Raw genomic sequence first — 144,179 nt, forward strand, 5'->3', positions numbered from 1 at the left:
ACTATTTTACGAAAAGATAGATAAATATGCTCCTCATTTTCTAATCCACCTTCTATAACTACATTTTCATCAACTTCATCTTCATCCCCTTCGCTTTCCTCTTTCACCCCCTGTCTCAAAAACAAGTTCTTACCTTGGAAACCTCTGCCTGCCCGACATCCTGCCCCCTGACCCCATCCCATATCACATTCTCCAGGCTATCGCTCCTGGCCCTCTTCCTTCTCACCCATCTTATCAACACTTCCCTGTCAACTGGCTGTTACCCTAACTCTCTGAAGGAGGCAAGAGTAAACCCTCTCCTGAAGAAACCCACCCTCAACCTGTCCGAAGTAAACAACAACAGACCTTTCTCTCTTCTTCCCTTTCTTTCCCAAACTCTCGAGCGAGCTATCTTTAATCAACTCTCCTCCTATCTCCACCATAACAACGTTCTTGACCCTCACCAGTCTAATTTCAAGGCAGGCCACTCAACTGAGACTGCCCTCCTTGCTGTCGCTGAGCAACGTAACACTGCTAGAGCAGCCTCTCTCTCTCTTCTGTCCTTATCCTTCTAGACCTTTCTGCTGCATTTGACACAGTGAACCACCAGATCCTTATTTCCTCCCTTCAGGACCTGGGTGTCTCAGGTTCTGCTCTCTCCCTGCTCTCTTCCTACCTCAATGACCGTACTTATCAAGGAAGCTGGAGAGGATCTGTGTCTGAACCTTATCCTCTCAATACTGGGTTCTCTCAAGGTTCCATCCTCGGTCCTCTCCTCTTCTCTCTGTACACCAACTCTCTCGGCTTTGTCATTCACTCACATGGCTTTTCCTACCATAGCAATGCTGACGACACCCAACTAATCATCTCTTTTCCCCAATCTGAAACACAGGTAGCATCACAACTCCTTGTTAGCCCACATCCAGACTGTTAGGAACCTGGGTGTGTCACTCTACAGTCAACTCTCCCTAATTTCCAACATTACTGTAACACATTCCTGTAGATACCTGTTGCACAACATCAGGAGAATATGTCCCTTTCTCACTCAGAAGGCGGCGCAGGTACTGGTCCAGGTTCTGGTCCTGTCATGCCTAGACTATTACAACTCCCTTCTGACAGGTCTACCTGCTCGTGCCATCCGACCTCTGCAGCTCATCCAGAATGCAGCAGCTCGACTGGTCTATGACTCCCTGGACTCTCTTCAGTTTGCCTACAGGCCAAATAGGTTGACTACAGATGCCATCTCCCTCACCCTCCACACTGCCCTCTCCCACCTGGACCAGAGGGACACATATGTGAGAATGCTGCTCTTTGACTACAGTTCAGCATTCAACACCATCGTGCCCCTGAAGCTCGTCACCAAGCTCAGAGACCTTGGGGTCTACATCAAATCGATTCTGAACTTCCTGACGGGCAGACCACAGGCAGTTCCACCATGACTCTCAACACCGGTGCCCCCCAGGGCTGTGTGCTCAGTCCTCTTCTGTACTCCCTGTTCATGCATTAGTGTGTGGCCACCCACAGCTCCAACACCATCGTTAAGTTTGCTGATGACAAGAATGTCATAAGCCTGATCACCGGCGACATTGAGAAGGCCTACAGACAGGAGGTCAGAGCGCTGACATCTTGGTGCCAGGACAACAACCTCCATCTCAACGTCGGCAAAACAAAGGAGCTGATTGTGGACTACAGCAAGAAACAAGGAGTAGAACATGCCCCCTTCTCCATCAACGGGACTACGATGGAGCGAGTCAGCAGCTTCAGGTTCCTTGGAGTCCACATCAGTGATGACATGACCTGGACCCACCACACAGACTCCATCAGAAAGATGGCCAGACAGCAGCTCTTCTTGCTCTGCAGGCTGCGGAGGCTCAACATGGATGCCAGGATTCTCTGCAATCTCTATAGGTGCACCATAGAGAGCATCCTAACTGGCTGCATCACCGTCTCGTATGGCAGCTGTACTGCCCTGAACCGTAAGGCTTACAGAGGGTGGTGAAGTCTGCCCAACACATCACCAGGATGGAGCTACCATCCATGGAAGACCTCATCACCCTGCGAAGTAGGAAGAAGACCAACCGGATCATCAAAGACACATTTTTGCCTGCTGCCGTCTGGCCGACGGTACCGCAGCATCCGGACCCGCACCACCAGGCTCAGAGACAGTTTCATCCCCCGGGCCAAAAGACTTTTAAACTCCTCCGATCTGCAATAACTCTACTAAACCAGCACCTTAGCATATTTGCACTATTATTTTTTATCTTCAGATGTATATATATATATATATGTATATATATATTTGATTTTCTATTTAAAAATGTTGATATCCTACTTTTTATTATTTTCTTCAATTTTTTTGTATTGCTTGTAATATTCTGAGCATTTCTATAAGTGAGACTGTGACCCAAGCATTCCATTGCCAGCGACTGCTTAATGTTATGGTTGTGCATTTTACAATAAACTCTTGAACCTTTAATCTTGGGTCTTTAACCTACCTAAACTCACTCACACTACTCCGCTCCTCCGCTCCCTTCACTGATTACCAGTGCCTCCATACGTTTCAAAACATTACTACTTACATACCGTACTACGAAAGGATAGGGTCCAGTCTTCATCAAGGGCCATGGTCAAACATTACAACCAAGCCCTTTCACTCCGCTCTGCATCTGCCAATTGGCTTGTTACTCCCTGACTGCGAGCTACACACTCAACAAAATCACTACTGTTTCAGCAGCTTAAACTACAAATTTAGTAGCACTTAAATGGATCTTACTTATAACTTTGTAGCTTGGCTTTCTTGAAGTAAATTGTACTTTCTTGATTCTTGTTGTTCTGGGTTTGTACCCTCATGGTTGATGCATTTATTGTGGATAGTAGCGTCAGCTCAATTAAATGTCATGTAAAGTTATTTTTCCCCACGCCACTTTGCTAGTTGGACCTTTCAGCTGAAGAATGATATTCATTAAACTGTATATTAAAGACCGGTGTGTTGTTATTTTTATACCTTAAGTGTGCACAATTAAATGGTGTGCCTTTGGGCATTCAATACATCTGGAAATCAGAAAAAATATTTAATATTAATATTAAAAATATGAATATTCAATTTTAACAGATTATTGTTACCTCGGGGCACAACCCTTCAATGGAAGGGAAAATATGGCCAATATATTGATTACCATCTATAAATTTGGAACTCTGATTAATAATTAAATTGATAAATATAACCAGAATTACCATAAAAGTAGTTTGCATAGTTAAAGTAACTGAGTTCTTGACAGTGTAGAGTAGGGCAAAATTCACACTTATGCAACATTAATGAAGACAACATTTGTTAACGAAAAACATTTGTTATGAAGATAGTAAAAGTATAAAACCACAAACTACTTAAGATGTACTTACTATATATAGAGTTGCATGTGAGTATGACTGTGTATGTGTGTCTGTGTGAGTCAGTGTGATTTAAAAATGGCAGCTGGCCACTATGAAGACAAAATCACCCCTGGAGTGTTAGGATCATGTTGCTGAGATCAGATGTATGTGTTAAATTTTGGGAGATGTTTGTGTGTTGGTGCCAGGCTAGAGAAAGTAGTTAGTTGCATCCAAAAAAGACTCTTATCCTGTGAAGAGCAAATAACTTGTTACCAAATATCACAACAACACAAATCAAAAGTATACAAATCAGATGAACAGAATCGAACAGTCGTTGCTTAGCCTAGTGTAACTAGTAAGCCCAGTTGTGTAACCTGTCCATGAAAAGGGGAACAGGTCCTTTTTTATGTGCTGTTTGAAGTCCAGTGAAGTGGTCTTGCTGGATTGTGACTCAATCAGTCAGATTTTATTTGTATAGCCCGCTTTCACAAATCACAATTTGTCTCATACGGCTTTAACAGGTTGTGACATCCTCTGCCCTTAACACTCAAGAAGAGTAAAAAAACAACAACACAAAAACAACTTATAACAGGGTAAAAAGAACGTATAAACCTCAGAGAGAGCCACATGTGAGGGATCCCTCTCCCAGGGCGGACAGAAGTGCAATAGATGCCACGTGTTAAGGAGAACATCAGAAAGATAAGGGTATGTGCAGCATTGATTAGAATAAACACTTTGTAGCATCATGGAAGGTAAATTAATTGATGGATTATTTTCAGTAATGGTCGAGTATCTGAAGAGAAATATTGTAGCAGTCTAGTTGTAATCATAGGCCATGGTCAGCAGCCACCACGATCAGGATACAGTACACCATCACGATTTGATGCCACCATAGTCCGCAATCATTGTCCACTGCCGCCATCAGGATCCACCATCAGGGGCCACCTCGATCATGGTCCACCACCATTATCAGCTGCCAACACGATCCTGGATCCACCATTATTATCATGTACACACTGAAAAAAGTGTAACAAAGCTGTTGTTCGTTTAATGTGTTTTTTTTTTTCATTCCAATGAATAAAAAAAAATACTTTGCTCAATTAAATTAAACTTTCTCATTTATGTGTATGGTTTAATCCAATTTTTTACTTTACTTTAATGTAAACTGACCGGGAGGCACCGAACTGATTTTTTTTATTTTAATCAAATCATTTTATTAGATTGAGTGATTCGCGCATGCGCATTCTTTAAAATTTCTGGCGGCAACCTACTTCCGACCTGGTGAATAATATCAGTCCCTACGGCGTTGTGGTAAGGTTAAGGTAAGTCATTCCGATTTTTAAATCTGGGGGAGTTCATTTTTGCCCCCAGACAAAGAGTCTGTCTAAAGTTTGTGTGAGTTTGTGTTTTTGTGGGCAATGAGTAGTTCAGCTAGGATTTGCGCTGGGGGGAGCGGAGGGAGGGAGGTTTCACCAGAGCTCTGGCGCGTTTGTGTGGGAGCAGCGAAGCTTGAGCTCGGTCTCATGAGCTCAGCAGAACTGCGGTGTATATTTTGCGGTGAATATTAATTAAATGTCCGCTTGATAAACGTAGTGCACGGCGTTCTCTCACAGTATGACTTTGCTTTTACTTAGAGCTGGAGTCAGACGTAACGCGTAGACAGACCAGCGCACTGATGTAGCAGACGTATTCTCACACTGTTCGAAAAAAAAAAAAATATATATCGTTGTGTTGTGTGACGGCAGATACAGAAGCGGGTATTTACTCAAAGTTATAGAGGGAGATGGAGCGAGGTGAGCCGGGGCAGGAGGGAGGGAGGTGAGCCGAGGGAGTGAGGGAGGGAGGTGAGTGAGGTGGGAGCAGACAGGCAGGAGAAAGTGAGTTAAGGGGAGAGAGGATGGTGATTATGAAAGGCAGATAAGCTATTTATTATTTTTGAGCAAATGTTCTTGTGTTTGACTGATGGATAGTGGAATACATATTACTGGTACTGTGGTGCTTACTGTGCTCTTGTGCTGTGTTTGTGTGTTATTACTTACTGTGCTGTATTTCCCTTTTTGGTAAATATAAACTGAACTGTGTAATAATGAATCAACATAAGTTATGTTTTATAAGGTATTTTATTTCATAGGCATAGTAAATCCGATTTAAAAAGAACAGAAGGCATTATATTGTTTTGTCAATTTTGAACTGTATTAGATGTAGTTCATGTAACATTGATAATATCATACATTAAAACGTTTTTTTCTCTTTTAATTTAAGGACAGCAGCCACAAGATCCACTCTGTTCCTGCTGTGCAACCACCAGTTTGGAAGTCCCTCTTCTTATTGTAGTAAGTTCTGAGTGCAATATCATGAGGGTATTTGTGATAATTAGATCACTCTCCTAAAACTGTACTCTCCTCTGCCTTTTTATTTTTCCTCAGTTATCCATGTATGTGGAAATGTAAAGACTGTGAGAATTCATATTCAAGAAGATCTGAACTTCTGAAACATTATAAACTTGATCATCATCATTATGGGCGGGGCCGTGCTTACCCCTGTACATATGAGAATTGCCCATGCACTTGCAAAACATGGAAATCTCTGCTGACTCATCTAAGCAAATGCCATCCTACTCAAAAATCCCCACAGGAAGATAGCTTGACAGCATTCAAGTGCCACATCTGCAACAACAATCAACTTTCTACAGAGACTAATTATTTTGAACACACTGGGACACATTTAAGAAATCGTGAATCTGTTGAATGCGTTTTTAATGATTGTTCATATAAAACAAATATTTACGGTGCTTTCAATACTCACAAGTGGCGAAGACATAACCCCCACACAATTCATGATTTTAAGCGAGGAATAGTTGATGGACCTGTTGGTAGTTCTGCTGTTGGAGAATCTTTTGAAAGCGGTGCTACCGAGCAATCTGATGATGATATAACATCTGGAGAACTTACTAATGAAGAACCAAGAAATTTGGCACAATCTATTGAAGTGAAGTTAGCCTCGGTCCTGCTTAAGTTAGAACATTCTTTTCTGGTGCCAAGTGCAGCTGTAACCGAACTGCTTGATGAGTTACAATATTTAATTGGGCCCTGTCGCCCAGAAGACTCTACTGGACTCCTTAAAAAGTAACAATTGCATAGTTGATGAATCTCTTGTAAAAGAGATAGCGACTGTACTTTGCACTACAAATCCCATTAAAGCTGCAGTAGGGAAGGGCGGTCCTCTCTCGACTGCATGGAAAAGGAAGGCATATTATAAAAAAAACTTTAATGTTGTGGAACCCATTGAATATTTTTTAGATCGTAAGAATAAAAAGACTTTTCAGTATGTGCCTTTACTGAAATCCTTGCAGCAACTTTTAAACTGTGAAACAACACTAAATAAGGCTATACATTTGAGGGAAAAACATCGAGTGCAGAGTGATAAACAAGTATACAGATCATTTTGGGATGGACACCTCTGTAAAAGTAATGCTATTCTCTCAAAACAATGTGCAATTTCTGTGATTTTGTATGTTGACCTCATTGAAATTTGCAATGTCCTTGGGACATCTCGTAAAAAAGCACAAAATCTGTGCCTTGTATTGGACTTTAGGAAATCTGCCACCTGGTTGTCACTCCTCATTGTCCTCTATCCATTTGGCTGCATTGATCAAAAGCAATGATGTTAAGGTCTATGGTTATGAAAAAGTGTTGGAGCCTTTGATTGCTGATCTCATAACATTGGAACAACATGGGGTTTTTGTGGAAAAGCTGGGAAAAACTTTGAAGGGTACATTGCAGTGTGTTATAGCCGATAACCTTGGTGCACACAGCATTGCTGGTTTTGTAGAGAGTTTTTCTGGCAGCTATATTTGCAGGTTTTGTACAGCAGATAGGTCAGAAATTCAGGACAAGGAAGTTGGAGCTGGAGCTTTCTATCTGAGAACTGAGGAGATTCACACAAATCATCTGAAAACCCTTGAAGAAAATTCCTTGAACAACTGTTATGGTGTTAAGAGGAAATGTGTTCTGTCAGAAAAGCTTACAACTTTCAATGTTACTAGTGGTTTCCCTCCTGACATTGTCCATGATTTATTCGAAGGAATAGTTCCGGTTGAAATATCTCTGTCTGACTGTATTCATTTCCAAAAAGTTTTTCACTTTGGACGCTTTAAACAAGGCAATAGAAGATTTCCCCTATAAATGGACTGATAAAACCAATAGGCCCCACTCTGTTCCACTGACCTATGCATCCAGGAAAACAATCGGTGGAAACGCACATGAAAACTGGTGCCTTATAAGATTTTGTCCACTACTACTTGGAAAGAAAGTGCCCACTGATGAACCAGCCTGGAAACTCCTTGTGGATTTGAAGGACATTGTAGAAATTGTTGTATCTCCAGTTCAGACTCAGGAATCGATTGCATATTTGAACTTGAAGATCTCTGAGCACAGAGTTAGATTCAAAGAGGTTTTCCCTGAATCAAACTTTCGACCTAAACACAATTTTTTAGAACATTATCCTCACTTAATCTGTGAGTTTGGACCGTTGGTTTCATTATGGACCATGCGCTTCGAATCGAAGCACAGCTTCTTCAAAAGAGTTGTGCGGCATACAACCTGCTTAAAAAATGTGCTTATGTCCTTAGCACAAAGACACCAGTTTCTCATGGCACATCACCTTCACATGTGTAGTTTTCCTAAATCTCCCCTGGAAGTAGCAAATGTTTCAAGTCTTCCCATTGATGTTTTAAAAGAGGACATATCATTTGCTCTGAAGCAGAGGCACCAGAGTTGGATGGTGTATGCCTGGCTAAAAGTGCGACGTACAATGGCCTGAACTACAGGAATGGAATGATCCTAGCTCATGGCTCACTGGCAGGGCTGCCTGAATTTGTGGAAATAACCCAGATGATTGTTGTCGAGGATAACCTGCTTTTCATCGTCAGAAAGCTGAGTGCGTGGTACTGGGAACATTTCAGAGCATACGAACTGAAACCGTGTCCTACGAGGAAGTTGGAACTGGTTGACCAGAATGAACTGTCAGATCCATACCCATTGGCTGACTACACAATTGGAGGAATGCGGCTGATAACACTCAAAAGATACATACATCTGTAAGGTCAGTCTTAAAGTGGAACCAACAAAAAAGTAATTAAAAAATTTGCTTTAGGGTTTTATTCTCTAACTCCACTAGAGTATATTTCCATAATTTATAGTTGGGGCTCTTCACTTTCTCAGAAGATGAGGAAACTTCTTGGACTTCTTGGAGCAAACAAAACAGTTTAATTCAGGTCTGTTTCGGTGGCGAAAAATCTACTGCACACGTTTACTGATAGATGGAGCAGGAAATATATTCTAGTGCATTGTATATATTATCACCTTAAGTTTAATGATGAAAATATTAACTATTACAAATATTACTGAGTCATATTTATCTCTCTCTGTTTCTCTCTCTCACAGGGCACCATGATGGAAAACACATCCGTTCGATTGCTGGTTATCCTGAGTGAAGACAGCAGCGTGAGAATGGAGCTACGCAACGGGATTCCCGATTCACTGGAAGAGTTTATCGATGAGGTCAAGAATGCATGTGGATTAGGGGGATTCATAAGGTTCCAGTACAAGGACACAGATTTTGGGAACACATTTGTTAATCTGACCTCTACAACTGTAATTAAGGATCTTACAGTTCTCAAAGTACTCCAGTTAGACCCTGATTCAACTGTTGTCTTGTACGCACTTGATCCCCCAGTGAGTAGCATCCCTTTGGATCGACTGGACAGTGATGACTCCTCAGTGTCTGCACATACACACGACACTTCCTCAGACTCACTAAGGACCCAACAGTGGCCACGACATTTCCCAATCCCACGCTTCTCCTATGACACAGAATGTCAACTGCAGAGGGGGAATGCAGAGTACATGAGAAGCAAAACTAGACTCACACCTAGCTAAAAAATGCTGTCAGACATACTGGAGAAAGTAGCTGAAAGTATCTACGCATACACACCATACCCTGAAGATTCTGACGTCAGTGATGTTGCTGAAGCACTGACAAAGAAGCACCCCTGCCTGAAAGAACCAGGGTCTTTCAATGAGAGCTATGGTTGTAAGTGCAGGATGAAGATGAAAATGGCCAACTGCAGGACTCAACTTAGGGCACACGGTACATCTCCCGAGGTCACAGTGAATTCTTTGAAATCCAAGTCTCAAGGGGACTCCTACCCAGCTAAGAATGTCAAGAGACCTAGACGAGCTGAGGCCAATCATTTTCCACCTTTGCCAAGTGGTGAGACTACTGAAAGCCTGGAACAAGAGAGGGTTTCCCTTTTGACTGAACTACAGAAAAAAAAAAAAGTCAAATAATAAAAGAAAAGATGGCAAAGACGTTTGGATATACCGTAGACAAGAAATAGTGCATAAGCAGCCGAGCACTGAAGACATGTTGGCAAGATGGCCAGCACTTTTTCAGATGGAAGAGGTATGTTTTTATATGTAAGGCACCTTAGACCCTTTTTTTGAGAGGAGAGGGACTTAATATATTTAGTAATGCCATCAATTAGACATTCATGAACGATGATTTTTGAACCTTCAAAACTTAGGTATTTACAGAAGAGGATTTATTTAACTCCACTTTCAAAGCTCTTTCTGCATGCTCTGTTTTTGTTTCTCCAGATTAATGCTGAGTTCATGCGGGTGACAACAGTTCCCTTGGAGACAAAGTTCTTAGCGCAGTTGGACAAGCACACGTCGAAACTGCTGGAGGTCATCAGGAGCAAGGGAGGACGTGTGAAAGAGCAGACCAAGGCAACTTTGCAGGTTTTAGATGAGGTATCTATGTATGAGTTGGTTCTCAGTGGGATCCATAGTTGAATAGTTGGGGTGTATGTGCTTTTAATAATACATATTCTTCCTCAGACTGTGGACATCACAATTAGAAGAGAGTGCATCTTCAAATCTTTGATGATCTACCTGGGTGAACCTGTTCATCACCTCATTAAAGAAGTCCAGGTAAGGGCATCTCTCTTACTAACACAGACAATACCTATGTACCAACTTTTGTTTTGAGATGCAACATAGCACTGTATATATATTTCGGGTAATAAACATTCCTCTAATTTGTGACTATTTAAAATTATGGCCAATTTTGTCCTAAATTACCCATTTAATTTATCAAAATATAGAGACAGTCTCAGCATATATGATTGACGAATCTAAATCCACTGTTTTACACTGGAAACAATTATTCAAACTACTCAACTATTACACTTAAACATGCATTTTTTTTTTTTAAAGATTATTTTTTGGCATTTTTATGCTTTTATTGATAGTTTTAGAGACAGAGTTGAAATGGGGCAGAGAGGGGAGTGACATGCAGAGAACGACCGCGGGCTGGAATCGAACCCGGGTCCGCTGCTGGCCGAGGCCCATGGGGGGGACGCCCTACCAACCGAGCTAAGGGCGCCCCCTAAACATGCATTTTTAACAATTCAACTGCCTTGAGTACTTAAATTCATCACCATTCATCTCTTAGCTTACAAGTTATACTTTTCAGCTGTTGCGTCAGCCTTATCAGCATTGCTTCAGCAGTTTCTTCAGTGGTGGTCAGCATTGACATGCATTGTCTTCAGGAAATTCTCTTTCTAATTGTCCTCATTTGTTGTTTGTTTGTGTGTGCAGGATATGCAGGAAAATGAAGACACCATGGCAATCGTCAGTGGAACTGAGGACATTCAAATCTTCATTGATGGAACAGTGGTCCTCAGAGAGGTGCCCACAATAGTAACGGCTGTTGCTATGTTCTTCGGGCTCACCTACGCACTCAACATAAAGTATCCCAAAAAACTGCAGTACACCCTTGAATTTGTTCAAAGGGTCAAAGGGAGCTTGGTGGGAGAAAGATGTCCCCAAAAATGCATCGGTTGGTTACCCAGCTTTGCAGCCAAGAGTAGGCCCAAATGCTGTTTGCTGCTTGTTCATTTGAAAATTCATGTCTTGAATGCATGTCTACTGTTTGTATTTGAGATCAGTTTATCTGAAAATGTTTCCTGGTTGCTGTTTGTTAAACCAAAAATGTTTAGAAGGACCTTTAAGCTTGGTCTATGTTGATTTTTTTTTTCATTCAACAATAAATGTGTTGAAAAGGAATGGCTTCTGAGTGGACATCAAAAGGTTTTAAACATTTTTTATTAATTCCGGTCTATAAACATTAAATTATGATGACTTTAAATTTTTATTTGAGACAACTTAAAAAAAATTGTTTCCTCCCATATTTAAAAGTTGTTTAAATTAATTTAAAATATTCAGATTTAACAAAGTACATTAAGTAATAAAACCAACCATTTATTTTAATTTAGGAAAATCTGAAATAATTGCTTTGGTTCAACCTTCAGAAATGGGTTAAGTTAAATATTTCAGGTCCAGTCAAATGAAATAATTTATATTGTATCACACAACAATATTAGTTGTGATCGATTACCTCAATTTTTTAAATTTTAGCCAATGTTAAAAAAATTCCCTGCAGCCAGCACGATACAGAATCCACCATACAGGATCCGCCACTACGATCACGATCTCTGATACGTGATCCACCATCATAATCCACGATGTGGCCGCAGCACCATAATATATAATTACATCAAAGAAATGAATATCTCATACAAGTTACTGACTTGACTTCCTGGATCTGCAGATGATAAGGCAAAGGGACTCCGGGGAAGAGGTCAAGTCAGTAATTTGTATTGATGAGATATTAATTTCTTTGATGTAATTTCATGTGTCCCCTTACTTTCTAGACCTATAGCAGCATATATAAGAGCAGGTCCAAGACAAGGCTGGACCGTCTCTAACTATTATCTTTATCGTAAAGGAAGGTTTTAAGCCAATTTACAGATGGTGTCTGCCTCCCGAACTGAAAGTTGGAGAGGATTCCACAGGAGAGGAGCTGGATAGCTTAAAGCTCTGGCTCCTACTCAACCCACTAGCGCAGTGCTCTAGTGTATTGATATGGTCCTGTCAGCTCTTTGAGGTATAATGTTGCCATATTATTAAGGACCTTGAAGGTGATCTATTCTTGATTTAACCTGAAGCCAGTGTAGTAAAGCTAATGCAGGAGAAATGTGCTCTCTTTTCTTGGTTCTCGTCAGGACACGCATTTTGGACAAACTGCAGAGTCTTTAATGACTTACTGCTAGAGCCTGATAATAATCTGGATGTAACAGAGGCGTGGACAAATTTTTCTGCATCTTTTTGAGACAGGACATGTCTGATTTTTTGGATGTTATGTAAGTGAAAGAAGGTGGTCCTACAAATTTGTTTTAAGTGAGAATTAAAGGACAAATAAGGATAGAAGATCACTTCTATCCTTATTGGTTCCTGACTGTTCCTGACTGTTTCACTGGGAACAAGGGAAATGTCTTCTAGGGCAGCTTATTATTAGATAATGTATCTCTAAGGTGCTTAGGGCCATCTATTATAACCTCTGTTTTATCTGAGTCTAATAAGAGCAAATTGCGGGTCATCCAGGTTTTTATGTCCTTGAGACATGCTTGGAGTTTAGTTAATTGATTACATTGTTCAGGTTTTATTGACAAGTATAACTGGGTGTCATCCGCATAGCAGAGGAAATTTTGTGTCTTGATCATGTTTCCTAGTGGAAGCATATATAATGATCAAAAAAATTGATAGAACACAGAACCCTGAGGAACACCGTGGCTAACTTTGGTGTGCACAGATGACTCATCATTAATTTGCACAAATTGGAATCGATCTGAAAAATAGGATTCAAACCAGCTTAGGGTGGTTCCTATAATGCTGATTAACTGTTCTAGTCTCTGTAATAAAATTTGATGGTCAATAGTTTTGAATACTGCACTAAAAAGTAACAGAATGAGGACAGACACAAATCCCTGATCTGAAGTATTAGAAGGTCCATGTGACTTTTGCCAAGGCTGTCTCCGTGCTGTGATTAGCTCTAAACCCAGGCTGAAAGTCTTCATATACCGTACATTACTTTCCTGGAGAAACTCACAAAGCTGATTGGCTACAACCCTCTCGAGGATTTTAGACAGGAGGGGGAGGTTAGATATTGGTCTGTAGTTGGCTAAAACCTCTGGGTCTAGGGTGTTTTTTTTGGGAGGGGGTTTGATTACAGCTAGTTTAAAGGACTTTGGTACATATCCTGATGATAATGACAGATTGATTGTGTTCAGTAACGTACTATCATTTAGGGGCAGAACTAATTTTGTAGGAACGGGATCTTAAATACAAGTTAATCAATCAATCACATTTTTAGAAAGGGTTTTGAATAGGGGTGTCCAAACTACGGCCCACGGGACAACTGCGGCCCGCCATCCATTTTTAATTTGCCCGCGTCAATGTCTTAAAATACAATTTATATTTTTTAAATAAAAAAAATAAAATAAAAAATTGATTTTGGGGGGAAACTAACAATTTAGTAGCACTTAAATGTCACTTACTTATAGCACTTTGTTTTGCTTTAGTTTTGAAGAAATTTTACTTTCTTGATTCTTGTTTTTCTGGGTTTGTACCCTTGGGGTTGATGCACTTAAGGCCGGCGCATGCTTCTGCATTTTCAGAGACATGCAAGAAGGGGTACGCAAGCACGAAAGAGCCCCTTGCGTGCCCCTTGCGTGCGTTGCCAAATTTTTCTAACTATACGACAAAGCTACGCAAGCCTCACGCAGCCTGCAAGGCTGTTATTGGTCTGCTAACTACATCCTTTCCGGAGTCACATTTCCGGTTTCCTACCTCATAATACCGGCAGAAACCATGGAAGATTTAGAAGAATGAATATGGACCAAATAGAAGACCGTTTGGCAGAAGAGGTCCGAAAGTATGACCACTTGTATAACCCGTCATTGACGGAATACAAGGACACGCAGATGGCCTGCAATTCCTGGAAGGACATCTCGGCTAACGTCGGTTTGCAGGTCGACGAGTGTACAAAGCTGTGGAGAAAGATCAGGGACAAATTTCTCCTCCAGATAAAGTATCTGCTCCAGGGCAGGGGGGCGTGGCGGCGTGAGTGGCCCAGTCCTTCGTAATTTTTTCTGTATGTGGCCCTCGGGACAAAAAGTTTGGACACCCCTGGTTTAGAAGATGAGATTATTTTGGTCAGCTGATCTAGGGTGATCAGAGAGAAGCTGTCTAAATAATGGCTATGATTCTCAGCTTTTTCTGAGATATCTGTACTTGATGTATTAGCGATATATTTATATAAATATTAGCGTCATATTTATATAAATATTATATAAAAGAGAGCCCCTCCCTCCAAAGTGGAATGAACGCTGTCTCTCCTCACAAGACCAGGTTTCCTCCTAAAAGTTTGTCAATTGTCTACAAAGCCAACACCATTTACAGGACACCACCTCGACAGCCATCAGTTAAATGACAACATGCGGCTAAACATGTCAACACCTGTTGTGTTAGGGAGAGCTTTGATCAGCGGTGGCAATAAAGATCTGTGGTGACTATTTTGGATCGTTTCCTGCAGGTGACACATTGGCTCCATGCGAGCATCACATTGGCTACCCCTGCTATACAATATACATTCAGTGTCCTGTAGAGTACCTTACAGAAAGACGTTTACACATCATGTTTATTTTCTATATTTTAGATGACAACTATAGGTGGAATAAGACACAATATAGTAAAAGTACTTGGTACCAACTTTTATTAGTCATAACAATATTACAATATAAGAGAGGAGCATATACTGTCACTTCCTTCTCCTTTTCACTGCAATAAGTCATCACATTTGCCTCCAGTCACTTGACCCTTCATAGACTAGATTGGAACCTCAGAAGTCAGGTTGACTGGTGTTATGTTGGACAAGAAGAGTTCCTGGGATTATAAAGCCAGGTGAAGTCATGGGAGTCAGTGACAGGTCTAAGAGGATACAGCCTTTCAGCAAAGATCCAAAGAAAGAGCGAATCCCGTTTGCTGTTCAGAATTTTTTACAAACATTTATTCGAGGTACTGCAGTATAAATGTAAGAGTTGTTTGTCAACTTTTTAGAGGAAAGATTACTTACAACCTTAATGACCCTTGCCAACTGGTTGATTATTCCAAATGTATGTATTAGAAGATAACATAATTTCCATTGAAGCTGCAGTACAGCACAGGCATTTAACTAATTTGCACACCAACCAAAGTTCTCTGCTTTAAAGCAAGTCTATATATAATTTTTTTAACCTTAAAACAGAAGCTTAACCTTAATTCTGATGGTACACTGACTTGGAATAGGGACAATGGAGCTACTGTAATTCACATTCCTCACCCAAAATGACTGTTCTTACGATGCCTGTTCGTATGATTAACAGGTCAACAATCTCCTGTGAGCAGTGTGTAACTCACAGATAGTCACAGCTTAAAATAACCAGAGCCTGGCCCAGAAAGTTCAAGAGTAAGGCCAAACAGTGTTCAAAAAAGATTTTAAGTCATTAAAACCCAGTCAGGAAAGTTTTAAAATATTACAAATTCTAAATATTGTAGTGTATTAGTTACAGTGGCAGCACTTCTGGTTCACAAGGCCAGGGCTCATGACGAATGTCCACACATTCAGCTGGGTTTCAGTTCAGTGAGTGGAAGTACACAGTTAGAGTTCCGATTAAGAGATTGACAGGCTGTTATTTTTCCGAAACATGAAAACCCATTTAATAGACGGACACAAATGATGCATGGCTACGAAGGCAAAGTAGCTCAGTAAACGTTAAAGTGTTGCTGTAACAGCATTATTTTTGAATTCCAACAAGTAAACAGTGGTGTTGTTAGAAAACATGCATAAGGGTATTTTATAGTACTGCTAACTATTTGCATTTCAAATTAAGAACAAAAAACAAAACCTTATCAAATATAATGAATTTAAAAGCGTCTCTTCGAATTGTACCTTTAAAACTATCTCTTTTATAGAAACCAAAATATAATCCTATTTTCAAGTAAGGGCTGTTATTCGTTAGAGAGAGTGTCTGATTGACCAATGAGATTTGAAAAGGTACAGAAAGGAGCAATAAGGTGCATTTGGGATATTCGGGCATATCATGTAAACAAGCAGTGTCCAAAGACTGTTGAACCTATTCTATGACTTAGTCTATAAATGAATCCTATAATTTGAAGTACCTAAAGGAAGAGACACATTTTGGGAATGTTTTGGAATTAGTGTGAGGGAGGGTGAGGTTGGGATGGGCATATCCAGCCCTCCATTGCCGTGACACATGGCTATGCTAGAGAGCTGTGGATGATACTGCGAATGGACTCCAACCCCTCTCCTTCCAGGAAGGTGCGGTGGTCTCCCTCAATGATGTGCACTGATACTTTGCCATCACATACCTGAACCAAGACAGATACAGAAATTATGCAGCATCAAAAGAAAGAATTTAATATGTATTTATCACCTATATGAGTTCATGTATTTAGTGGTATTAATGAACTTAATTTGTATACCGCCTTTCTAGCCTTAGCAGCTCTAAATAGATCTATGAACAAACACATTATTTTAACAGTGTGAATGCAAATGTGTCTTGGATGACCACTGACTCAGTGAGTGACATCATCACTTACCCACTACAGTATCATAATGAACAAAAAATATTTTGACACTTCTTAGTGTTTCACATGCACTGATTTACATGTGGTCTCCGACAAAATGTTAATATTGAGCAACACATTGATTTGTTTTTCAACGGATAAAAAGCATATTGTTTCCTGTCACCGTTATGCTGATGACACAGTTTTACTTACTGGTTACCCCTGGAAGCACCTTCTTGAAAAAAGAAAAAAAAAAATGTATAACTGCTTAGATGAAATAAAATGCTGGATGTCAAAGAATTCCCTTCAACTTAATGAAAACAAAGTAGAAGTTATTAAATTTGGTCCTCCTACCTCTGTTTCTCGCCGGTCTTCTCCAACTATTGCTTAATTTAAATATCATGTTTAAATCCTGTAGGTAAGGGAGCGAATATCCAATAGCAAGCTTTTACCAGTCATTAAGTCCAGTATCCACACACAGGTTCCCATTAAGTACTGTATCCAGGCTGACAGAGAATCATTGATCTACTGAACCATCTAATCCTTTCATTCTTTAGCAGTAATGGTTTTACGTCCTTCTACACCTGTACATTTATCATCTGAGAAAATATTCACCATCTCCTCCTCCCCACCAATAACACAGATACACTATCTAGTAAATTTCCCAGCTATGTACCTCAGGCCTTTGGGGTAACTATAATTAAACCTCTGCTTAAAAAGCGTACCTAGACTCTCTCTGTGGTGGTGGAAAGTGTTTGGAGCATGTCTTTGTAATTTTACTCTTTTTTGTGTCCGTTTTCTGTCTTTTGTCTCTCCATGTGTTTGCATCTTATAAATCATGATATATTGTTGAGTATTGTTGAAGAATTTTTGACCATTCTCAAACATTGCATTTGCACAATACCATTATGAGAGAAGAGCCTGTCTCATTCCACATATACTCCTTTCTCTCCTAGCAATAACCAAGGTCAGGCTATAGATAAAGGCCCAAGTAGCAGTACATTGTAGTGTCTACACTCATGGACTTTCATATCTAATTCAAATGACTGGGCCAGAGAGGCACCAAACCCTGACTCGTTTGCATATTTCACCAGGGGCAAGTCGTAAGGACACAGCATGATTTAGACAATGGTCAATAGTAATTGTAGCACCAAGGCGGTGGGGGTCCCCAAAATCGAATTCTGCTTAGGGCCCCATAAAAGCTAGGCAGAGCAATAGTGGAGCTACAGAATTTAGCAGACTCCAGTAGAGATTGAGAACATATTAAAGTTCTCAAAAGTAAAAAACTGATCTGTCTGGGATGCTAGGGTTTTCTGCTCAAGGTGCTCTGGTTCGCTCTCATTTTCAAAATGTGGCAAAAACAGATTCTCAATCGCTAAATGTCCAAAGCTGTTTGCTGCTCTGCAAAGTCTGTAGAGTGGTAATGCCCCAGGCATTGACGGTTTTCTGGCCTATGATTAGCTGGGATTTGTTGATGGTGCTTGGAGACAGTCTCAACAGAGGACAGCTGCCCTCCAGTTACTAAGATGGGCTGTATGTGAGAACACAAATTTCTTAGTTAAAGTTCCAGACATTCACTGGAATTTCTCCTGCCTGCTGCCAAAGGATTCGTTCTGAGTGAGTATATATGCTGATGATGTTTGTTACATGCGACAGACAGAAAACTGATGCCAAGAGAGCTTTTTGTCACGGATTCACCATCTTATTAATATTGTTATTTCTATTATCATAGTTTTGCATATACTAATCCATTTTTCATTTCAGATCTCAGCCACTCCCCTCTGCTCTGCACTTCCTCATGTCACAGATCCGTCTACCAGCTCCAACCACAGACGCACCTGCCTTCTATCAACTCATTAGTCTCCCCAGTATATCTACCTGCCTGTTTCCTTTGTCCTCTGCCAGATCGTTTAGTGTGTTTGTACCTAGCCTTCCAGCGTTTTCCCTCCTGCCTTATCTTCTGCCTGATCTCCACCGTGACCTGCCTGCTATTTCCCTGGACTTCCCTTTTGCCTGCTCCTTGTCGGATTTGTTTGTAACTGGACTTACTGCCTGGCTCCTGACCCCTGCTACGTTTAATCCTGGACTTCCCTATTGCCTGCTCCTTGTTGGATTTGTTTGTAACCAGATTGACTGCCTGGCCCCTGCTATGTTTAATAAACCAAGAACTTTGCTCATTCCCAATCTGCTTCAGTGTCGTTGCTTTTGGGTTCACGCCTGCCATTCTTCCGGCCCTGACACATTTGGTGACAAGGGCCAACGCAGATGTTGATGTGCTATGAACGAAAAGATGTGATCTCTGCAGCATAATTCATCTGACCACTAAATCTCCTTCTGCGTTGATCATATATGAAAGATATTGTGCTGACATTCTCCGACGTTAATCTCTTAAAAAAAAAAGGGCTCATATGATTTAGGCTGTCACGGTCTGTGTGATTCTTCTAAAATGACAGAATAACCCAGAGCTTCTTTCTTCCAAACCTTACTGTATGTGTGAATCAGGAGGGTATTGCTTATCAAGCCTATGTAGAATGAGTCTAAACAATGATGACAATCCAGTCTTTTCCTTTTAGAAAAAAACAAAGAATAATAAGAAACCTCATTTTCAAAAGTAGTATTTGTATCCCTTTGCTCCCTGGATATGTTATGATCTCACACAGATTAATTCAGGTGAACATAAAAAAGATTTAATCTGAATTTTTTTATATAGTTGTGAAAATGTTTGCTAGAGCATGTTACCTCACTAAGGTTGTAGTCAGCTCCCAGGTTTTGTTCGTATTCACTGCTGGTTTTGGCACGGAGTAGTGTCACATTGCCATGGTATTTTGTTTCAGGCACATAACCATCAGCAGCCTTTAGTTTGTAGTAAAAGGTAGAAGCGGCAAAGAGCAGTGAGTCTCGGCTGATGTTCTTGTGGCTAGAGAGGATAAGGTCCACTGCCTCGTTGACACGGGCCTCCAGGTCTGACAACGGGAGAAGAGTCTCCAGAAGCTGTAGAATAAGAGGGAGAATTCATAAACAATTGGATGACGAACACTACAGAAATTAACTTGTTGAAGCTATATATAGAAATAGATCCAACTCGTGATTTAAAGGACAGACTAAAATAGGTTACAGATGATGTTGCATATATGAAAATGTCTAAAATTTCTCCCCAAAATGTAAGACATTTCATCTACGTTATATTCTGTTTTGTGTTTAATTTTAGACAATTTATTGCTAAATGTCCTTATATAGACACATAACAATATATCAACCAAAAAAAATGACAAGCAAACAATAGCACATACATCCCCCAACCAATAAACATATAAAAGAATACAACTACAATAAAGAAAAAAGTTGAGGATCACACATAAATATGCCAATATTGGTAAAAACATCCTGTATGCACATCATTCATGTTGATACTGCAGAAGGGCGCGCTTCACTTCCAGAGCATCTCCTTGTGCTTCCATTATATGGGTTAAGTCTTCTCTAGATAACATCTGAAAAGAGCCCAGATGTTTTGTGTTTGCTTGCCCCTGATAGCACATCTCATTGTAATGTTGTTATTGGTTTGGTATAACCCGAATAAGAAGAGCTTTGGTTGTAATTTATTATAGGATATTTATTGAAGTTATCTGGGTATAAATATGTTCACATTGACCAATTTTTCTGCAGCATTTTATGGCGTGTGGTCTCCCTACATAAAGTGGCATTCTCCACTATACAATCATCAGTGTACACTTCAAACAGCTAAATATGTTAAACAATCAAAAACCCTTAATTGAGAAGCTTCTCTAGTTCTCTATCAGATTTCTTCTTTCTTTTGGGTTCAATAGAATAATTGACCTGTTGTCCTATGTCTAACATTCTCATCTGATCTTACTGCAAAAGCAATAATAGCAATAATGTCTCAATTGGCATAATAAATAACAATGGGGTCAGAATATCCCCTTGCCTACATCCAAGATTTATCATGACAGAGTGTGAGATAGTACTATTATTCCATTTGTATTCTTCAAAAGGTTTGGTATAGAGTAGTCTTATCCACTTATATCATCTTATATTCTGGGCCAAAACCTGCCAGTTTCAAATTGATACAGCCATTGGACTCTGTCAAAAGCTTTTTATCTAGGTTTTTAGGGAGCTAGGCATTATGGTCTTCTGGACCTATGATTCAGGACATTTTCTCTATCTGGACCTCAACATTTTTGCTACCCCCACTCTGCAATATTCACAGTATTCAGAAGTTCTCAAGTTTTTCATGTTTCACACGCCACCAATAGGAAAGCACAGAGGAATAATGAAAATCTTTGGTGAGAGACTATCTGTGTGCACATCATCACAGACAGCATACCTTGTTGTACTCAATGCCAGTGAACTGCTGGATAAAGGCACACAAAGCTTCAGTTTCAGCTTCAGACTCGTTCCCAGGTGTCAGCTTGGCTCTGTAGCTCTGGAAACAAAATACTTAGTTATTTCAATCAACAGTTTTTCACCAATCTACATCATTAATATTCATCTTTTAATTTCTACTGAGTCTATTCTTTGGCTTATTTATGATCCAATTTAGGTTAGTATCTAACAACCCTCTAATACATCATAATTTGTTAAATAGTTTACGCTGTTGGAATGTACCTCATGGTTATGGTTCCATGTCATTAAACTAGGTCATATTTTGGACTCTTTGACTGTTGTGGATATGTGAATGTGATAGCTTATTTCTCTAACCTGTGTGTACGCTGCCACATAGGAGTGTGATCCATCAAGCAGAAAGAGGTACTCTACAGAATGATTCTGGGCCTGCAGCTGAGAACAAATTTCAAATGCCACACAGGCACCAAAGGAGTAGCCAGCAATTCGATAAGGTCCTAGTTGCTGAACCTGTCTGATACAGGTCACATAGTAGGCTGCCAGGGATTCGATGCTGTCCAGAGGAGCGGCTGGGAGAGAACGGAAAAACTAAGATCAGCTTGGTTGTACACTGTAGAATGTAAACTCACACATACATATTTGTATATCTCTGTATACTGTACCTTTTGTGCACTGTAAGCCATAGCAAGGCATGCTGAGCTTGGAGGCAAGTGTCTTAAAGGTGGCAATGGTGCCCTCAATCGGATGGACCAGGAACAGTGGTCTCTCTTGGTTCTGAATGGTATTGAGTGGTGTCACTGTGGGACTATTGGGGTTTACTAATAGCTGGGTGAAATCAGACTCCAACGTAAAGTGAATGCCATCTCTCTTAGCACGATGAGATTCTGGATAGTTGGAGGAAGCAAAGACAAACAGCTTGTATTCTTACGGTGAAGTGCAAACACAGGATTTTAAAAGCAACATGCTATTTCAGAAAAAATGGTGGGAACACGTTCATTCTTCTTCTGTATGTGTCAGACAAGAGTGAATGCAGTTCAAAATACACCATAAGCAGAGCATTCAAAATAGACACTCTCCAATTCAGTGTGTTGAATGTAGTGACATCTAGTGGAGAAGTTACATGCTGCAGCTGAATACCCCTCACCTCACCCTCCCCTTTCGAACATGAAGTAGAACCTGTGGTAGCCTTCAGATGTCATAAAAACTGAAAAGGTGTTTAGTTTGTCCAGCCTGGGCTACTGTAAAAAATATGGTCGCCTCTGTAGAGAGGATCCGCTCCTGCTGTAAAAAATAAAGTATTAAACTATAAAGGGGGCATTTTAAGCTGAAGAAAACAACAATTTGTCAAATTTAGATGAAAACATTAGGATTATTTATATTAAATTACTGCCAATAGATTCCCTTTCAACTAAATCTTACACACTGAACCTTGAAATTATATTAAGATATATGATATCAGTGTATTAATATATGCCTATTGCTTATAACTCTACAAAATGTTTAATTCTCTGCCTAAGGTCACCAGATCAAATTCAGACACCTGTTTGTGATAACATTTACAATACTGAGTTATCAGTTTTATTTGTTTTCTTTTGAAACGTATTCGGTAGGCCTTGAATATCTCTGTTAAAATGCTTGATGAGAACAGCACTTAATAATACCATTTGAAACTCCTGGCTTGGCCAGTTCTCGCAGCTTGTTGATAGTGAGTTGGCGGATCTCTCTCATGGTCATAACAATGTCGTAGTCCCGCTCCAGGGTCTGACGGACCTCCACACCCATCAAGGAGTCCAGTCCCAGGTCAGCCAATGACGCATCAGTGTTCAAGCTGTTCACATCCCGCACACCTGTGGATAAAGAGGGCATTGAAAGATCAGGGAGATGGACATGATCCCACTTATTCGGGCGGCTGTGGCTAATGGGTAGAGTGGTCGTCCTCCAACCTGAAGGTCGGCAGTTCAATCCCCAGTCTGACCCATCTGCATGCCGAAGTGTCCTTGGGCAAGATGCTGAACCCTGAATGGCCCCCCCATAGAATAACTAAGTGCTGCGAATAGATACGCTGTATGAATGTGTGTGTGAATGGGTGAATGTAAAACTGTACGTTAAAGCGCTTTGAGTGGTCATCAATACTAGAAAAGCGCTATATAAAAACAAAGCCATTTACCATTTAATTAGCTAAAGAAATACAAAAAGAAATAGATGATAACAACATATCCATCCTAAGTAAGACAAAGAGTAATTTTAAATAAATTTAGGGCAGTATTTATGCCATTTTAGGTCTGGATAAAAACTAAATGAAATAAATAAACCAGATACATTTCTCTTTCTCCCCTCTAAAGATCTACAGATAAAACATCTACTTTGCTTCACTATTTGCAGTGGTGGGTAGAGTAAATAGAAACAGTACTCAAGTAGAAGTAAAAGTACTCATACAAATCAGAACTTGAGTAACAGTAAAAGTACCCATAGAAATTAGATCTTGAGGAACAGTAAAAATGTATCTCGTAAAAAAACTACTCAAGTAGCGAGTTACTTCATTTAAATGTATTGCGATCAAACAGGACATTGAGAGATAATAACAATGTAAAGTGCATATTGATTTTAATTAATAAAGGGACATATTCAAAACTCGGCAAATGCCAAAATACATGCTGTTAAGCACTGTTTGCTTACAAACATCAAGAAAAAAATGTCACTGATTCCTCATAGAAAGGCATGGATGCAGCCTGCATTGTGCGTGCACATGCATTCAATTTCCAAAACAAACGGAAATTTAAACTAGGAAGCTGCGGAATTAAAAAGTCATAGACATGGCAAAGTTGTGAGAAGTGTGTGACTCAATGTAACTGAGCAGGGGTAAAACATATTCTGGGAAACCACTACTCTCAGAAGTGCAATTTATCGAAAAAACTACTTAAGTACATGTAACGGAGTAAATGTAATGCATTACTACCGACCTCTTACTATTTGTTTTTTTTTTTCTACTTTTGAACTTGGACATACTTTTCTGTTCTGTTTGTCTTATGCTCTCCTCTCCTTCACCTCTCTCCAGTAACTCTCCTTGGTGTCTCATCTGTCTATCACACTCCTCATCTCTGCAGTCTCATCCTGTTTCCTCTCTTCTTATATGTCCTACTCATAAAAAGAATGAGATGAAGGATATCGAACCAAATTCTAACAAATCTCCAACATATTGAATTTTAATTTGGATTTTTTGTTGTTTTATTATAACCTCATAATAAAGATTTGATTGATTGAAATATATCTTATTAGTAAATGTATTTTAAACATATGCTTAAGTGGTGATAAGAAAAAACTAACCAGTATAAGATAATACTTAGTAAACTTAGCAGTTCTCTTCTGCTATCTATCACTTATTGCAGTGTAATTGGTGGATTCCTTGTTTTTATTATATCTTTCCTCCATAACTCACATAAAATAAACAAAGTAAACTTTTGTTACTGTTGCCCCATTTGATCATACTGTAGTTACTGGCGCCATGTCGTAGCTGCAGACAGGGACATTTGAATTGATTCCAAACATTTTTTAAGTGCCATTCATTTACACGAAAAAACAATTCATCTTTTTTTCACAAACAAAGGCGGTATGGAAGTGAACTGAGGAGTGAGAGTAACTGAAGGAAGATGATCACAAAAAGATAAACTAGTTTCTGAACAGTTGTTCCAATAACCAGCTGGGTTTATTTCACAATCGTCCTGGACCAAGAGGCAAAGGTGCTGATCCCTGGAGCCTGAAGGAGAAGATTTGAAAAACTGACTAACTTGCTCAGATTGGACAGTGATCCCCTCTGTCCTGGTTGAACCAGCCCCTGGTCTCCCTGGAGATCAAAGGACCTCCTTAAACACATACATTTCCCTCACTTTTCACTTTCATTGGACCCTAACCCCCCTCTCTAACAACCACCCACACCCACTCACACAGACACAGGTAGGGAAATGAATGTTTATGTTCTCTGAACATGTTATTGAGTTGTTTTGTTACAAGATTATAATTATTTTGATTGTTGAATGTGTGTTTGTGCAGCTAGTTAACACTTTTATGTAGCTCCGCACTTTCAGTGGCAGGCAGGGAGCAGCACAAGGGTAGCATGAGTGCAACAGATGTGTGTATGGTAACCATGTTTAGCTTAGCCAGACACACAAACAGAAAGTATGATGTTGCTGATGTGTTTGTGTGGGGTTAATGTTCACTATGTTTATGGGTGTAAATAATAAGGATTAAGATATTTTTGTTTATTGCCAATAATTTAAGTTAATGTTAAAGGATTAATAGGCCTTTTCCATATATTGTTACCTGTCCATTTAAGTGAATGGAAAGAAAATGTATGACATTGTTTAGTATTTTATATTAAAAAAACTGTTGTAACTGTGTAAATTGCTTCTGTAAATTATAAACCATTCTTGATGAAGCTGACGCAGAAGAAACACTGTGTCTGAGTCATCTTATTAACAGCTCCCCTTTTCAGGGCACACACACAGACACACACAGACACACACACACACACACACACACACACACACACACACACACAAACACACACAAATCTCTCTCTACTGACCCATTTATGAACTGAATGGAATATAATATACAAACTGTTGTTCATGAACAAATATTTTCTTATTTGGAAATTAATTTATTTTCTATTAATTACTTGATTTGTTTTGGTGAAAAAGAGTTCTAGATATTATTTTATTTGATTGTTATTTTGATTTGAATAACTAATTGAATTAATTTAATTTAATTTAATTGATTGTTTGTAATTTATTTTCCTTTGATGACTTTTGTAGCAAGGTACCAGCTATCCAGACTAGACCTCTTACCATTAAGTAGAGAAAACCTATGCTACACAAATGGACTTTCAGATATATAAAACTTACTTCAATTAAGTGATCTTTGGTAGTGAACTACAGCCCTGCTTTACCCGAAAGGTACTGTACATTTATGTTGTTTGATATCACTTGATAACAGAATTTAAATCCTATCATCCAATCACAATGCAAAGGCACAAAATGGGCCAATATAGTGCCAGCATTTAAAACAGATGACAAGCTTGATATCTATTGTACTTCTGTCCGTCCTGGGAGAGGGATCCCTCACATGTGGCTCTCTCTGAGGATTCTACGTATTTTTACTCTGTTATAAGTTGTTTTTTGTGTTTTTTTTTCTTACTCTTGCTGAGGGTTAAGGACAGAGGATGTCACACCATGGTAAAGCCCTATGAGACAAATTGTGATTTGTGAATATGGGCTATAAAAATAAAATTTGAATGATTGATTGATTGATTACACCTTGTTTGAAAAACATGTGTTTCAAAGTGTGTTTTGGTGGGAATGATTTTGTATAGCTTGGCTCTTACCCAGAATGTGAGCTACAGCATCCACCAAGTCCCTCTGGCTTCCCGCATCAGTCTTTACCGCTATCCTCTCTGCAAGAACAAAACTAGACACCACTGGCTGCTGCTGGCACAGGAAGTGGTCGAGCACCTCCATGCAGGATGTGATGCGCTGTGGTAGGGTGCCACCAATAACTGTATCGTTGCCACCCATCATCTCCAGCACCACGCCTACGTCACCTATAGCACCCCACTGGACTGCCAGTGCAGGTAGGCCATCGTAATGACGCTTTTCGCACACGCGTTCCATGGCTGAGTTGGCATAACCGTAGTTACTTTGCCCAGCATTGCCACGCCCGCAGCTGACTGAGGAGAAGGCCACAAAGTACTTGAGGTCTGGACACACCTTTCTTGTCACTCTGGAGAGGAAATTAAGTGAATGCATCAAGATCAAGAGAGAAGTAAATAGAAGTGACAATAATATCCCTAATTTGAATAGAAGGAAATGAAGACTGTGCCTTACTTGTCCAAGTTTATGGTGCCATCATATTTTGGTTTGTTGACCTCAAGGAAGATCTCAGGAGTCAGATTCTCCAGCATGCCATCTTTCAATACCTGATAATGACATATCAATCATGTTAATGGTTGTTTAGGTTGAAATGAAATCACTGAAAAAGTGTCAACTGTGAGTAAATGGTTTGTATTTATACAAATGACCACTCAAAGCGCTTAACAGTAAAGTTTGCCTTTCACCCATTCACATACACATTAATACAGTGCATCTATTAGCATCACTTTTTTGTTATATGAGGGGCAATTTGGGGTTCAACATCTTGCTCAAGGACACTTTGGCATGCAGATGGGGAAGACTGGGGATTGAACTGCCGACCTTCTGGTTTGAGGACGACCACTCTACCCATCAGCCACAGCCGCCCGAATAAGTGGGATCATGTCCATCTCCCTGATCTTTCAATGCCCTCTTTATCCACAGGTGTACTACTCTACCTTACCCCTCAGTATGGATTTTAACAATGCTTCTATAAAATAATCACAGTTAATAACTATGATGTTAGGTAATCTAAAAGTATAAATAAAAAAGCTTACCATCAGATAAGAAATAACTGTGTAAGGGTTTATTCATATCATGTCAACAACTAACTATAGACACACACACACACACCTTCTGTCTGGGGGGAGCACACCCGGACAGGAGACTCGGAATCAGCGCTAATAATATTGCAGCAGAGGGCTGTAATGGAAAATCTTTGTTCACACTTTTTGTTGAAATTCTTCTAAAACGATTTCGACATACCCCTTGTTCACATTAACGTTCGCTCTTATCTTTGCTTCTGTTTGTCTTTTTGTGAGTGAGTAGGCGGGGCTTGCCCCCTGCCTGTGTGTGTGAGTGCATAGACACACGAGAGGCGACATGACTAGATCAAATCCTGATAGACATACCAGCTGACTACTAATGTGTGAGACAATTCCAAATCATGTTTTACAAATAAAACATGATGTTTTATAACTACTTGCAGTGACAGGATGGTAAAAATTTTAGAATTGCTTTATTTGGGCAAGTGTAATAGGTCCTTGCGCTGCAGATGATCAGTGTGTTTGTGTGAGAGAGAAAGAAGATAAAGGGAGAGATAAAAAGAGGGTGACTGACAGGTTCAAAGCACTACATTAGGGAAATGGCACAAAACATTAAGTGAGACATTTATGTTGTGTAAATAATTGGTATTATTATGAAACTCTATATAATAGTCTATATGCAACGTGGGTTTAGGGTATGCATCACTCCTTCAATACCTTTCATTATTTTTGGTATATTAAGTTTTTTATCTGCAACGTTGTAGTAGAAAAGTTAACTAAGAATGGTTCACAAACTATTTTGTATTTAGATAGTAAGCATTTGAAGTCTGTCAAGAGACTTTTATGACTTGTATTTACATACACCAAAAGTTTAAGACTTGAGCTGTTTTATGGTCAGAACTGTTTATGACGTGAATACAGTGAGACCATTTGTGACTTAATTACCCATCAAAGGAAGTAGTGTATGTCTTCTTATCACCTAAGGAAACACATGTGAATAAGCTGCTAATGTTTAGATTCCTCTCCTTCCCCCACCATGGAACCAGTCTGGATTGGTTCAGAGGGACAGCCCTCAGTCCTCCAATATAAGATCTGTGTTTTTGACTATTCTGCATCTTCACTGAGATCCTTGTGGTTTCCCTGTGTTGATCCTTTCTGCAGAAAGCCCCTTATTAAATACACGTAGATAACTTTGTTGTTTCCAGCCTCTTGTATCTCCAGATTTCCATCACAACGTCAAAACAAATTAAACTTTTTTTGCATCAAAATGTCAACAAAAATGTTGAAAAACCCTATCTCAAAAACGTTTAAGAAGGGAAACAAATTATGGAATTACCCCCTAATCTAGATCCACATAAAAAATAAATAGGTTCTTCATTGGATCATGCCTCGCTCCTCATAAAATGTTATGTAAACTGGTTAAGTAGAATTTGCATAATGCTGCAAACAAACAAACAAACACAAACAATAACATAGCCTCCTTAGCAAAGGTAAACATAAATTATGCCTCCCAACTGTAGGGGGACCCTGGTTGGATTCAAGGGCAATTGTTTTAATGGGACTGCTGGTGAGTGTTTTGTGTGTTACCATTGCTAGGTGAAAGATACCGCCCACTGGACCCAGTGAACCGGCCTCAGCGATGAGTTTCTCTGTTCCCTCCAGTGTAGTGACATCACTTGTTGACACCAGCACCTCCACATCTTGAGTCTGCCATTCATGCACTCGCTTTGCCTGGTATCCTATAAACAGTTATATAGTAAACTGTTAGTAAAAACTTGTTCAGCAGCACATGGTACACCAATCTGTATCATTAATGATTCTAGAGCAAAGTTCAGGTTTTCTTTATGTACAATGCAATTACAGGGCTATATACTGCAACATATCGCACATGTTTAAAATATATATTTTTTAAAGTGTGAATGTGTTAAAAAAAAGTTTGAATGTGATGAGCCTACATTTGTGTGAGTAAATGAGGTGCTCTGGTGGTTCTCTTTTATGCAGTTACTTTACCTACTACAATGTGTATCTTGCCTTTTGCTGTTGTTGATTTTAAACGTTGAGCGCGTCTGAACTACTTCATATACTTTTGACTAGTTTAGTTTACAACAAAGTGTCATATTCTATATTAGAACCTCTTGTGAGAACCATATTTCTTTGAAAAGTCATAAAAAGTACCCGTTTTCAGCTTTCCAACTCGTCAGAGAGGCATTTTAAACAATTTATTTATCTACACAAATTTATCCCAAACATTAATTGTAATCTCTAAATTACAAATTTCTAAAGCTGTCAGTTAACTGTAGTTGGATAATAAAGTAAAGTACAACTATCTCAAATTTGTACTTCAGTATAGTCCGTACCTGTCCACGACTGATTATATAAAACATTTTTTAGTTGATCACAGTGTGTGTGTGTGTTGTGTCTGTGTACGTGCTAAAAGGCAGGGGAGGAGGATGGACACGGAAAGGAAAGAGATACAAATTTGATTATTGGATTTTTAAGGCATTAAGAGTAGATTAGTAGAAACAACTAATTCACTGCACTAGTTGCCTTTAATTCTCTAAAACCTCTTTAAAATTACAAAAAATGTATTTGTATGATATTGATAAACGTCAAACATTTGACTTGTGCATATTATCCAGAGCTTTTAGCAATAAGAGGAGAGAATGGGTTGAATGTCTATAAAACACCATGGTGAAAGATGCAGGAAAATGCTACTTCTCAAATCTTGTATCAGTCCATCAGCACCATAGACATTTATTAAACCTCATAGGAAAGAAGTCAGAAGTATTTTGTGGACGCAAACCCTTCACCCACCCCTCCATCGGCATAGTGGTAAGTGACTCCGCTGCTTTAGTTTAAAAAGGCATTAAGGTAATGATGTCAGATCTACTCAGCAGGCCACATGGCTTTCATAGTTCTGCCATACAAGCCAGTAGCCAGTCAGATTTACCTTTAGCCTGAGCTTACCCTGAGGGTTCGGCTTTTTTATTTTAAATTTACCAGCCAGTCTGACAGAGCTTTAATATGATGTTACATAACTGTTCCTGGTACCCCCCAACCCCATTTTTCTCCACTCACCTTTACTTTTTTTTAATGTATTCATTTTAATGCCATCAAGTTTGTGAAGCACTTTTTAACCTTGTTCAGATAAGTCCTAAACATAACAGTTATTAATATTAATATTATAATTATTGTGCATTACCATTCCTGATGCCTGATCTGGAAGTCAGAACCAGTTTGTGGGCTCCTCTCTCTATCAACCACTGTGCAAGCTCCAGACCGAAGCCACCCAGTCCACCAGTGATGATGTAGGAGTGGGAGGGGACACAATAAGTGCGTCTGATCGCCAGAAGAGACAAGGGGGAAGCAGTTTGGACTTCTGCACCCCTTTCCTCATTACGAACCTGTGTGAAGAGAAAATAAGTAAGAGGATATACAGTATGCTGATGAGTTGTACTATCAAGTAATAGACGCACAACAATCATGTGAGTTTAACACAAACTGAGGTAGAAGGCATTACCTGAAACGTCTTGGGATCTTTAGGATTAGGATTGTTCAATATTCTCTCTCTAAATGACCATGACCATAATAGATCATGTTCCATTATGGACAATCTGCTGTATCCTCACACTAAAATCAAAGTTTGAAGGTCAGAGGTGAAACTAACCTGCAGCAGGACCTTGCCAATGTGCTTGCCCTGAGCCATATATCTGAATGCTTCCTCCACTTGGTTCCTCTCAAACACTGTGGTCTTCAGAGGCTGAACTACACCTCCCACAATGCCTGCCTTCAGTAACTGGGATACTTCCTCCCACTCCTGGTTACCCTCTTCGAAGAGAGCATCCAGCAGGATGCCATGGAACGCTACATTCTTTAGGAAAAGACCCATACCTGAAAATATCACAACATCATGATTATACTACTCAGTGCTGACTCGGACTTTGTCCGAAAAGTCAGACATTCAAGTCATGACTAATTGCATTTACTTAGTCACATCACTTCAAATGTGTTTACAAAGCAATGCAGGAGTAACAGCATGACAGGGTGTAAACCTTACAAACCTTCAAATGACCTAGCCACTAAACTATCTGTGATGGAAGTACAAGAATTATAGCTGCAGTATAGGGGAATATTAGCCTGACGTTGTCAGACTCACAATTCTAGTCAGAATGTGAGTCTGAGACCGCTCCATTGGGCTGTGATTATGGGGCGTGTTTCAACTGACCAGGAAGTAAAATTCTTCTTCGCTCAATTGGATAGACCTACAACCAATCAGAGCAACGTAGTGTGTGACGTATGCTAAGCAACGCATTGTGAGTTATTTACTAACGCCGGGTTCACACCGGACGCTTCTGCGCAGCGCCAAGACTTAAATAACAGCTGGCTCCCATCCACTCCCATGTTAAAACTTTGTGCCGGTCACACCGGAGGCTGAAGCACCGCGAGGCAGCCTTGGCGCAGCGCGGTGCTTCAGCCTCCGGTGTGACTGGCACAAAGCCGTGCAGCGATCTACTGGATCAACGGGTGATATTATTAGCGCTGCCCGGCGGTTCAGCGTCGCTTCAGTGTCCGTTGTGAACAGCCAAGCGCCGGGCAGTAGGGATTAGCGCGGTGCTTTGGCGTCGCCTCCACGTTCTGTGTTCCTCTTTCAAAATGAATGCGCTGTCGATGTCTTCTAAAACAGACTCAATGGCAGCATCTACACATCTCAGCTCGCCAGCGGCAGGCATGTTTGTTGAAAACGAATTCAACCCAAGGGCACTTTGATGACGTGGTTGATTAAGTTACCGTTGATCATCTGTCAATCATCGTATAAAGCCCGCCCTGACAATCTGATTGGCCCGGTCGGGCCATAATTTTTCCTCAACGGAGCGACTCCAGACCGAACTGCCCGACCTAAAATGTTGTGGGCGGGGCTAAGTTCGTCTGGCATCCAGGCTAGGGGAATATAGTATATACATGTAATATTAAACAATTCTAATGTCTTCTGATATTTCAAGAAATATTTAAATAACTTTAATATATTTATGTAAAAATGTTTCTGAAATTCAAGCAGCAACAGACAGCATCAAGTGTAATCTTGAGGCTTCCTACTGACCCAGTGGAGAGTTGTTTGCAAGGTCAAATTTTCCGATCTCCAGGAATCGTCCATGGCGAGCTAGGCAACGAACGCTAGCCAGCAGTTTCTCCTCAGCCAGAGAATTCAGAACTACATTTACACCTGAAGCACACACAGAAATCACTATGTATGACAAAAAAAGACACTTGTTCGTTGTTGAGCAGTTATACATATGAAAATGCAATTGAATCGTTTCATAAACACAAAAACAATGCAAAGCTTTAATTTATGTATGTAATCATTCAATCATTATTTTGTTGAAGCTCTATTTAACAATGTGTTAATTTTGGGAACCTCTTTCTTAAATAAAGACTTGGAGTAGTCTGGTGTTACGTTTATTTAAAATCAAAATTTCTAAGTCCTTATTTCAGAAATAAGAAAAAAAAATCAAAATTGTTTACAGTCAACCACAACAAAACGTGTTACTTCAATATGAGATGTTGACCTTTGCCCTGTGTATGGAGCAAGATGTGCTGTTCAAAAGAGATGTCTCTGGAGTTAGCGAAGGACTCTTCCGAGAGTTGAGAGAACCTCTCCTGCAAGTAGGCCTGCTTCTTTGTTGAGCCTTGTGATAACACATACAAAAAGGAGATTTTATAATTACTGAAAGACTGAGACTGTATGATAACTATAACAAGGCATACTTACGATAAAGAAAGCACTGAATAACAAAAAGTGGCAGAAATAAGCTTTCATATAAAATAAATAAGAGTGAGTAGTTAAATACTAACCAACTGTTGTGAAGACTTTGCAATTCATGCTGAGTGCTATACCAATGGCAGCCTGGCCGACGCCCCCTGAGCCTGAGTGGATGAGAACAGTCTCTCCATGGCGGAGCCTGCCACGCACCACCAGAGAGTAGTAGGCTGTGGCGTAGACCACTGGCACCGAGGCTGCCTGCTCAAGGGTCCTGCGCGCACACAAACACACACACGTTTTATGTGTATATATATATATATATATATATATATTAGGGCTCTAAAACGATTAAAATATTTAATCACCATTTTTAAATGCCTGAAAAGTCCCCATTTTTTTCTATGTATATTGTTAACATACAATGACAGAAGGCGGATATATATATATTTGTTTAATTTAGCTATATCAAACTCAAAAATGACCTTTATGCTAAATAATTGGGGCATCTAATCCTTTGGTCTTTTACTTTTTAGTAAATATAGGATGGTTAAAAAAACTTTTTTCTTTTCTTATAAATAAAACATTACAGAAAGTTATGGAAGTCACTGTTGGAAAAGATCGGCAGATTTAGAGTTCAAAGGCCTAAGGCAGACCATATTAGTCAAGAGTGATAAACAGGATTTTCATTAGTTCTTTCAAATTTGCACATTTGTTAAAATTGAATAGAGATGGATTTCAGGAGAGGATCTTTCAAGTTTAAGGAGAGCAATTTTATCCAGCACCAAGGAGCAGTGAAAGTAGATAATTGAAATAAAGTGTTCATGTATCCCATCCTTTAAAACAATGTTGTTTCATTTATGAGTTAGGGTTATCTCATATACCAAGAAGGATGTGACTCCAATGTAATACAATTGTCTAGTAAATTACATTTGTGGAGACTTGCAAATAGATTTTTAGAGACCTCAAGTTGTCTACAACTAGTTGTTGTTGACTCTGTCGATACTATGTGTAAAGTTCCAGAATGTGACTTCATGTGTGCACAACCAAATATGTCTTGCTTGAAAATGAAAGAAATTTGAGGCAGTATTACACAGTGACATCAATGTGAAGATGAAAGCATTAAGACCTTGTCCATCTTTATAGGAGATTATAAAGAATAGACACCAAGAGAAGACATATAAAAACTTGAAAGAGCATATCATCTATTTTTCCTGCACGTGGCATCTATTGCACTTCTGTCCGTCCTGGGAGAGGGATCCCTCACATGTGGCTCTCTCTGAGGTTTCTACATATTTTTACCCTGTTAAAAGGGTTTTTAGTAGTTTTTCCTTACTCTTGCTGAGGGTTAAGGACAGAGGATGTCACACCCTGTTAAAGCCCTATGAGATGAATTGTAATTTGTGAATATGGGCTATACAAATAAAATTTGATTGATTGATTGATTGATCTATGCTATAAGTTTAATGCTATAAAATCGACACACAAGGGTAGTCTATATTGCTCAAATCATAAGAAAATGTAACATAATAGGCTATCCTAACTATCATTTTATATTTTGGATATTCTATTCTATACATAAACGTATATATATATATTCTCTATATTTTTTTTATATATAGAGAACATCAGACAGCAAATATTTGGAAAGTACGGGGCACTTATATAACATAATTCTGAAGAGTTTGGGGGAGTACGATCTTGAACTTGTTTTTTGATAAGTGATACGCCAAGACAGTACTGCACCTCCCTGCCCAACCCCACATGCGGCCACAGCTGCAGGTGCAGCCTGTTATTAAATCTAATAAAGTGTGATTATTCCTTGTTCCTTCACTTAGTTCCTCTCAAACACTGTGAGAGGGACTGTGATTTTCTAGCTGTGAGATAAGTGATCGCATGCCAGGCTGGATAAATATGTTGTTTTCCAGTAAAATAATAAATGGTCTGTATTTATATAGCACTTTCTAGTGTTGGTGATTACTTGAAGAGCTTTACGATATGTTTTTTTGTAATTCTTCCATTCATACACTACATCTATGGGAAGCACTGTTTCTATGAGGGGCAATCCGGGGTTCAGTATCTTGCCTAAGGACATGATGTGGAATGATTAAAAAAACACACAACACACACAAACACAGCATATTTACAAACTAGAAAACTGACCAACAGGAGGGAATATCCCAGAGGAACCGTCTGTCAGCGTTTACACGTGTTGCTAGGCCTTTAGCAGGTAACAGGCCCATCACACGGCGACCGCTGGGGTCACGACCAGAAAACTCCATACCTAACATGCACTGCTGCAGAGCTACATCACCTACAGAAAGTACAATGAAAAGGAGAATTTAATAAATTAGGAGAGCTTGATGTGCAAATTGACAGATGTTGACAATGCGCACCTGGAATAGCATCTGGTGGAAGTTTGCCAGTTGCAAGCATTATATCTCTGAAGTTGAGCGAGCTATAGTATACGCAACATTGTTGCATTTCAGAGCTGTTGGCCACAAAATGACAGAGTGGGGAGGCAATCCATCGCAGAGTAGATAGGTCACCTCGAGTCAACACGTTGATGTAGGCCTGCTCTGTCAACTCTTCATTTTGATCTGGCAATCACAAAACACAAACAAATGTTTTAATGAAAGTGTAATCCAACACTCTTTTCAACAGAGAGGCGGGCATGTCACAAAGGAAAACAACTTATTGTCATCAAGCTGAGCTGGACATGTTTTCTGTTAATAATGAAACTGTGGCAGGCCAAACAAAGAAATGGTGAACCCGTCACGGACTAAAAAATGTATGTGAAAAATGGCGAGATAGAGCATTTTCGAGATACCTGTACATGTTCTCAGAGCGCCATTCAAGTTTACCCATTTTTTTTCAATCAAGCACTTTTTGTTGAGATGGACAATTTTTTTCCAATATTTCTGTTATTTTCTTAAATTTTTATTAACTGGACATGATTTACAATCCTCCAGTTCAATGTGGAAACTGACCAATAAATATTATTTTATTATATCATAATATTAAACATTATTAAAAGGGTATCAGGATGTTATCAAGGTATGTTCTTTTTTTCAGGGATTATGCAACATCTTTGGCCCAAAATTGCCCCAACCAGGAGATTTGTATAAGCAGTATATTCAAAGTTGTCGGGCCAACGGTAGGACCAGCTGGAACATGAAGGAGACTTTAGATTTTGCTCTAAACCAGGGGTGTCTAAACTAAGGTCCGCAGGCCAACTGCGGCCCACCATCCATTTTTAATTGGCCCGCATCATCAAAAAAATTACTTTTTTTTTTCTTTTTTTTTTTAATTAACAATTTAGTAGCACTTAAATAGCTCGAGCTTATAGAACTTTGTAGTTTTGCTTTATTTTTGAAGAAATTGTACTTTCTGGATTCTTGTTGTTCTGAGTATGTACCCTTGGGGTTGAATGCCACTGTGGCTCCTCATAGCCTCTTCCTGCGGACAAATATGCCAGTAAATGACGGGTTATACAAGTGGTCATACTTTCGGATCTCTTCTGCCAAACGCTCTTCTATCTGGTCCATATTCGTTTTCTTCTAAATCTTCCGTGGTTTCTGCCTGTATTATGGGGTATGAAACTGGAAATGTGACTCCGGAAAGGATGTAGTTAGCAGGCCAATCACAGCCTTGCGGGCTGCGCGAGGCTTGCGTAGCTTTGTCGTATAGTCAGAAAAATTGGGCGACGCACACAAGCACGCAAGAAGGGGTACGCAAGCACACAATAGGCACGCAAGGGGCTCTTGTGTGCTTGCTTGTTCCTGAAAACGCAGAAGCATGCACCGCCCTTTATTCGCTTTGGATAAAAGCATCAGCTAAATGAAATGTAATGTAATGTACTGCACTTCTCAGTTTAGACACTAGGTGGTGCCCAACTCACCCCTGACCTGCCAGCTGTGCCTCAGAACTGAAAGAAGTTTTCATGTCTGCCACCATAAAAAACAATCCTTGCTGACACACGTAAGCAAACTGAATTTTTTTTCCTCAAAGTTAATGTACATAATTTCTTATAAGGTCCACATCACAACCATATCGGTTAAACCAAATAAAAAGTGATTGTATATACTGTTACCAGAAGTGATGAGCTGGTGTCTGAAGACGCCCCAGTGTCCATCTCTGAACACATTTACAACCAGATCTCTTTCCAGCACTGACTTCATGGACTCAGGAGCCAGTTGGAGCCTTGGTTCAACTGAAGACTCATTTAGATTGGACACAAACGCACAGCTGGTAACAAATAAGAAGGAAATCGAGAAAAGGACATTAAAAAACAGACCAAAGATTTAAAAAAGCAAATCCTAGAAAGTGAGTGCAGTGCTACCTAATCACTAGAGTCTTTAGGATAAATATAGAAAATATGTCACCAATATATAGAAAACTATTATATATGGCCAAATTATATAGCTGTGTCAGCACTACTGTAGGATATAGTATGGTAGAGGATATGTCCTACCGTATTCGGCTGCCACCTGGCTCCTGTCGTAAACAGTTGACCATTCCAACAATGCCACAGTTGGCCTGAGAGGCAGTCAACCACACTGGACAGTCTGTTGTCTCCACCATCATTGCCTGCCAGACAGATCCACACAGTTACTCAGAGTCATGACTAATGTGCCATTTGTAAATGATGACTGAAGTCAGAATAAAACAGTATTCTGATATACAGCACTTTCAATATGAATTTTATAATACAAATTTACTACTCTCTTTGGCCTGACATTCTGAATTGAAAGAAAGATTCACAGAAGGATTTAGAACCCACCTTGAGTGTTTCCACCCATTTGTAGTCGGTAGTGTCCACAGAAAGGAAAATAGGCTGTTTGGCTGGAGACCGGCAGCGACAAAGAAAGAGGGCTGAGCCATAAAAAGACTTCCTGACAGTCACCAGATTAAGGGAAACCTCAGAGAAGACCTTCTCCCACTCAGCCTTGTGACAAGAAGGAGATACTATCAGTACACATCATCCCCACTCCCATAAAGTGATTGAATGCTAGCATTTCCAAGATAATGTCACTGAAAATTTAAATATATGTATTTGAACTATCAGCTTCAGAGGTGTTGACTCAGATAGATTGACAACATTATGCTTCTAGCAAACTGTGAACTGTTCTTAGAGGTATCATTGCAAACAGTATAAAGTACACAAAAATTAACGAGAGTATTTATAGTTTCTTTAAATGATTAGAAACCTGTTTACCTGTGTGAGTAGTCCTTGCTGGTTGCTGCTCTGGGCTGTGTTAGAAAGGAAGGCCACTGTTTCAGCCAGTGTCTCTCCTTTCAGCAGGGTGTGGAGGAGAACAAACCCTCCTTGTTTGGCTCCAGAAGACAGATTTGCCACCAGCAGTTTAGGGTCCATCCTTAGAGGGCCCCAGGCGTGATTACACAACACTAGGTCTGCCCCGCCTATTAGGCTTCCAGGAGCCGGGCCCATCAGAGGATCCCACTGAGCTGAAGTGACCGCCAGCCCCTCTAAGGTGGCTTGGTAGGGGGTCAAAAGTTCCAAGTTGGATGCTGTGGCAGTGTAGTCCACACGCAGCATGGGCTGGACATTTAGGAGGGGTACCACATGAGAGAAGAGCTGGCCATCATTAGTGAGAGCCTGGTAGGAGGGTCAAAATTAGGAGGGTTTAAGCATAATGCATAATTCTGAATCTGAATGAAATTTGCCTATTTTTTACATAAGACCTATTGTGTGTTTTCAGTTTTACCTCAAGGACTTTGATCTTGCCGGGCATGCTGTTTTCCAAAGTGATGTCCAGGCAGTGTCTGAGAGCATGGTTGTTTAGCAGTCCCTGTAACAGGCTGTCTTGCAGCAGACATGCCCTCTCCTTCTCCACCAGCTGTTCCAGTTCAGACTGAAGATTTCCATTCAGCTCCAAGGCACAGAGCAAGGCCAGCAGCCGCGGCAGGCCAGGCTGAGAGGTTTCAGGGCATGGAAATGGGCTGTCTGACTCCACTTGTAGCCCAGGGATGGAGAGCTTGACACCATGAGTGGCCAACTTTCTCTGCAGTCTGTGAATTAAACCTAAAGAGAGTGGGATTAAGTGTAAAATGCTAAACAACTCAGATGTGTTCTATATAACGAACATCCTTGCAAAAGATTGCAAAAGAGATACATAAAGTGCCAGTTATAAAAAAAAAAAAAAAAAAAGCTGATATCACCTTTATAGTAAGTATATGGTATACATGTATATTGAAAATAGGTAAAATTGTTGTTGAGTAACACCTAAAGTAGAAGCCTTCCAACTATGAATACTGCTGTAGAATATTGCAGTGCAAGAAGAAAAGAAGAAGATGCTACACCTGAGTTGGTAAATAAAAGACACCTCTTCAGCCCCTTGGCATCTAATAAATTCCATTGCAACAATAGGCTTATGTATTTATGTATCATACGACTGAATTGCTGTAATTTTAAATAAACATTAAATTCAATCAATGAAAAGTTTTACAATTTAAAAATACTATCTGAAAGTGATGGAAAGTTATACATCACAACTATGAAAGAGGGTTCAGTTCTGTTTACCTTTGCAGATTCTCAGCTGGTCTGTAAGTTTCCCATCGGCTGTTAGGCACCCTGTCTCCACATAGGGAACAAACACAAATTCCTCAAGGGTGGGTGGACTCTGTTGATGCTGCCGACGTGGGGCAACAGTGGCATGCAGACCGCAGATTTGGACTCCACCAGCAACTACTTTGTCAAGGCAATTGTCGACATGGACATCCACAGCTAGAGAAAAAGAGAGCAAAGTTTGACGTTGGAGTTTGCATGAACAGCACATAAACGTGTTTCTAATCGGATCTGTAAAATCTGTCGACAAGCACGCACACACACACGTATTGATTTGCCTCAGTCCTAAGAGTCCTGTGTAGAAGAAACTCAGGAAAAAGTTTCTTTGTGTAGAAGAAACCAAAGAAATATGAAATGGTTGTCCTTCTGGAAGTTTCCCCTATCTCCACAGGATCTCTGGAGCTCTGCTGGAGTGACCCTAGATTTCTTCTAGTCACCTTGCATACGAGCACACACATACGTGGGCATACATGCACTCACATGCACGTGCACACACACACACACACCACACTTAATACAAACACACACATAGTCACAGTATATACAAAATCGACATGCCTGTTTTGATTGGGCTGTTTGCTTGGCTGGTGTTAATGCCAGTTGCAGCTTCCTTTCTAAAAGTGGGACCTGTAGTACTTGAGTCACTGCAAGTAAAACCAGCTGCGGCAAGCCAGATTTTGCTTACTTTCAAAATTCAGTGAAGCTTGAGTCATTATGCAGAACCTCAAACTGGAGAATCACTTGTTGTTGGCATGAATGCACCTGTTGTAATATTTAACAATGCGTTACGTTTTGGAATCCCGGTCGCCACGGATAGAGCCTGCTGGTCGCCTATTTATTCAAAGTAAAAAAATATTGAATGTATCTTGTGTCCAAATTGCACCAAATTCAACACTATACCTTCTTAGCCTTAACAATCCACATGCTAAGCATGATATATGCTACTAATCAAGTGCAGATACATATTATCTATTAAAATTTGAATAACATGATAACACACCCTGCTTTCCATCAGTGTACTCGCGGATCTTTTCCAGATGGACAGCTGGATCAATACACACTGAGCGTATTCTGGTTGGCAAACGCAGACTTCGACCCGCCAGCCCAACCACAATCATCTGCAGCATGGTATCCAGAAATGTCACCCAGTTTCCTGTCCACAGCAGCTTCCCACTATCTCCTGGAAACAGCCCATCAAATGACAATTGAAGCAAAAGCATTGTATAGCAACCTATTGCTACTTTTGCCTGGGAGATACTTTCATTTTACATTTATATTTCTATTAAAAACAAAACAACAGATGTAATAATAATAATAGTAATCTTAACAATTCAAGAAGATTTAACAAAGAATACACACTTCTTACTTATTACTTAAACCTATCCCTTTTACCTGTATTGTTGGACTCCAAGATGCCTTGGAAGGACTTTCCATAGTCATAGCCACGCAGTCGCAGCTCTTTGTAGATATCATGTGCTGTCAGCTTCACTTTCGGGTCACCATTAACATTGGCAGCTTGCTGAATTATGTGACTATGGAATGAATTGAGGGCGGCATCCTCCAGAATGGTCACCTTGCCTGAAAAAAAGATAAACGGTAAATGGTATTTTCTCTAAGAGATGGTGCGTCCGACTTGTTCGGACGCAGATTGGGTCCAAACTACCCTTATGTTGGTGACGAAAAAACTCATAGCTCTGAATTGGAAGGCAACCTCGGCACCCACAGCATGGTACAAGGTTGAACATTCAGTTGGGTAAATTGACTGTTTTGGAATATATATCATTCAGGTTACTCAATAAGGTAGAGCTCCATGTCCAGAAGTGGGCACGATATGCTTTTTTTTAAATCTGAATCTGAATCTGAAAAGTAACTAACGTAAGTTATCTAATGAATTAAAAAAGTACACAATTTCCTCTGAGATATATTGCAGTAAAAGTATAAAGTAGCATGAAATGGAAGATAAAAAATAAGTAACTCCAAATTTTACTGAAGTACAGTACTTGTAGCTGTCAACAAATACTGTAAAACCTGTAAACTAAGAAACAATCCTTGTCTTATGTTGCGATCTAGTGGATACGTTGTGATCTGCACTGCTAACTGTAATAAGAAGGGACTATGCCATCATACATTTTTTTGTTTAATAACAACAACGCTAGCTTACATAATAAATGTTCTTGATTTGCTGCCCCTTAAATAAAATGAACTAAATCTGATTTTTGTGAGACTCACTTATTTTATTAATGGCAAAAAAGGTCTCTCTTCATTTATGTAGGCTTAGGAACAATCCTTGTCTTGTGGTTACTGGTGGTATTGCTATGTAAGGTGACCTAAAAAAAAATTATGCAAATGTCGTAATGCATCGAGACAATGTCTAGTTGATCCATTAAACAGATAACAGCTGTTATCGCAACAATTTTCCCAGGTGAGAATTTTGGCAGGAGCCGCCCCTGGTATACAAACATATTTGGATGGACTGCTGTATGTGGTTACAAATATAATCATATTATATTATAATTTCATAAAATGTGAATCATAGAAAATAAGTTCTGGCCCGAAGTTTTTCAGTTCAAAAACTACATATAACAAATACAAACAATACCCACCACTGACAGCCAGATTTCCATTCTCTGAAACCTCAAATCTGTTGGTGGCAGGCATGAGATGCACCTCCAGCTGGATAGAACCTGAGATGTGCAGAAAGATGAAAAGAAATGACACGTTTAGTGACAGAAACCGATAGACTGATGAGAACTGCTTGTGCTCATCATCACTTTCATCGATCTCCATCCACCCCCATCCCTGCTGCTCTGCTCTCACCTGTCTTTGGTAGGATGGTAGCTCTGTGGATGGTGATGTCCTCAAAGTTTACTGGGGTGCTTTCCATGACAGCACCCAGACTTCTCACAAAAGTGCGCCAGGCTAAAACCAGGTAGCCCGTTGCTGGGTAGAGCACACGCCCATCAATGCAGTGTCCAATCAGGTAGTTGTTTGTTGACTCTGGGTTTACATCTGTTGTTGGTGTTGGACACCGGCCCACAATGTGACCAAGTATAATGAAAAATAATAGTTTAATATTTTTCCTTTATATGACAAAAGAAGATGGATGCCAAGTTTTATTCCACATGTGCAGTCCTTACCAATATTATAGATGGAGGCAGAATTGGATCCTCCGGAGCCAGAAGGAAAATCCTCGACCTTGGGGACATCCCAAGTCTGGGCATGGTCCCATTGGACCAAAGGAGAGATCAAAGGGGTACCAACTGGCACAGGGTACATCACAGCTGGCCAGAGCTTGTTTACATCCACATTGATGCTACAGAGGTGCATCAAAAATAATTATAGTATTTATGATTTCAAACTGCATCTAAGAGTGCTCAAATAGGAGGAGTCAGCAAAGCCCATCTGGAATAACATATCCCCCAACCTAAACTGATACACGAAAAATAATAGTAATAGTCCGGCAAAGTAACTTATTTTGAGTCAAAAATCGAATTAATTGTAAAATAATTTAATAAATAATATTTCCTCAACTAGGATTACTTAGGACTTTTAGCATATAGTTCTGGACACCTCATATAAATGATATATGCTGAAAAAAAATATTTTACAATTAGTCGGTCGTAAAACGCTACTTTGGCTGGACTATACGGCATTTACTGACCCATTCATGTAGATTTTGCCAAGGTTTGAGAGGAAGAACTCAAGGTTGTTGGGGATTCCTATCTTCATCAAAGGAAGGACAGAACAAGTAGGCTTCAGGCTGCGCTTCAGAATGGTCTATGCCAAAAAAAAAAAAGTGTAAACATTTTTAAACTCAGAAGGTAGAGCAGGTCATCCACAAAGCCACTCCCCCAAGCAACATACTGAAACGCAAATTGGTCCTGACGGATTTGCCAGCAGTTTATGTCTGATGTATCATAGAGTCATGATTTTCTCACCACAGATTTATATGATTCATTCTACCCAAATAACTAACACTTATCATAATGGAATACACACATAATAGTTGAGATTTCATATATTCATGTACATATTATTAACAACTATAAAGATATGTAAGTCTTACTGATGACGTCCAGAGTCAAGTCCCAAGTTAGTCCCAAGTCAAGGATTACTGAGTCCAAGACAAGTCCAAGTGCTTAACCTTATTTTTGAAGTCCTAAACTAATTATTTGCTCTTGCATTATGGCCTACAGCCATTCATAATTTAGTAGCACTTAAATAGCACGAGCTTATAGAACTTTGTAGTTTTGCTTTATTTTGGAAGAAATTGTACTTTCTTGCTTCTTGTTGTTCTAGGTTTGCACCCTCGGGTTGAATGCACTATTGTAAGTCGCTTTGGATAAAAGCGTCAGCTAAATTAAATTTGACAGGGAGTGTGGGGTATAGGGCTTAAAAGGGCACATGATCTCCCTTCACTTTTTCGCTTTGCCCTGTGAGCCTTTCTGTAAAATGAGCGGATCAAGGAAACGAAAAGTGGACAATGAGTGTCGAGTGTGCCGCGCAAACAGTCAACGCAGGAACGGGCGGCTTACAGCTCAGAGGTTGGGTGGCTAATTTACAGACTCAGCAAAAAAAAATTCCACGACAAACTGCGATTCAAGAGTCAACTACCAAGGCAAGTTTTTTGGTGGTATTCGAAATAGCAAAGGCTAGCAAGCCTTTCTCCTAAGGCGAGTTTTTGTTAAATTGCCTTGCAAATAAATGCTTTGCTACCCGTTAAAGGCCAAATCCTATCATGTAATGATTTTTCCATGTTATTTATATTAGTTCACAAAAACACTCCAACCATCTGGTCCTGGCCCCGCCCCTCTGTCAAACTTTAGAACCCATAAAGTGGCCCGAAAGTCAAAAGTTTCCCCACCCCTGGCCTACAGAGTATAACTTAGTAAACTAAATTAACACAAATAGTGAATTACTTTAAAATGTCAATCATTTTCAATTAAACTCCAGAAATAAAGGTAGCTGTGCGCGTAACGTTACATCTCGTGTTGTGTGTAGCAGGCAATCTGAGTCCATAAAAATTTGCTTTTAAATGTGTTAAAATATGCTCATAAACTCTAGACCACATTAAACAAACACAAAGTAAAGTACAGCACAGGCTGCCACTGCGAAATCTCAATGGTGGATACCCTAACATAAATAAATGTAATACTAGTCAGTCAAGTTAGAATATAAGACTCGAGTCCAGACCTCTGGTGGTTACAATATGAAATATAAATTCAACACAATCAACTATATTTCATTTGCATTTCTCTATGGACACTTCCATGCCATCTTATCTGTGGAGTGTAAAAGGGAAGGTTTTGTGAAGAATAATATGAAGACAGGGTTGATGATTGACTCTCTAAGCAGCCAGTAAGGCCTCACCCAATGTTTTCTTCAAACATAGGTATGTGCTAAAATAGACCACCCACATCACATGATATGATGCCTGTAGAAACATTAACCAGTGTGTTAATATGAGGAGTGTAAATGTTTAAACTGCTGCTTTTTGGACTGTACCTGTAGCACAGCATTAGGCGCTATCTCCACCACCACAGCATTTTCGGGAACCAGACTCAGGCCCTCCTTAAACAGCACAGGGCTGACCAGGTTGTTGACATAGTACTCAGCTGAGCTGTACAGAGCCAGAGGAGAATCCCACGCAGACTGATGGATACTGGTGCTTACCCAGCGGGATGAACGCTGGCATGGCTCCTTGATCACCTAAACACACAAAATTACTATTTTTTATTATTTGGTAGTTCAAATATATTTTTATAATTGATCAATAGTCATATAATCAAAAAAGCATGAAAAGATGTGCTAATAATAATAATAGTGATGCCAATTATCTGACATATCTAGCCTGGTGTTTTAGATATAAATGCAAAAAAAAACTGTCATCATGATGCAGGATAAAAAACAGGTTTAAAACTTATCATTATTAATTAATTAACTATAAATATGACAATACAATGTATGGCATAAAAACACCAGACAAATTATACATTTTACAAATTATTATAGTTGTAGGAATGTATTACAAAGTCTACCACGTAGCTGTTAGATTGTTCAAACGTCATGACTCTACTGGTGCGGACAATTCAAATACAGCAGAGCTATGTACCTTCTTTAGAGCAGCCAGCAGGTTGGGAGCAATGGAAGCCATGAAGTAGGAATGGAAAGCGACACCCGCAGTGTGCACTTCTCTTGCAAACACTCCCTGATCTTTCAGCTCAGACACAAATTTCCGGATTGCTTCCTAATGAAACACACATATCACATCTGTCAATGAAATACTAAACCTAAAATACTTTAAAGCCTCCTTTAAAAAAAAAGGGGGTCACTGCTATGATTTTCAACAACTACATTGTTAAATTGTGCAAAGTTTATGTTGTCTATGTTGGACAACAAAAGACAAAGTCTGATTAAATGTTTGACCTGAGGACCAGAGATGGTGATGGTTTTCTCAGCGTTGTGGCAGGCTGGGACAACTCCCTGAGGACACTTAGCCAAGCACTCCTCCCAGGTCAGCCCTGAAGGATAGACAGTGAGCAAAAGTGTAAGACTATTCATTTCAACTTTATTAGAGACACTAAAGGTCCATATCCAGGATTATTATATAATTATTAAAACACATACAGGCATTTGTTTCAGTGTTTCCAGAAAGAAGAGGAATACCTTGTGTCCCTCTCACAAGGCTCAGTTAAGACCATTATGATAACATTTCACGAATAAGTTAAGTTAGTTAAATTCCTCAGGACAGCATGGAAAGTAGGAACATTACAGGCAACAAACATCTGACCTGTACTGGCCCAGCTTGGGAAACCTTAGAAAGATTTTAAATGCATCATTAATGCCACCTGAAGTGCGCCGGATAGAACGGAATACAGTAGGCTCTAAAGAAAGCTATTTTAAAATCCTCTGTACAGATGCAAATTTGCGTTCAATTATATTATATATATTTATTATACTTCAGGTGAACATTGTCATCACAACAAAAAATCATCCCAGATGATAGCTTTTTATCCTTGTTGGTTTTAGCAATCATAACCACGGTCTTCTTATGGTTAAACTTAATATCAAACTGCAAACCATAATCTGAACAGACTCTAAGAAGCTGCTGCAAACCAGCACTATAGAGGGAGACAGTATGACTAAATCATCAGCATATAAAAGCTGTTTGACAAATCTGTCCCCGGCCACACATCCAGTCTTACACTCTAACATTTTTTGGAAAGATCATCCATATACAAAATGATAAATACACTTTTATGCTGCAACTAATTAAATGACAGCCCACTGCTGCAGCAGTCAGAAAAATAGTGATCTTGATGAGAAGTGTGATAAGTAAAGATTTAAGCTCAAGGTATACTGATACATCACAGCCATCAACACAGTCTTGAGATGACTAATCTCAACAAGAAGGCTTGTATCAGTGTCAACACTACTCGGCTAACTGCAAAACGGACAGGTTGTTTAAGACATATTTCTATCAATCCTAGTGAATTCTCTGTGAAATAGCATCATAAACTGTATATAATATGTGTGATAAGGTTACCTCATCCCTGATATACATGTAGTCAGATCTGAAAGTATTGCATGACCAGGTCCCATGGTCCATTAAATATTTGCATGTCAGTGTCTGGGATTGAGAATGGATTTGTATATATATAATTTATTTTATTTTAATAACACTCCTTCTTTCTTCTAAATGTGCCTGTCTCCTGTAACCAGCTCCTGAAATATGGAAAAGAATGACTGCACTCCTCTTACCAACTGCAGCCATGCCTCCTGGAGGAAGTTTGGCCTCCTTGACGCAACGGCCTCTCCAGTAGGCAGCCAAGATTGCCTCACTGTGGCCAAGGCAACCGTCAGCATAGCCACAGGCCAGCTCTCCTGCCGAGTGTCCTATGATACCATCGGGCTGCAGACCAACCTTAGTGAGCAGGTCAATCAGAGCGATCTGTAACAAGGGAATCCAGAGAACATGGGTTTAGTTGCAGTTGCTTGTGTTTTTTAAAAGACAGCATGGATCTGCTTTTGTGGCATTAAGTAACCTTGCCAAGAACTGAACTTTGAACTATACTTTTTGATTGCATCTCCCACTGCATGGAGCCTTCCTTCTGCAACTGGATTTCTAAAAGCAAACCAAGCTCTGCTGCCTGTGCCGACAATTTATGAATGATGTGTAATTTAGAAAGTGCTGCACAAAAAAGCATCTATGAATGGGTTTATGGCAAAACTGTACTGTAAAGCACTTTAAGTGGTCATCAAGACTAGAGAAGTACAATATAAATAACATAATTTGACCATTTACAACAGAAGTAGAATCTATCTGTTCAAAAAACAGGCTTTCTCTAAAAGTAAATTCTAAGATTAAATTTAAAGGTTCAGTGTGTAAGATTTAGGTGAAAGGATCTATTGGAAAAATTTAATATAAAATAATCGTAGTAATGTTTTCACTCATCTAAATTGAACAAAAGTTTTCTTTACGCTAGAATTTATATTTAAATACTTTATATTTAAATCACGAGTAGGTCCTATCTACGGAGGCAGGCATGTTTTTTAAGTAGCCCAAACTGGACAATCTTTTGGTTTTTAAGACAACTGAAGTCTTCCATAGGTTCTCTTTAATGTTTGAAAGGGATGGGTAGGGTGGGGGGTATTCAGTTGCAACCTCACCAATAGATGCCACTAAATCTTTCATACTGAACCTTTAACAGTAGCAACAGAGACAGCAGATCTAAGTCTGTGGAAAGCTGTTCTAGAGCTGAGTACTGCAAAGGCTCTATCATATTATCTTTGACCAGCATCGCGGAACAGTGAAAAGACATAGAGCGGCAGACCTGCAGCCGGTTAAGTCTGTGAGGAGCTATGTTGTATTCTCCGGCACTAGATTTTTTTTTGGTGATTAGAAAAAAGAAAAAAAAAATTAAAAAATTAAATAAAGGTTTCATTAAACACTGACCCCCCGAATTTAACATGGTGATTTTAGCTTACAATATAATAAACTCTGGTAGTTAATACCACCGAAATTTGTATTAAGGGAACTTGGTCTTGTAACAGTAGGGATCTTTTGAGGACATTTTGAATCTCTGTTTTCTGTGACTGATGTAATGTATACGTCTTACACTAGTGGGCGTAGCAAGTTAGTGAAATAGTGATAGTGTGATTGACAGTGGAGAAGAGTTGCATTCAGTGCCCAGTTAGGAAGGAATTATTATTCAAGTGCATGTGGTGACGAAACATCATGAGGAATGTTGGCTGCTATTGTTAAAATTACTGATAAAAACAAAATTAGGAGGGCTAACCTCCTTCCTGTTTGGGTTTCTATAACATCAGAAGAATTTGCCTAACCCTACGCAAATTACACACAGGCACAGACATTCTATCCATATAATGTTCCTAAAATACAAGTCAATATATTTACAGGAGCACTTTAAGTATCGTACTCTATAGTCCATATGAAAATGACACAGATTTGCCCTTGATTAGCCATATCAAGGTTCCTACCCCCAAGTCCATATTTTCACTCTACCTGTATAGAAGTGAGGCCAACAAAGGCATGAATAGTGTCCTCAAAAGTGTTTTCGTCAGCCTCCATGAGCAAACGAGACACGACCAGGCCTGTGTCTTTCAGGGCTGCGTCTGACCGCAGAATGGACTCTCTAAAGTCTTGCAGCTGCATGAGACTGCGGCCCATACCTGCCCACTGTGTTCCCATACCTGTTAATACAAAAAATAGTCACAGAACTTAAATTAGCAATACAGATACTAAGGTCGTCATCTCTTTAAGGACATCTGAAATAACACTTCCATTGCAGTGCTCATGGGGAAATGTTGTTTGAACAATATCTGTAGTGATATTCAACAATTGCTGATCTGTATTATTGTATATGGATGCCACCAATGACAAATAGTTTGTATAATTGTTATACCATTAGGAGTGAACGTGTAAAAAAAAAATTCTCAGTTCTACAAAAATGTTTAATGGGTCAATTAATTAAATTTTGGTTTTATTTGACCAGGTTTTAAATATCCGTTACTGAGAATTCTCTTCACGGAATACAATACTGAATTATTGAAAATGTATCCTTATTAAGGGCAAAATCTCTTTCTAGAAACCAGATACTACCGATTACTGATAAATATAATTTAATAAATTTACTTAATTCTAATTCAACATAAGTATAGTTTAAATCTACATAAGTAAACAGAGATAACGTCTCTGGAGATTCTCAGTCATCCAGGTCATGGTATATCCAAGTGCAAAGAAAACAGGTCAACTGAAGCCTTTTTAGCTTTAGTTTTTAGCACTTTGATACAAATCATATTTTGATTATCAAATAAGTCTTCAAGTTAATAAAGTGAATAATAAATTAATCTTAAATAAATGTTAAGTTAAAATGATCAAATTTGTGTATAACTGTTTTAGTATTATTTAATGTTGTTTTTTATTTGATGCAAGAAAAAGGAGAACAAAATATTTGATTGCTGACCTGCTCTAAAAAAAAGAAGCATTTTCCAATTAAAAACCGGTCGACCAGACAATCAAAAGGCTGAATTGTGAGATGGTTGTGATGGGAATTTGCGGGAAAAAACATATATGAAACTAATATCTGAAATTCCATCTACTTGTTTGATAATTTGATTGATGACTCACCTGCACAGATATACCATAAAGGCCTGGCTGAGGCTTGCACCTGCTGAACTTCCATTACATCACTCTGAGAGCCTATCACAGTGTATCCTCTGAAGGGCATGCTAGTAAAAGGGCCACCTGAGACGTCATTCAGCAAAGACAGGAAGCTGTCATCTGCAGCGTGTTCCTTCCCCTTCTTGAGAATGGTAATCACTGCATCCTCTGTACGGCCAGAGGCATTAAGCACCTTGGGAACAATCCTTGGTGGTACAGGTCCATCAGCATGTTTCTCAGTTGGACGAAGAATTACATGAACGTTTGAACCACCAAATCCAAATGAGTTAATGCCTATTATGCCTCCTCGAATGGGTGTGGGCCGGTCAACCACTTTAATCTGACCATCGATGAGGGCAGGAATGTCAGGGTTGGGACTGTTGAAGTGCAGGTTGGGAGCCCAGACTCCTCGTTCCAAAGAAAGCACCACCTGTTTGGGGGATGTAAAACAACAAATTAACTGAAATGTTTTTTTTTACACAATTTCCTAGATGTCTGACATTGTGCTCTGCTCCATTGTTTAATTTTGAAGCTCTGTGCTGTACTCTATGCCCTGCTGTCACTCTATCTTTCTCTCACACACACAAATATATTGACCAGTCAGTCAAAGTCAGACTAGCCATTGGCAGTAATGAGCAATCCTGTCCCCACACAAAATATTGTTGGCATTATATTTCCAACACACGCTCTGAGCCGTTGACCAATCACAACAGAGAGGGCCAGCTGACCAGTCAGAGCAAACTGGGCTTTTTGGGAGTGCTACAGACATGTTATTTCTTTCTAAAAGTTCTGACAGTAATGATCCCTTACCACAGTGATTAGACAGGTGAGTGTAGCTGTAAAAGCAGGCAGTGTTTGCATCTCAAGCTTTAATTTTGCATTTATCCCTGCCCTCAAAGTTCACAACTAAACCACTGCCCTACATCATGTCTGCAAGTTGTTTTGCAAAGCTACAAGACATGGTCATTCACCATGTTACCCTCTTCTAAAGTAGGCAAAGTCTATGAGTTATGGGTTGGGAGGCAAATTGTTTTGTCATCTCTAGAGGTCAGCAAAGAAAGAGTCTATGAGGCTCAGGGCACTATATTGCTTGACTGTAGCAACGGTACAAAGCAGAACAAGAAGTGCAAAACAGTGGCTGCTAACAAAAGTGGATCTGGACATGTTCTAAACGCACTCGCACAATGTGCTTTAGCTCATAAGATAAGATAAAAAATAGATGGACCAAGGTGAGGCTAGCTGTAATCTTTTCAAACTGAATCCAAACCACAAAAATAAGCGTGAGGTTACCACAATGTCCACAAACCAGAGGGTCGGAGGGTTGATCCCAATTTCCTTCATTCAACATGCTTAAGAGTCCTTGGGCAAGATACTGAACACCAAATTGCCCCTGATAACTGTTCCTGAAGTGTGTGCGTGATGAATGATAAAGAAAGTGCTACTGATTTCAAATTTCTTGATTATTTATTGGTTATTAATAATTGACTGATCAATAAAATGTTGCTTCTTTCATGATTATAATTTGCCTTTGTTGATGATTCAGTTCAATGATATTGTTGAAAAACATTTGATTTACATGTATTAGCCGATTTTGATATGCAATATAATAATTGATATATTAATTTCAATATATTTTTGCTTTGTTCATTTTTTTTTATACGAACAGCCAAGTGCAACATCTTGAATGACTTTCAGGAAAGACTGTATGACAGTTGTACAATTCTTTGTGCTCAAGGTTCAGTGTGTAAGATTTAGTGATATCTAGTGGTGAAGTTGCATGTTGCAGCTATATACCACCTACCTCACCATCAAACATTAAAGAGAACCTGTGGCCTTCAGTTATCATAAAACCTGAAAAAGTGTTGAGTTAGTCCAGCCTGGGCTACTGTCAAAAACATGGTGGCCCCCGTAGAGAGGACCCGCTCCTGACATAAATATAAAGTATTTAAATATAAAGGGCTCATTTTAGGGTAAAAAAAACAACAAGGTGAGATGAAATACTATCAATAGGATTAGAAAGATCCCTTTCACATAAATCTTACACACTCAACCTTTAAGACTACAAAGACACAATAAAGACAATTCCATATTTACAGAGATGTTGAGGACTGTTGGTGCTACAAGAAAGAGGCCATAACAGCAGATTTCTTGCCCCTTGTTCCAGTTAAGACATTCAGAACGGTGTAAAACACACAGAAGCAGGTTGAAAATATCTATAACATCAGCTAAAATTAAACCAAAAAAATAAACCTCACCTTTGCAAGGGCAGCAAGACCAGACGCCGGTTCTGGATGACCCATGTTGGATTTGGTGGAGCCAATTAGCAGAGGTTCTCGTTTTGATTGACAGAACACATTAGCAATGCCATTCACTTCCTGTGGGTCCCCAACCTTCATGTAGAGAGCAGAGATGCCAAAGAGGTAAGACAATTGTGGAGAGTGAACTGTGATGTACAGTATGTGTGTAGATGACTATCAATGTCAGTGTGTTCTGACGAATGAGTGTTTTATTATAGTCTTATTATCTTTATCTATTGTCTTGTGAAACCAATATTTGCACTGAAAACCAGCTGTAAGTTTAATTATGAAACTTGATTATTATATCCACTGACCTTTGTTCCCGTGCCATGGGCCTCCACATACTCCACCTGCTCAGGATTTATATTTGCCTCCCGGTAGAGAGAATGAACCAGTCTCCTTTGCATTTCACCTGAAGGATACGTTACACCTGAAGGACAAAGAGGAGTGCGTAAGGACACAAAACACATACCAAAATTGTTGGGTAACTGTATCTCTACTTAAAAATAAATATCATAGACCTTCAGAAGATATTTCGGTAAGTCTACATTTTTGTAATTGTCATTTCTTAGCTGTATCCAAACAACATTGCAGCAATGTTAAATTAATCTGGGAGCATCAAGATCTTTTGAGTTTCTTTCAGTTTCTCTGTGAAGTATCTCTAGCCAATTTAATTGTGATAAGATCACAGAAAAGGAGCAACCAACAAAACTGAAAGTGAGAGTGCCCATAGTGTATACTTTTCAAAGATGTCAATGTATGCCAAGACCTCAATGGTTACGCAGTTATTACTACTGATATAAATTCTTGTGTGAGCTACAGAATTAATCCCACTTTTAACCCCACTCCCACTATGCAATAGAGCATAATTTTATCTTTAACAAACTACTTAGATTTTGGAAATAGTTATATGTGAGCTATACTTGTAAGTACATTAACAGTCAATTTATATTTAATTTGAAACCGCACATCGACGACAGTAAGTGTGCTTTGATTTTTCCCAACACTCCATTATTGCATTTAGTCAAAGCAACAATGTCAAAAAGAACAGTTTATTTATTCATTTCTGTTTAATTTACTGTTAGGCTGTTAACTAAATAACTAAATAATTTCTAAAACTGTTATTTTACATTCTACCTGTTGAGGTATTTAACAAGTAAAATAAGAATGATCCTTCTTAAAAAGTTAAAATTCTTTGTTTGATTGACAGTAGATAGCAGGCTGAGATCAGGCAGGGCAGGGCAATGAGACTGTGGGACAGGAAAAGAGTGGGTCGTCCACTAACCAGATCCAAGTCTCTCCCATTCTGTGTAATGAACTGTTCTTAGGCAAGATACGTTACCGCAAATTGCCCCTGACGGCTGTGCCAGTATGAGTGATGTAGGAACTCATTAGTCATCTACTAGTTGTAGATGTGGTCAATACCACCTACCTACCTACTTTCCGTGTAATTTAGTTACTGGATGTAAATGGTAAATGGTTTTGTATTTATATAGCGCTTTTCTAGTCTTTGATGACCACTCAAAGCTCTTTACAGTACAGTTTTACATTCACCCATTCACACACACATTCATGCAATGCATCTATTCGCGGCACTTTGTTATTCTATGGGGGGCCATTCGGGGGTTCAGCATCTTGCCCAAGGACACTTCGGCATGGAGATGGGTCAGACTGGGGATCGAACTGCCGACCTTCAGGTTGGAGGACGACCACTCTACCCCTCAGCCACAGCCGCCCCAAGCATGTAGTGCTCATGCGTCCAAGCATGAGAGTACAGAGATTACAGGCAGTTAATGTGACTCCTCACCTTGCTCTTTGTATCCATCTGTGTTGTTGCCAGTGTTGACCACTGTAGCATAGACCCTTTTAGCCATTGATCTCTTGGTCAGTAGCACTGCCACTGCTGCCTCAGAACGGCAGTATCCATTACCTGACAGAATGATATAAAGGTCAACTTTATACAAGAGTGCATCTAGTGCAATTAATATAGAGTTAAAAACACTTGACTCACCCAGGCATAACTATGTGTGTGTGATCAGAGAGAGAGAGAGAGAGAGAGAGAGAGAGAGAGAGAGAGAGAGACCCCGAAATGTTTACCTGATGAGTCAAAAGACTTGCAGGTCCCCTCAGGACTGAGCATGCCCAGTTTCATGAACTGCACTGAGGTGTTTGGCTTGAGTATCAAGTTGACTCCACCCACAAGAGCAGCATCACACTGGCCCTGGCGGATGGCATGGAATGCATTGTCTAAAGCCAGCAAGCTGGAGGAGCAGGCTGTATCAATGGCCGTGCTGGGGCCTAGGGTAGGAGAAGACAGTTGATTAAATCTAAAAACAATATCTGCAAAAAAAAAAAAAAAGCCCGGGATAATCAGGCCTCTGTTTAGGCATCCTCTAAATTACAAGTAATTTCAATAACCTACAATGCATCTATATCCAGGTATACATGAAAATATGCAGTGACAGACAATTCTGCTGTTATCAGATCCAGTTCAGTTTTGGTAGATTTGATAAGCTCTTTTTTTCAGTTTTATTTATTTTTCCTGTCTCTCTGACACTAACAAGGACACTATAGATATTGAAAAAAAAAGAGAGACAATGTGAGAAGCACGTGACTACACAGCGACGTTCCAGTATTTGGAGCATATACTGCTTTACTTTAAAGCAGCCAGGACAGGGTTTTTGAATGTCACAGATTAAATACAAAATATGTGTTGACAGCCCAACAAAACTTCAGCACAGTAGTACATGTCATTTTCAGTATAAAGTTAGAAGCCAGGAAGTTGCTCTCGATGTTTGATATAGCAAAGAGGAAAATGCGGCCTGAAATGAGCCCTAAATTGAAAGGTTAGACTCAGTCTACATCCAGTATACAAATACATACAAATCCTTGTATAGTTCGTTATAATTCATAGGGTTAGGATTACTCTCTACTATTTAGTAGAGATTATTTTGCCAGAGGTAATGAGTAGAGATAGTAATTGATTATTAACTGACAATACAACTAGTATTTTCATGAATCTATAATGTCTATGTCTAATCTATAACTAAAAGCCAAACAATGAAAGCTTATGTTGGACCTAGATGTGTGTGCATACCACTGAAGTCAAAAAAGTAGGATAATCTGTTGGCCAACATGGCACGCTGACAGCCAGTCATGCTGTAGCCCAGTAGCTCCTCTGGATCTTTGCTGAATGCCTCGCCAGCTTCCGAGCCACTCACCCCAATGTAAACACCGGTTTTACTGCCACGCAGTGTGGTTGGGTTCAGTCCTGCATCACAAGATTATACAGTTTTTACAACATTCTCTTAACATTTCATCAGGTAGCCTCACTCAGAGCATACACTTGCCTTTAAACTAAACTAAAGAGTTTTTGAAATGGTGAAATTCATTCATATTCCAGAAATCATTTACTTTATTTCCTCTTCCACTTTTTCTATCCACTTTCACTCATATTACTTTGAATCATTACAAAGTTTCCTCACCTCCATCTACAATAGCTTCATAGGAAATCTCCAGCATGAGACGGAGCTGGGGGTCCATGGTGTTGGCCTGTTTGGGGTGCACTCCAAAGAAGACTGCATCAAAGTGGCTGATGTCTTTCAGTTTACCATTCCTCTTTGGAAGACCATACAGACCTAGAAAAGAGCAAAATTGGTGAATGGTAACTACCAAAAGAATTCCTCACAAAGAAATTGATTCTGAGCACAATGGAAGTAGACTTTGTATCATATATGACTAAACATCATACCATCATCACACATAATTCCCCCAAAATTTGAGAGAAAGTAAGGAAATTCAATATACACGATAAAGATTTTGTTTTCAATAACTGTTATGTTAATTTGAAACTTTAATTTTTGATTAACAGTTCATTTTAACCATAACCTAAAACTTTAATACATGATCATGGTGAGCAAAACCTCTTATATGCTGATAATGTTTTAAAGTAATAAGAAATATTGCTTAAGTATTAATGGAACAATTACTGGCCAACATATCCTGTGAGACTACATTCTTGATATTGGTCTTTTCCAGTAAAATATCTACCTAAGAGACCACCAGAGAGTGTTGCTCCTTTTATAACCAACAAATAAAACGGCTCTAGTTCAGACAGACTAACACACTCCCTTTTTGTGGACAGTGGATCAGTTCACTCAATACTTTACTGCACATCTAGCTATAGTGTAGTTTGTCAGACATGATGAATAACAACACTAAAGGAACCTGCTCACACTCCCTGCACTTGTTCAGTTCCCTGTTCTACAAGTGTTCACACAAAAACAATAGCAGCACCGGGCGGCTGTGGCTGAGGGGTAGAGGAGTCATCCTCCAACCAATAGCTTGGCTGCTCAATCCCAGTCTTGCCCATCTGCATGCAGAATTTCTGTTTGTGAGCAAATAAAAAAAACATCTAGGTTCCTGAGTAATTTTTTGTTCTCCTTTTTGTAATGTCCCTTGGTCCTCTGGATGCTTATGTTTCCTCTTCTATTCACCCTGCTCTCCCTTGATGCCTGGTGTGTGGTCTCACAAGTGTTAGCTAACCCAGTCCAACCCTTTCAGCCAATGAATGCAAGCTCAAGATGGTTGCCAGACACTGAGGGATGGGTATTTTACTTATTAGATGGAGGATGGGAAAGAGAGGGGCAACATAGTCTATGAATACAAAATAACCAGTTATAAAAACATAAAAATCTGTAAAATAGAGCTTTGTGGTTTGAGGACTGAAATCCTTAATAGGGATATTTTTATTTATTTATTTGACGGGATCAGGATGATGACGGACTCACACACACCAAAAAATATGCTAAAGAAATGGGTAAGGCCTCGATCAAACCCAGTTCATGTCTCGCCCTTAATTTCTGCAAATATAATTAGAAATTGTCATATTACAGCATTACATCTGCAAGAGTACTTGATGTGAAAGCACTGGAGTGCCTGTAAAGATGGAAGAAAGACAGTACTGCATCATAAATCCTACTTTTTGAACATGAGGTATGTGTTTCGGTTAGTTGTAGTCACTACAAAATGTTTCTAAACCATTTTCTAAATGTTTTTTCATCACCAATCATTTTTGAGTCACTGCTGATTCTAAAAAGCACTGCCCATGAACAGTATATTTGTTGGGATACTTTAGTGTGTGCTCTTCTGTAAACCTTGCAAATTAAAAATGTATAATCACAGCATAATATACAAGGATTATAAATGAAGCAACAGAATTTTTCTGCCCTGCTGTTGTTACATAACATCACACCATGTGTGAACTAATATTGTTATTCAGCCGTTTCATATTTTCTCTTCAGTTCAGAAAATTGCTTAAACTTTTGTTTCTGTCTGTATATGCACATTCAAGATTAAAACAAGGATAGATTTCACATCAAGTACTGAAATAAACTAGAAATACTGCAATGCGGTTGTATGCCTCCGCCAACCAGTGCATGGCCATCTACAATTTTTTTGTCCAGACTCATTTGACATTACCGTGACCTTTGCCTATCCATTCTATCCATCCATTATCTACACTGCTAATTCTTCGAGGATCGCAGAGGAAACTGGAGCCAACACCAGCTGACATCTGGCGAGAGGTCAAATGTCCTCTGATATCTTCCTATAAGGTGCATTCACGATCCCACAGACACATCATTTTGTTGCTAAGTGTGCTAGCATCGCTACTTCCGGTGGACTTTTAGGCTTAAAACGCAATGTAAATGACTGTTTCAAATCGAATATTAATCTTGAGGTTTACGGACACTGGGATGACACGAAACAAGCAGTATGGAGGCTTGTTATGTTTTTTCTGTTGTTTTATTACGTCTGAAGAATAAAACAACTGTTGACTTCAATTGTATTGGATTCTGCTGCAATGCTGTTTACCCCTGAAACTCCACAATTTACCCACCCCTCCATCAGAATAGTGGTGAGTAGATAATGAGGGAATTTGTATTTGTCGGAGAACTATCCCTTAAAGAGGCAACCGGTGAAGGGATGCAAGGATTGGCGTGATATGAGACTTATGTTTTTTTTTCCAGCTAAAATACAGGAAGCATTTTGAAAGTTATTGAGGTTTGACTAAGGTAGGGGTGTCCAATCTATGGCCCGCGGGCCAACTGCGGCCCGCCATCCAATTTTAAATGGCCCGCATCAATGTCTTAAAATAAAATATATATCTTTTATTTTATTTTTTTATTAAAAAAATTAAATTGAGGGGAAACTAGCAATTTAGTAGCACTTAAATGTCACCTACTTATAGCACTTTGTTTAGCTTTATTTTTGAAGAAATTTTGCTTTCTTGATTCTTGTTGTTCTGGGTTTGTACCCTCGGGGTTCATGCACTTAAGGCCGGCGCATGCTTCTGCGTTTTCAGAGACATGCAAGAAGGGGTACGCAAGCACGAAAGAGCCCCTTGCGTGCCCCTTGCGTGCGTTGCCAAATTTTTCTAACTATACGACAAAGCTACGCAAGCCTCACGCAGCCCGCAAGGCTGTGATTAGAAAGTATGACCACTTGTATAACCCGTCATTGACGGAATACAAGGACACGCAGATGGCCTGCAATTCCTGGAAGGACATCTCGACTAACGTCGGTTTGCAGGTCGACGAGTGTACGAAGCTGAGGAGAAAGATCAGGGACAAATTTGTCCTCCAGAAAAAGTAATAAAGTGTGACTGCCACACACAAAGAAGGCGTCTCAACTGCCCCCCCCCACACACCCTGAGCGACGCGGTTGAGTTGTCCACTCCAGGGCAGGGGGGCGTGGCGGCGTGAGTGGCCCAGTCCTTCGTATTTTTTTCTGTATGTGGTCGTCAGGACAAAAAGTTTGGACACCCCTGGACTAAGGCATATATTGATTGCATTGCAATAATCCAGGTGGGAAAAGACTAGGTAGGGCTGCTCGATTAAGCGAAATTTAATCGTGATTACGATTATGGGGTCAAACGATCTCCAAACTACTATAGAACGATTATTTGGCATTTTTTTCGAAAGAGACGCGCATGCGCAATTCAGTCCTTCCCCCTAAAGCATTCAGCGACCCAGCTGAGTGGCACTCACTCTCAAGCAGCAGTAAAGTGAAGGAGGCGAGTTGTGTGTGTGGTGATCGGCGGTGAAAAAAACAGCGCGAGTCGAAAAGCAGGGAGGGCAGCAGCAGACCATGTAGTGGCCGTGCCGCGCACCACTATTCTCAAGCGCGCTCCCGCCTTGCTGTTCAGACCGGTCAGACCGGACCCGCATTTCTCCGCGCCGGTCAGTCGGTAATAGAATGTTAGGGTTGCCACAATTAAGGGTTTGAATAACCGGGCACCGATATCCTGATTTCACGGAGGAATAAGACACGCAGCCGTCATCGGCGTTTACCGGAACCGGAAGTGATTAAAAAAAGTAAAGCATAGACTTCAGAATAAGGACACATATTAATATTCATTTAAATAATCGTGATTTTGAACATTTTATTACATATTCTTACATTTTAGATATATTTCGTAGGTGCAAGTAGCAGCATTTAATGATAATGCATGTTTTAAAATTCAGTAGGGAATTAATTGGACAGCTGCATTTTTAGCTGTTGATTTAATATTGGTTGCCAAAGGCCCGAGAAATGGTAGGATTTTTCCTGCATGCTGGTCAGGGCTGAAGAACATTATGTCTGTTTTGTTTTAATTTAACTGAATGACCTTAAATGACATTATTCCAATAAAAAACTGAAATTCCTCAATCTGAGGGATAAGATTCGAACAATCTAAGGTCAATACCGGATATGCAGACACACTGTGTTAGTCTATTGCTAAAAAATCTCCCACTGAGTTGTTCTTGTGCAAAAGGAAAACTGCAGAGAGACTCCGTACCCAATTCTGCTGATACTCCACAGGACATTTCTGAAAATGGCTGTACAGACTAAAACAAAGACATGAAAGGATGCTGGCTTCGTTGCTTTAGTGATTGTCAGACTGGATTTTTGCTGCTCTGTGAAACATATAAACAATTTTTTCTAATAGCTAAAAAATTTTGCCCACCTCTATCAATTTTTGCTGAGTTCAATCTGATTTTGACTACAAAAGAATTAGGTTGAGAGAGTGTGGGACTGACCTTCCACTGAAGAACAATCAACAAAATCCAGCTTTATGTGGAGTCTCACCTGGTGTCCATCGCCGGTTGTCCTCTGTCACCATGTCCACACCATTGATAAGGTTTTCCCAGAATTCCTCCAGATTGTTGGACTCAGGCAAACGTCCCGAAATGCCTGCTATGACTATCTCATCCATCCTGAGTTACTGTGAACAGAGTGTAAGAGAGATATGCCATTAACATGAGAGGGTGTACATTTTATATGCACTGTGATGAATGATTGATACCAGACTGACTAGCAACAAGTCCTAGTAAGTCTGTTAAAAGCATCCAGTTGGTCTAAAATGCTGCAGCAAAAGTGCTGACAGGAACTAGAAGAACAGAGCATGTAACTTGTCTTGGATTCTCTGCATTGATTCCCTGTAAAATTCAGAATAGAATTTCAAATATTGCTTCTAACATATAAGGGTTAGGGGACATATTATGCCCATTTCACCACAGTTGATATGGTTCCTTGAGGTCTTAATGAAATGTCTGTAAAAATGTTTGGTCAAAATACCACAAGGATCATTTAAAACAGCACCCCTTTTACCCTAAAACAGCCCTTCTCAGATTGACCTGTTTTGAGTGAAAATTGCTCCCCGGAAAAGCAAGCCGAGCTCCGGGGCGGCGGGGCTCTAGAGCCCCCCGGTCACCTACATGCACATCTGCGAGACGGATGTTTTCACTATGGGGGTGTTCCTGCTGAGGCCCGGTGCCTCCATACCGCTGCACGACCACCCGGACATGAACGGGAATCTACGGAGCTGCTGATCCGCAAGCTGCCCTTCCAGCACATCCAGCCGGCCCGCCGCATCTGCGGAGAGAGAGCTTAAACTGCTACTGCTCCACTTACTATAACAACGCCGCATTCCTACACTTATAAAATGCAATTCAATGTGGAAGTAATCCAAGTATTCACAAAGCTACTCAGATTAGTTAATGTAACGGTATACTTCACAGATTACATTTTTGGGCATGTATTCTGTATTCTGTAACGGAATACGTTCTGAAAGTATCCTTCCCAACACTGGAAATGTTACTGACTTGGGAGCAGTAAGACACCTATAATTTAAAAAATGTTTTTTCTTAAGATGGTAAATTTTGCACACAGTGTTTAAAAAGGGCATGCATTGTGTTTATAGTTACAATGACTCTGATTAAATTACTTAAATGCACACCGATTTGTTGTTCTTGTTTCTGTAATGAGCAGTTAAATAAAAATGTGGGAAAGAATATTGTACACTAAATGTATCTAATATTGTGTTGTGGTCATATTTAAATCATTCCTTACGTTTTTTTTGGGGGGGAAAGAGGATAAAATAAAAAATCGCATATTAAATATCAATCGCAATATTTGGGGAAAGAATCGCAATTAGATTATTTTCCCAAATCGTTCAGCCCTAGAGGGAACAGCCGGCAGATTGGCAGATGCACAGCGGAGTGAAGGGGCTGGTGTGTAAGGTTAGACCATGTCCTGGATGTAGGATGGGCCCGATCCGTTCATAGCATGGTATGCAAGTAGTGTTTTGGAACCGGTAACCAGTGAAGGGAGCGGAGTAGGGCGAGGGAATTTAGGTAGGGTGAAAAACCAGTTGAGCTGCTGCATTCTGGATGAGCTGCAGAGGTCGGATGTCACGAGCAGGTAGACCAGCCGGGAGGGAGGTGCCTTCCCTCCTGGCTGTTCTAGGCCGTCTTCTGGGTGAGAAGGGGACGTATTCTCCTGATATTGCTGATGTGATGCATGACCAGCCTCTCAAAGCACTTCATGATGGTGGGAGTCAGTGCAACATGGCAGTAGTCATTGTAGCTGGATGGAGATGACTTCTTTGGCACAGGTATAATGGTGGTGGCACTCTGCTCTGCTCCGTCACCGGCTCTAAAAGGCAGTGCTCCTGGTCTTCAGCAGTCTGTGAACCTATCCTGTCAGCCATGGCTTCTATTTTAGCACAAGTGATGGCTTTAGTGACAGTCACATCATTGATGCATTTGGAGATGTAAGCTATCACAGTCTTTATGTACTCCTGTAGGTCGATGAGTTAGGTTGTGTGTGGCTGACAACAAATTGTTGTTTTTTTTCCAGAGGTTTTGGGACGGTAGACATGCCAGATACCCAAATTAACGTGTAGAAGCACTACAAAAGTGGAATTTTCATAATTTGTCCCCTTTAAATGTATAAATACTGCCGGGACACTCGTAATGCTGCGCGATGGATGAGCACGAATGGAAGGATGAGGAGTAAACGAGGGTTCAACAATCACAACGTTTTTTCCCATGATCATGACTCATTTGTTAATATAGATCCAATAGATCGTTGATCTTGCATCTTTGTACTGAACTGAGTCCAGTATTACACAGATTGAACCTAACCATCCCAGTACAAACACTAGCTTATAGTAATAATTCTGTTATCTCCTATACATTTGGGACATTACAGCTGTCTCTTCATTTAATAATCCTGCAGTTTTGGATGATTAAAATACCAACAGGCGATACAACAAGTTCACTCACATTCTGACAGTGTGTTTTTTTTTGCCTCCACCTTTGAATTCGATTTTTTTTATTCCAGGCACAGTTCTCTCTATAGCCCTCCCTCTCGCTCACTGTGTGAACAGCAGCAGCAGCATTGTTCCATTACCATATCATATAATCATAATTATGTTAGTGACATCACTGCTGTCCAACAAAATCGCTCCTCACCTCCCCCTTATTAACAAACACCTTGATCTCAGTTTCGGAAAGTTTTGCTTCCTCTTTACATCGCTTGAAGCTGTGACTCTGTCATGATTCACGGTGCTAACCCATTGGTCAGCAGCCTAATTTAATATTCATGAGATGCTTTGAATTGACCATTTATGGATGAAAGTGGGAGTGTAAAGTGCGGGATATGAGGAAGATCCAATACGAAAGTTTCCAGGTGGACTGTGATTTATAAAGTGAACATTGCGTTAAGTTCTGTGTGCGCACGGTTTTATAAATCTGAATTTTCTTTTGCGTACGCCATTTCCAGCTTTTGTGTGCACACACACTTTGAGTACGAATCTCATGCTTATATAATTATCCTTATATGACATAATTTGATATCTAAATGATCCAAAAATGTTACATGTATTGTAACAACTGTACTGCAATCAATAAAAAATGCATTTTAAACTTTTATTAAAGAAAAAGAAAATCCATTTATTGGACCATGCAACAACTCATAGATTAAATCAATCAAACGAAAAAAGTGCAGTTTGCGTAACGAAGTTTAGGGGTCAACAAAAATTGCGTCCCTACTCACCCTTTTTCCTTCCTACACAGGTGAACAGGTGCTTGATCCAACTATGAAACCCCACCCCTATCATTATGACCTATGAGCCAAATTAATAGGATTTCACAAGTGAACAATAAATTACAAATAATCCAAATAACCCTCCCAAAATACAAACCCATTACATCATAACCAACAAATAACAATATACTTCTTTAACATATTTATGGATCCTTCATGTATTGATGTATATGTCGCACAATAGAACAATATCGAAAAAATTCAGGATTTCAAATTTATTTTAACAAATCCAACTCTTGCCTCCTACATATGACACCAACAGAAAATGCTACAATGTAATTAAATATTTGGGAATAATTATTACACCACATTTAGATAATTTGCTGAAGGATAACTGCAACCCTCATGTAGATAAGATCAAAATGGATATCTGCAAATGGTGCACTCTAGTGTTTTACCGGATAGGAAGAAACCAGGGATAAGGTATTTTTATTTTTCAAATTTTTCCATTTTATTTATCTACAATTTATCCAACTCCCTTAACAAATATATCTCTAAATTTACGTGGAGAAATAATAACAGGATTAGTCGATTGTTGCTCATGAAGCCAGAATCCATGGGGGGTCTTGATCTCCCCAATTTCCAGCATTACTACTGGTCTGCACAATATGGAAATTTTGTAACTGGGTCACTGGGGAGACAGAACTCACTGTCGGTCCAGATGGAAGCCAACATTATTGACCCCTTGCCTTTGGTCTTATCTTTATAAACAGATCACTTTAACAGATCTCAATTGTGCAGTATTCTGTCTGTGTAATATAAACGGTTCATGTGCAATCAATTCACTGTACTAATTCTCTAACATAATATATTTCTTTACATTGTACAATTACAATTATTAGTTTAATTTCATTTTTATTTTTCTATATTTATTTTATTTTTCTACTCATTACTGCTTATGTCTTTATGCTGCTGTAATATTGCAAATTTCCCCATTGTGGGACTAATAAAGGACTTATTATTATTATTATTATTATTAAAAAATAAATTAAAAACATGGATCAATATTTGACTGTTATCAACAGACTGCTAGCCTGGAAGGATTGTACAAAAAAAACTTGAATTATAAATTTTTAATCAAATTCTAATACTTATTTAAATACACAGGCCTGTTTCTGTATCTGGGAAACAAAGAAAACCGGGCTACCCGAGGAGCACATCACTATTCAAACCAATAAGCAACGTGGGTATTTGTGCTTGTAAACAGGACAGGGGGAATACAGCGATTTCTCTGGGAACAGTCATTAACATCCTCTTTGGCTATAGGTACTCTAATCCATCATTCTTCTGCCTTCTACTATCAAGAGATTGGAGGAAAACATTCAAATGTAAGCTCAGATAACGTATTACAAAGTGACACAACTACTGTTAGCCACTGGAAATGTTAACACTACTATCTCACAGAATGTTATTCCCACTATAACTTTCATAGCTAACCCAATGAAGATAAGAAAGTAATTAAGGGGGAAGACCTGTGTGAACATCAGTGTTGCGTTTCAACTGTGAAGACACCACAGATGAAGGGGACGAAAAGGGATGAGGAGGCTCCAGTTTTTCTGCTTATCAGGTGGGTAACGTTAATAAACTTTTGCGTTTTAAGAGATTCAATAAGTCAGTATAATGTTGTCACATTTCCTTATGTCTGAGGTGGCTTATTTCATCTTTTTGAGACCAGTGGCTGCCATGGCAATGCGTTTGCATGAATGTGGGGGATAGAGCTTCTGAAGGATGAGTAAAGGGTGGGGTTAATTTGTTTTGGTCGTGCCTCAGAATTATTTATGCCAACTTTAATTCTTTAACTACAACGCATTCAAAACAAAATAGAAATCTTCGGAGCCTTCAGGTCAGAGGTTTTGCAGCAGAGAGAGGCAGTTTTGTAATTTGGTTTTGTATTAATTGTTGCGTCTGTTCCGAGGAATGCTGGCTCATTTAGACATTTGGTCGACCTGGGGGCTCACACTTAGACATTCGTGACAGCCCTCTGCGAGAATTTACGGAGATTCCCTGGAGTTCAATGCATGTCTAAAAGCAGCTCACATATGGGTAATGATTTTAAAATACTTAAGGATCTGAAAAATTCTTCCACCACTGACTGTTACGTAGCTTGAATGCTATTATTGCACTAGTTTAACCACATCTTTTTTTCTATTACATAATATGAAACCCAATGGTCACATATCACTCTCTTCAGATGTACCAAACTCAGAAATATTTGAATACCAGCCGTACTGTCACTCAGGTATTAAATGACTTTCGACACTTTTTGGCTTGAAATCAACTATACAAAAAGTAATAATGGACTATGTTGAGGAGCTCTGTCCACACTTTTTTAGCTATCTCTTGGTGATCTTTGCAAAAAAACTATTTTTGGGGATTATTTTGCTGCAATACGTATCCAGTTCTTGCAGATGCAGATGCATGCAGAGGTATGTCACAGCTTATATTAAACATTCCCTTAACTACTGTTACAGTGTGCATGTTGAATGTTCAGCTACTAATTGGACATGAAAGTATGTTGAGTATTTATATGTTGTACAAGATTATATGGCTGTTGAGAAAGTAACGAAAGTAACGTATTTCTTAAGTAACACATTTATTTCTTACAATTTGTTACAAGATCTTGTCTCTCCCCCCCCCCCAATTATCCAGTATAAGTACCAGTCTAAGCTACTCTGAGTACAGTAAATCAATAAGATCTACCCCGATGACTTTGGGGTTGCGGCATTTATCAATCTTTGTTAACATTTTTGGTAATTTAAAAAGGTTGATGGTCATAATAAAAACTTTATATAATATAGTATAACATGTATATATATATATATATGAAGAATGAGCTACTACTGAGAAATAATTCCTAATTTTGGCTTGAATGTGAGCCATCAACAAAGTTAAACTCCATCAAGAGGAAACGAACGAGTTACATTTGCATATGGTGATCTCAAGGTGAACAAAACTATTGACCAAAGAAACTATGTCCAGTCATCCCTTTCATAGATAAAATTGCCTTACCATGCCAAATTAATGGAGTTTTAGTTTAATATAACACTGCCATTAACTGTAAACAAATTACATAAACAGGTTTTCACCGTAAGAGACACATTCATGCATGCTAGTGACGACATAACTATCTGAACTCCAAAGCTAGTAACCATTAGTGAACTTACCTGTGTTTCACCGACGGTGTGATGTCTCTGCAAAATCACTACTTCGGGCCACTTGGTGAGATGTATTGTCTCGTTATTTGAGTTAGCTACACCTCGATAGTCCACGGTAGTGTTCCTCGAACCTAAACTGTAGGGAGGAAAGGCTGCCTCTGTCGTTTCCCCTGTGTGAAGGGTAACCTTCGGTGCATCAGTGAATTTTTTTTCTCTGATGAATTTAAATGTCTCACATTCTGTCTGGCCACGCCACATGGGCTGACAGCTCGTACAGTCCAATGAGAAAAGAGGCAGGCCTCTTAGATACAGCCAGTGATGGAGTAATTCGTTGAACGCCCCCGTATAGTCGAACAGAAGAAAAAAACTGTGGAGATGGGGTTACTGGAGTTCAGATACTCCCCCTCCTCCTACAATACCCAGACTGCTCGTGATAGCTGCATCAGACGATCGGTTTGCATTAAAAGTTTTCTACCCAAAGATGCAATAAGAACGTTTAACTTAACGCATTTCCTGTCTGTTGATATCTTTATGGGATAAAGTAGTTGCAAGTTAATCCATAGATCATTCAAAATAAATGTATAAACGGTAATAGTGGTATTGAGAAATTGTACAGAGTACGTTAATAACCTCTTCATGACAATGCCAAATCATGTTGATATTTTAGGGTTTAATATTATATAGTGACCCCGTTGAGTGGTGTCTTGTCCTGTTGTTTATGAATAATTATAAATTGTGGAACTGGCAATGTGAAACATTCGTAGTGCGCGTTATTGACACCTCTCATTAACTAACTTGTACCATTTACAGCCTAGGACCCACATATCATATGCTTTAGTTCTTCAGGCATTCGTCCCTTTTTTAAAAAGCAGCCTATCAGGCTTTACATGTTCCTGTTGGATTTTACGCTGCTAGGCTTCCTAACGTTAAAGTGCAGAACCGGTTTGGGAAACATGGGTACACACGCCGAAGTGTTCTGGGAAGCATATAAATTAGCCAATCACAGGGTAGAGGTGTGAGGTTTAATCCAATGACAATAGGCGGGAGGGTGCTGCTGGGAGATAGGGTGATTACAGGGCGGGGCCCTGATGATGACGTAGACAGGAACGCTCGTCTGACTCCTCTGGGTTACTGGAGTTCATGACTTCACATAGCATGATGTTCTAACGAAACATCATGCCTGCTTTTCTTTTTACCATTGACCTACTGTGGTAAACCAGTAATAACAGGCTTAATAAACACACTGTGACCCTTGTTCAGAAGCAGACGAATGGATTCATTGGATGAAATCATAGATTACCTTTTTAATTATAGACTGGCTTGATAGATAGATAGATAGATAGATAGATAGATAGATAGATAGATAGATAGATAGATAGATAGATATACAAACAGACAGATGGAGGGATTTTATTGATCCCAAATTAATTAATTATTGTGTTACAGCAGCATGTAAAGGTCATTGCACATAGAGCGAAAAACAAAACACGACAAAAGAGACAAGCATGCAAATTTGCAGCAGTTACTTGCAAAGTTAAAGTTAGGAACATGACTAAAAAATAAATATCAATAAATATGAACATAAAATGTGCAGTAAAATATACATATAAGATGTGCACAAAATGTATTCAGTTATTGCAGGAGTTTTGGTGTGGACTTAACTATAGGGCCAATGGTTTTGAGGGTTCACCTTTTGACAGAGGTGAGAAATTGTACAGTCTATTGTTTTGGGCAGGAAAGATTCTTGTATCTGTCCTTGCGGAACCCGAACCTGAACCAGTCTGTTGGAGAAAGTTCTCCGCTGTCTGTCCAATAAGTGGTGGAGAGGGTGCTTGGCATTGTCCATGATGGATAACAGTTTGTTCAGTGCCTCCCTCTACAACACCACTTGAAAAAATATGGTTTTCAGCCAATGACGAAGCCAGCCTTCTTTATCAGTTTGTTATGTCAAAAAATTATAAATAATGATAAACACAATGATCACCAAGTATAAGATTTGAGTTTAACATATATAGCTCTTCTTTCTGAAATTTATTTCTTGTCTCATATTCTTTAGCAGAAGTACATTTCACAGATCATGTGTTTGAGAGAAAATAATTTTGCAGCCAATGTTTCATTGAAAGTAATTCCATTACCCATCTAATAAAGCTTGTTTGAGCTAAATTAGGCAGCCCAGCAAAGGGTCGCTGATACTCGTACATATAATTCCCTCTACTGCAATAACACCCTTTTAATTTATTGTATTCAAGCTGCCAGTAATGGGCTGATATGCTACCACATGCCGCCCTTGCAACTGTAAACATTGCAAAGGGCCTATCTATGTCCTCATCCACATGTAGGCTCCAAGTCTAGCATCCCTGTTTACACAGGAAAAGCTGGACTTCTAACATTCATAATAATATAATTATTACGATGATTATAATTATTATTCATGCACAGTATACCTGTGTATCAGATATTAGTATTCATAGCACATTTTACTGCAGCGTTACTCTTAGATTTGTATGTGTATATGTCAATCAAGTAAACAATACAATCTGAAGAACGAATCTTGCAATAATGTTTTGAATATTAGTTTATCACAAGACAGTAAAACAAAAATATTTGCCCCAAAAATACTTACATTTGAAAATAGGAGCCTATAGGTTTATTTTCAAATTGAAGTCAATTGCTCAGACATGGGAGCTTTGATGATGATAGGAGCTGTAAGAATATAAATATATTATGAGTTTTGAGTTTTATCTCAAAATGTAATTATGCTACTCAAGATCCTTGGAGTATGCTTTACTGCTGTCACAGGCTGAGAAGGACATGACCATGGTTCATCCTGTGCTGGACCTCAGTTAGTGAATGGCTATGAAAGGGAGCACCGACACCATGCACCCTCATCTGGACTTCAGCACCACCGCACCAGACTGTCTCCCTCCTGCTCAGCTTACCGTTACCTTAAGGTAAAGACAAGAGAGGTACACTTTCAATGGATGTCACATATAACACAGTGTCAAAATGTGTCTGTGGTCTGAGGTGTCTGGCCATCAATTACATTTTTTGCATCCTTTTTTCTCCATATAAAGTATATACATATATATGTGTGTGTGTATACTGTATATGGAGGAAAAATATGGAGATTTTTATACATACACATATCACAAACTGAATAATATACAGGGTTGCAAAGGGGTGGACAATTTCCGGTAAATTTCTGGAAACTTTCCATGGGAAGTTAAGCTCGGGAATTTGGGGAATTTTGAAGGAAAAAAAACTATGCAAATTAATTGCTGAGCAATAAAAACATCATTAAAAAATCTAGTTTAAAGATGTATGGAATGCAGCACACGCTGCATGTTGAATGTCAACCCTCCACTATGCATTTCTCCATCACATGCACAGATAATTCCCAACATCCTGCACACTACAGCAGGGCTATTGAGGCCTGTTGTAGTGTGCAGGACTAGTCAGGTAAGTTTCGATAATATTACTGGGAAAATATATTAGCATGCTGATTGAGGATTGTTCATCAGTTCATCTAGCCTATTTCTATTCATTTATCCATCAATGTAAAATATTTTTACAGACGATTCCAACTGTTTGGCTAACCATTTATATCTCTGGCATTGCATTAGTTTTTTTTTACAAACTTCTTTCTCATCTTATTCTACAGAGCAATGCCACGTGCACTATCTCATGTGTGAAGACATTTCACCCCAGCCAATGTAGAAGGAAAGGCTGTGTACATTTGCAAATACTGTGCAAAGACCCATGTTAAGAATGACACAAAGATGCAGAAGCATATAGTCAAGTGCCCAAAGTTTCCTCAGGGCTCAAATCATCCTATGACAAAACAAAATGTTTATATTTATGTCTTCATATGACAAGGCAAATACAGTTAGTATAAATTACCCACAACATTTCCAGTTTATTCCCGTTAATTATCGTTAATTCCCGTTAATTCCCGTATATTCCCATGGAAAGTTTCCAACTTTGATTATTCCCGGAATTTTGCAACCCTAATAATATATATATTTTATATTTTATCAGCTTACACATGTGTGTGGACTTTTGAGACTACTTCTGCACTCCGCTCCAGACATACAAATGCTTGCTGGTTTTAAGTGCTACTTGAAAATTGGGACATCTGGGCATTCTGTGAATTTGTCTGTAATGTCAAAGTGGAAAAGAAGGTTTGTCACCCCTCGAATAGAACAAATAAAACAACAAATAAAATACATGTAAATATAAATACATCGTAACTAAATTATATTCTATGAGAGAATATACATGGTTTAAATAAGCTACTTTTTAATAAGGTTAAAGCTACTTCTTAGCCAAAAATAGCCAGTCCAGGCAAAAGACGGATGCCGGCGTTGTATGCCTGCAAGAGAATGGCAAGGCAGGACATTCTACTGGTTCGTCCTGAAATGTGTATATGCAAAATTTGTACACTTCTCATCATAAGCTAAATAACAGGTTAGACTTTTCTTACATAGCTGTTTGTCTCTGTAATGCAGCGCATGTGGTGCAGAGTATATGCAGGTATACGGCATATCAGCATAGTGTCCCCCCACTTATCACCTGTTGTGCGTATCATTCATTCGTGTCCTGCAAGTATGTTTTTTCCTAGGATAGCAAAAGCACCACCTGCACTAGTCTGCCTCTAAGCCAATCACAGGCAGATAAGAGCGGGTCAAATCTGTGTTTGTCTTCCTGGTAAAAAACATCACCTGCTCTTTTCCTGACCTCCTGATTAACAAACTCATTAAAAAAAATTAGGCCAGTAAGGGAATTATAAAATGAAGCGAGCTACCCAATCAAAAATTTCAGCAGACGTTTCATGATGTTCTGCTGCCTCTGTGCTGCTCGCCAACATCTCATTTTTCTTTTTTTTCTTTAATTTTTTTTTTTTTTATTGAAATGTATTGTTAAAAATACATACCTCAATGCATTTCATGTATCAAAGTTGACATCAGTGTTGCTACAGTAGTGAGATAAAATAAACACTAACATCAGAAGCCCAAAGGTAAAAACAATTATAAAATAAATAACTGAGGGGTTTCATTTAATGAGTATAAAATAGTCCAGTAACGAGAAAAGTTTCAGGGCATTTTTGTTCATCATGCTTGACCTCTGCTTTAGGAAGGATCTAATAAGATCAGTTTCCTTATTTTCCTCACTTTATCCTCACTATAATCTCAAATAACATATTTTTGTTTCAGCCGCTCAGGGAAATGTTGTGATGCTAGATATTTCTAATAAGCTTATTAGTGAATTGCTTGCTGCCTAAGTTAATACCTTCGACCGAGAGTGGCCTCATTTCTAAAACAGTATTATACAATAAATACTGTTGTATCATTATCTTAATGGTAATTTGAATAGCTTTGAACACTTTATCATATACTTTGACTGGGCACATCGGCCAGAGCCGCCTTTAATGTGAGTGGCATGAGTTATTGCCACTGAGAAGGCTTTCAACTTTCTAGTAAATGCAATCTAAAGATCCCTTTGGACTAGTTTTGTGTAGTTTTGTGTACCGAGTCATGTCCCATTGGTTAAAACTGATATTACACTGGTTTATTGTAAGCATGTGATCTGTATGTTTTGTCTGGACACCTTGTCCCCACTCTTTGTTCTTCCCTGTTTGTGTGTGCTGCTAGTGGGGGACCTCAGAACCCAAGAAAACTGTTACTCATCATGCAATCATTTACTCAAAAGTATTGAAGGACCGGTCTGATCACCACCTCATGCCAGATGTCATTGTACCTTGAGGTATTCATGTTGTCATAGCAATTATTATTGTCTATGTTTTTGGGAAAGAGGCTTACGACAGAGAAAGTGGTTGTCCTCTGTTTGTTTTGGAAACCCTGCTGATTATAAGTAATAAATCACCTTTGATTTGGAAACTGGACATTTCCTAATTTTTGCCCGCAGTGGCTTCTTTCGATAGGAAACAGGGTCACTACAAGTACAAAACTGCTTTATTGACGACAGTTCAGGATTTCTACTGTCATTTGACTGTGTTACAGGACTAGCAGCAAACATAACTTTCCACGTAAAATCCAATGCATTGATGGTGACTATATACGTAAACTAACTTTCATATTTGAAAAGTTGAGTCTTATATTTCCAACAAAGGCTCAGGTCGAAAAAGCAATGTCTGGTGAGAATAGTGGTGAGTAAATGAGTTAATTTAAATTTTTCAGTGAACTATCCCTTTAACATTTTAATTATTGAATAGTTTTACTAGATATATATTGCAGATATCTGTAATTCAATTCTTCCTATGGTAAAAACATTTGAGATATGCACATCGTTATTCTTCCGAGGAAAATTGCATAATTTTTGCCATTCATATGTATGAGGCTTTCTACAATTAATATTCACTATTCCATTGAACTATCTCTTGAACAAATACGCAGAACCAGGGTCATGCCTAGGTCCCTTTAGATGGTTGTGGATGGCTATCTTTCGTGCTTCATATTTCTCCACAACTTTATCCCTGACCTGTTTGGTGAGCTCCTTGGTCTTCATGATGCTGTTTGTTCAGTAATGATCTCCAACAAACTCTGAGTCCGTCACAGAACAGGTGTATATATACTGAGATTAAATTGCAGACAGGTGGACCCTATTTACTAATTATGTGACTTGCAAATGTGACTTGTGAATGCAATTGGTCGCACCAGATCTTTGTTAGGGGTTTCACAGTAAAGGGGGTGAATATATATGCACTCAACACTTTTCAGATTTTTATTTGTAAATAATTGTGAAATCCATGTAATATTTGCCCCCACTTCCAAATGATGCACTATTTTGTGTTGGTCCATAACATAAACTCACGATGAAATACATTTTAATCTGTGGTTATACCATGACAAAATGTAGAAAAGTCCAAAGGGGGTGAATACTTATGCAAGGCACTGTATAACACACTTTCTCTGGTTAATGCCGATATGAAGATATTTTTCTTTCGTTTCGTCTTTTGAACTAGTGTTTGTCTCACCTCTGAATTATCGCATCTTTCTCTTCCATGGCCTTTTGATGGTCTTTCTTAGACCAGCGTACCTGTGCAGTCAAAACTTCACTATTCTCCTGTAGTTTGTCAATGCGTTTCTCAGCCTTCTGCATTAGCTCTGTGAAGGTGTGACACCGAGCCTCTAGTTTTGCATCACACTACTTCATAGCCTAGAGCACTTTCTTATATCTTGATAGAAACAGTCATTCAATTAGACATTTGGAGAAATATTTACTTATTTAGACAGCTTGTTTTGGCTTTTGTGCACAAGTTGACTAGAAATTTTCACTTCCATTCTTCAGAAGTATTACTGTATGTACTGTATGCATATTTGTCATTACAGCAACGTGGAGATGGATCAGGAGAGCACCTCCAGTTGGCTAATCACTCCCATGCTTAAATGTGGCAGAGAAAGCCGCCAGAGACAGAAAGAGATAGACAGAGCGGTACCAGAGAAAAGAGCCTAGCATGACAGAACCTGGGCGATACACAGGACAATTTATGTGTGAGTTACTGAATTTAAGTTTGACATCTTGATTTTAGTTGATAAAAGGATGGCACCACTAAGCACCTGATGTCACAGTCAACTCATCATTTTTATTTCTGCTAAAAGCAATTTCGCAAATTCTTACTTAATAAATGCTTGAGGACTTTGTGCTATTGACCACTCACTTGATAATGTTTTCCTACTCTGTATTTTTTTCAGTTTTTTGCCATTTGTTTCACCTCATTATTAAGCTCCTTTATCCTGAGACAGAATATAGTCAGCACACCGGAAATACATGTCCACCAATCACACTCACAGACACACATACACTACAGGTACACCATACCTGTGGTCCTTGACAGCAATGAGGACTTTGAACTCCTGGTCTTGGTGTTGCAGCTGGGTTTGTATGTGATGACAGAACTCTTTCAATGTTTGGAAAGCCTCTGTAGCCTGCATTTGAGCCTGGCAGTGAACTTCAGTCTCTTTAGATAGCATCTTTACCTGGACAAGGAACAACACACATGAAGCAACAAGGGGGACGATAACATCATTTCTAAATGTACAGTGAGATCCCATCATCTCTTCATCTTGATACCTCGAGACAGCAACACTGCTGTAATCTCCTGTTTTTCAAAGGAGAGCAACCAGATACATGACTATGTGTAGATTATAACACTGTTACATGTATTGTGATATGGTAATTTGTCTTTATTTATATAGCACTTTGAGAATTGGTCTGTATTTCTATAGCACTATGATAATTGGTCTGTATTTATAAAGTACTTTTCTAGTCACTCGAAATGCTTTTCCGTACAATAACAAAGCAGATGTTTGGTACCACTTATGTAGTCACTATAACAAAACTCATCATTCAAAGCATTGCAATTACCACTAGTCAGTGTAGTAGGGGAGAGCGGGGTAATGTGGGACAGTTTTTACATTTGCTCCCCTCTAGGCGAGCTAAAATGATATATCAGTAAAATGTACACATTTCCCATTAATTCAGGATGTTTTCTAGCAATGGAAATGATCAGAATGTCTTCAGGACAAAGGGCAGTGAAAATATTATCGTTTTGAAAAAAGTGGTCTTGTGTCCCACTTTACCCCAGCTACGGGGTAAAGTGTTCCACTTACTTTTTCCACTTTAAAACTACCATAACAACACATATTATAATAAAATCCTGACAACCACACATTCCAAAACATTCCTCCTCAATCTCATCTGTGAATATTCTCTTTGCCTCAGCTACTGCACCCCAGGCTACTGATTTTACTTTCCCTTTCTCTCTTTTCTTTATGACTCTTTTGAGGGTTGTCTTATCAATATTTCTATCCCTTCCAGCTTTTCTTAAGGACTTCTTTCCTTGCATGACCTCAGCGGCTGCACTCTCCATCTCTGCAAGAGGTGTTTGGCCCCAGGTTGTCTTCCTGGTGAATAATTTCTTGGCATGATGGCTTTTCTACAATGTTTATGACATTAAAAATAAAACATATATAATGTAATATAACACTAAAATATATTTAAGACTAAACTTAACTTGTGCTTCATGGTGGGGTAAAGTGAGACACTGTCCCACTTTACCCCACAGCATTTGTCCCACTTTACCCCGAAGCCACAATTTTAGAAAAACAACATCTTTTAGCAATTCAGGCTAATCTTCAGCTAGCATCAATCACATGGTTTTATATGTTGGAAGTTCACCAACATGTATGATATAAGTTTTTCTACCTGATTCAATTTGTTTTGACACAACAGTTGATTAAGTTCAAAGCAAGAAAATTTACTTTTACATGCAAAAAACAAATTTTTGTGAAAAAACATCCTTTCCACAGCACCAGCACCAACTTCTCCTTCATGGCAAGGGGGGAATGGGAGGGGCTTGAAAACATAATGGTCACATGACCACAAATGTGTTCCGTTGCCTAAATACAGGGGGTGTTTCACATCACCCGATGTCCCACATTACCCCGCTCTCCCCTACCAATCATCTGCTTGGTTACTATACACTACACAAATATGGGACTTCACTGCTCTCTATCTTACATACTGTCCAACATTTTCCAAAGACAGCAATGATAGATAGTGGATGAAGTGAAACTACATTTGTCTTAAATGTGTAGGCCATGATTACAATGATTCCGATCAGACTGGAAGATGTGAACAATGTTTACTTTGTGCAAATCAATTTATTATAACATGCACAAATAGGTTATTTTAAGTTAAAAAAAAAGTAAAGTAGATGATAGCTATATACGAGTTGTCCCAATAGACCTGTAAACTGTGGTGAGTCTGCATGCACTTATTATTGTAGACTGACTTTTAGCCATGTTATAATTTACAGGACTGCTTAATGCCAACTAAAGGCCAATGTATGCTTCTACGAGTCCGTTACGGACAGACGGACGGACGGATCGGACGGACACTTTTTGATTTATAGTTCTCCGTTGCTGAAAACAATTGGGCGCCAGAACAGTAGGTGGCGCAACAGAAGACGAGCTTAGAGAAGCCTACCTCATGAGTTCTCAGAAGAAGTTCACGTTCATTATTTACCTGCTCCCGGCTTTCCACACACACAGTCTACGATGGCAACTCAATAAAATAAAGTGACACCCAGCCGGTCATAATGCTGATGTTATCGTTTCTTAGCGCAGCGGTTCCCTGGTCTTGTTTCCGAACTGCGTTGCTAATTCAACAGCTTGAAGCTACACGGGGCAGCTAGCTTCCCCCCAGCTTCCACACACACAGTTAGCAGGGACTTAGAGCATACTAACTACTAGGGATGGGCATAATTAATCGACGATCGATTAATTGATCATTAAGAATTTCCTCGATGAAATAATTTTTTCATCGAGGAATTCGCTAATTACACATTTGACCACGGGGGGCAGTGTTTGAAAAAAACGCCACAGTCCTACTCAGTTACCTGCGACTGGCTGCGAGTTACCGTGTAGTTCCATTTCCAAAGTAAACATGAAGAGGTCACTGCGAAGTGTTGCGTGGGACCATTTTGAGTTAAAAAGGACTTGGTTCACTGCCAACACTGTGAAAATATTCCAGAGGCTGGGGGAAACGAGGAGCCTGCGTTGTCTGACACGGACGAGGGGAGCAAAAACACCGGAGCCGCGGCCAGGCTAGCCAAGTTAGCACGGAGCTACCTGTGTATCACGGCGACGTCAGTCCCCTCAGAGCGGGTTTTTCGGCGGCTGGACTGACGGTCACCAGGCTGCGTTCGCCTCTGACCCCAGAGCAGTTTAACATGCTCATCTTTCTCAACACAAATCCGTAGGCTGGTGCTGAAGTTGTATGTGAGTTACTGGTTATTTTTATGAAGCTTTCTTGACTCTGTGCCTTGTTTGATAGTTTTGAGTTACATTTGGCAAAACCTGTCGGACCTAAGTATTATATATTTGTAGTTGTTGTTTAACATTATGTTTTTTTATATTATTATTATTTTATTTTGGAGAAAAAAAAAACGAGGGTCAGTTATGTTTAGTAGCACCGACTTCTAGCTGTCTGCTCCGCTGCTTAAGATTACGGCAGCGCATATTTTGTTCATCTTGTAATAAAGATCTCAATGAGGAAACACGCTTTTTTTTCCCACTGCATTTTAATGTAGCTTATAAATAGTGAATTTTTTAACTTGAAAATATTAATGATTAATCGAAAATTCATCATTAACTCTCCCGACGATCGACGAAGACAATTTAATCGAACGCCCATCCCTACTAACTACTACCAAGTGTTTGCTTCTAACCTGTCGGTGTTTGAGAAACAGTCTCATGATAGCTGTGGAATTAAAGTCGTGACAGCATGTTTTTTCACAGTTACCACCGCAGTTAGCATGGTGGCTGGGACGCTATCGCCGTTATGAAAGTTCGTTATAACCGTATGTGATCATACAGACATGCCGTCAGGGCTCTAACCAGCCACCGTCAGCCGGACTACTCCGCTGGCTTAACAAACTTGTCACATTAATCGTAGAATCGTAGTTGTGTTTGGGTTTATTGTTATATAGGAAATGAAACAGGAAGAGGTCCGGAAATGATGTCGTTCCGAAGTACTGTCGTTAGCCGACCAATCACAGCCAATGGCTATCCGTAGGCTCTCCGCCAGGCCGACGTGTAGTTAGAAAAATCAGAGCTGCACGAAAAGCTCTCCGTGGAGCCCGGAGAGGGCGTTCCACGGCAAAGAAGGCGGTCCTATCTGTCCGTGTCCGTCAAAACGGAGAAGCATAAATTGGCCTTTAGGGTTTCCAGGTGGAGGCAATGATGGTATTTGAAGCGGCGTGCAAAGGGGTAAAAACACTTCATTGGGGTCATCAGGTGGGCACCCTCCTTCATAGGAGTTTTAATGATGGGCCCACAAGACCCCCAGAGGGCTCATCTCCAACACCTGGCATGTCAGGTGTGCCACCATTTGCTTTAACTCACTCTACTCCCCCTAATCGTGCAGTTGTTATTTTAGGGCCAAGATGGTATCTCTCCGCTTGATCTAAAACAACTGACGAGCCCGGTCAGCGTCAGTGGATGGAACTTTAATGGCTTGCTGTTGGACTTGACCCCAAACTCCCAAGTCCTTAAGCAGCCTGGTGGCTTGACTTCCCCACAAAACTTCTGCAGATGACCTCAACATGGCAGAGAATACATTCTAATAGGGCTAAGGGCTACTTGTTTAGTGCGCACATGCACTGACAAACTCTTCTGTAGTTGTGGGATGGATTGATAGAGAAGGAATAGATGTCTGCCTGGTATCCAGAGTAGCACATCAGCACCAAAGTGTGTCGGCAGGTGTAATGGCCTTGTGTTGGGCTTGTTTTGCAGCACACCTGAATGAGGCTTACGTTGGTATGAGAAGGAGAGAGGTGGCATGTAGGGTCTTCTTCGTACCACTGGTGTGGATAATTGGAGATGGCAGGCGGCTCTTATAACGAAGCTGGTTCAATGTGTTTCAACGTCACACAGCTCCGTCCAATAGAACTTTCTGCTCTGAACCCCCTCCCATCGGATCCACTGACACAGCTTTGCTTAAGACAGTGATTTTCAACCAGTGTGCCACGACACACTAGTGTGCCACGAGAGATCGTCAGGTGTGCCGTAGGAAATTATCTAATATTATCTAATTAACCATTGTCGAGTGTCTGTGCCAGGGGTGCCCAATACATCGATTGCAATCTACCAGTTGATCGCAAAGGCAGTGTGGGTCGATCGCACGACTGGAGGAGGCAGTCAGGAGAACGCTCCGGCACACGTACCCCCTCTTTTTCTTTTTTTTGCCGCCGCCACGCCCTAGGGCTCTAGACTAACTTTTGCTGCTAGTAGCACTGGTTTAAGGGGCATCATCACAAAATTTATATTTTTTCCCATCTTAATTGTTTTACCACTAATTATTTTGGTAATAATTAGAACATTTAAAGGATAACAATCACAATACAAGTAAACAAGGTACTTCCTCTTACATAATACCTCTCCTTTCCCTACCTTTTAGTTGGGCCTTCTAGCTCTCCTGACTGAACCATCTGTACAGTCTCCCTTGGCATCAATCTCCTACAAGTTAGTTCACTCAAGAGAATCATTCTAAGCAGGTCCTCTAACTTGTCCACATGCAGTGACCCTCTGACAGCAGATTTAATCCACTTCTGAGAATCCTGTCATATATTATTCTAAAATTGGCTATTCAGCACTTTTACTTTGTTTACGTTAAGTTCATGCTGATAACCAAATCAATTTGATTCTGAGTCACAAGGTTTTTGTTCGAATCAATATTGATTCAGTTAGGGATATGTCTGTCTACAATCCCAATTTAGCTTGGACATGAAAGAAATTCTCTGTAAAAAAATCTGTACTACTAAATCTGTAAACCGTGCAAGGAGAACCTCTAATATGGTGCATTTTTTTTAAATATTAGGGTCGGCCTGTCATGATTACATATTTTGTTGGATGATATATTGTCCCAGAAATTATTGTGATAGATAATATAGTCATAATTTTGAAACAATTTCATTCCATTGAAGAGATAATAATATTAGAGCATATATCTGCAAGTATACCCTTACAAAGAGCAATGAACTTTCAATTCTTAAGAGTATTCAGTCTGACATTCGAATTAGAGTAAAAACAATTACACACACAACCAAAACAATAAAAACAAAAAACTCTCTTGCTCTGTTAAAATGAAATCTTCAATGATTATTAAACATTTGGCACAGGGTATGTGTAATCACCTTAGTAAACAGGATGGTTATGATTTAGATTTCAAACGTAGGATTGTGTAATTAATCATTAATCTATGGTGTTTGATCATGTATCCGTGCTACTCCGGTCACTTTAAGTCCTGGCTGCAAACATTTTGACAACTCATTTTTCATAATGTTTAAATGCAGCCCTAATAAACTCTGGAGTGAATCAAACAAACTTAAAGTAAACTTTATGCATTGATAAGGTCTTAATAACTTGTGATGAGTGTTGGTGTCTATTAGTTAAAGTGAGTGCAGGTCAGCAGTAGTGTAGGGAGGACACAGGCAACTCCAGTACGGTTCAAACCAACTGCTGCTTCTGCTCTGATCATTGTGTTGGAGGGGCCCTCAATCAATCAATCAAATTTGATTTGTATAGGGTTTTAACAAGATGTGACATCCTCTGTCCTTAACCCTCAACAGGAGTAAATAAAAACTACTAAAAAAAACCTTTAACAGGGTAAACAGAACGCAGAAACCTTAGAGAGAGCCACATGTGAGGGATCCCTCTCCCAGGACGGATAGAAGTGCAATAGATGCCACGTGTAAAGAAGAACATCAGAAAGATAAGGGTATTTGTAGCATTGATTAGAATAAACACCTTGTAGCATAACTGAAGGTCAATGAATTTATGGATTATTGTCACAAATGGTTGAGTATCTGAGGAGATATATTATATATCAAGCAGTCTTGTTGTAATCATAGTCTATGGTCAGCAGCCACCACGATCAGGATCCACCATCAAGATTGGATGCCACTATAGTCCACAGTCATTGTCCACTGCCGCCATTATGATCAACCATCAGTTGCCATCTCAATCCTGGTCTAGCACCATTATCAGTTGCCAAGACGATACAGTATCTGCCATTTTTACCATGATCAGCCAGCACGATACAGAATCCGCCATACAGGATCCGTCTTTACATCACGATCTCTGATATGCAATCCCCAGATCATAATCCACGATGTGGCCGCAGCCACCCTGGATCTGCAGACGATTAGGCAAAGGGACTTCGGGGAAGAAGTCAAGTGAGTAACATGTATTGATGAGATATACATTTTTTTGAAAACTCCTGCTGGGTTCTCACCTGTTCCTGGATCCCCTAAAAACGCCTCCTACTCATTTACAAATCCCTCCAGGGCCTCTATCTGCAATAAATATCCGACCTACTTAACCCCACATCCTGTACAGAAATCTACCATCTACCATCCCCAACACCAGACTGCAGGCTTTAAATGGTAAATGGTCTGTATTAATATAGTGCTTCTGTAGTCTTGATGACCATTCAAAGCCTTTTACAGTACAGTTTTTGCCATTTACCCATTAACAACCATATTCATACAGTGCATTAATAGGCATCACTTTTACGGGACAGAGCTTTCAGCGTGGTGGCCAACACCATCTGAAGTTCTCTGCCAACAGAGATTCGCAATGTCACATTCCTCTAGAGTAGACATTCAAAACTATTTAAAACTCATCTTTTTTTATTACAGTCTGTCCTTGTCTTTGTCTCTGTCACCTGGGAAGCTGTGGCTGAGGGGGTAAAGTGGTCGTCCTCTAATCAGAAGTACAAAGGCTTGATCCCAGTCATCCCAATCTGCAAGCCTTAGCGCAAAGGGCAGGATACAGAACCCTGAATCAGTATCTTTGAGTGCTTTGAGTGGTCAGCAAGACTAAAAGAACTCGATATAAATACAGACCATTTACCATTAAATTGTCCTTAAACAAGTAAAGCGTCTTTGGGTCCCTTGAAAGGCGCTATAAAAATGTAAATTATTAATCGAACTGTATGTCTCTTCTATTGCATCGCAGCCTAACATATTCTCTGACGCCGTTATTGAACCTTGGATATATGGCTAAGGGGAGAACATTACCTCAGTCTGGAAGGGTAAAGCCAATTTCATACACCTACACCCTACACCTTAGCCTTACATGCACCTCTCCAGAAGTTTAACTACACATCTAGACGAAGCCGACTGCAAGAGCTGTAATTGGTCTTACATTTGGCAAAACCTAATTAAAAAGGTTTTATTATTATTTAAGTTTTACTTAAATAATAATTTAAGTAAAACTTGAGCTGAAAGCCTTCAATTGGTATCATTATGATGTTCTATAAATGAGCTGGATGTGGGAGTGGTCTTTCGGTGACTAAAGGAGGTACTTGGAAAAATTAGCAAGAGGATTAGGGCCTGGGTCTTGCAAAAGTATAGGGGCTAGTCAATTCAAAATGAAGGCAATTTTTTGAATCTTTGTTTGACTTTATTCTCTTCTTTAAAGCAACTTCAAGTGTCTGTAATTTGGCTCAAGTTTAGTAGATTCCCGAATGTTAATCTTTAATCAAATATGTAAACTTTTTGCAAGTAAGAAGTAAACTTTCTGTGCATTGGAAATACACTGCAAATCAGATTTATTTGGATAAAGGCCTTCCTGTGTTTGTGTCGGCTCCTACTCCGCACCCTTTCATCTTCCAATCTGCCCTTCAGGCAAAGCTTTGTAGTCCGTATGTTGTGAAAAGTAAGCTAAGTGAAACTGACTATGTTGTTGGTACCCCATACCGTAGAAGAAACTTCACATTATGTCCTTTTATTCCAAAAAGTTATAGAGAAAGTAAGGGGAAGCCCATATGATAAAGCAATGGAGGGCGGGAGAGGATAAACGCGGATTAAGAGTAACCGCCCGCACAAGACGGGTTTGTTTCATTGGTTGACCAGTGGTCAACACTACACCTGGCATTGTATTGATTGGGGAATTTTTAGAGGGTTGTCATACAACAAAATTCAGAGAGCCGAGGAGAATTTTGAGAGCAGACAATTCACGAGCGCAGAGAAGGGCTAAAACTTGCAGGAGAGCAGGAAATCCGTGCGAGCAAAAATATATCTGAGTGCAAGCATACAGTTTGAGCAGAAGCAGAGCAAATTTAAGTGCATACAGGGGTTATTTGAGTGCAAGGGAAGGGTTATAATTAAAAGTAATCCAAAATATGAACATAAATTCAACAAGTCACGCACTCAAACTGAAAGACAACGCTCTTGGATAAAGATAGGAATAAAGCTTAAGAGGTTAAGCTTTAGTTAATGTCTTTTGATTCATTTGTTTATTTCAGTAGGTTTACCCAGCACTTTTCTCACATCTTTGTGTAAGTAATAAATTACCTCTCGTTACTGAATATCAGTGTTCCGACTCAGGTTTGGTTGCCGGGGAGGGAACAAGTTTTATACTTTATACTGCACTCCTACCCCCCTAGACGGGAACGTAACTTAGATATCTACGATTTAGTTGAAATATTGTTATATTATAATGTAATCTTTAATTCCAGTTTAAGACATCTACAATTTAATTATCACAATTTATTATTCAATTTCGTGATATTTAAAACACCAGGATGACTAGTTCAAACATAGTTTAGGGTTCTTGATTTAAGTGAATTAAGACATCTTAAACTTGATTTATGACCAGTCACACTTAAATTGTAAATATCTATAACTGGAATTATCATCATTAAGTTGAAGGTGTCTGTAATACATACAGCAGGTGAAGTTACTTTCGCATAAACTGCTGGAAAGGGTTAAATGTAGCTTTTATATTTGTATCCGATTAATAACTGATCGAAAAACATATAAATTGATTATGAAAATTATCGTAAGTTGCAGCCCTATTATTAATTGTAGAAAAGAGGATACACTGTCACCAAAACAGGAAAATGTTTGGCAGTCTTGGCAGTAAGTATCCAACAGAGTTTCCTACAACAGTCTGTGAAAGTTTAAACTACTTTTCCTCAACGGGTATCAGTCTCTCATTGTAATGTTGTCACGATATCACGCTTTCATGGTCAAACTTATTTCGTTCGGCTCAACAGACTCCACACTCACCACGATCTCATACTCCTCACTAACCACCACGCGCATGTGTGATAAACCGCCTTACGGTCTCATCAACTGTCGCAAAAGAAATGCCCAAATTAAATATAATTGAATATAGCAGACACACTATACAAAATACATTTAACTGTATAAAACTTAAACTACAAACTGGGATAATATAAGAAAATCAAACCAACATTAATATTTAACTACACACACGCAGGCTGCATGGTGGCTCTTACAAAATTCTTAAATCATACATGACCCGTGTGTGAGTAGGTGTTATTTTGTTAAAACACTGTAACTTATATAATCCATTCATTCTATTTGCAGGAAAATGTTGGACGATGACTGCAGTAGATGAAAATCTGAAGCTACAGACATGCAGACATTTTACATGCGTCTGCATGTTAGTGCATTTTACTGCAAGAAACAAGGACTCACTTTGGTTTGCTATATTTCCATTATCAAAAATGAATCAGCTACCCTTTAGCATGATTTATTTGAATAAGAAAAAGTCACAGAAGAGGGTGCCTTCTGATTATAAGGCCGAAACACCTTTTGACGTTACGGGTCGCAACTAAAGATATGGCCAACATCCGCTGGTGGTCGTCAACATCTGCTAACATTAATTGGTGTTTGGTATCTTCCTTAGTGGGTCACTGACAACTATGTGGTAGGGCTGTAGCGATTCTTAAGCCGAGATCCAAATAGTGGTCCAAACATCCACTGTTTTGTGTCGCAAAGAGGTCCAAACGATAATCTCCCTGCCCAACCCGACTACAGTTCTGCTTTGTTTTCTAAATCTATGTATGTGTGTTTGTGTGTGTGTGTGTCTGTGTGTGTGTGCTCACCTGTTTCTGAAGGGTCATCTCTCCCTGTAGCTCTTGTATAATACACTGCAAATTCCTTTTAATCCCCTCATTCTCATCCGTTTGCTTTTCCATTTCACCAGCCAAAGTGCTACCATCCGACCACACACACACACACACACACACACACACACACACACACACACACACACACACACACACACACACACACACACACACACACACACAGAGAGAGATAATTATATCATACCATTAATATGGTTAGAAAAGCGTTTGAGTTTTAGAAAGCTATTAGAATCAGCCTATTACCTTCTGCTCTGAACCTGTTTCTGTTACCCATTTTATAAGTCTGTACAGACTTTCCCACTGTATTCTAGTTTTTCCCACCAGTTTCACCTATGTCTCATTTGCTAAATAGTCCAAGTGTATTTAAAGCTTTGTCTATGTCTTTCACCTCTTGAGTTGCCAGAACATTTTGTTTTTCACTGAATTACTCCTCTTTGTCTGTCCTACCTGTATGATGATGTTTGTTGGCTATTTTGTGGATGTTAGATTGTATTCATTCCCTTCTGGACCTGTTTGCTTATTGGTTTCTCCAATTCTGACCTTCTCCGAAATGCCTGAGCTGCATAGCTCTGTCTGTGGCATCTCGATTAAGGCACTTTTTTTACATGTTTCAAGTACAAATTGTTACAGTATATTCTGGCTAGAATGGATAATTTTGTTGAAAGATGGACTTTCTCTATCATATCAAAACTATATCTTCACTCCATTAAATATTCAAAACGTACGTGGAATGATCCCTCTTGCTGTTTTCCCATTCAAGTGTATTGTTTGCGGTCTCACGAGCTAACGCGCTTGGTGGGAGATAATGGAGGCGGTGCCTGTTAACAGCAGCTGGGTTTTTCCTCTCTAGTCAGCCGAACCAGCTTGTCTGTTTTTCTGCCTTCGAAAGTTTTATCAAGGCTGTGTTTTCCTACATGAAATTCCTGCATTAAAATAATGTATCATGACAGTTTGGATGATTTGAAATGGTCATTTATTATCACACTAGCATTTAATTATCATGGCAAACAATTACGCTGCACTGAACTGTAAGTAAATTACAAAAAAGTTAAGATATCAAACAATTACGCTGCACTGAACTGTAAGTAAAGTACAAAAAAGTTAAAATAACGAAACCTGTAATTATTACTTGTGAACGAATATCATTCACTTCTTACTAAACCTAGTCCCGTGAAAGTGAACGAGGAAAACATTTCCTTTCTGTTTCCTCTTCTGAGTCTATGCAGGTCACGTGGAAAATTATCCAAAGACTCGTTCACCTCCCGAACGTGTCTTCAGATCAATGTTTCGTTCATCTGCCGACAGAGTCTTCGGATCAATGATTCGTTCATCTGCCAACAGAGTCTTCGGATCAATGATTCGTTCTTCTGCCAACAGAGTCTTCGGATCAATGATTCGTTCTTCTGCCAACAGAGTCTTCGGATCAATGATTCGTTCATCTGCCGGATACGAGTCTTTGAATCCTTTTTTACGTGACTTGCATCAGCCTATGAAACAGTCACGATGCGCGGCCACGAGAAAATGAACAAATCTCTCTTTGAGAGGACTCGTTACTACCGAGTCCTTGTAAGGATTCGTTCAAAATGAACGAATCGTTCACGAACGACACATCACTATCGCTCAGAGAGACACTGAGATCAGAGCTCGTTCACGTGAAGCAGCCGCTCAGTGACTGACTGCTTCTTAACTATGGAAACTTAACTATGGAAACAGTGAAAACTCTTTCACTGGTCTCTGGTCTCTGGTCTCAGCTGCTCAGAGATCAGCGCCTCAGCTTCTTGATCAGAGCAGAACCTGCAATTGGTTTCTACCTAGCTTCAGTATCGCTTTTTGTTTTAATATTTCGCCAACTAAAATATATATTTTTAAGCTATTAGGCTAATATGTTTTTATTTATTTCAAAATAGGGTACTTCTTATTTCATACATTTTCCACAAATATGGGGAGGACTCAAATAGCCCTACAAAGTTCTGTGTTTAATTTATTTCAAAGTAGGCCGACACTTGCCTGTGTATTTTGTTTGTTTGTTATTTTGTTACTTATCTGTTTGAGTAGCTGGCTGAAAGCAAAGAAGTAGTAGGCTTACCTTTTATTGGTAACCTAACTGTTACAGTTCATTGTTTCTGAAATAAGATGCCTGACTGCTATGTTCACATCAAACTTGAAATAAAGAAAATATTAAAGGGCACATATTATGAAAATTCAACTTTTGTAGTGGTTCTACACGTTAATTTGGGTATCTGGCATGTCTACCATCCGAAAAACTGTTTTGGTTCCTCTATGTCAGAAACGATACACTAGATGGCGTCGAATGGGATTTCGAGCGAAAAATACGTCACAGTCTATAAAGGTCACCTAAGTGCACTTTATGTATCAATAAAATGTACATATTTTATTGGTCAGACGCCTTCAAATTATAAGGATGACGGAAGGGATCTTTGTATGTATTTGTTTATTATATGTGTTATGATATGGGGTTCTTTAACGGCAAATATGATAAATATGGGGGAAGTGACGTCCCGCGGTGTTGGTTTTTTGGTTGTGCGGGCCGGCGGTGCTTCCAGAGGTTCGAGGGAACGGAGATCAATTAAGACCTACATGGGATTTTCTTGCCGAAATGGGATTATTGCCTGGGAGTCGTTTAATGGATTAACGCAAGTATTGAACATTTTCTGGGCACTTGGAAGGTGGTGAGGACAGCGTGGACGTTGTTTGGATTGTTTGCGACAACTCACCACGCCACACCTGCAGTCTTTTTGTTTGGAACATTGCTTGGGGATTATGTTATGAACCTGGGGTGGGTAGATATTGATGTTTGTGATTTGTGTAAATAGCGTGTTTATGTTAACGGGTCCGCCTTTGTTTGCGGGCACGAGCTGAGGTGATGTGTGGGGTTGACGGTGTTTTGTGTAATACAGATTATTGTACGCAACCTGTGTATTTCGTTTATATATATATTTATCTCATTTGTGGTGAGACCGATGACAGGGTTATCGGTCCAACCAGTGATCATTTGTTTATTATAATCCGGGTCAGGCGGCGTGCGGCCGTACGTCAAAACATTAGTTGCGCCTCACATTCACCCTCCCACTCGCGCGCCACACCTGTTATGTCTCCGCCCGGTCACGCCACATAATTTCCAGATTTCACTTCTGGCACCTGTGGTCCTTAAAAATAATGCGTAGTAATTTTCCCCTGGGGTCTTAAACAGGGCGAATTGTTACAGAGTGGTGGCCAGTATGGGGCCAAGTGGATGATACAATTAAAGTCGATATCGCTGTGTACGGATCATGCTCGCTTGACCCGAGGAGTGTTTTCTCCCTTCGGTCTTTTGTTTTTTTCAAGTTAAATAACACGGGCCGAAAATTGTGTTTTGGTACAGCTAATACCTCTTAATCACAGCACTTCCCATGTTATTGATATTTCATTAATAATTAAGTTGCATAACGGTGTTATTTCCCCCCATAACTGATATTTCCCCCCATAACTCACTCAGTGAATGTTCGGTTTAATTAATTGATTTGTGAAGATTAGGATCAGAGCAGGGGTAGCTGTGCAAACCTGGCCTACCTATATATATATATATACATACACGTATATTGCAACTACAGTACGGGGAATACATCCTTTTATTAACGAAAACCGCAACATTAAGCACACGTTTTCCTGGGGGCTTAGCTTCACTTGACAATTCAAATGGCGACTTTAAGGCAGCAGGGGTCAACCGGGTGTGATGATGCACCTGAAGAGAGCTCACTGCCCCTCATGGATTTGGCTAAAAATATTCCTTCCCCTGCTGAAGATGACACTTATCGGCATGTTACCTGTAGACACAACCGCAGTGGCCTCAGTGAGGTAACCAGCCTGCTGGAATCTAGGTATCTTGACCCCAAGGATGAGGATCAACATAAATCGGATGACAGTGATAATGGGGCCATTGGAATGGCGGAACATCTGCAGGAATTACAGTTAAAAATCTAGTCTTTTGAGAACCGGTTTAAGGAAGCAGCCGATAGTACACTCAATCGGGAGGAGGGGCTCAGAGCAGCAATTGATACAATGGCTAAGGAGGCGAATGAGTACATTGACACGAGGCTGCAGAGATTTGATCAAGCTCTGGTATCCTGCCTGCAGCGGAGGGATAAACGGTGGGATGAAGAACTTAAGAAGATCATAAACAAAAGCCGGTCTTCATGGAAGCCTGTTAGTTCCTCCACTCCTGCTGTGGTCTTGTCTGCCGGCCACCCAACATCTGTGAGAGATGGTTTACTCCCGACCTCGGCCGCAGCTTCAGCTAAACCACCTATTAGAATGGAGTTTCCCCAGTTTGGTGACTCGAGGAGTTCGACCCTGTCATTGATTTCATCGAACAGTGTGAGAACTTTCTTACTCTTAAGACCACTGAGTGATTTTGAGTTCTTGGGCACCCTCAACGCCGTTCTAAAAGGACCAGCACGGAGCTGGTGGTTAGCCGCCCGCAGCAAAATAGCTAATTGGGAGATGTTCAACAATGCATTCCTTGACGCTTTCTTGCCCACTGATTACCAGTCGGAGATTGAGGAGCAGCTCCGTTCTAGTGTGCAATCACCCAATCAGTGCCTGAGGGACTTTGCTTATGATCACCGGGCACTCTGCCTGAAGTGGAGTCCCGATATGGCCGAGGAGGAGGTTGTGAGGCGAATCCTCAGATCATGTAATCCAAGGCTGGCCAGTGGCCTACGTGGTATTGTGTCAACATCGACCAGCTGGTTAAGGTGGGGTCTTTGATAGAGAAAGACTGGAGCAATTCCAAAGACTATTGGAACCGCGTACAGCAGACCAACTCTTCAGACCGTTCTAGCAAAAAATCCAGCAGGAAACCCGAACATGGGCAGGGCCGTGGACATGGTGCGGATATGGCTTCGGTTCTGGGCATTCCAACCCTCCTGGTGGTACCAATAAGGGTCAGAGGATCACACGGAAATGCCGTCCTTGACTCAGGCTGCACATACTCATTGATGAACAGAACCCTATGGGAAAACCTAAGGAGGGCTGGAGAGACTCTGAATGTGAGCGAAGTCCCGAGGTTCGTTATGGCCAATGGACACGAGAGTAAGGCTCTAGGGAAAATTAACCTGCTCCTCACCCTCCATAACACTCACATCTCCATCAGTGCACATATTCTAAGTGATGATCAGCTGTACATGCCTCTACTGCTTGGGTTAGACTTTATGTGTGCAAGCCAAATAGTCTTAATGCCCCACCTGAGGAAGTATGTTATGCCGGGGGGGGGGGGGGGGGGGGGGGGAGCAAAAGTTTCTAACGAAAACCCGGGATGCATTGCAGTGGGGGTTTCAAGGCTCAGTAATCAATTTCTACATGGCGGTATTTGAAAAGGCTAGCATCGAGCAGCCAAGGCCGGAGGTGTTTAGACCACTGCTGCTGAAATGGTCTACCGTTTGGACAGATTTCACAGGTGCAATTGAGATTGTAAAGCACAAAATCATGACCACGGATGAGCTGCCAGTGCGAAAGAGAGCCTATAGAGAATCAATACATAAGCAAGCAGTCATCGAGGAGCAGATTAAGAAGATGCTCAATGATGGTGTTATAGAGCCTTCCTCCTCTGCCTGGGCCTCTCCCGTGGTCTTAGTCCCAAGGAAGGATGCGACACCCCGTTTTTGTGTGGACTATAGAGGCCTCAACGCCAAAACGCATCACGATGCATATCCAATGCCGTTGGTGCACGAAATTCTGGAGTCATTGCAGGGTGCCAAATATTTTAGCTCACTGGATCTTCAGAGTGGTTACTGGCAGGTGGCCATGGACAAAGAAAGCAAGAGGAAGACCGCCGTGACCACCCATCTAGGCCTCCTACAGTTTAGGGTTATGCCATTTGGACTGCGGAACGCAGGTGCCACTTTTCAGCGGTTGATGGAACCTGTCCTTGGGGAGTTAAAGGGAAAAATCTGTTTCGTATATATAGATGACATCATAATTTTTTCCAAGACTCAGGAGCAGCATTTACGAGACCTGGATGCAGTCTTCCAAAAGCTGAATGAGGCCAATCTAACCCTCAATGTGAAGAAATGCCGTCTTCTTCAGACTAAGTTAACATTTTTGGGGCATATAGTATCAGGGGAGGGGGTAGCCGTGGACCCAGCTAAGATTGTGGCAGCCTATCCAGCACCCACAGACTTGAAGAGTCTCCAAAGATTCCTTGGATTAGTGGGCTGGTACCACAAGTTTCTACCAAGGATGGCGGACATTGTAGCTCCGCTGAATAACCTCAAGAGGAAAGGAGTATTGTGGGAGTGGACTGAGCAATGTCAAGTCGCCTTTGAACATCTCAAGAGAATGTTGCAGTTACCACCAGTGTTGGCTCAGCCGCAGCCGCTCCTTGGCTTTCAGGTTCACTGTGACGCCAGCGACGTGGGACTAGGGGCCGTCCTGATGCAGACTATTGACGGAGAGGAGAAGGTTATAGCCTTTGCCTCAAGAACACTGTAGTGTTGTCACGATACCAAAATTATGACTTCGATACTATACCTGCCAAAATATTACGATACCCGATACTTTCGATAAGATACCACAAATACGATACTATACCACAAATACGATAGGATACCACAAATACGATACTGGTTTATCTGATAGTAATAAATAAAACATCTGTAAGGTTCCCTTTTTTACCAGCTTGTTCCTGCCCAGCTATTTGAACACTTAACCAATGGCATTCATATTAGTATTAGCCTACAGGCCCACATAAGTAAAATTGTAGGTTATTTAGCATGTATAGTGTTTTCTTTCTTAATTTTTTTCTTAATTCTTAATTAAGTTTAATTTTGAACTGGGCTACGTTCTTGCAGCCAAATTGAAAGCTAGATCAACGTCTTAAACGAGAATACATGCAATAGGGCAAGAACACATTCAAGTGACTGGGGTGTAATGTTTCTAAGTGCGCAAAAACACACGCGTAACTTGAGGGAACGTCACGTTAATTTGTCAAATTAGCATCGTATCAGGCCAACATGATAAAACCAGGAGCCGTGACAAATTAACGTGACGCTCCCTCACGTTACCGTTCAACATATGAACACTGTACAGGGAGCCGCTGCAGAGGGGCTGAAGAGGGTCGGCGGTCGGCAAGAGCTCATGCAGATTATGCCATGTCTCCCCTGAGATCACTCGCTGTGAGTGAGGGCCGCCTGCATGTGTGAGAGCTGGCAGCCCCGCCCCTCGCAGTCTGCATGCAGAGTGACAGGGAGCAGAACAGCGAGTGTGCTCTGATTGCTGCTATTTCAATGAAGTACCGGTACTAAAAATATGCAAAACCGTATCGTTTTTAACGTAAGGGAACCGCGGTACCTTTCTAGTACCGGTACACCGTGCAACACTACTAATCACGTTAACAAGAATGGGACGTACGTAGATACAGATTGATTCCCACATGTATCCTATTGCTGGTTCGATATTTTTATATTTAACTCTTTCAATAGTAGAATATTTCTGCTCAGAGTCTGAGGTCTTTTTGAGTACAAGGGGCGCTCCTGAAAACCTTTTAGGACGTTATGGTGGCATCAGCCATCGTCTTTGGTGTGGTTTGCTGGGGCAGCAGCATTTCAGCTGCTGACAGTAGGTTACGGGATAGACTGATGGGGGGGCAGCCCAGTCCTTGGATACCCCTTGACCTAGTGGAGGTAGTGGGACAGAAGAGAATAATGGCGAAGCTGTCATTTCGGATGTACAAATCCCACCACTGGCAGGAAACCATCACAGCGCTACCTCTTTCAGCCACAGACCATTCCACACAAAGTTAATGAAGGAAAGGTGAAGACAGTCGTTCCTCCCTGCAGCAGTAAGACTGTACAACCAGAAATGCTCCCAGTAGACCACACGCACACATTTTTGTACTTCATTTTCAACTCAGGTTTCACTTTTTACAAGTGCAATATTCATTTCTACCGGTGCAATTCTTGGCTATTGTGCAATCTATTGCCTTCTTACTTATTCTTACTTGTATTTTTATTATTTGCTACTTATTATCTTATTTAATAACCAATATGGTTTGAATTCTGTATCATATGCTGGGCATCTCAGTTAACTCTGTCCAAAAATGTGATTGTTTTACAGCATCAAACCCGGTTTGTAGGTTAAATGAGATGAAGCGATTCAAATGGTCTTGGAAAGTCAATGCAAATTTGTGATATCTAATCGTTGCTTGTACCGAGATTCCCTCACATCTGCTTTCTTTTTTAAATAGACTTTATTTAATTTAGTAACAGAGAAAACTTATATACTTATAGAAATGAGGTGTAACATTGAAACAAGCATGAAATGAAAGTATTTCCTCATGGTCTAAAAATGACAAATAAAGTCAATATGTACATTTGGTTAATTCTCCACAATATTACAATTTATAAATTAATCAAATGCAAGGGCCTGAGAATCTTTTGTTGAATATCAAATGGTCTTCTTTTTTTTCAGGTCAGTGATTATTTGTTTGTAGACCAGTCACTGGGGATAGTGATTCGGTGCAAAACTACAGCACATCTTGTCTGTAAATACGCAGAGTTTGGTATAGATATTTTTTGAGTACAACTCAATCCAGTTGATATTTAAGTGTTTAAAATCATTTATAAAATCATTGTATACTAGTTTGGAGAATGGTATGGAATTTTTGTCTCATCCTTTTATTTTGGTCAAACTCAACGCTTCACCAATCCACATTGCTTTTCTTTTAATACTCATAATATATTTTACAGATATATTTTGAATGTTTAAGATTAAGATTAAGATGCATTTATTAGTCCCAAACACATGCACAGACATGCACAGGCACACTCATGCAGGTAGGGAAATGTAATCTCTGCTTTTGACCCATCTGGTGCAGGACACACAGAGCAGTGAGCAACCATGTACGGCGCCCGGGGAGCAGATGTTGGGAGCGTAAGGTGCCTTGCTCAGGTGCACTAGACAGGGTAGGGAGAATCCTCTTGGATTTTTGGACAGATCAATCCAGGTTCGTCTTTTTGTTGTCAAACCAGAGACGAACCAGAGACCGTTTCTGCCACTAGTCCACCGCCTCTCCATTGATTGATTGAATGTTGATTACAATTCCTTTTTCCTCCCCATCCTCTTTCCATTTCCATCCATTTAACATCATATCCACCACACCAGTGAACTATTATTTTTAACTGGCCAGAAAGGAAATAATCTCTAATATTAGGGAGAGACATGCCTCCTCTCTTGTTACTTCATATTAATGTGCTGTATTTAATCCCTAGTTTTCTTCCATCAACTACTAATACCATCTACCATCTGTCTTTCTTTCTGTATATATGTCTCATGCATATCTCACATTGTGAGGACTTCTAAGCAGTGGACCAGTGAAGCTGTGGAGGATCTTCAGGCTAGCTTTGACTGTACAGATTGGGATGTGTTCAGGACTGCTACTAATAGTCTGGATGAGTGCACAGAGGCTGTGACTTCTTATATCAGCTTCTGTGAGGACAGCTGTGTTCCATCACCCAACAGGGTGATTTACAATAATGACAAACCCTGGTTCACAGCCAAACTCAAAAAATTAAGGTTGGAGAAGGAAGAGGCCTTCGGGAGTGGAGTAAGAGACAGGTTTATAGAGTCAAAATACAGGTTTAGCAAGGAGGTGAGAGAAGCTAAACATCTGTACTCTGAGAAACTCCAACAACAGTTCTCAGCCAATAAAGGCCGAATTATACTCGTGTTGCACGGACGCACGCATGCACGCAAGACACGCAACACGCCCCTTTCGTGCCCTCTGCGGGCTTGCGTGCGTCCGCCAATTTTTCTAACGACACGACAAAACGACGCGAGCCTCACGCAGCCCGCAAGGCTTGTGATTGGTCTACTTACTACATCCCGTCCGGAGTCTAGTTTCCGGTTTCATGCCCCACAATACGCGGAAATCACGGAAGATTTAGAAGAACGAATATGGAACAAATAGAAGAGCACTTGGCAGAAGAGATCCGAAAGTATGACCACTTGTATAACCCGTCACTGACTGGAGGATTTGTCCGCCAGAAATAGGCTATTAGGAGCCGGAGTTGCGATGTAAATAAAGATTCGACGAAGAAGAAGACGTCTCTTCTTTGTGTGTTTTGTTTTCGAAACAAAACGTTACTCCGCCTAGTGTTCTGGCGGTGAATTGCGTTGCAACATGCGCAACACGTGAGTGAAGCATAAACCAAAACGAGTCCGTCGATGCAGCTGCGTGGCCTTCCGCGGTTGCAGTCGCAGGACTATAATTAGGCCTTAACTCTGCCTCTGTCTGGAGAGGGCTAAAGGCTGAATTATAGTCCTGCGACTGCAACCGCGGAAGGCCACGCAGCTGCATCGACGGACTTGTTTTGGTTTATACTTCTCTGACGTGCTGCGCGTGTTGCAACGCAATTCACTGCCAGAACCCTAGGCGGAGTAACGTTTTTTTTTTCAAAGACAAAACACACAAAGAAGAGACGTCTTCTTCTTCGTTGACTGTTTATTTACATCGCCACTCCGGCTCCTCATAGCCTATTTCTGGCGGACAAATCGGCCAGTCAGTGACGGGTTATACAAGTGGTCATACTTTCGGATCTCTTCTGCCAAGTGCTCTTCTATTTGGTCCATATTCGTTCTTCTAAATCTTCCGTGATTTCCGCGTATTGTGGGGCATGAAACCGGAAACTAGACTCCGGACGGGATGTAGTAAGCAGACCAATCACAAGCCTTGCTGGCTGCGTGAGGCTCGCGGCGCTTTGTCGTGTCGTTAGAAAAATTGGCCGACGCACGCAAGCCCACAGAGGGCACGAAATGGGCGTGTTGCGTGTCTATAATTCGGCCTTAAGGCTGATTACAAATTGCAACCCAGAGCCCCTCACTCGACTAACGTGCAGTTTGCCTACAGAGCCAACAGCTCTGTAGATGATGCAGTCAACATGGCCCTTCACTTCATCTTCCAGCACCTGGACTCCTCAGGAACCTACGCAAGGATCCTGTTTGTGGACTTCAGCTCTGCCCTCAACACAATCATCCCGTATCTGCTACAGGAGAAGCTATCCCAGCTAAGTGTGCCTGACTCCACCTGCAGGTGGATCACAGACTTCCTGTCTGACAGGAGGCAACGCGTGAGGCTGGGTAAGCATGTCTCTGAATTCAGGTCCATTAGCACCGGTTCCCCTCAAGGCTGTGTTCTTTCCCCTATTCTCTTTTCCCTGTATACCAACAGCTGCACCTCCAGTCACCAGTCTGTCAAACTCCTTAAGTTCGCGGATGACACCACCCTCATTGGGCTCATCTCTGGTGGGGATGAGTCCGCCTACAGGTGGGAGATTGACCATCTGGTGACCTGGTGTGATCAGAACAACCTGGAGCTCAATGCTCTGAAAACAGTGGAGATGGTTGTGGACTTCAGAAGGAACCCAGCCCCACCCACCCCATCACCCTGAGAGACGCCCCAGTCGTCACTGCGGAGTCCTTCCGCTTCCTGGGCACCATCCTCTCCCAGGACCTCAAATGGGAGCTGAACATCAGCTCCCTCACCAAAAGAGGTCAACAGAGGATGTACTTCCTGCAGCAGCTGAAGAAATTCAACCTGCCAAAGACAACCTGCATCATCGAGTCCATCCTCACCTCCTCCATCACCATAATCGCCACAGGAAGTACAGTGCAGAGTTTGGTGCAATTTGGAAACGGGTTACGTTCAATATTAATAAATCTTTAATGAAGACGCAAACAGCGCTGTATAGCCATCAGTCAGCGGACCAAGTTGAACATGTCCTCTACGTCCTTTAATATACTACAGCAGCGGTCTACAACTGGGTCAAACCATCGGTAAAAGTCACCTCCAGATGATTTTGATGATTTTATTGTTTTTATTTCGCCAAAATCAGACTGACACAGATATTCATGGTCACTGGAGCTAATCTCTGTCATAGCAATAACATTCACAGAATCACTTATGAAGTAGGCTCCAGAGCATTACCACAAGCCAAGCAAACAGCCCATTCCAAACAAGCATGCTTACAAATGGGCACTGCACTCATTTAAAATAAATTGTTACATTTTAGGAGTGAAATGGTAATGATTTTGTATTTATATAGTGCTTTTCTAGTCTTGATGACCACTCAAAGCTCTTTACAGTACAATTTTTACCTTCACCCAATCACACACATATTCACATATTAGCAGCACTTTGTTGTAGGAGGGGCAATTTGGTGTTCAGCATCTTGCCCAAGGACACTTAGGCATGCAGATGGGAAAGACTGGGGATCGAACTGCCGACCTTTAGGTTGGAGGATGACCGCCCTAAATGGACGAATTGTGCATACAACGATCTAGGTAAAATAAAATCTTTACAATGTCTATTATTGAACAAAGATTTTGTGGGGATGTTGACCATGTCCTAAGATCTTTTAAATTGTCTTGTTTAGAGTTTCATTATTTTGACTGGGGCAATGTTTTTTACAAACTCCAAAGGTATTTCACTGCTGTATAAACCCATGGGAACTCTTTGCTTAGTCAATCAAATCACGTAGTTGATTTAAGATTTAAGACGTCACCACATAAACACTGAGCCAGGTGTTAAGTGCTGACTTAAAAGACAGTGCTAGTTTTTGGTTGGTGTTAAATGGCCATGGCTTAGGATGGTTCCTTAGTGAGTGAAATGACCCAGAAGTAAAAGCTGTTTGAATTCTATAAATAATAAGGAAAGGAGAGTCAATGCTCCCTATCTTATCTCCATTAGCATAGGATACACAGGACTATCCTTTTCGAAAGGAGAACAAGTATTCGTAATTGCACCATGGCAGGCCCACGTAAATAGAAAAATAGAAAAAGCTGTTTTTTTTCTCTTGACAAGATCCAGAACTTATGTGAATTACCACATGATGATCTGAGCTCCTGATTTATTACATTAATTTAGCTGACGCTTTTATCCAAAGCGACTAACAATAAGTACATTGCAACCATGAGGGTACAAACCCAGAACAACAAGAATCAAGTAGGTACATTTTTTTCATAAAAAAATATTATAAGTGCAAGATTTCTTCTCTACATATATCCAATCAGGAATCACAATGAACAGCACACCTAATGAATTTAGATAACAATGGTACGTCAGAGATACATCATTACGGTAGGCGTGCTGCGTCATTTCCTATTTTCCTACCGCTGGTCGCTCTATTAACTAGCTCCTCTGCAAAACACAGCTGGTTCTCTGTATTACTACGGCTTAAATCACTGGTCTATAGTTAAACACCCACACATACCAACCCCTACTCTCTGGTGCTTAGCTATTCTGTTTGAGCTCACCCTCGTAGCTATATAGCAGCGATGTCTTCTCTCTCTCCCTCTTGCTCCGAGTGGCTCATGTTTACTTACTCCTCTGCCTCCCTTAACAGTAGTGGTAATTGTAATAAATGGAGTGTTGGTAGCGATGGAGGCAAGGCTTAGCGACTTAGAAGCTCGGCTCCGCAACTTAGAACCTCCGTTAGCTGTAGTTAGCCTGCCCCCGCTAGTCGCCGCGGAGCCAGCTAGATTAGCACGTAGCTTAGCCTCATCTTGTAGTCCCTCGACTTGTACCGTGCAGCCGGGAGCCCAGGGCGGCTGGGTGACGGTCTGCAGGGGGCATAGTGCTACCCTTAAAAAGCCCACGATTAAAGAGCCACCAGCTCACGTTTCAAATAGATTCTCCACTCAGCGAGGCACCCGCTTAGAAGCAAACTCTGGTTATTGGCGACTCGGTTCTGAGAAACGTGAGGTCAGCCACACCAGCTACCATAGTCAGCTGCATTCAAGGGGTCAGAGCCGGCGACATCGAATCTAAACTGAAGCTGCTAGCTAAATCTAAACATAAATACAGTAAAATCATAATTCACGTCGACAGCAACAACGCCCGGCTTCGCATGTTGGAGGTCACTAAAGTTAATGTTGAGTCGGTTTGTGCTTCCGCAAAAACGATGTCGGACACCGTAATTTTCTCTGGCCCTCTCCCTAACACATCAGGTGATGACATGCATGTTATCTTTTAACCGCTGGCTGTCGAGGTGGTGTCCTGTAAATGGTGTGGGCTTTGTTGATAATTGGCAAACTTTTAGGAGGAAACCTGGTCTTGTTAGGAGAGACGGCGTTCATCCCATTTGGGATGGAGCAGCTCTCTTTTCTAGGAATATTATTCAGTCTATTACATGAAAACCCAGAGTTGGGACCAGGAAGCAGAGCTGCAGTGCTAAACAATTCTCTGCGCTCCCTCTGGATCAATCGCACAGCCCCATAGAGATTGTGTGTGTCTGTCCACAGTCGGATTAAATTATTTAAATTAAACAATAACAGAGCAAGAACTCCACACAATTATCTAATACAAATTAACACAACCTCTGAAACAACACAGGAAACTAAGACTTTTAAATGTGGTCTTTTAAACATCAGATCACTGTCATCAAAGCCTATTTTAGTTAATGAACTAGTCTCAGATTACAACAGATTTATTGTCCCTCACTGAGACGTGGCTACATCCTGATGAATATGTCAGTTTAAATGATTCTACTTCCCCCAGTCATATAAATGCACACGTTCCCAGAGAAATCGGGCGAGGAGGTGGAGTTGCTGCTATTTTTAACTCCAGTTTATCAATTAATCCTAAACCTAAACTCAGCTACAACTCAGTTGAATGTCTTGTTCTTACTCTTCCATGCCAATCCAGGAAACACCAACAGCCAAACATATTTGCTGTAGTTTACCGTGCTCCGGGGGCTTATACTGAATTTTTAAAGGGAGAAACCTTATGTATGTTTTACATTTGTACTATAAATTTTACTATTACTATTTTACTATGTACTATAAAAAAAATTGAACAGTAAAAGCATGTTCAAAGTTATTATATGTTGGACATACTTCGAAAGCATTAAAAACAGACAAAATAGAACTGCTTTTTAGTGTAAAGCTCATGTGATGAATGGTAAGTAAATATGAATGTATGTATCCTTATATGGACTGAATGTGTAAAGAAGATTTCTTAAAGGATATGCAGGCAGACATCTTGATTATTTATGTAATGCAAATCATCATCATTATATAGCACTATTTTATATTCCCTGTTATTGAGCAGATTTTTTTTCTCATTACATGTGCCAGAGATTCCATGTAAATTGCAAAAAAGGGTTGGAGAGAGGGGGTATCCCTGATGGAAAGATTCTTTCAAATTTAATGCGATTGGTAGAGCATCCATTAATATTCATTCTTGCTTCATGGGCAACATAGAAAGCTTATATAGCTTAATATATTTTCATCAATGTCAAAATGCTTCAAAACCCCCAAAAAATAGACCCCAATAAATGCTATTTGTTTGTACATTTTCTAAAATGTTTTTTTTTTGTTTCCCATAATCTTGTTTTATCCAGTACACTGCTTAGGCATTACCCTGTTGTTGTGCTGCAAATCATTGTCCATGGTTTGTTTTGAGTTTTCAAGTTTTAAATTTTTTGTTTTAAATTTTGCAGCCTTGGAACAACGGCTTATTTTATTTGTTTCCATGTTTTATAACCATGTCCCTAATTCCACATATTATTGATTACTTGATATTAAATTAATTCTTGGTGACTTCAATCTCTGAGATGACGAGTATCTACAGTTGCAGTGAAGGCTGCATCAAAACAGGAGAATAAAACTGTAGACTCACTGAGTAATGGTTCTAACGGTAAACAATAAAATCCCTTTTTAGTTTGAAGTCATTATGAGTCATTTGAATGTTGTGTCTGTGTTCATGAGATCGGATACAGCTAGCTTGCCTGAATCACCAGAGTTCATTGTTTGATTTCCAAAAGATTCTTGCGTACAATATGTACACACACGCGCGCACGCACACACATGCACACACAGGCAAAACAAAGTAATGTAGCCTACCACGAGGAGCTTCAGCCTTTGTTGCGATGGTAAACTTAGAAGTGATAGCAGTGAACTAAGCAATGTGTTTCTAAACCAAATCTGTATACGTCCCAGTCCATACAGCAAGTCCCGATCGAACAAATAACCGTTAAACTGTTAACAATAAATATAATTTAACAAGCTGAAGTCGACCTTAACCTAAACCTGGCGAGTTGTTCTGTGGTGGAAAGTATCCATGGAAACAGTACGTCTGACAACCAGTCCCCTTGCTACTGAGACAGACAATGGTTCCGTGCCCTACCCATAGGGTCCTACCGTTTTTTTTCTTTCATTCTACTTCTTCAGTTTTAACCTCCGCCATAGATGTTAAGTGTTTTCATCGGCGTTTGATGGTGGATTCTTTTTATGTGAGTTAGTAGCATTACACAAAAACTGTGCATGTATAATGTATGACTCTAGATCAGGGATTCTCAACTGGAGTCCAGTTTTGTTGGTTGTCATAGATTCATTGAGTTAGTATTCTCACCTAAAGCTAAATAATTTGAGTCTTTTTGAAACTATTTCTCAGAAGTTGGACTTTTTTATTTCACTTTTGTGCATGAAACCAGAGTCTGTTAAAAAAGGCTGAAGTTACTGAAATGTTGTATTACCTTGTGTCCTTAAGATGCACTTTTTGTTTTTTAATTAAAATGCAGCTAATTGAGTGTAAAAGGGAATATTCCCTCTCTAGCATCGCCACCTGCTTGTCTTTTTGGTTTATCATTAAACTTGTTTTTTTGTGTTGGCATACTGTGATATTCTAACCTGACGTTGTCATACTCATAATTCTAGTCAGAATATGAGTCTGATACCGCTCCATTGTGCTATGATTATGGGGTGTGTTTCAACCGAAGCAGGGGAAAAAATGCCTCTTCGCTCGTTTGGATAGACCTACAACCAATCAGAGCAACGTAGTATGTGATATCTTCATATCACAAAATTGTGAGCAGTGGCGGTTTTGGGCAAGGGGCGAACCGGGCAGCCGCCTGGGGCGGCACCTTTTCATGTCACGTGGGGCGGCACGAGCACTTAAAAAAATAAATAAAATCATCTGGCCCGCGATGCGGTTTTCTATTATCTATCATATCACTGTGTGGGGAATTGGCAAATTGGCGCCCCCTGCAACTGCAGGTGCCCCTGTTTGATGCTGAGTGAGAAGGGAGAAGGGGAGGGGGCTTGGGGGACAGTTCACCTCTGGGTCTCCCAAATGGAATAGACAAGGGGTTGGACGGGGGATCCACTGTAAAGAGCAATGATTCTCAAACTGTGTTGCGCGCCCCATGAGGCATAAACTAATATTATAGCCGAACCAATGTTATAACGTCCGCATCTCTTTAACGGCGGAGCAGTAAACAAATCGCTCTTTCGCCGTAGCAAGGGGTCGGCAACCCGAGGCTCTTCAGCTCCTTTGCAGTGGCTTCCTGAACAGTGTTGTGCCTGTCGCGCATATTTTTCGCGAACGGACAGCACACACACACAAACCCCGGGGCTCCGCCGCCTGCCCCGCTCACTCGCTCAGAGACACACATATTGAGATCAGAGCTCGTTCGAACAGCTTATGTTCGGGCATAGTTTCTCCCCAACGGAGCGACTCCAGACCGAGCTTCCCGACCTCAAATGTTGTGGGCGGGGCTAAATTCGTCTGGCATCCAGGCTAGTGATATGCTTTACTATCTCAGGTTCAAACTTCACCATCTTTTCATTAAATACATTTGAGAAGTTGAACATTTTCCTTGATTTGAGTCACAGCTTGTCATTAAGGGATGAGGGTGGGTCCCAAAGCCAGACCAGCTGCTCTAGATGACAAGAATCATTCATATTTAGGGGACTAATACATTCATGCAAACAATTAGCTACGGTTTGAATAAATTAAAGGGAACTGTTGGGCATTGGAGGAGGTAAACGCTCTTCTGAGTGCTATTCTAGATACATTAAAATGACATCTGAAAAATGTGAGTGTAAGCATCATTGAAGCGCCACTGAGACAACTGACAGTAGGCCAGGTAGGCTACACAGGCAGAGGCGGTGTTGAAGTATATTTCCCCCTTTCAATGAGAGATATGTTCTGTAAAAGCTTATTGATTTCCTTATAGGCAAACAAAATGTCAATATTACATATCAGGTGCACTATAGGTCCAGCGTTACATACCGAAAGAGTGAATTTGTCGTCTAATTCATTGTTCTTCTTCAGTTACTGGAAGGACCTAACCTGTTAAGAAGTTTTTCTGACAGATCCAGGGGATGAAGTGCAGACAACGGAACATGGGTAAGCGGCGGAGTTTTCGAAAAACCATTACAGGACTGTCGGCATTATAAAACAGATACAACAGAAGCGCGTGGTGGGTACGGTTTTCTGAACTCAGAATTTGATGCAATCTGTAATGCCGTTTGTGAGGCTGTCAATGTCCATGGCCCTTTATTTTGAATGTCTACAGTGCCTTGCATAAGTATTCACCCCCTTTGGACTTTTCTACATTTTGTCATGGTATAACCACAGATTAAAATGTATTTCATCGTGAGTTTATGTAATGGACTAACACAAAATAGTGCATCATTTGGAAGTGGGGGGAAATATTACATGGATTTCACAATTATTTACAAATAAAAATCTGAAAAGTGTTGAGTGCATATGTATTCACCCCCTTTACTGTGAAACCCCTAACAAAGATCTGGTGCGACCAATTGCATTCACAAGTCACATTTGCAAGTCACATAATTAGTAAATAGGGTCCACCTGTCTGCAATTTAATCTCAGTATAAATACACCTGTTCTGTGACGGACTCAGAGTTTGTTGGAGATCATTACTGAACAAACAGCATCATGAAGACCAAGGAGCGTACCAAACAGGTCAGGGATAAAGTTGTGGAGAAATATGAAGCAGGGTTAGGTTATAAAAAAATATCCAGAGCTTTGAACATCTCTCTGAGCACCATAAAATCAATCATAAGAAAATGGAAAGAATATGGCACAACCGCAAACCTACCAAGAGGAGGCCGTCCACCCAAACTGAAGAGTCGGACAAGGAGAAAATGAATCAGAGAAGCAACCAGGAGGCCCATGGTTACTCTGGAGAAGTTGCAGAGATCCACAGCTGAGGTGGGAGAATCTGTCCACAGGACAACTATTAGTTGTCTACTCCACAAATCTGGCCTTTATGGAAGAGTGGCAAGAAGAAAGCCATTGTTGAAAGGGATCCATAAAAAATCCCGTTTGGAGTTTGCCAGAAGCCATGTGGGAGACACAGCAAACATGTGGAAGAAGGTGCTCTGGTCAGATGAGACCAAAATTGAACTTTTTGGCCTCAATGCAAAACGCTATGTGTGGCGAAAACCCAACACTGCCCATCACCCTGAGCACACCATCCCAACAGTGAAACATGGTGGTGGTAGCATCATGCTGTGGGGATGCTTCTCTTCAGCAGGTACAGGGAAACTGGTCAGAATAGAGGGAAAGATGGATGGAGCCAAATACAGGGAAATCCTTGAAGAAAATCTGATGCAGTCTGCAAAAGACTTGAGACTGGGGCGGAGGTTCATCTTCCAGCAGGACAATGACCCTAAACATACAGCCAGAGCTACAAAGGAATGGTTTGGATTAAAGAATGTTAATGTCTTAAAATGGCCCAGTCAAAGCCCAGACCTCAATCCAATAGAGAATCTATGGCAAGACTTGAAGATTGCGGTTCACAGACGGTCTCCATCCAATCTGACTGAGCTTCATCTTTTTTGCCAAGAAGAATGGACAAACCTTTCCATCTCTAGATGTGCAAAGCTGGTAGAGAAATACCCCAAAAGACTTGCAGCTGTAATTGCAGCGAAAGGGGGTTCTACCAAGTATTGACACAGGGGGGTGAATACTTATGCACCCAACAGATGTCAACTTTTTTGTTCTCATTATCGTTTGTGTCACAATAACATTTATTTTGCACCTCCAAAGTACTATGCATGTTTTGTTGATCAAACGGGAAAAAGTTTATTTAAGTCTATTTGAATTCCAGTTAGTAACAGTACATAATGGGAAAAAGTCCAAGGGGGGTGAATACTTATGCAAGGCACTGTATGTCTAGGAAATTTGTAAGGGAAAAATAAATAAATAGACAGACAGTTTATTTTTCATGGATAATTTAAACTAAACTAAAAAGTTGCACTTTTATATGAATATATGTTAAATGTATCTTTTGACTGGACCCCAAACAGAAATTGAAATTACTTACTCACTTATTAACTTTAAACTTGCTCTGTACTTGGACTGGTAACTGTTGATTTTGCTGTTATTGCTCAGTCTTTAACTTAAGTCTGTTTTTCTTAAAAAAGAAGATTGCTTGTAAGATTACAATTTTGCAATAAAGAATGTAAGAAAAATAAACTTTAAAAGGAAGAATAGGTGACCATTGCACATGCACTCAAGGAGGTGCTTCTGCACATCCGCTGGTGGCTGTCCGTCATCTTATCTGCAGCAATGTACTCTTTTTTACTTCTGATGATGATGTTGTGATAACTTGTGAACTATAAGTTCATACGTTTGATGTTCATTGTGAATCCTGACTGGACAGATGTGACAGAGAAGAAATCAGGAGCTCAGACAAAAGTTCTGGAGGATCATGTCATGAGAATAAAACAACAGAAGTGGGTGTGTCAGTGTCATTAGTTTCCATCAGTATTTCAACCGCTGCAGACTAAAACAAAAGGTAACACTTGGAAGCTGAACAGATGACCAAAAAGGAGACACAAGTGAGGCAGGGATGGTTGGACTTAGGTGAAACACATCAGAACGGGTCAGAAAATGACAAAAGCACGAAAAAACTTTACAATTACAGGAGCCAACAGACACAAGTAATATCAATATAAAACAGGAAATAATAAGTCTGTCATTTGAAGAGTACGAGAGTTTGTCAGTTATATGCATTACACTCCATTTTTACCATCAACAAACATGTTGTGTTTACTGTATACTTATTTTAATGTAGTGGCTGTTTTTTGTATCATTTACATTCTGAATCATTGTTCACCACCCCAATGAACTATCTTGACTCAGCTGACTGATGCTGAACTGCAGAGGGAGCCAAAGAGAGATAGCTTAGAGACTGATTTGTTCTCTCTAAGCATTTCAACTGTCTACATCTGCCTTGTGCTGTAGAAAATATTGATTTAAAGACACACTACAATGACGTACCAACATCCAGAGCTCCATGTATATGAATACTGTTGTGCAAGGTATGTTGACCCCCTTATGTTTTTAGATATATAGATGGATATAACCTGCAGAATGTTTGACATAAGTATTTGCGAAATAAAATTACAATCTTGCTTACTCACATACTTGTATGAACAATATGATAAGAACACATTGTAGATACTGTAAAAAAAATTAAGATATTTCTTCTTTCTGTATTTAAAAAAGACTACTGCCTGTCAAAATGCCTTTCCCTACAGATGGCTTCTAGTGTAGACCAGCAAATTTGTATATGTGTATGACATATTATAAAAAGTATATAAGCAGGTGCGACATTTTGTCATAAAACACTTTGGGACATTACATAGATTTGCATATAGTTTCTCACTTAAAGTAAATACTGTAAATTGCATCATGTTACACTATATCTGATCACCATATTTTCTTTCAAATGAAAGGTGAATATAGGAAAATTCATAAAAAATATAATTTAATAGTTATCAGGTGTAGGCTATAGTTCTAAGTACCTGTTGATGTGCTTGTGTTTGAAATTATCTGATAAAACCCCTTAAAGTGGAAATTGTGTATATTATTTAAAATATTTAAATCTGGGGAGGTTTGTAGCTCACCTGGTAGAGCTGCTGCCCCAATGAGGCAAGGCCTCAACCTCTAGAAGCCTGAGTTCAATTCTGACCCATGTTCATGTATTCATGTCCTCCCCTACTCTCTCTCTATCCCCCTTACACAAGCTTAGTCTGTCCTATCCATAAAAAAAGTGAATGAAAGTCCCCAAAAAAGCAACGGCTTAAATATATTTGTTTAAATGCAGCTTTTTCTGAAAGGAGCAAACAGGATTCTGCTGTTGCAGCTAACAGTAATGGACAGTTGGCTTGACTTTGAAAAGTTTGTTGTAGGTGTGTGTCTCTAAGAGACCTGCTGACAAGAGCTCTGGTCAGCAGGACAAAAGGCTGTGATGAGTGTTTGAGTGTCTAGTTTACGCTACATTCACCACTTATACTGGCTTGCTCACTCATTGACATCTGACATGCATGATTATTGCTCAGTAGACATAAACCTCTCAGCTCTCTCTTCTGTCTGCATCAAGTGGACACATTTTATGGAGTACAAGGAGGAATGTGTATACACTCTTCTACCTGTATCTACCTCCTTTTCATTCTTATTTTCTTGTCCTCTATAGACAGGTTTTGCAGATGTAATTTCAAAGATTTTTCTACTCCCAGAAAAATCTGTTTCTTTCTAAAATAAGTGTAGTCATCCCTGCAGTAAAGTTTAAAAGTAGTTTTTGTCTCTGATACTGGAAGTGTTCTATGGCCATGAGTGAGGAAATCATGGTGATTGTTAAATATGTGCAGGTGAGTAAACATCTAACTGAGTTCTACTTTGGAAAATAAACAAAATACCAAAGCAGGACATAATTTAATCAAATGTATCCTGCTAAATGGTGGGGCTGCAGTTTACCTGCTGAACGATGACTGCTGTTTAAATGTTTGCAGTGCAGTCTCTGTTTGCACAGTTGTGGTGTCTTCACCTCTGTTTCTCTGAAAGAGAAGATCCATCTCATCCTGCCATACGGGTTTATCAAACACAAAACAGACATTTTTGACAATAGTCTTCCTAAGTAATTTAACAGCGAGTAGTGTTTGTGAACCTGTAAAAATATTAAATATTCAAATGGATCAAATTTGCAGAGGAAGTAAATATTTGTACTTATACTGAAGGAATAATTTAGAGGCTCTCATGGACCTTTTGATTAAATAAGCTGACTTTGCTGATGTGCTTAATTAAGATCTTTAACAGCCACTAAATTGATTTTGAGATAAGAATATTAGTCAGCTTTTGTTTTCTAGGTCTACAATGGACTTACTTACTTTTATAAATATTTACGCGGTACAGGTTCAACAAACAAAACAATCAGTATTGTTCTTGGTCTGTTACAATAAAAATAAAAACAGAGAGTGATGCTACCATTGTGTTATTGAGTCCTTCCAAATAAAAGGTTTAAGATCAGATTTATATAGGTCAATGCTTGACTCTAATGTACATCCGCACTCTATGGACAAATAAATAGTTTTCTATCACAACCAGAAAATAGAAGCAGAAATAAAATACAAGTAATAGGATCGGCATTGCAGTATTCATTTTTATTTACACTGAATACTTTTATATTTTGAGGCCCTGATATGATATACATTGGCTTTAAGGTACTAATTCTAAATACATGGTTGACCATTTCACTCTTTTGGCTTGCACTCTTTCTGTCTCTTTTTCCTCCTCTTCCATGCATACTGTCAGTCAGCTGCAGTCTAAGGGGTCCTCGATGCAACTTTAAATAGAATATGTGAGGATTTGATCAGGCCGAAGTTCTTTAAGGTATGCTTGGTGTGTCAAGTCTTCAAAGAACACTTTGTCTTTAGAGGTTAACTGTTTTGGTATAATCTTGTATGTAACCTTGTCGCCGCGAACATGTGTCTGTGCAGGCTGCTAATCCAGTCCATCATTGTTGCGAAATTGGCCCAGTGTTCATTTAGAAAGGGGAAGTGAGAGATAGGCACACACACACACACACAAAGAGGCACACACACTAACACACACAGATGGGTGTTCAGCAAAGCAGTGTAGCCATATGCCCTGCATGTGTGCTGTTAGATAGCTTGTTGTTTTTTAATAGCAGAACATGTGTTGTTACCGATAGGCAAATCCTCTGGGAGCCGTCACAGACGACTGCATTCTGTGTTAAAAGAACATCCACATGACTCAGCAGACACAGAGACAGGCAGAAAGAGTAAGAAAGAAGAACCCAAGAGAGACAACATGGATAATAAAACAACTTGTCTTTATTATTTATAAATTTCTTTTTAAATATGTTGATTACGTTTGTGTGATCATACATGCTCATATAAACTGTAAAATATTTCTGCTTTGTCTAAAAAATCAAAGGCTAAAGGAATCTCTTAGATGACAGTACAAGGTTAAATATCCATCTGGTATGTCTATTGGGCCATTATTCTAGCAAAACTATTGACAAATGTGAGTCAAATTCCTACCACTAGGTGGCTATAGCAGCGTAACGCCAAATTCCATTCGCAAATTTTGAGTTTGTGTTCTCTATGGGGCTATTAGTTTGGCAAACAGAAATACTCTGCAATTGTTTTTTTCCGACCAATGTGCTGTCTGTGGTCCACCAGGCACTACTACCACCTAGTGGTATGAAGGCTGTACCTCCTGAAAACACAAACAAATCTCCACACAATTTACAGATCGCTGTAGACATTTGCAGATCCGTGACGGCAGAAGTGTCGCAAAAGTCACATTTAAAAAACAACCAATTGAGAGGCCGCCTGTGCAGAAACTGATGACTTGTCTGTATTTTCGGCTCTTAAAGCAAAATACTCAGACTTTTCAGCCATTCAGCTTCATGTCTGCATTCTAAATACAGATTTGCAGATCCATGTACACATTCACAAATATCATTACACATTTGGAGATTCTTCTACACGTTCACAAATCTGATTACACACAGACAGATTGAGACACACATTTGTCAATAATGGTCCCATATATGTCCCCCTCAGTTTTCAAAATCCTATTTCCTGAGATGCTTGGACAGCAGTAACTGTCCTCACCAGGCTGCAGAACATTATTGGACAAATATAATTTTGCTGTAGGTACCAAGAAATAAGATGAGTGTTGACATCCTGCTTTCGTGCAAACAGGCTTATTTTGGTAAAATATCAAATATCGTCTGTGTAAAGTGTTGATTTGTTGTTTTCCTACTTAGTTTTCACTTTTTACTTATTTTACAGCACGCATTTGGCAGCTCACATTAAATCCTATTGATGTGTTTTTTGGTCTTTGCAAGACGGTCAGGGAAGCTGTATTTATTCAAGGGAACAACTGATTACATTTCGACCAACAGTGAACTCTCTCTGGGGGATGTAGTGGGTACATAGGAAAAAGTATGGGGGGAGATTTATGGGTTTTATTAAGCAACATTTGGAACAGTAAAGAGAAGAACATAAGGGTGTGTGTGTTTGTGTGCGTCTCCCACAGTGGAAATCTGAACCATGGTTTTGGTTTCGATTTGAGAATCGTTACAGCCCTAGTACAAAGGCAACCCACTACCACAGGGTCCTTCAGAAAATGGTTTCCAGAGGCAGAGGAGGCTCTGAGGGACTGCTTTAATTCCAATGACTGGAGTGTACTGCAGGAACCCTGCAGCAAAGAAACATTGAGGTGGTCACACACTGCATTACTGACAACCTAAACTTAAGATAAGATAAGAAAACAATTAAATAAGCTTTATTTGTCACATACACACTAATGCATCGTACAACTTGCAGTGAAATGTGTTATTGTGCCTGCATCCAGTTTTAAAATAGTAAAATAAAAGATACAATATTAAAATAGCACACAATAATATTACAAAAGTGCAAAATATTACAAAGGTAAAACTTAAAAATACCATAATATATACATGTAAAGTTAGTGTGATTCTGCTGTAGTGCGGGAACTGTGCAAGTAGGCAAGTGCTGGGCTGAACGGACAAACTTTTAAAGGGACAAGAAGTCCTTGTTAGTGTACCTGCCCATCCAGGTGGTGATGCTCCCACTCAAGATGCTCTCGATGGGGCAGGTGTAAAAGTTCCTGAGCACCTTGAGGGGGAGCTTAAAGTCTCTCAGTCGCTGAGGTGGAAGAGACACTGTCTGGCCTTCTTCACTGTTCTCCTTACATGGAGTGACCAAAACAGGCTCAGTGTGATGTATTTAAAACTGTCCACTCTCTCTACCCCAGACCCACTTATCCAGAGTGGATAAATGGCGCTCTGCTGTTTCCTCCTGAGGTCCACAATCAGTTCTATAGTTTTGCTGGCATTAAGCAGGATATTATTCTCCATGCACCAGCTCTCCAGGTGGATGATCTCTGTCCTGTAGACTGCCTTGTTGCAGTGGGAGATTTACCCCACAACTGCTGTGTCGTCAGCCAACTTAAATATGTTAAAGATGTTGCTCTCTGATGTGTATACACAGTCATGGGTGTACAGCGAGTTCAGCAGGGGGCTCAGCATGGAGCCTTGAGGGGATCCAGTATTAAGGGTAAGATGGTGTTTGGGTGCCCACGCGCCTGTTGTCTGCCGGTTAGGAAGCTGTGGACCCACATACACAGGTAGGAGTTCAGATCCAAGGTCACACAGCTTAGTTACCAGCCTGTAGGAGACCTAGGCATTGAATGCTGAGCTGTAGTAGACAACACTCACATACAGTGCCTTGCATAAGTATTCACCCCCTTTGGACTTTTCTACATTTTGTCATGGTATAACCACAGATTAAAATTTATTTCATCGTGAGTTTATGTAATGGACCAACACAAAATAGTGCATCATTTGGAAGTGGGGGGAAATATTACATGGATTTCACAATTATTTACAAATAAAAATCTGAAAAGTGTTGAGTGCATATGTATTCACCCCCTTTACTGTTAAACCCCTAACAAAGATCTGATGCGACCAATTGCATTCACAAGTCACATTTGCAAGTCACATAATTAGTAAATAGGGTCCACCTGTCTGCAATTTAATCTCAGTATAAATACACCTGTTCTGTGACGGACTCAGAGTTTGTTGGAGATCATTACTGAACAAACAGCATCATGAAGACCAAGGAGCTCACCAAACAGGTCAGGGATAAAGTTGTGGAGAAATATGAAGCAGGGTTAGGTTATAAAAAAATATCCAGAGCTTTGAACATCTCTCTGAGCACCATAAAATCCATCATAAGAAAATGGAAAGAATATGGCACAACCGCAAACCTACCAAGAGGAGGCCGTCCACCCAAACTGAAGAGTCGGACAAGGAGAAAATTAATCAGAGAAGCAACCAGGAGGCCCATGGTTACTCTGGAGGAGTTGCTGAGATCCAAAGCAGAGGTGGGAGAATCTGTCCACAGGACAACTATTAGTCGTCTACTCCACAAATCTGGCCTTTATGGAAGAGTGGCAAGAAGAAAGCCTTTTTTGTTCTCATTATTGTTTGTGTCACAATAAAATTTATTTTGCACCCCCAAAGTACTATGCATGTTTTGTTGATCAAACGGGAAAAAGTTTATTTAAGTCTATTTGAATTCCAGTTAGTAACAGTACATAATGGGAAAAAGTCCAAGGGGGTTGAATACTTATGCAAGGCACTGTAGTTCCCTTTCCCCTTCCCAATCCTCACAGTCTATGGTGAGGATGTATAACTACTTCTGACTGTAGCTAGATGATATACTGGACTGGTCAGCGAAAACAGACACCCTCCAAAGAAAGAGGCAGAGACGATTCTATTTCCTGAGGAGGCTGGGGTCCTTAACATCTGCAGGAAACGGCTGATGATGTTTTACCAGCGCATTAACCATGTCACTAGGCTGCCAGAATCTCACCATTACTGCCTATGTTTATCTTTAATTTGAATTGCTTCGGTTATATGTCTTTGAATGTGTATTTATATTTGGCTTCAAAACTCAGGTCCAGTGTCTTTCAATCACTTTACACTTAAAATATCTGTATTTTCAATACAGCTTTGTAGTAGTTCTGGTGGCTAGACTTTCATCTCACTGCAGTGTACTTATTCTTTACCCACCAATAAAAAATTTTTTGTTGTTGTTATGCTCAAACAAACTGGATCTCAGCTCCTCTGTGTCTGTTGTTACTGAATAATCCATATCTATTACTTTACTTAATAACAACTTAGTTCATGCTTATTTCCATCAAGGGTACAGCTGGACATAAACTTTATGAAAGCATGTGGACCCACTGTCCAGCAAGTGAGCCCATTGTCTATTCATGTCTTGCAGAAGTTGTTCCTGAGGTCACCTGACATCTGTCGTGACTTTTGCTGTACCCTGGTTGGACCCTGTTTATCCTTTGGTAGAAGAACTCAGCTGACTGACAAACATCCTTACCATACATAACACTATTTCCTCTCCAACACATTTAGGATTCAGCCTATAAGTCACACCTTTACTGACTATATGTTCCAGACACAGAACAATAAATTCAAACACCCCCATGAGTGTTTTGGGGTAAGGGCATAACCCACACAGAGACACTTAAAGTAGCATAGACACTTCCCTTTCCATCTCACTTGCAACCTCCACCTTGCCTGTGTGATCCTTTCTGCAGAAAGCTTTTGCAATAAACCTTGCAAAGACAGCTTGTCTCAGAACCTTGTTTATTGACCAATTTCCACAACATCTTGGTGTCAGAAGTGGGATCGCTCGCCTGGGATGCGACTGGACTGGGAGTCACTGGCTGATTGATCATCCTGGACTTTGAAAGCATCCAGCCTCAAGCTCCCTGATTAGGTGAGATGGAGAAGCCAGACTCCAGATTCAGTTTTTTTTCTCACCCCAGCAGCTCGAATTAAAATAGACTGGTGAGAATTTGGTTAATATTGCTTGCATGTTTTCTGTTCTATTATACTAACACTTAAATTCAGGGAATTCTAATATAGTGTTATAGAACTAGCGTGGTTAGTTAAATGGAGAAGGTTGGACCTGTCTCATTTGTTTCCTGAGTTTAAGAAAACCAGGACCTGGACTTCGTACAGTGAATTACCGGGTAATTCTACTGAACTGTAATTGCAATACTGTTGGGGCAGAGTGAACATACTAAGCAAGCAAATCTGAGATGGGGAACTTAAAGAGTAAAAATAACAATGCAAATTCCGGAATATTGCAACCCTAATATTGTCCCATTGTTGAACTGTTAATCTAATGGGCAGAGATTTGATGTGCAGGCATGTATTGTAACAACAGCATTCATACCTTGTTAACACAGCAAAACAAACCATACGTCCATGTGAAACTGTCTAAACTCTCCAAAAGATCTGCACGTGAACCACACAAATGCATTATGGTCTAGACAAAGAAATCTAAACAGTTTGGTTGGACAAACAACACACACAAGACAAGTTAACTTTAAAATGGTTATATTGGCCTGATCACAAATGTGCTGTTTCGGTCTCAATACCATAAACAGGGATTAGGTAGACTCAAAGGTCATGACCTTGCCATTCTTTGATGTGGCCGACTCAGTTCCTCATGTCTCACTTTCCAAACACATCAGTGGTGAATGGAAAGATTTGGGCCAAGGGGTAAGAGAATAGCAAATTGCAGCTGATTGGACGCCCACACATCATGACACTGTGTATTATAGCAAATCACTGAATGTCTACAGGAAGTCTGTGGTTTCAACTCGCCACTATGCAGCTTACTTCCTCCAATTTTATTCTGACTGTCTCATCTGCACCTCGACATTCTCTCCCCAAACAGCATGCTTATCATGTTGACATTGATGCATCACTCTCAATAGTCCCACGTACTCTGTGGTCCCAACATGAGTACGATGTTGGTCTGATTAAATATGCTGAACCTGTAACTATTACACCAAAATCCCCTATCTTTCTGAATGGGGATTTGTGCATGACTTGGAAGAAGTAAATGTTGCAGTTCATCAACGAGCTCCACAAGTTCACACACACAGACTCACACGCCCGCTCCTTGTATTTTATGATGGCCTGATACGATGATGATTTAAAAAATGAACGTGACGTTCACTCACATTCATTATTACGTTCACGTTAGTCATATGAAAACTGATTCGTTAAGTTCACCGTTCGCGAAAAATATGCACAGCAATGTACAGGGAGCTACTGCAGAGCCGCATTTGGCTCGAGAGCCACAGGCTGCTGACCCCTGTGTGGAACCGAATTTGTATGATGTATTGGACGTTTTTGTGTCTCCTGTGGAAGCAGTGTCCATCACTTTGAGCTGTCCTCTGGAAACACTTCCGATGTCTTTTTCTCTATTTGCTGCGCGTTTCTGTATTTGCTGCACGTTTCTGTATTTGCTGCGCATTTATGTATTTGCTGCGCATTTATGTATTTGCTGCGCGTTTCTCTAATGTGTTGTGTTGTGAAATTGATGAAGATGTTTTCTTACTTTGCTTGTGTTTTGTCCACTTGCATGTGTTTTCTTAAAGGGGACATATTATGAAAATTCCACTTTTGTAGTGCTTCTACACGTTAATTTGGGTATCAATCAATCATCAATCAAATTTTATTTGTATAGCCCGTATTCACAAATTACAATTCATCTCATAGGGCTTTAACAGGGTGTGATATCCTCTGTCCTTAACCCTCAGCAAGAGTAAGGAAAAACTACTAAAAACCCTTTTAACAGGGTAAAAATACGTAGAAACCTCAGAGAGAGCCACATGTGAGGGATCCCTCTCCCAGGACGGACAGAATTACAATAGATGCCACGTGCAGGAAAACATCATCAAGATTAAAGTCTCTAGCAGCATTTGATGAGGGTAGACATCCCGAAGGACAACCCCAACATGACATGCCAAGCAGTCCGGCTGCAATCACAGTCCATTCTGGTATCTGGCATGTCAACCGTCCCAAAAACTCTGGAAAAAAGGAGAGGGGGGGGCACTCGAAACGGGTAAATCTGAGGAGGGCTGTTTTAGACACGGTAAAAAGGCTACTGTTTTAAGTGATCCTTGTGGTATTTTGACCAAAATATGTTACAGACATTTCATTAAGACCCCAAGGAACCATATCAACTGTGGTAAAATGGGCATACGATGGGTCCTTTAAGTTGCTGTGCGTTGAGCTTTCAGTGCCACCGTAATTATTTGATTTAATTTGATTTCAATGGCAAAACATACACATTCACACACTTTTATCAGGACTATTGTGAATCACCCACCATCTACACCTCTGACCTCATGATTTGCTCTCCTACAAAAGAAGAGTGTAAAAAGATACATTGGCTCTCCTAAAACATTTGGCTGAAGAGGCACATACAGTGTGCATAAGTAGTCACCCCCCTTGGACTTTGCTACATCTTGTCATGGTATAACCACAGATTACAATTTATTTAATTGGGATTTTATGTAATAGACCAACACAAAATAGTCCATCATTTGGAAGTGGGGGGAAATATTACATGGATTTCAAAATCTGAAAATTGTTGAGTGCATATGTAATCACCCCCTTTACTGTTAAAGCCCTAACAAGAATCTGGTGTGACCAATTGGCTTCACAAGTCACAATTGCAGGTCACATGATTAGTAAATAGGGTCCACATGTATGTCATTTAATCTCATGTTTAAATACATCTGTTCTCTGAAGGCCTCAGAGTTTATTAGAGATCATTACTGAACAAACAGCATCATGGAGACCAAGGAGCTCACCAAACAGGTCAAGGATAAAGTTGTGGAGAAGTATGAAGCAGGGTTAGGTTATAAATAAATATCCCAAGCTTTGAACATTTCAAGGAGCACCATAAAATCCATCATCTTGAAATGGAAGAATATGGCACAACCCCAAACCTACCAAGACAAGGACATCCACTGCAACTGAAAAGCTGGACAAGGAGAAAATTAATCAGAGGAGCAACCAAAAGGCCCATGGTAACTCTGGAGGAGCTGCAAAGACCGACAGCTGAAGTGGGAGAATCTGTCCACAGGACAACTATTAGTCGTCTACTCCACAAATTTGGCCTTTATGGAAGAGTGGTAAGAATAAAGCTGTTTTTGAAAGTGAACCATAAGAAATCCTGTTTGGAGTTTGCCACAAGCCATCTGGGAGACACAGCAAACATGTGAAAGAAGATGCTCTGTTCAGATGAGACCAAAATTGAACTTTTTGGCCTCAATGCAAAAAGCTATGTGTGGCGGAAACCCAATACTGCCCATCACCCTGAGCAAACCATGCCAACAGTGAAACATGGTGGTGGTAGCATCATGCTGCAGGGATGCTTCTGTTTAGGATTTCAATATTTTAGCTATAGTCTGTGTCTGACTGAACTCTTAACAATAAAGATAGAAGCAGTTTGAGCCAGATAAGGCCTTCACACAAATGATTTATAAATAACCCTTGCTGCGTAGTGTTAATAATGAATCTTTTAATTGTTCAAAATTCTAACTTCTGATATTAAAGCATAATTCCCTTAACTGCATTCTACATCAGACAGAGTTCAAGGAAGTGTCCCATCTGGGGAAGTTCGGAGTGACATTGGTATGTTTCATTGTTTTGGTTTCGAGGATCCTAATGTTTACACCAACAGGACATTGTTTCGATATAGCAGGAACACAATAATCTTTTCTCAGATTGTCAACACCACTGGCCTACTTAGCATCAGCTGTGTCAAGGCTGGTCAAGAGATGAACATTTTGAGACTTTGCTCCTTGTCACTTCCTGAATGTTGAACATATTGTACAGGGAAAAAACATGAACAAGGTTAAGATGAGTAAAATATTTATTTACATACAGCACAAATATTGTACAAACACAACTGGCCTAGCCAGTGAAAAACTAATCAGGCGAAGCTTGAAATGTCTCTTTGCAGCCTTTGGGTCAAAAGTCAATGACATCGTGAAATCTTATAAGTACCTGGGTGTTCACCTGAACAATAAACTGGACTGGACTGATCACACACAAGCTATCTACAAGAAGGGACAGAGCAGACTCTATCTGCTGAGGAGTCTGAGGTCTTTTGGTGTGCAGGGAGCACTCCTGAGGACCTTCTTCGACTCGGTGGTGGCATCAGCCATTTTCTTTGGTGTGGCCTGCTAGGGCAGCAGCATCTCGACAGCCGACAGGAAGAGACTTAACAAGCTCATCAGGAAGGCCAGCAGTGTGCTGGGGTGTCCACTGGATACGGTGGAGGTGGTAGGAGACAGGAGGATGGTTGCTAAGCTATCCTCCCTGATGGACAACTCCTCCCACACCATGCGGGACACCCTGGCAGCTCTAAACAGCTCCTTCAGCCACCGGCTGATTCACCCCCGGTGTGTGAGGGAGAGGTACCGCAGGTCCTTCCTTCCTGCTGCTGTCAGACTGTACAACCAGCTGTGATCCCATTGAACACACAACACAATTGGTGCAATTTATTTAGTTATTTAATTAAATTATTAAATTATTTAATTGTTCTATTATTTACAATTTATTTACTTATTTACTATTTACTTTTTTGCTCATTGTTGTTTTTGTTTCTTACTATGTTGTTTTGCTCTTTCTTTTGCTCTTGTTGCACTGTACCTGCGCTGCTGTTGTAAACCCTCAAATTTCCCCACTGTGGGACTATTAAAGGATTCTATCTTCTATCTATCAATAATAACACTAGCCTTAGCATAGCATTTATTTCAGTACTAGACTCAATTGGTTTCAGTCAGTGGGTAAACCAGCCCACTCATTGATGTAACCACACACTCAACCTTATATTATCATACGGTGTCGAAATTGAACATCTAATAGTACTTCCACAACATCCGATTCTATGATACCATTATAGAATAACCTTCGATTTTTCATTATCAGAATATATGACACTAATAAAAATTCCTTTACTAGATGTCTACCTGATAATGCTGTAGCTAAATTTAAGTGAAAATTTCAATTAAATTTTATCCGTATTATCAGTCGATCTAATCAACGATTTCTTTAAAAACCCTGGCTCCACTGAGATTGACCATCTTGTCGATAGCTCTTTAAAGTCATTACAATTAACAATAGACTCCATAGCACCTCTAAAAAACATGTAAAACATAGTGAATTAGCTCCCTGGTATAATTCGAAACACACATGAATTAAAACAAGAGTCAAGAAAACTAGAAAGGAAGTGGCTCTCCAACAACACTGTTGAAAATCTCCTAGCCTGGAAAATTGTGTTTAAGCGTATAAGAAGGCCCTCCACAAAGCAAAAGCTGCCTACTAATCCACATTAATGGAAGAAAAATAAAAACTTCAGCCAGGCTGAGTGAGAGTCACACCTCCACCGAACCCAGTATTCCTCAATCCATTAATAGCAATATCTTTATGACCTTCTTTAATTATGAAATTCATTAGAAATAAAAAAAATCCATCTCCTGCCCTCAATTGGCACTAAGACCGTATCAAGAATAGAAATCTCAGAAATTGCTGAGAATCTTACCAATTATCTAGAGAGCTTCTCTCTGATCACCCTTGATCAGCTGACCAAAATAATCTATCTTCTAAACCCACAACTTGTATTTTAAAACCCATTCCTACAAAATTCTGCCCCCTTATTGATAGTACGTTACTGAACACAATAAATCTTTCATTATCATCAGGATAACTACCACAGTCCTTTAAACTAGCGATACTCAAACCCCTTCTAAAAAGACCCACCCTAGACCCGGAAGTTTTATCCAACTACAGATCGATATCTAACCTCCTCTTCCTTTCTAAAATCCTCAAGAAGGTTGTACCCAATCAGCTGTGTGAGTATCTCCATCATGTATATGAAGACTTTCAGTCTGGGTTTAAAGCTAATCACAGCACGGAGACAGCCTTGGAAAAAGACACTGTTGACCTTCTTATAGCTTCAGATCAGGGACTTGTGTCTGTCCTCGTTCTGTTCTAGTGCAGCATTCAACTCTATTGACCACCAATTGCACTCTCATTATATATGCTTCCACTGGAAAACATTATCAGGACACACTCTGTAAATTTCCACTGCTATGATGATCACAGCCAGTTATACTTCTGGGATACCAGAACAGTGCAATCATTTAACTAAACTCCAAGCATGTCTCAAGGAAATAAAAATCTGGAAGACCCGCAATTTTCTCCTATTAAACTCAGATAAAATAGAGGTTTTAAGACTTGGCCCTAAACACCTTAGAGATTTATTATCCAATGATGACATTGCCCTTGCTTCCAGTGAAACAGTCAGGAACTTGGGAGTGATCTTCGATCCTGATTGGTCCTTTAACTCTCACTTAAAACAAATTTGTAGGACCACCTTCTTTCAATTACATAACATCTAAAAAAATCAGACATTTCCCGTCTCAAAAAGATGCAGAAAAATTTAAGCATGCCTTTGTTAAATCCAGACTTAATTATTGTAATTCCCTGTTATCAGGCTCCAGCAGTAAGTCGTTAATGACTCTGCAGCTTGTCCAAAATGCTGCAGCTATTGTCTTGACAAGAACCAGGAAAAGAGACCACATTTCTCCTGTATTAACTTTACTACACTGGCTTTCAGTTAGAATAGAAAAATTCTCCTCCTCACCTAGAAGGCCCTTAATATTATGGCAACATCATACCTTAAAGAGCTCATAGTAACATATCAGCCCAGCACTGCTCTCCCAACCTTACTTGTTGTCCCTGAAGCCTCTAAAGTAGAGTAGGAGCCAGAGCTTTCATCTCTCAAGCTCCTCTCCTGTGGAGTCATCTCCCAGTTTCAGTTCGGGAGGCAGACACCATCTGTACGTTTAAGAGTAGGCTTAAAAACTTACTGTATGATATAGCTTAATCAGTTGCAATCAGAAATATTCAACCCCCCCAAAGATTTTAAGGATCTATCAATTAAAGTTGACAGAATCTTGCTCTGTTTTTTTTTCTCTTAGAGCAAGATTCTGCTTCGGATGACTTCTTTATGAGTTGAGTGATACAGAAAATCAACACGGAAAATGCATGATGTAGTATTTGTGTGTAACAGTATATTTTGTTAGGATAGCCATGTCACAATTACTCAACCCGAATATAATATTGTTGTTTTTAAAGCTGTCTGACTGTTTTTTTTGTCCTAAAGTTGAGTTGAAACATTATTAAGCCTTTGGGAACTCTATTCTGATCCTTCATTTGCTTCAGCTGTGATGCACATATAAACCCCACCCATGAAGGTATTCAAGGTGAGTTGCAATAATGGGAAAGACAAAGGAGCTTCCACAAAAGCTGAGAGAGGAGATTATTTCATCACACCTGAAAAGCCTTAGGTAGAAGAAGATTTCCCCCAAAAATTATATTCCAAGAGACACAATTGGGAACATTATAAGGACGTTTAAAACTGATGGAGCAGCTTCAAACCTGCCTGGACGTGGAAGAAAGCTCAACATTTCATCAAGGACCCTCAGCAACTTAGTCAGAACAACTCAGATAATCCCCTGTGTGACTGCAAGACACCTACAGGATGACCTGATGAAGGCTGGTACAAGTCCGTCAGTGGCAACTATAAGACGTGCATTGAATAAAAAAGGACTTCATGGCCGGCTTCAAGACACACTCAGCTCTTGACCACAAGGAACATCCAAAGTCGACAAGAATTTGTCAGGAGGAATTTGGATAAGACTACTGAGTTTTGGGTGACAGTTCTATGGACTGATGAAACCAAACTGGAACTGTTTGGACGTATGGACCAGCGGTATGTCTGGCGTGTGAAAGGCCAGGCTTAGGACCAGAAGAATACCATCCCCACAGTCCAGCATGGAGGTTGGTCAAAGATGATGTTGGGCTGTTTTTCTGCGGCAGGAAATAGCAATCTTTATTGTGTACATGGCATCATGGCTTCACAGAAATACCAGGCCATTTTAAAGAGGAATTTGATGCCTTCTATTGACAAATTAAACCTTGGTGATCATTGGACTTTCCAGCAAGACAATGATCCAAAGCAAAACCTCCAAGTCCTCCAAAGCTTGATTGCGAAAAAAAATCCTGGAACGTCCTGGAGTGGCATTCACAGTCACCAGATTCAAATTTGATTGAAAATCTTTGGTGGGATTTAAAGAACGCAACTTCTGTTGTCAAAATAACTACGCATCAATAAATATCTTTTGTTGTTTGATGAGTTTTTTTTGTCATTTATTGTCATTATCTGTCATTCACATCACTATAATATCTATTGAGGTGGGGGAGTTGAATATTTCTGGGGTGGTTCGGGCATCTGGTAAGGATGCCCACTGGGCGCCTTCCTTGGGAGGTGTTTCAGGCACGTCCAGTGGGGAGGAGACCTCGGGGAAGACCCAGGACTAGGTGGAGAGATTATATCTCAACACTGGCCTGGGAACGCCTCGGGATCCCCCCGTCAGAGTTGGTCAATGTGGCCCGGGAAAGAGAAGTCTGGGGCCCCCTGCTTGAGCTGCTCCCCCCGCGACCCGACCCCGGATAAGCGGACGAAAATGAGATGAATGAGATGAGATTAATTTTGTGCATTTGTCAAAATAAATATTGTTAAATAAGAAACAAGTAGAAAGAATGTCAGGGGATACATGACCAATGGAGCTTCTCTTTCCAGCTTCTCTTTCCTCGTCTCCCTCCTTATCATGTCAAAGAAAATAATGTCTCATCAACACTGTGACTGACTTGACTTCTTTCTCGGAGTACCTATGCCTAATCTTAAGCAGATCCAGGGCCGTGGCTGCGGCTGCATCATGGATTATCATAGTTGATTGCAAATCAAAGGTCGTGATCGTAATGGTGAATCCTTTATCCTGCTGGCTGATCGTGATAGTAATAGCGGATCCAGTATCATGTTGGCATCTGCAAGTGGTGGTGGACCATGATCAAAGTGGTAGTTAGATTTTGATGCCGGCAGTGGAACATGCCCATGGATTGTGGACTATGGTGGCATCTGATAGTGATGGTGGATCCTGATCGTGCTGGATCCTGATTGTGTTGGCTGCTGACCACGGACTATGATTACAACAAGACTGCTTGATAAACAATATGTCTACTCAGATACTCAACCATTACTGTTAATAATTCATCACTTAATTTACCTTCCGTTACGCTATAAACTGTTTATGCTAACCAATGCTGTAAATACAATTTTTTTCTGAAAGTTTCTGCTACACATAGCATCTGTTGCACTTCTGTCCGTCCTGGGGGAGGGATCCCTCACATGTGCATCTCTTTGAGGTTTGAACTTTCCTTTTCCCCTTTAAGGGTTTTATTTGTTGTAGTTTTCCTTACTCTTGTTGAGGGTTAAGGGCAAATTATGTCACACCTTGTTAAAGTCCTATGAGACAAATTGTGATGTGTGCAAATAGGCTATACAAATACAATTTGATCGATTGATTAATTGATTGACAAATCTGAGACTAATTAATTCAATTAAATCAGCCTTTCATGACAATGATCTTGCATTTAAGAGTCCACTTTTAATTGTCTTGCTTTGTTGTGTTGTTGCAGAGGTGGGTTTTAGTAGGTTTATTTAGGTTTTTGTGTGGAATTCTCCCTTTCTTAATGTTTGATTTAAATAATTTAATGGGACGGGGGGCATACACAGTCTCTTTGGGGTTGTGGTTGTGTGACTGATCTAAAGTTGGTGCAGACAAGGTCTGCTGCTTTGTGTCCTGGTCCCAACTCTGGATTGTCATTTTGGGTTCATAAACTGAGCTATATTCCTAGATAAGTGAGCCTCTCAATCCCGAGTAGGATGGACGCCGTCTCTCCTCAAAGGACCAGGTTTCCTTCAATAGTTTGCCAATTGTCTATAAAGCCTGCACCGTTCGAAGGACACCAACTCGACAGCCAGCAATAAATGGTGGTGCCTGGGGCTGCTCCATTAACTTCTGATAACTAAAACAGAAGAATTATCACTACAATAGGAAAATTATCATTTTTTAGGACATTGCGACCTCAGAGAAAATAGCCACTGGTAAATAAATGCACTAAGAAAGGATAGATCAAAGCACCTGACAGTGGAGGTTTGAACTATAGGTTTCCGAGGGCTGTACCTAGGGTTGCAAAATTCCGGGAATATTCAAAGTTGGAAACTTGCCATGGGAATTAACGGGAATTAAGAGGACATTTTGTGGGTAATTTATACTAACTGTATTTACCTTGTCTTATACAGACATAAATATAAACATTTGTTTTGTCATAGGCTGATTTGAGCCCTGAGGAAACTTTGGGCACTTGACTATATGCTTCTGGATCTGTGTCATTCTTAACATAGGTCATTGCATCGTATTTGCAAATGTACACAGCCTTTCCTTCTACATTGGCTGGGGTGAAATGTCTCCACACATGAGATAGTGCACGTGGAATTGTTCTGTAGAATAAGATGAGAAAAAAGCTTGTAAAAAAACACTAATGCAATGCCAGAGATATAAATAGTTAGCCAAACAATTGGAATCGTCTATAAAAATATTTTACAATTGATGGATAAATTAATAGAAAGAGGCTAGATGGACAGATGAACAATCCTCAATCAGCATGTTAATATATTTTCCCCATATCATGGAAAATTACCTGACTAGTCCTGCACACTACAGCTGGCCTCAATAGCCCTGCTGTAGTTTACAGGATGCTTGCAATTATCTGCAAAAGTGAAAAATGCACAGTGCAGGCTTGAAATTCACCGAGCAGCATGTGCTGCATTCCATACATCTTTAATATAGAGTTTTGAATGATGTTTTTTTTGCTCAGCGTTTAATTTGCGTATATATATTTTTTTCAAAATTCCCAAAATTCCCGAGCTGAATATTCCCATGGAAAGTTTCCGGAAAGTTTCCGGAAATTTACCAGAAAGTTTCCGCCCCTTTGCAACCCTAGCTGTACCTCTAGAGAGCATTGAAACAAACTAGGTTTCAGAAGGCAACAGCAGAACATCTGAAAAGTAGTAGCCAAAGAGGATGAGTGCCTGTTTCCAAGGCAGTGAGGGATGATGCCCCTGCAGCAGTATGGAGATGGTGCAACCTGTTTTGGATGTACATTTGTATTTCTTCCTGGTGATAACTATTTTCAAGTAAGGCCTTTCAAGGCCTTACTTCTGCCTCATCTGTTCCACCACCAGTAGGTAGAGAGTCTACTATATCTAAAGAAGTTTCTCTTGTGATAGATCTGCCCATCAGTTCAACATACCTGGCACATGGGTCGCATGAAGGGACAGAAGTCTGGTGTTGGTCCATTGTTTAGCTAACTTATGTAAGTGACGTCAGCAAGTCCCCAACAGAAGAATTATCTGTTTTTAGGTCATGGCGACCTCAGAGAAAATGCCTTCCATAGTCGCCCAAAAGGGGACAAAATCGTTCTCATGGTTACACTTGATGACACTGCCCCCTCAGAACACCTGGTATGAGCACCATCAGGACACATGCATAATGCTGCCATAAAACATTGAAAATCCTTTATCATCAGAAGTACCAAATTATCAACAGATATTACTGAGGCCATGGGGCTGCATAGGGCATTGGCATATTCCCACATGTGGATGCATTTCAAATTATGGTGTTTGGGAATATTCTGATGTCGCTGTGTTTTATTTGATACTCCTTTCACACACATGCTCAGCACCCTCCATACTAACGAAAGCCTGACTGGAATGACTTTGTAGGTTCTACTCGGAGATGCAGAACTGTGTGTGAAATGAGTGATGGGAAAATATGCATCTGAGAGATTATTTTTTACAAACCAGTCACATGGACAGATCAAATGACAGAGCACTCACTTTATGTGTTAACATTGTGAACTTGTATTATCTTAGGTGCAAGTAAGATGTGAAATAGGGTGATGCTATTACCACCATTGAATCTGCATGGTTTATGTGAAGTGTGTTTCCTACGGGAAGCTGTGTATGTGTATTATTGTCTCCAATAGTGGAGCGATGAACCCCGATAACCAAAAGTATTGTTGAATAAGGAATATTTGACTAAAAAATATATGAATAAATGTATTTCTAGATTCCTTTTTATTTCAGTTTATACTAATCTTATATATATATATATATGTCTTTCTTCTTAAAGATAGAATCATAACTTTCTGGTCTTGTTTGGTAAAAAATTGCAGGTGGTTTATGGATTGTCAGTTTTGTTGACTAAATTGTTAATGATTCATACAGTAAACGGTGTAAAGGCATTTACACAGACACCCTGTGAAAAAGCTAAATATGTATGGTTTTATTGCAGTGGAAAAATATTCGTAACTTTCCAACACATATTCATTGTCTTTTTGAATTCACTTGTGCCCTAATAGCACCTTAATTCAGTCGGATGTTTGCAACATTGGGCCATAGCTATTTATTATCAGTGTGTGTACCCTGCCAGGGCAGTTTGTTTGAGCAGCTAATTGTTCAGATGGGCTATCTAAATTGGATGGTGAAGCAGAAAATCCTGTACTCTTTTGACTAGCATATGAATACTTTTAAAACCTTGCTATCCTCCATTTGGATACGGCCTAATTGAAAAGCAAATAGTACACTTGAGTGCACCCATGAATCGGTGAGTGATATCTCCTTAGCTGACACAGGAATTAATCTCTCCTGCCAGGCCCCCTTGTCCCTTCTTTCCTTGGTTTCCATTGCTTCAAATGGCCTCTCTCACGCATAATCTATTGAAACATTGTTTTAGGGATTAATGTCTCGATGTGGATTCTTTTTACACACAAGGTAAGTGGTTCCTCGGACAACTCCAGTCCTCAGTGTTGACTCACCATATGGGATGCTGAACAAAGGCTGACAGATACATTCAATGTACAAATTGAAATTGAAGTGGATTTTGCATCGTGAGAAGTTAAAGGGGGAAAGTTAAATGGGCAGTAGTGTTTGGGTCTATAGTATATTGTTTGGAATTATTTCTGCAGAATAGGTATGGACTGAAGACTACAAATAATCATCTTTAAGGTCTAATGCATTTTGTATTATTAATGTACATAACAAAATGTAGAGCCGAAACAAGAGAAGGGACACCAAGTTATAGTTATAAAAAAACAAAGGTCAAAATCACTCAACTGTTAAATGATTCAATATTGTGTCATTTGGTAATAATTGTATGTTCGAGTCATAGGGTAGGGTTTTTGAGCTTGTGTATATTTAAAAACCAACATCGAAGTTAGTTAGATGACATTGAAATATGAACCCTGAAGTAGAAACCAAATGTAAGAAACGTGATCAAACCTATGATTTACAATTCAGGATAAATGCATGAACAAGGTAATAAATATATTCATACTTTGGTCTAATGAAACCAAAATAAATAGGTTTAGATGATATGGAATACTCCATGTCTGACATGGACCATGGATCATAGGGATGACATGGAGCTTGTTTTATTATGACCAGCTCGTTTTAGACCACAACAATAAAGGGAGGTCTACACAGACCTTTTTAATGGAACATTTATGGAATGACACATCAATCGATCTAATGAAGCCTGACTTTTATTATAGGAAGCCAAGCAAAACAAAGTAGGAGACCAGGGCGAAGCAGACTTAGCACAGAGGTGGGCAAAACACCTGCAATAGAGAAAACATCCAAAAACATATAAAGCCAGGGTCCTCACAATATACATAAAAACATGGAGTAAGTATATATAATATAATATTATTTCATATGTATATAAAACCTAAGCTTCCACAGTAGTCAGCTCTGTTCTTTCCTACTCACAAGCTCTGTTTTGTATTTTCTATCCATGCTATCAAAGTGGTCTACAAGATATATATATATATGCTGCTTTTATTTTACCAGTTTTAACTGTTTCATCTTATTTTATTACTTGACAAGGATTATGTTTTATTTCTTGATATTCTTAGTTATTTTTAGTACTTAATATTTTTTAGAAAAATATAGAGGAAATAGAAATAAATATATCATGAATTAATAATGTGCAATGCTCTTCGGTATAGCTCAGACCAATGAGATGGTTGTGGACCCGAGGAAGACGAGGACGATGTTAATCTCCATTTCCATTCTTGGAGAGTAGGTGGAGGTGGTGGAGCAATACCGATACCTTGGAGGCCACTCTATGAATCACATCTGTTTTACATTCGATTATTTACTCTATTTGGCAATATATCGAATTATTTCCTTTTATTGCCTTGCTAGTTATTATTATTATAATTATTATTGCCAATAATTATTATTATAATAATTAATTATCATTCTTGATGGGTTAATGGTTTACTCCCTCCCTCTTTGTAATGTGCATTTGCTATCATTAAAAGTCTTCAAAGAACTGTTTGGTCCTGTCTTCTGCCACCCAGAAAACCACAAGGTTCACTTTTTTGGCTCTCTTTCTACATAAAACAGTGCACAGCCAATTCCAGAGTGACTAAATATTCCCAGGCTGGGAGGATAATTCTGCCAACAACTATGAGGGATTTTTTTTTATTAATAATCTGCACTGGAGAATTGGTCACTCTGTCAGTTTCTATGAGGTTTGTTAGTATGATGTTTGGAATTAGTATTTTATGCATAACTAGAAATTAGGTACAACCAGCATATGATATAGTTCCTGCAAAAGAGATACTCTACCATTAACACTGTGTTGAATTGCAAAACAAGTGTTTCCAGTAAACCAATCACTGGACTGCTGTATTTGTGAATAATGCTGTTACTGGTTCCATTTCACACCTATGGAGGGACGTAAATCCAAATTAAATTATTATATTTTGGTCTTTAAATCATACACAGAATCAATAAGAATAGTTAGCTTCCACCTAAATACTGCACTGAAGGCTAAACTCTTCCATCTTGTTATCTGCGTTCATCTTCTGTCTATTTCATATTTCTCAATCATTACAGGAAGTTAATGATGGAATAAATAAACAAAAATAAATAGATTATATTTTCCACTAATTCTATCAACCTGTGTCTCACCAAGTATATTTGTCCATGCTATCTGTATATGCTTGTCTCTGTTTCCTCCTTACCAATTATCCCCCTCCTCCTCTTCCTCTCTTTGTCTGTGTGGCTGCTGGCGACACTATTATCGATGTAAGAGATGTTTTCTCCCATTAATTTATCAGCTTAGCAGAGGAGGGAGGCCTCAGCACGGGGAGATAATGGCTGCCATTTGGCCAAGGTCAACAGTCAACACATTCCTCAGTCGTTCAAATATAACCACACATTAACTTGTGTGCACCAATACCCCCCCCCCCACACACACACACACACAGAGCCAATAGATTGTGGTAACACTGTCCTGTCAATGAGGGTTTCATCCTATTACAAAGTGAATGCACTGATCCTGATCTAAAAATCATTTGAATATCAGAATGGTCAACTTCAGATAACAGCTATAGATAACAGCTACAGACAAATAAAGGACTTTACCTAATCAGATCCCAGACGACCCAGGATATCTTCATTTGTTTAGTAGCTGGAAAGTATAATACTATTAGTCTAATATTTTAATAATGTATTGGCTAAATTCTTCAGGATTGTAATCAGATTATAATAATTTTGGTGCGGAAAATTGTGATCGTCAGAGGTTTGAGAAAGTCTTCTGTAAATGAGGCTAGAGGAAAATTTACTCAACATAAATGTAAACATAGGTTTTAGATTACTTTTTCTAAGTTTAACATGAAGTTGGAAATGTCAGACTGAGACAGGAACTTTTTTACTTGCAATTTTGATGACTGAATTTGTCAACTAATTTTGGAAAAAAGTTATAGAATATAAAGCATATGCTCAAAGCATTGCTGGGACACTCTGATGATCTGGTTGTATTACTGTTACTGCTAAATGTTTGTTTGTTGTTCTTAGTGGGTGTATTTCACACAGGTCTTTTTGTATTTTGTAACCCAAAGTAATAATAATGTTTGTTTGTGCTGTCTGTTTGTACATGTTTAAGTCAATAAAAACTTTATTACAAAAAAGAGAATGTCATCAGTCCACATGAACATCTGGGCTAATATTTGAAAAAATATAAGACCATAAAATCATTTAACATGGAACTCCATTGAGCCCACTACTGGAAAAAAAAAATATTTACAACCTAATGACATTACAGGAGAAAATCCTGACAGATGGGTAAAAAGCAACAACAAATCAAAACACTCTCAACAACTCTCAATACAGAAACTGCAACCACAAAGCAGAAGAAAATTTTGGTCCCCTTGCTGTTTTCCTCAGTTTGTGCCTAATGAAGCACATGCCTTTTCTTGTAGGCTAGATGTTTTTGAATGATTCCCCCTACCCAGTTTGCAATTGTGTTTTATTGTTGTGATTTTCAATTTTTGATGGTGTTGATGTTGATTTGCACTTCACACCCACCATATATGTGCTTCAAGCCACCCTTTTTAGTCTTTTCATAACCTTAACCACAAGCATTAAATTGCCTCGACAAAACAATTAAATATTAAAAGTCTTTATTTGATCTAGATATTGTAAGAAAATAAATAAAACACTATGCAGATCCAGTCATGAAAGACTTTTCATTGTTATAATTCAGGTGCCATTGCTTTTAATATATAATTTATATTTATGGTTTCCAGGAATTACATTGCAACAAATACAGATAAATTAAGGTTGTTTCTGAAGAGCACTTAAGTGTTTATTCAGATTCATTGTCATATTTGGTCATTAGTAGAAGAATATGTCCAATATTGATCATACGTAATGCATATACTAATTTGTGTGTATATTTATGTGTACGTTTATATGTGCGTGTGTGTGCGTGCATGCGTGCGTGCGTGTGTGTGTGTGTGTGTGTGTGTGCGTGTGTGCGTGTGTGTGTGTGCGTGTGTGTGTGTGCGTGTGTGTGTGTGTGTGTGTGTGAATTGACCAGATCAGACAGGCACTCAAGAACAGGCCAGCTATCTGCTTAAAATTTTACCCACCAACTGTGTGTGCTATTCCCCCTATTGTTGACTTTACCCAGCACAATTTGTGAACCATTACACAATACAGAGGCTTAGATCAATGTGCATACTGTTGGTTTAGGAATAGTCTTGTACGTGGAAGGCCATTGAACCTCAGTAATGCAACTCAAACATGTTATGGGAGCAATGACCTTTTGCCTTTAAGAATAAGAAATGGTAAAAAATTCTTCCCTAATTTACAAATCAGGGCCATAATCTCAGTTTAAATGTCAGTCTCAACAACTATAAATATTCCTCATATTAAAAACTACTGCAAACATATTGTATGACTATCAATCAGTGCCCTGCTATCTGTCTGTATTCCTGCTGTTCTGAAGGTTCACTCAATCATTAACCTAATCTACTTACTGAAAAACTCCCACTCACAGTGTCTGCATGAGAGCTCAGTGATAAGCTATTTGAAGATGAAGGTGGTGATTGGACAACGATCGACATGGACTAAACTGTTTGCTAATCTGTGGCTACTTTGATTTGCTGGGAAATTAGGAGGCAGTAAAATAGAGCAATGAGGGTCTGCATCTTTATGTGGGAAACTTATGTATCCAGCCACATATGTTTCAACATCAGATTTTACATTCAGTGATATAAACTTTGTCACACTCACAGTGTCTTGTTTTCTGAGGTCAGGTGGCTTACGGAGTGTAATTTGTTTTCATTTTATGAAAGCTAAAACAAATTTGCATCATACTGTGCACATTATCATAAAAATGTATGGGTATTTGAAATTGTTACAATAAAGGACTGGTGCACATAGGCGCCAGAGTTTTCTTCACCAGCCAGAATCTTCTGTTCAGGTTATACACAGCTACGGTAGGACCCTCACGTCCAGTGGCAGCTTGAAATAAATTAAACACATAACAACAATTTCCCGGTCTGTACATCAATTGTGACTACTTTCGAGTTTGAAAAATTCACCCAGAACAATTGATGAGTTTTTAGAATTTAATGCAGATATAGATATAACCGAGTAGCTAATTAAGCAATTATCATTACTAACAACTTGTTCAGCTATACATACAATTATTGATGCATCAATGACGTTAGGCTTATCCGAAATCTTAAATCATATAATAAATTGTGAAAGTGTCGTATAGTGAATAACTGTATTTATTTTATGTATTAGTTTGCAAATAATAAATCAAGTTTTTTGTGTTATTCTCGGTTCCAATTATTCAATGTATGTTTTGTCTAAGTAAAAGATCTAATTAACTCCTCTCCCTCATAAGTTTTCTTATTGTTTTTCTTGCTAAGTCTAATGATTTATCATTGTGTATAATTGAGTCACAAGATAAAAAAATACAATCTACAAATATCTTAGATCTCATGTGAGAGCAGCCAACCATAGCTACATAGGTAGCATTTTAATTGGGTTTTAATGTAATTAACCTGATGACTGCAGACCATATGATTTGTTAAACAAGCAGCCTGGGAATATACATGACATTCTTAAAACGTATGTTCCCCTTGTGAACTCAATATTTTGCTCTCGTTCAAATTATGACTATTTAATGGCCATGTACGATAAAGGCCAAATTTGTCTTGATATGTTTATATTCTATAGGCTATATATTTTTGGTTTATAACTTGTTTATATTCATTTATATTTCTGTTTTTTGCCAAAATGTTGTAATTAATTGATTTTCTTTTTCCAGTAGCAATTTGGAAAATACTAAATCGTAATAAAATTCTAGCAGAGTTTGACAAATTATTCTCATCAGAAAATGTGTTTATTATTATTAAAAGCAATTAACCACATCATTATTTGGTCTGTATTGATTTCATATATCATATTTTAAGGCAACAGCCTAAATTAAGAACAACATACAGTACAAGTCATTTACCGTGGTCAATATAACAAAGTGACAATCAAAACGAATATGTTTTATATACAAAAAGACACGTAATGGGAGGATTAAGTGATGTAAACGTTACCTAAATATTACACCAGTGACTATTTTGTCAAGCTGTCTGAATGGAGATGAGTGACCAGAATCAGGTGTGAGAAGATTCTGCTGGCCTTCATCATCCAGCTCTGAATGTCCATTGGATCCAGTGTCGATAACCGTCAGAACTGCAGTTTCCGGGTGTACTCTTCGTCGTCCACCATGTCTAGCTCCTGGTCAGTGTCGTCTGATGTCACGTTAGAGTCCATTGCTGTGTGCAGGTGTTGTGGGGACACAGAGCGCACATAGACTGTCTGCTTCTGTTCTGGGCTCTGCATCACGGTCGACTCGATCATCTCATCACCTTTATTACTCCTCCCAGCTGGACTGTCATTCTCCAGCTCTCTTTTACCTCCCTGAGGATTTTCCTGAAAGAATTTGAAACAGATGACTTTATGAATGAAGTGTCTGGACAACTGTATACCTGGTTGAACAGAATTATTTTGAATGAATGCTTGTCATATGAAATTTTTCTCAAAAGTCCTCACCTGTTTCAGTCTTCGCCACTTCGCACGTCGATTTTGGAACCAGGTTTTAACCTTGGAGAAGGAACAATTTAAACCAAATATATTCCATTTAGCTAAAATCCTGCTCCAGATAAAATGTGCCATTTTTACGTCAGTTATTAATGGATTATAATATGTTTTATCCGAACAGATGTGCAATTGTCAAAGAAGATTTCAATATTGAAACATGTCAGTTTGTTTCTGCTGGTAGGGACTATTAATTGAGTGAAACTTCATCATCGTCCATAATTTCTAGAGAATTCATCTAAACAATATAAAGTAATGGCTATAGAAGTCATGTCAGGCTTTGTCTTTTTTCTCTCCCATAGTTTGTGTTCTCTCTCTCATTCAAAATGATTGATTATTATTATTATTAACTGGTGCTTTTATTGTTGCATCTATAAATGTCATTCTTATTTCATTTAATTAGAAACACCTGTCTGCAGTTACACAACTGGTCCTGGTGTCCTCTCTCTCTCTCTCTCTCTCTCTCTCTCTCTCTCTCTCTCTCTCTCTCTCTCTCTCTCTCTCTCTCATTGAGTCTGATTCTGCTTGAGGTTTCTTCATGTAATTATAAATGTTTTCCTTCATTCTCACCTGTCTCTCGCTGAGCTGCAGCATCTTTGCCAATCGCTTCCTCTCTGGAGGAGAGAGGTACTTCTGCGTCTCAAACTTCTTCTCCAGCTCAATGGTCTGGTCGTTAGAAAACCGGACCTGGCCGCCTTTTCTCTTGTGCAGTGGCCGCTGCATGAAGGGAGTCCATAGCAGCGGCTTCCCTTTATAGGAGGGAGGGAGGGAAGAACAGCGCATTTAATACAAGTCCCCAAAAAGTTGCATTATATACGAGGACATTCGCCATCATTTTGACTGTTGGATGTGGCTCCTTTTTATCACTAACGTTCTTTTAAAGGCAATGTTATTACATTTTCCCAATTGAAAGTTAAATGTTTTCAGATTCCTCTCGCTAGGGAAAACCTTGACGGTCACTTAAAATCGTATATATACAGTCTATGCTTAAAATATGAATAAAAATCGAATGAATCGAAATTGAAGATGATTACTTTCTATTTTTTCAAAATATTTACACAGACTGCTTATATAGCTGAATATCATTACAAGTTTTAAAAATGGAATCGAAGGAAAATGGACAGAGACTGAAAATAAAAATAAAAAACTTAGGAAGACTTTCAGATCATGAGCATGCGACCCATGTGCACACATTCATTAAAACATCTGACTGTGTAACACACAAACAGTCTCACTGTACTTTATGATTCCATAAAAAATAAGATAAAGTGGTCAAACTGTACAGTTAGAGTTCATATAAGTCGTTTTGCGGGTTGTTTGAAATGACTGTCAAGGTTTATTGAGAGAAAGGACGCAGCAGTGGGTTCAGGACTGGTTTCCTCTGCAGTTAACGGCCGGGAAGACTTCCCCCACCCCCCACAGGCCTGCTGCATGCTGTCTTTAAAGGAAGGTCGTGACAGACTAAAAACTATGGCCAAATATCCGCTGCATGTGCTTCCTCCTTTGTGGCGTGATTATAGGCGATAGCATCCACCAACAGACACAGACTCACTGACACAATATAAATCTGTTGCGGTCGAAACTGCTGTCAAAGACCTTACTGCGGCTCTTTTCCAAAGGAAGTTAGCTAATCCAGGCCCATGTGATCTGTTTCTAAAAACAAAAAGATGTCATGGAATTCCAAATGATTCTGTAAAGATCTCATGTCCTTTATTCGGGAGTATTTATGATGTATGTATTGTTTACTGTTATGATTAAAACAATGTCGAGATCACACATACACTGACTTCTTAGTGTCGACAGCTTTTCTCTCTGATGACCTTACTTCACCTGGTGTTTATTCCTATTAAAATAAATAGCTGGGCTACGGTGAAGCTGAGCTTATTAAATGAACTAAGAACAGCTAAAAGGGAGGAGATAGTATTGAAACTGGAGAAAATCCGTTTCAACTGCTACTATAATCAGCTTTAGATAAACATCCATATAATTTTGCTGTCTTAGATTTCAAATGGCATTGTATTGTAGCGGTTCTTTTAAATGTGCTATATAATATAAGTTATATAAAAATAATACTGAATTTTACTTTATTGTGTATTATAATGATATAATTATTATAATTTTCAACATTATTATTTTCACTACAGCCGTTTGTATTTCTTCTCCATTATCTTTGCTGTTGTGTTTTACAGAGCTGTTAAGCAGCCAAAAAAACTCGAGTGAATTTCATCATCAAACTTTGATTTGCTTTAATGCAAGTCGGACATTCCGTCACCTCAATAAGGTTTCACAAAATAAAAAATGAGAGTGTGGATGAACACAAATCAGGCCTACACACTAAATTCATAACATCATTCTTTGAGAGGGCCTTGTTTGTGCTTTTGCTTGTCACGTATGAGACTCGTTTACGTTACTCCAACCCTTCCTCTTTTATTATTGTTGCCTGCTCTCAAACTAACCTTTATCTTTTCTCTAAGTCCCATTAGGTCTGTCGTGCCGCTCTGTATGCTTTATTTTCTTCTAGCCGCTAACCATGTTACATCCTCGCTGGCCAGCCAGAGGAAGTGTAACAATATGTGAAAAACGGATCCCGGGCTATCAGAGGCCGAGTGTTTCCTGAATATGTCTGTATTGAGGATGTCGATAAAATAATCAGCAGCGTGCAGCGGGCTCCCGAGGAAGTGACTGGCCGGGTGAGCCAGGAAAACATTTAACAGCTTCTGAAAGCAGATTTATTCCTATTGACAGGTTTGCGGCTTCCGTTATGAACGGAAAGGCCCAGCTTGTTTAGCGCAACACAAAGTCAGTCGTTCCGCTTGTCACACAAGAGGATCACAGAGCGAAAGGGAGACAAATGTTCACAAGAAAAATAATGCGAGCCATTAACAGTAGACATAACCTCTGCCCCCAGTGTCTATATGTGACGCTTACATTTGATCCAATTACCACATTTGAACCAGGACCTGATAAAGCTGGAATAGAGAGAGAGAGAGAGAGAGAGAGAGAGAGAGAGAGAGAGAGAGAGAGAGAGAGAGAGAGAGAGAGAGAGAGAGAGAGAGAGAGAGAGAGAGAGAGAGAGAGAGAGAGAGCATTGAAATACCAAGTGATTAAGTGCACAAATATGTTTAAGTCGCCGACTCACTTGCGCCTCTGATGTTTCAGAACAATGGGAGTCAGGAAAGCGAGTCAAGGCTACCCCCCCCCCCCCCCACCACCACCAACCCAGACACACACACATACACACACGCACGCACGCACACCACCACCACAGCAGACTGAATGGAATGAAGGGCCCCAAATATGTCTTTGCAATGACAATGTGACCCATATGTTCGTGGTCAGGCACAACTGTTTCTTCAGGACTGACCTGACCGAACACTCAGAGCAACAAGCTACTGTAGCCGATCAACCTTCCATAATAAACCCACTAAATAAAATAGCTTACACTACCAAGACTCCACACTCACTTATGTATAGGTTATATGTAACTATACGATCGCGAGCTCGATATGCAAGCATGACCAAGCGTGATACACTTATGCAAAATTGGTTTCGTTGGTACTGAAACGAAGTTTGTGAAAAATAAAAAAACATCGTTTTAATGCACAGTATGTTAAGTGCTCTCAGATCATATGCGCAAGTCTGACTGTTAGGCTGAAATGGGCTTAATTTAGATCAGTTAGTTTCTCTTGCAGAATCTTCAGGGACTTTTTCTGTGAATTACGTTCACTATAAACGGGCAAACAACACTTACGCCTACACCACAAATTATCTATGAGTTTAACGCAAGTCATATGCCCAACTCACCGAGCGGGTCGCGCCTCAGCAGAGCCTGGGCGTACTCCCCCATGGAGCGGTTGTGCTGGTGGTGGAACGGGTAGATGGGGCCAGCGAAAGCCCCGGCGGTGGCGTACGTCGTTGTCAACATTGCAGCTGCATGATGAGACAGCGCCGCGTGGATCGGCGTGGGTTCATAAATCGGCGCCCGGTACGGTGAGATTACACTCGTGAACGAAGAATTGGGCGACGCAAGAGTCGGTGTGGGGATAGTCAGCGTGGAGCATGAGGAGGATGAAGAGGCGGAGGATGAAGAAATAGAAGGAGAGTAGGTAGTAGAGGCAGTCGTCCCCAGAATGTCCTCGATGTAGAAGGGAGTCGGATGAGCCGGCTGGATCGGAGTTGGTGCAAAAAGCGGGACGCTCATGGTGCTCTTTGCCGCCGCAGTGCACTGGAACTCAGTTTACAGTCTCACAGCAGCGTTCCTATTTAACGGCCACGTCTCTTTCGTTTTTAAATAATACTCTCAAGTTTTTACATGCTATTAACCATCTACTGTAACTTTGAGTGAAACTTTCAGTCTGCGGGCTGCCCTTTACCCACCAAACACAGTCCCTCTGGTTTGTGGATAACACCGTTAGAGTGTTTTGGTGTCCATCACGTTGCAAGGGTGAACAAGCAGATACTCGGTCCAACTGCTTAGGCTGTTATCTGGCTGCAGGCGGAGGTGGGTGGTGATAAGTGCGGTCAACTTCCTGCAGGTGGCCAACGGCCAATCCTGATTGGCTTACTTTCAGCTCCAATGGCGCCACAGTGATCAAGATGGCAGTGTAGAAGAGATTCTTGTATTTCAGGTGAATCAGTAGGTTATTCCGCAGCTACCGGGACACAAACACACACACAGACACACAGACACACACACACACACACACACACACACACACACACACACACACACACACACACACACACACACACACACACACACACACACACACACACACACACACGCACACACACAAAATAATAACAGAAAGTCCCAAAATGATCTCTTGGAAACACTTGGTTTCATTGTTTTCACAATGTACAGCAGTGGCTACATCATGCATTTGTCTTCAAATTGATGCATTTGAATCAGTTTAATTAGATGATCTTGCATACGCAGCATATATGTATAAGCTAAATAATGCAAATGTATAGTGATTATAAAATAATAACACATTACTTTATTTGATCATTTAGCTGTAAGTTCCCCTAGACAAAGACTTTTATAGGACACCTCCACCTAACATCGTTGTATCCTTCTAGTTAACTTAACTTAACTTAACCAAGTTATATTGTTGGTAGAAACCTTTGATAGTGTTGGAGATTGAGAAAAAACTGTCTTCGCAAATACAAATAAATAATATGTCTCTTCAACGTCATTAAACAAATTACTAAACGAAAACCGTGATGCAGGTAAATGAGCAGAGCATAAATCGCTACAGCTGTATTAGAAAAATTAATGAATACATTAATCGTACATACACAGTAAGCAGATATTTAATTCTGAAGAATCAGAATCTACATTTTACAGTTACAGCTGTATAGTAGATGCTTCACTGAGCTACTTGACCTTTTAAAGAAAACGCTTTTATCAGTAACTTATTCCAGACTACTGCTTAGGAGCCTTATAAAACTTTGGGCCCCACAACAACACAAAAATGCATATACTAAACCTTGTATGTCATGTATTTGGTTGATCTATAGGACATTTTACATTTAAGTTTAAAACTACCTGAATCAATAAGTAATATTTTATAGCTCACTGTAAATAATATTGTGTACTGTAGTAACCACTTGAGGAATTTACTTGTTAAGAGAACATGAACACCCGTAGGGCATGTCCAAAAGTCGCTGTATGAGCGGCATCTACTTGCCTTAAATGGCTCTTTGAAACTGTTTAATGTTATCTAACAAGGTAATGTACAGGGTAACTGCATCCAATGGCCTAACAGCATAGCTGAATGGCGAGTGATTAACTCAGGATTTCAATGTTTTCCTGTAAAATTTACCTATCAGTGCGGCTGAGGTGATGAGGATTACGCTTATTTCCCAACACACGTTTCCGCAAAGTGTTAAACAAATAACAGAGTCGTGTGTTTGCAGAGCTACAATACTGTCAGTAACGCTGCCTCTCTCGTGCGTCTGCGACGAGCTGCACGTGTTATAGTCATGTAGTTATGTTGTGAATAGCTGAGCTCAGTTCGCCTCAGCGCAGGCTGCGCTAACTATTGCTTCTTACCGATAAACGTGAGGACAAATACGAGCAGATTGTTCGATTTTCTGATGGGTCTTTAAAGCGCGCGCCCAAGCCTGCCAACTTTCTAACGGCTGTAATTTAGATAAAGTAGACTCAGAGTGCAAACATGGATATAAGCAGCCTTGAAAACATGAAAGAAGTCACTAAATGACTAATATTTGGACGGAGACAATGATTACAGCTAATTGATCGGTCCAGCGTCTGGTGGCGTCAGACCGCTGTTCACAAACGATTGAAAACTTTACGACAGAGACGCTGGTGCTGCTTCGTAGCAGCTGGCGCCATATTTCTGTCTGTCTGTATGTCTGTCTGTCGGTCTATCTATCTATCTATCTATCTATCTATCTATCTATCTATCTATCTATCCATCCATCCATCCATCCATCCATCCATCCATCTATCTGATTCTTGAGACATGGGACAAAACACATTCAACACAATTATCTCCTTCAATTAAATAATTATTGTAACCAATCTAAGACACCTACTGTCTTCCCACTACATTAAAACAGCATGTCCCAAGAGAAGGGTTCAATAATTCATGTGCAATAAAATGGTTACAAATATTTGTAATGATTAAAGGACCTTGATCTCATCAAAAGACTAATGAAATGCCATCTCATATCAGAACAAAGTTTATATTCAATGACACATTCATATTTCAAAGTTGTCAACACCTTCACACATTCATTAAAATGTAATAAAATCATACAATATAAGGGGAAGCAGTCACTCCAAAGCAGTGGATCCCAAACTTGTAACAGTGCCGTACCCCTTCAGACATTCGATCTCCAGCTAAGTACCCCCGCAGCATGTGTGATAGGACACGAAAGATGGTGAGCTATTCTAAGGGAATCAATGCTCTAAAGGATCCATTTTCACATTTGACCTATATGCATCTGTGGAAGCCGGGTCAATAGGGTTTATAGGTTTCTAGTATTTTAAATCTTAATGTTAATATTTGTGTGTCAAAACTATGGTATGTCAACACCGTCTTCCAATTTCTGAGGACATGGTTTAGAATCTTTAGATAATTTTACTGTCCGGAGGTAGTTTCTGTTAGCATCTAGTATCAAGCTGAAAAGAAACATACTGCTACATGAACTTAATTTTTCTTTTGAACTGCGATTTCTGATGGTGGTGATAGGGGAAGTACGGAGTTTACATTAAATATAGAGGCATAATTTTTTTGTGTTTTTTGAAACATTTATGTAAAATATAGAAATAGATTATTAGTTTGTCTAATAATATATATATAAACTGAACTAATAGTCATCAACTCTATGAGGGAAGATAGGGCTTGCATAGCATAGACACACTCCCTCTCTAGTAGAGGGAAATTTGATTAATGATATTGAATGCTCTTTTTGTGTGTTGGCTTAGCATGGCTAGGTAACCTTGATAACTGAAGGAACATAGAAGGAGGAACAGAGAGCATTAAAAAAAGCGGAGAGAGAAAATCATTTTTCAATATGACATTTTTAGATTTTAAGGAATAGGTAGTCACATGTGAAAACGCAAAAACCGTAAAAATTATTTGGGTAAAGATCAAATTCTATTTAACATTCCAATAAAAAAAAAAAACAGAAAAAATTCTTTATAATTAAAAATATATACATATTGAAAGTATTTTTCATGAGTCCTCTGTCAGCCTTGGTGAAAATTGTTTTTTGTTATAGTTTTTATAGGTCGAGCATAATGTGAGTGAAAATGAATTTGTGTTTTTGGTGTCTGATGGTGTTGACACAAAATAAGAAATGGCAAGGCAAAAAGCACATTTTGTTAAAAAAGAGAAAAGCTGGGAGGTTGTATCAAAGCATACCTCAAAGCCCAGTACATGGTAGATGCATACATGGAGAATTTAAATGACTGTCCCAGTTAACCCAAAGCATGCTAAAAAATTAGACATTTTCAACAACGCAATGCGTATTATTTTGTTCAAATTCATCAAAGTCATAATTTGATAACAAACAAAGGAACAATGTCCTATTTATGACATGTATATCCTTAATATGAATCTTGTCAGAATCCTTTATCATTGACCTTGTCATGCAAAAGGGGGAGCTTTTGATTGACACTTGCCTAGCCCCACTCAGTGAATTGATTCTATTTAGCACTTGTTCTCTAAGATTATAGACAGAATGCGGTCTTCTGGCAGGCAGAAACAATAACTGGACAAGGCTTTGAAGCTTGTTTTAGGTTGGATATTTGCTCTGCAGAAGTTTCACTTCGGGAAAAACAATTAATTACAGTTGAAATGATGCACAACCAATGTTATTATAGGCTTTGTGATTACATACCAATCTAAGAAAATAATGTCATGCAAAACACAGTTTTTGTTTGCTTTATTCCGAAACATTTATAAAAAAAAAAAAAAAGCAAGTGTCATGTGACACAGTGACTCTTAATCAATGCCAAATTCTAATCCAATACATGGCAATGAGAACACACCCTGTTTTATTGGATTCTAATGCTTTTTCTACTTTATAATACAATTCTTATGGAAAAAAAATATTTTTTTCCAACCGCTTACATATCATTTGACCCAATGACTCTTAATCAATACCAAATTGTAATCCTATATTTTGAAATGAAATACACCTCATTAAATTAGATTTGAGTCCTTTGTTTATTTTGTATTAATATTTTTATAATTCTTTAATTGCTTCCATCTCATGTGACCAGCTAACTATAGAATTATTCCAAATTGTAAAACTACACTGAAAAAGTAGAACACACCTCTCTGAATTGGATTTTAGTGCTTCTTCTATTTTATATTAATATTTTTAGGTAAAAACTCTTTTGGGGGGCATCTATGTCATGTGATACAGTGACTATATATTTGTACCAAATGCTCTACTATATTGGCCAATTAGAACACCACTTCAAAATGGTTTTTAGTACTTATATTTTCTATAATTTTTTTGTATGGAAAAATAAGGATTTTTTAAAGTAATTGTATATTCAAAGGACAGGTAGTAAGAGATGGATACAAAGGCGAGGGAGACAATGCCAAATGTGTATCCGCAGTATTAAACTGATATTCTGCAAGTGAGGACTACGAACATGTGAGGCATTGTTAACATGTGCATTTAACTATGTAAGCAGTGTTTGAACCAACATCAGGCATGGGTTTGTTGAAAATGCATACAACTTGTAGTGCAATAATGCTTAAAAACTGATACCATCGAAAGGCATTCAATAAATTTGGTTATCAAAATAAAATATAAAACATTCATATTTAAAATATTATTAGATCATAACTTTAGTTGGTTAAAGTTCTCGCGGGGCACCACCCTTCAAAGAAGGGAAAAGATAGCCAATTTATTGATTAAGATCAGTGTCATTCAGATCTAGTTCGATTACAAATCTCAATATTTACTATTAAAGATGATATAATGAACAGTGAAGGTTATGTAGTTCATGACAGTGTAACGGTTGGCAAAATTCACTTATGCAACATTAAATGAAAGAACATTTGTAAAGAAAACATTTATTATGAACATAATAAAGTATAAAAACACAAATTACTAAACAAATGTACTAACAAGAATGTTTGTATGTGAACATGTGTGTATGTAAATTAGGCGGCCTCCCAAAATGGCTGACCAAATTTCACACCTCTTCTAGCATGCTTTCACAATGGGGATTTGGCCCCCCTAAAGTTAACACCCCCCCCCCCCCCCCTTTTTATTCTGAAATGGGGGAGGAGATAAGGTGAAGACTATGCGTGCGTCTGTGTAGATGTTAAATCAGAGAATGCAAGAGTCAGAGAGACCTACGAAGGAAGCCTGTGAAGGGCCTAACTAACAATTACTTTCAAATAACTTATAAACATAATATCACAGCATATATCAAACTCATAAACACACACAGAATCGAATAAACAGTCTGGTTTAGCTCAGTATAATTATTAAGCCCAGATTGTGTTACCAGTCCGAGGGAAAGGAAAAAGAGGTTGCAGTCCAGTTCGCAATTCGTCGAAGTCTCCGGTTGTATGAAGCCTTCTGGCTTTGTGTGGTCTCTGCCTTAGCG

At 39.7% G+C, this 144,179-nt stretch overlaps 4 protein-coding genes across 7 annotated transcripts; 1 reads left to right on the plus strand and 3 right to left on the minus strand.

The window, feature by feature from the left end:
• The first annotated feature begins 4,615 nt into the window (after positions 1 to 4,615).
• On the plus strand, positions 4,616 to 11,441 carry LOC128426428 (uncharacterized). Its single transcript, XM_053413286.1, has 6 exons — positions 4,616 to 4,670; positions 5,611 to 5,681; positions 8,793 to 9,813; positions 10,008 to 10,163; positions 10,251 to 10,343; positions 11,013 to 11,441. Exons 3-6 carry the CDS (start codon positions 9,775 to 9,777, stop codon positions 11,439 to 11,441), a joined length of 717 nt encoding a protein of 238 aa, XP_053269261.1. The 5' UTR covers positions 4,616 to 4,670; positions 5,611 to 5,681; positions 8,793 to 9,774.
• Positions 11,442 to 15,010: 3,569 nt separating this feature from the next.
• On the minus strand, positions 15,011 to 67,904 carry fasn (fatty acid synthase). Its single transcript, XM_053414086.1, has 42 exons — positions 67,610 to 67,904; positions 61,143 to 61,278; positions 56,498 to 56,650; positions 56,110 to 56,283; positions 55,110 to 55,310; positions 54,820 to 54,942; positions 53,327 to 53,442; positions 52,971 to 53,105; positions 50,683 to 51,145; positions 49,558 to 49,745; positions 47,793 to 47,982; positions 46,458 to 46,552; positions 46,144 to 46,278; positions 45,537 to 45,740; positions 43,693 to 43,808; positions 43,169 to 43,344; positions 42,849 to 43,040; positions 42,635 to 42,715; positions 41,424 to 41,609; positions 41,032 to 41,211; positions 39,987 to 40,190; positions 39,172 to 39,488; positions 38,661 to 39,062; positions 38,226 to 38,390; positions 37,917 to 38,032; positions 37,536 to 37,690; positions 35,839 to 36,042; positions 35,606 to 35,756; positions 33,538 to 33,716; positions 33,252 to 33,371; positions 32,786 to 32,908; positions 31,355 to 31,578; positions 30,890 to 31,091; positions 29,275 to 29,426; positions 27,119 to 27,210; positions 26,620 to 27,014; positions 22,901 to 23,086; positions 21,902 to 22,123; positions 21,597 to 21,808; positions 21,223 to 21,321; positions 19,620 to 19,871; positions 15,011 to 16,682 (listed from the first exon to the last, which is right to left on the minus strand). The coding sequence occupies exons 2-42, from the start codon at positions 61,267 to 61,269 to the stop codon at positions 16,572 to 16,574; spliced, it is 7,518 nt and encodes a 2,505-aa protein (XP_053270061.1). The 5' UTR covers positions 61,270 to 61,278; positions 67,610 to 67,904; the 3' UTR covers positions 15,011 to 16,571.
• Positions 67,905 to 70,160: 2,256 nt separating this feature from the next.
• On the minus strand, positions 70,161 to 102,228 carry ccdc57 (coiled-coil domain containing 57). Of its 4 annotated transcripts, none has more exons than XM_053414406.1 (4): positions 101,987 to 102,228; positions 86,045 to 86,153; positions 75,440 to 75,597; positions 70,161 to 70,545 (listed from the first exon to the last, which is right to left on the minus strand). In XM_053414406.1, the coding sequence occupies exons 2-4, from the start codon at positions 86,135 to 86,137 to the stop codon at positions 70,542 to 70,544; spliced, it is 255 nt and encodes an 84-aa protein (XP_053270381.1). In that variant the 5' UTR covers positions 86,138 to 86,153; positions 101,987 to 102,228; the 3' UTR covers positions 70,161 to 70,541. The 4 variants fall into 4 exon arrangements, with proteins under 4 accessions (XP_053270381.1, XP_053270384.1, XP_053270383.1 ...); XM_053414409.1 differs by lacking the exon at positions 101,987 to 102,228 and adding an exon at positions 99,762 to 100,016; XM_053414408.1 differs by lacking the exon at positions 101,987 to 102,228 and adding an exon at positions 99,467 to 99,711.
• A 30,292-nt stretch (positions 102,229 to 132,520) lies between these two features.
• hhex (hematopoietically expressed homeobox) lies at positions 132,521 to 138,566 on the minus strand. The gene is made up of 4 exons (XM_053413889.1): positions 137,873 to 138,566; positions 134,639 to 134,817; positions 134,024 to 134,074; positions 132,521 to 133,903 (listed from the first exon to the last, which is right to left on the minus strand). The coding sequence occupies exons 1-4, from the start codon at positions 138,267 to 138,269 to the stop codon at positions 133,658 to 133,660; spliced, it is 873 nt and encodes a 290-aa protein (XP_053269864.1). The 5' UTR covers positions 138,270 to 138,566; the 3' UTR covers positions 132,521 to 133,657.
• Between the last annotated feature and the right edge of the window lie 5,613 nt (positions 138,567 to 144,179).

This window comes from Pleuronectes platessa, chromosome 21 (assembly GCF_947347685.1).
Source record: "Pleuronectes platessa chromosome 21, fPlePla1.1, whole genome shotgun sequence".
In the NCBI taxonomy this organism is placed as follows: domain Eukaryota; kingdom Metazoa; phylum Chordata; class Actinopteri; order Pleuronectiformes; family Pleuronectidae; genus Pleuronectes; species Pleuronectes platessa.

Coding starts and splice junctions, on each gene's coding strand:
- fasn (XM_053414086.1), bottom strand. CDS start 61,269: ATGGATGAGATAGTCATAGCAGGCATTTCGGGACGTTTGCCTGAGTCC. Junction 51,146..52,970: donor GTCTTGCTGCCCTTGCAAAG/GTGAGGTTTATT, acceptor TCCCCCAAACAG/GTGGTGCTTTCTTTGGAACG. Junction 40,191..41,031: donor GTACACTGATGGAAAGCAGG/GTGTGTTATCAT, acceptor CTTTTTCTCTAG/CTGTGGATGTCCATGTCGAC.
- LOC128426428 (XM_053413286.1), top strand. CDS start 9,775: ATGTTGGCAAGATGGCCAGCACTTTTTCAGATGGAAGAG. Junction 9,814..10,007: donor CACTTTTTCAGATGGAAGAG/GTATGTTTTTAT, acceptor TTGTTTCTCCAG/ATTAATGCTGAGTTCATGCG. Junction 10,164..10,250: donor CTTTGCAGGTTTTAGATGAG/GTATCTATGTAT, acceptor ATTCTTCCTCAG/ACTGTGGACATCACAATTAG.
- hhex (XM_053413889.1), bottom strand. CDS start 138,269: ATGAGCGTCCCGCTTTTTGCACCAACTCCGATCCAGCCGGCTCATCCG. Junction 134,075..134,638: donor TGCAGCTCAGCGAGAGACAG/GTGAGAATGAAG, acceptor TCCTTCTCCAAG/GTTAAAACCTGGTTCCAAAA. Junction 133,904..134,023: donor AGTGGCGAAGACTGAAACAG/GTGAGGACTTTT, acceptor AAATTCTTTCAG/GAAAATCCTCAGGGAGGTAA.
- ccdc57 (XM_053414406.1), bottom strand. CDS start 86,137: ATGGAAAAGCAAACGGATGAGAATGAGGGGATTAAAAGGAATTTGCAG. Junction 75,598..86,044: donor AGATGACCCTTCAGAAACAG/GTGAGCACACAC, acceptor TTCCTTGTCCAG/GTAAAGATGCTATCTAAAGA.